The sequence below is a fragment of the Schistocerca americana genome, chromosome X (genome assembly GCF_021461395.2).
Source record: "Schistocerca americana isolate TAMUIC-IGC-003095 chromosome X, iqSchAmer2.1, whole genome shotgun sequence".
NCBI lineage: Eukaryota > Metazoa > Arthropoda > Insecta > Orthoptera > Acrididae > Schistocerca > Schistocerca americana.
In genome coordinates this window covers 622,375,638-622,519,816 of record NC_060130.1, presented here as the reverse complement: position 1 = coordinate 622,519,816, position 144,179 = coordinate 622,375,638, and the positions used below count along the sequence as shown (strand labels likewise).

The window sequence follows — 144,179 nt, the reverse complement described above, 5'->3', positions numbered from 1 at the left end:
GAAGCAGTGTGTGCTGCGTCTGTGTTGACAGAATTGGAGGGAGGGGATACCAAGACCATAGCAAACGTACCTGTCTTATCTATCGATCCTATGACAGCTAGTCTCATTACACCTTTGTCTGGGGAAGCAACTGAAGATGTGTCAGCCTTTCTGGATGATTTAGGGGAAACATCTTGGTTAGGTAATTGGTCCAATGTGACATGTCTCCCTATGGCTATATTATGATTAACCCGTGGCGCTAAAACATATGCCACATACCATGAAAACCTTTGTAAAACACAGATACTTGACTGGCTGGCCAAATGGCTTACTGAATCCTATCACACCCAAAATAGTGCAATATTTTTCAGTGAAAAGCTCATGGGATTGACACAGCAACACAATGAGTCAGTAAATGTATTTTGACAGAATTCGTAAACTAAACTCGCAGATTTACGAATTAATGCACAACGCAGAGGGAGATAGAATCCTTTTGTGAGAAGCAGAAAACAGAGGCTTGGACATATTCGTCCAGTGGATATGTGACGACAGGTAACGATGAAAAATCCTAGTGATTTGCCCTCAGCTGTTAGAATTTACACACAGCAAGAGGAGACTCAGAAACAAAGTGACTGTGTTGTCTTCTCCCTTACGGTTGAATACTACAGATGTGGATGAGTGGGGCATGTGAAGAAGCATTTTCGCCGACCACAGTGCTGTGAATGTGCTGAGGATGGGCGTAAGGTGCATGACTGTAAAGGTTGGAAGCAGGATAGGCGCAATAGAGAGAAGCGGGCGTTTAATGCAAACAGAGGTGCCTTAACCATCGGACATCATTCCCAATAAAACAATACATTGAAAGGGTGTGTGCAGGGACGAATTATTGCTTGGTTGATGCAGTGAATGACAAGGAACATAAATTCTTGGTAGACATACCTGCATATGTGTCAGTTGTTAGTTTGGACGTCTTGGGTAGGAAGAGACTTCAATCCCCATGATATAGCTCATGTTGAGTGGGTAAAAATGGCGTGGAACCATTGGGGACAACACATCTCACTTTTAGTATTGGGGCTGAAATGTTTAAGGAGCATATTAAGGTGTTGTCACACGTTGGTGAGGGATACTCACCAATTCTTGAAAGCAATTTTCTGAATAAACGACGCACTATAACTGATATTTCATGGCCTACGATCGAACTTGATGGAAATAAGTTTCTGCTATGGGAGAGAGCTGCTAGTGAAACAATGTCGCAAGGTGTGCCTGTCATGAAGGTGTCACCAGTTAAACAGTGTATGGGTTTAGCGTGGTAGGGTTGCCGAATCTAATGATGCACGCTACACCACGTGTAATAAACACCATTTTTATTTCTCGTAAGCACACATATACAGTTGTTTACATTCTGAATTCTCGGTACACGTCCGTACACTTTCACGCGCGACCACAGACTGGGGCAAAGAGCTTGCCAAAAACAAAGATATTACCCGCGACTTGGTCGATAGTCGCCACATTAGCCCCCCCCCCCCCCCTAGAGTGTGGAGCACAAACATAAATATTGGGGCATACATGTAAAGGGAACACCCAGGGGGGAGGGGGAGGGTGTTTAATCAGAAACCATACCTTACATTACATTACATTAGTAATTGAAGTCTTCGAGCCAGCGAGGGGGGCGGATGGTCCTGCCTGACCGGGTGAATCCTCGTACAGCAGTTGAGGGATCTGGGGAGGGGATGGTGGGTTGTGAGGGGCCAGGATAGCGGATCTGAATGCCTGTGGCGGTACGTAGGACTTTGACCGTTGATGGGTCAGTACCAACAGGTAAGGGGACAGACTGGAGGAGATGAATGTGAGTTAAGTTGTCACTGGGGAAGCTGGCTTGTTCGTAGAAGATGTACACATTACCCGGCTGCATAACAAAAAGCACATTAGAGCTGCAAATAAGATCTGTGTTGACATTCACTACCACTTCCTTATACGGGTTGACAGAATCTCCACACGAGTCGTCATCGGTGACATCACACGCTCTGAGGCTGGTCCCTGATAGATCACTGAATCCTAACAGGGGAGAGGCGAGGGGCTGCCTGTAGGAGGGTAAGTCATCACACGCATCACTCTGCATAGGAATGTCACACGCACCTGTAGCACTGTCACATGACTGGGAGTGGGGAACGTCACACGTGTGGGAATGGGCGTCGCTCATCCATGGACTGTCGGTAGATGCCTCATGCGAGGTGGGTGCAGCAGGGGATGGGGTCTGACTGGGTGGGGTATCGGGCAGCTCTCCCAGAGTCCATGCAGGTTTGAGGCGGCAGACGGATACCGTTTGAGGCGTGCTGTTAATGAGCACTTCGAACGTGTTGGTACGCCGTGATATGACTCTGTGCGGGCCCGTATATGGAGGTCTGAGTGCCGGTCGGATGGTGTCATCACGCACCATGACATGAGTGCACGACGCCAAGTCCTTATGCAGAAATACGGGAGGGGGCGTGTGTGGTCGAGGAGGCGGCACGCGGATGTTAGCAATTAGCTCCTTGACCTGCCCGACGAATGTCGAGTCGCAGATTTGATCTGGAGGAAGTGAAGGCTCGACTAACTCTGCTGGGAGTGTGAGGGGTTCTCCATACAGTACCTCTGCCAGGGATGCGCCAAGGTCCTCTTTGTACGCGGCCCGAACGCCTAACATTACCCATGGTAAGGCATCGGCCCACTCACCTCCGTGGCACATCAGGGAAGCTTTAAGCGTTCGGTGCCAGCGTTCCACAAGCCCATTGCTCTGGGGGTGGTATGCTGTAGTCCTAAATCGTTTCACCCCACACAGTTCACAAAGCTGTCGGAAGAGGGCAGACTCGAACTGGCGGCCCTGGTCGGTGGTGACAGAGACTGGGCAGCCGAAGCGCGAGATCCACATTAACTGCAGGGCTCGGGCCACTGCATCGGCTGTGATAGTAGTGAGAGGAATTACCTCTACCCAGCGGGTAAACCTGTCAATTGCGGGCAGTATGTAACGGAAGGGGCCTGAGGGGGGTAAGGGCCCGACGATATCGATGTGTATGTGCTGGAATCTTCTTTTTGCCACATCGAACGTACCCATGGGGGGCTGTGCATGACGTCCTACTTTTGCGCGCTGACAAGCCACACATGCTCGTGCCCAACTGCGACACTGTTTTATCACCCCGGGCCAAGCAAAACGTTCAGAAACCAGACGTGCGGAGGCGCGAATGCCAGGGTGTGCCAAGTCGTGGATACTATTAAATATGTCCCGGCGGAGAGGTGCAGGAATCACCGGGCGTATGCGTCCTGTTGAAATGTCGCACCAGATGGGTGATGAAAACCCAGGAAGTGTCCGTAACTCTAGTTTGAGTCCTGTTTTGATATCGGAACGCAATGCTGCGAGTTCAGTATCCTCTGTCTGCAATTTAGGGAGCTCACTGAGGTCCAGTTGTGAAGATAAAACCGACACCCGAGACAGAAAATCAGCGACGACATTGTCTGCGCCTCTGACGTAACGTATGTCATTCATAAACTGACATATAAGGTCCATATGCCTAAACCGTCTCGGGGATGAGTCCTTACCTGGGTTACGGAAAGCGTAAACCAATGGCTCGTGGTCGGTAAATACCACGAGATGGCGACCTTCGATATCGTCTTGGAAATATTTTATAGCAGCGTAAATAGCAAACAGTTCCCGGTCGAAGGTCGACCATTTACGTTGGGAAGCGGTCAGTTTGTGGGAGAAAAATCTGAGCGGCTGTACAACAGAACCCACGGATTGCTGAAGTACTGCCCCCACTGCTGTATCACTTGCGTCTGTAGTAAGCGAGATGGGAGCATCAGGAATGGGGTGAGCAAGCGTAACAGCTGTCTGTAAGGCTGACTTTAGATTATCAAATGCGCGACGCATATCTGGAGTCCACGTGACCGCCCGAGACCCTGATGTGTTGTTTCCTGCGAGGGCAGTGGGGCTTGTATGTCGGCGGCGCGGGGAATATGTTTACGGTAGTAATTTACCGTTCCAAGGAAGCGGCGGAGGCCCTGAAAATCTTTGGGCAAAGGCACCGTACTAATGGCCTCCACCCGTTCAGTTAGGGGGCGGATGCCGTCGCCAGAAACTCTGTGGCCCAGAAAAGTGACACTGGTGCGGCGGAGTTGTGACTTAGTATTGTTCACTGCGATACCGTTTGCTTTTAATAGTTGGAACACTGTATTTAAATGTTGTTCATGTTCCTCGAGGGAGGAAGAAAAAATTAACAAGTCGTCCAGGTACGCATATGCAAAGTCCAGTTTTCCAACCAGCGAGTCGATGAACAGTTGCCACGTCTGTGCAGCATTTTTAAGGCCGAATGGCATAAACAAATACTCGAACAACCCAAACGGGGTGATGATAGCGGTCTTTTCAACGTCCTCAGGTGCCATTGGCGGTTGGTGGTACGCCTTATGACAATCGACTACACTGAAAATTTGTGCCCCATGCAGCTGGGAAGCAAAGTCTTGAATATTTGGGACGGGATAATTATCTAAAATTGTTCTGGCGTTAAGCGCCCGATAGTCACCGCAGAGGCGGAAAGTGTCATCTTTCTTGGGCACCAAATGAATGGGTGACGACCAACAACTAGAAGAAGGGCGGATAGTCTTATTATCTAAAAGTTCCTGAACAATAGCTTTAGCGTGTTTAAGTTTTTCCGGATTTAAACGCCTAGCCTTTGCACGTACCGGTGGGCCTTCTGTGGTATTTATTCTGTGGACAGTACCGTTATTGATCGCGAACACCGATGGGGATGCTGGACCAGCACCCGTTGCACTGTGACTAACCTGTAATGCACACGTGTGTGTGTCCAAGGCCGGCAGTTCAGCAGCAGTGGCGGTGATCCACTAGTAGTCCTTGTCGAAGAGCTCGGTGGGGTACCTGGTAGCGTCGCGGGTTCAGCTTCCGTCCGGCAGTAGAAATGTCACTCGGCGTCGGCTGCAGGTGCGAAGAAGTGGTGCGGGGGTTGGGGGCGTGGCCGTGTGCGACAGCTGGGCGGTCTGCTTACGCGCGTCCGTGAGCTTGGCTTGCACGGCGGCGATGCGTAAGCGGAGGGCCCCATTGCTGTCCCGAAGTTCGTCGTTGTGTGATCTAAGAGAAAGCACTGCAACAGCAGTTTCCGCCAGCTCACACAGCAGAATGGCGCTTTCGGATGAGAGGGGTAAGATATCTGAACCGGTGGTACGGTCTCCCGAGTTAAAGGTTAGTGTACCTCGTTGTAGGTTGGTTGACAGTGCGTGGGCTAAGAGAAAATCTACCCCAAGCACGGGTTCATCCACATCCGCGATAACGAAAGTCCACTGTAAGGGCGTATTAATGTCCTGCAGTTTAAGGCTTAAATTCGTTATTCCATGAGAGCGGATCAGGGAATTATTGGCGGCTCGAAGCGGGGGGGCAAGGCTGAAGCTCGAATTTAATACCTGCGGACAAAGGTATCACACTAACCTCGGCCCCCGTGTCGACTAGAAATGAAAGGCAAGACACTGCATCTTTCACGTACAAGCGTCCTGCCGCGTGAGGAGAAGAAGTATTTAGTGATAGGCGTCTGTGCGGTGCAACGCGGCCCATAGCGCCTGAATTGGGTCGCGTTATTAGTTTGGGAACGCGCATGGAGAACGACATTTCTTAGCCGCGTCGCCAAAGCGGGAGTGGAAATAACACCAAGCGGGGCGGCGTGTGGCGTCGCCCGTCGCGCTGGTTGAGGTCGAAGCGGCAGTGGAGGGGGACTTGCTTGTAGTTCCCTCCGATGGCGACGCTGCAGTAGTGCTGGTAGGAGAGGAGTTACTGCGGCGGTTGCCAGGCGGCGTTGGCTCCGCGCGCATGCATGGATCGAGTCGTGCGCACTCTGTACTGCAGGATGGGAACTGCCGCACAGGTGTGCCAACCCCTGACGCCTGAGGGCACCCTGGGGGGGTATGCGGGGGGGGGGGGGGGGGCAGAATGTTGTAAACCTGGTCTGCGATCTTCAGTTTGGCATCTAGTGGGGCCGAAGTTACATGTAGAAGGTGAAGTTGAACTTGCGGTGGAAGTTTCAGCAACCAGATGGTCCAAAGTGTAATGTCCGGCATGTGATGCGTGTCAATCATAGCGTGGAGATGACGCCAGAGTTGCGACGGGGACCTGGATCCCAGCGATTCCTGACTGATGAGGCGGATAGCTTCCTCTGTCGATGTGGATAGTCGCTCGAGGATGGTGCGTCGGGCGAACGCATATTTGTCCGTAGTGGGGGGCGAAGCCACAATGTCGCAGATCAGATCCAGTTCGTCATGGAGGTGACACAGTAAGCATAGGAACTTCGAATTGTCGTCAGCGACGCCGTGTAGCTGCAGGACGTGGTCGACCAAGGCAAACCATGTGCGTGGGTGATCCTTGCGAAGGGGTGGTAGCTTCGGCCAACGGGTGGGAAAGTCTTGACATAAATGTTTATCAGAAACTGTCTCTCCCTGTCCATAGTTCTGCAACGTAATTGTCTCGGGTGCAGTAGCGGTGCACCAGCTTCCGCCACTGTCAGTGGCACGCGGCACGGTAGGCGCGGCTGGCTCGACCTCGGTCAAGAAATCAACGAATCGAGCGGTCGACGGAGTAACGCCGACGGGCGTAGAATGGACCGGCGCGGTAGAATCGACCGTAGTCGACCGATGTGCGGCGAACGACGGAATACAGTTTCCGGGCCCCTCCCCTACAGGTGCATTAAAATAGTTAAAATCCTCTAATGTTTGTGGAACACACGCGGCAGGAACGGCGTGTGCCATCGGAAACACTCGTAAAGCGGACGCTGGTGGTGTAGGGGGGGTTGGTGCAAAATCCGGAGTTCCGGCAGAAATATGAACTCTCCTGTCTTGAGCGTCCGGCTCGATTTGTACAGTCACTGATTCGGGTGGAAAATTCACACTTGCACTTGGGAAACGTGTAAACATAGTCACTGGGGTTTGAGCACATTGCGTCGGCTGTTGGGCACTCGGAACACGTGGCTGTGGAATTGTATAAACACTGTCCTGTTGAGTACAGCTAGTCGATGTGTTCGGAAACTGCGTAGAACTATTGCGGACGCCCGGTGGATAATTGTAAAACCATGCCGAAGCGTCCGTTGGAACACTTAGTTGGCACGTGTTCGGTGTAGCAGGCGACCAGCGATCCATTGTGTACTGCTCGATGGTATAAGATTTCGTTGTAGCACTCGCGAACAAAATTCGGGGTCGCCAGTATGGGTTTAGCGTGGTAGGGTTGCCGAATCTAATGATGCACGCTACACCACGTGTAATAAACACCATTTTTATTTCTCGTAAGCACACATATACAGTTGTTTACATTCTGAATTCTCGGTACACGTCCGTACACTTTCACGCGCGACCACAGACTGGGGCAAAGAGCTTGCCAAAAACAAAGATATTACCCACGACTTGGTCGATAGTCGCCACAAGTGTAACATATACTAAAGGTTAATTTGTGGGATAACGTATCAGCAGCTGTAGGAAAACTGATCTGGGTTAGTGCAGGAATGGACTTACCGAGCGAATTTGTGCATGATAGAACCATTGGCCTGTAACAAAGAGAAAGATAAGTTGCACTGTATGGTGTGCAGGAGCATAGTACGCATTACAGACACGGATGGAGAATTTATAGTTTCTGTGAATTTGGACAGTTTTGGCATGGACAAGGTTAGTCTGCCAAACGGCCTAATCGTTGCCAGTTTCAGTGTCTTTCAAGACGACATTGACAGGATGAGTGATGACCACAGCCGCAAGCATACCAATAGCAATTCTGCACTATGTGGTAGTCAAACACTGCAAGGAAAAGATAGGGAGGACATGGAAGGTTTATTGCTTAGATTCATGGATTTCTTCAAACCAGTGGGTACTTTACCAGCTACGCTCATAACACAACATAGGACACCCACAGGAAGCAATACCTGAATATATAGGAAACCACACAGGATCCCAAAGCGTCTATTATCTTTGATGCAGGTATTCATTGACCAGCAGTTGGCTCATGGAATCATCGAGGAGAGTGATACCCCTGGTGCGTGAACTTTGACATTGTGCCCAAGAAGTCATCAAATGTTATCAAGAAATACTGACTCTTTTGCAATTACCGCTTCTTAAACGCAAAGACTGCCACAGATGAGTATCCCATCCCAACCATTATGGAGACACTTGGCAATCTGGGTCAGCTTAAATACTTCTCGACCATAGATTTGAAAAGTGGCTATCATCAGTTTAAAGTAGTTCCAGAGGACCAGCTAGAGACACTTTTTTCGACATCATGGGGACATTACTGGTACCATAGAATGCCATTTGGATTGAAAAACTTACCGGCAACATTTCAGAGACTGTTGGATGGCGTGCTTTGTAAAACCTAAAAAGTGCATGGTGTATCTTCATGGCATACTCGTATTTTCAAAGGATTTGGAAGAACATGTGAAACAGTTGGAAGAAGTCTTTGAACGACTGCAGGCAGTATACCTAAGACTTAGTGTTGATACACACTATTTCATTCAAAGAGAAGTAAACTATCTGTGGCATGTAATTAGCCAGTACGGAATAAGAACTAATCAATGATTGATATCTGCGGTTCGTGGTTTTCTACCACCAGAGATTACAAAGCAATTACAATAATTTGCAGATCTCTCGACCCACACACTATGGAAATATCTGAGACTTGCAGCTACAAATAGGCAGGACCTTATAGACAACATCAGTAGAGAAACGGGGTTTAGCGACCGTGATGTCATTACGGCAACTATGATTACGAAAGTTAATTAATCAGTCAGGAAGGCTAGGAGGGTGTTTCTGCTGCAAAGGACAGATACGCAGTTATTAGCATCTCACTTAGACAGTGAACAGACATCACTTAGTTCCAGTAACACAAATGTAGAGGAATTATGGGCAAAGTTTAAGGGGATTATAAATCGTGGTCTGGAGAATTATGTGCCTACTGAGTGGATTAAGAATGGAAAAAGCCGCCATGGTTTAGTAACAAGATTTGGAAAATGCTGAGGAAGCAGAGGCTGTTGCTTTCTTGGTTCAAAAGAGAACGCACAAATGACGATAAGCGAAGGTTAGTAGAGATTCATGCATCTATGAAAAGATCTATGCATGAAGCATAAACTATTACCACTGTCATACCTTAGCAAAAGATCTGGCACAGAACCTGAGAAAATTCTGGTCATCTGTAAAATCTCTAAGTGAGTTTAAAGCTTTCATCCAGTAACTTGTTGACCAGTCTGGTGTGGCAGCTAAAGATGGCAAAACTAAAGCCGAAGTTTTAAATTTCACGTTCAAGAAATGGTTCATGCAGGTGAAAGTACATATATACCATCGTTTGACCATCAAACACTCCCTTGTGGACAATATGGTAATAGGCATCCCTGGCATAGAGAAACAACTGAAAGAGCTGGAAACAAATAAGTCACCACGTCTCAATGGAATCACAATTTAGTTTTGCAAAGAGTGCTCTACGTCATTGGCCCCTTACTTAGCTTCCATTCATCGTGAATCTCTAGCCCAGCGCAAAGTCCCAAGTAACTGGAAAGAAGAGCAGGTGACTCCTCTGTATAAGAGTCGCAAAAGAATGGACCCGAAAAATTTGCTGCAGAATCCTTGGCACATCCTCCCTTCGAATATAACAAATTTTCTTGAGATCAAGAAGCTTTTGTCCACGAATCACCATGGTTTTAGAAAGCATCGCACGTGTGAAACTCAGCGTGCCCTTTTCTCACATGATATACCGCGAATTATGGATTAAATGCAACAAGCATATTCCATATTTCTAGATTTCCGGAAAGTGTTTGACACGGTACTCCATTGCAGGCTGTTAAAGAAGGTAGAAGCAAATGGAATAGGTTTCCATATATTACAGTCGCTCGAAGAGTTGTTAGGTAATAGAACCGAATATGTTGTCCTCGATGGCGAGTGTTCATCAAAAACAAGGGTATCGTCAGGAATGCCCCAAGGAAGTGTGACAGGACTGCTCTATATACGTAAATGGTTTCGAGGCAGGGTGGGCAGCAATACTGGTTGTTTGCAGATGATGCTGTAGTGTATGGCAAGCTGCTGAAGTTCCGTGACTGTAGGAGAATACAAGATGACTTAAACAAAATTTCGAGTTGGTATGGTGAATGGCAGCTAGCTCTAAATGTAGAAAAATGTAAGGTAATGTGGGTGAGTAAGAAAGATAAACTCAAAATGTTAAGATACAGCATTAGTAATGTGCTACTCGACACAATTGATTCGTTTAAAGATCTGGGCTTAACGTTCTGAAGAGATAGGAAATGGAACGAGTATCTGAGGACTGTGGTAGGAGACGCGAATGGTCAACTTTGGTTTATTGGGAGAATTCTGGGAAATTGTGGTTCATTTGTAAAGGAAACCGCTTATAGGACGCTAGTGTGACCTATTCTTGAGTACTGCTCGAGTGTTTGGGATCTGTACTAGTCTGTATTAACGGAAGATATTGAATCAATCCAGAGGCAGGCTGCTAGATTTGTTACTGGTAGGTAACCATTGCGCAGCCCCTCCTGCCAGAGGTTCGAGTCCTCCCTCGGGCATGGGCGTGTGTGTTGTTCTTAGCATAAGTTAGTTTAAGTAGTGCGTAAGTCTAGAGACCGATGACCTACGCAGTTTGGTCCTCTAGGAATTCACACACATTTGAACATTTAATGTAACATTTCACAGGAGTTATGGGACTGCAACGTATGTAAAAAATAACATCGCTGAAGCTGAAACAATAAGCACTAATGGGAACGATAATATGTTTGCCTCCAATATGAAGATTGCTGGTACTGAAATTACAAACATTTATAAGTCTCCATCACAGCCTTGGATCTTGAATGTGGCCACCCAGAAAATCTAACAACCAGCTGTAATCCTCGGAGATTTTAACAGCAAGAGCACCAATTAGGGATACGATTATACTGACAAAGAGGACCAAGACGTGTCAGAGCGGGCCGATGCTGAAGGCCTCTTTCTTTTGTATGATGCCAAAGAAAAGGTATCCTTCCACTCCGCTAGATGGAACAAGGACTTTATCCTGAATCTATGCTTTGTCTCAAAAGACTCATCCGGAAGACCTCTGAAATGTAGCAGGAAGATTCTAGACAACTTCCCACGAAGTCAGCACAGAGCAGCACACGTCAAAGTCGGCCTAGAAATGCCTGCCATCAGATCAGTCGCATTGCCACACTGGAACTTTACCAAAGCTAACTGGTCAAAATTCACTAGCGAACTGGAACATAATATAAAGTGGATCCCATCTGAAGTAGAAAATTATAAGCGCTTTACGCGATTAGTATGTGCCATCACAAAGAAACGTATCCCAAGAGAACACAGGACGGCGTATGTCCCTGGCTGGAATCTAAAATGTAACGAGCTATATGAAGAATATAAACCCAGAGGTGACCCTCAAATCGCAGACGAATTATTAAATTCCCTAGACTCAGCTAGAAGAGAAAAATGGATCTACCTCATAGAAAATACAAATTTTCAGCACTCCAGCCGAAAAGCGTGGTCTCTTTCACGGAAACTTGGTGGCAGTACTCCTAAATTCAGTGCTGAGGGCTCCAAGATACAACCAGATGCAATAATAAACAGATTAGTTAGTCTGACCAAAAAACCTGCCGACAATGACAAGAAAGAGGCAAAAAGAATTCGGTGAGAACTAAAATCTAAGATGTCCAGGCTGAAGCAGTTTCTCAGTTTTCACTTGATATCACAGCTGTTGAGGTTCCATTTGCGCTAAAGGAAGTAAATCAGGAAAAGCAGCTGGACTAGGTGGTATTTATGCAGAATTTCTATTACACTGTGGCCCTCGGACAACTGAATGGCTTGCTAAATTTTACAGCAACATCTTACGCAATGGACAGCTACCACCAATATTCAAAAGAGCTAAAATTGTCGCAGTACTGAAACCTGGGAAAAGTGGAGATAATGCAGAAGATTATAGGCCTATTGCCCTCCTGACTGTCTGCTATAAGCTGCTGGAAAGAATAATATATAACAGAATCTTGGCTACAACCCTATATAACATACCAATAGAGCAAATTAGCTTTAAACCAAAGTGCAGTTGTACCGACCAGGTGATGGCCCTAACTAGTCACATAGAGTGAGGATTTCAGGATCGCAAGAAGACTGCAGCTGTGTTTGTGGACCTGACATCAGCATACAACACAGTTTGCCGAAAAACGATGATCCTCAAATTCCTTAAAATAATCCCCTGCAAAAAACTTGCCACCCTTCTGAATAACATGTTGGCCAGCAGAGCGATTGAAGTGCACCTAAATGGCAACATAAGCAGACCTTACAAACTGAATAATGGATTACCACATGGATCGGTCGTTGCCCCATTGCTATTCAACATATATACTGCGGATTTACCAGCTACTACTGCTAGAAAGTTTATATACGCTGACAACCTTGCACTGACAGCCCAGTCCAATGACTTCGCAGTAGCAGAAACTGCGCTCACAGAAAACCTTTAGAGACTCGACAAGTTCTTCAGAACGTGGAGACTGAAACCAAACATAACGAAAACAGAGGTCAGCAGCTTCCATCTGAGCAACAGAGAAGCCAACTATATCCCTCAATTTCAATATCGTGGCCACCTGTTGAAGTTCAATCCTCACCCTAAATATCTAGGAGTCATCTTGGATCGCTCCTTGACCTACAGTGCACATCTAAGCAAAGCATCTGCTAAAATCAAAAGCTGTAACAACATTCTACACAAACTCACAGGAACAGGCAGGGTCCCAACTGCATCTACTCTCAGCACTACAGCACTTGCCCTAGTATACCCAGTAGCTGAATGCTGCAGTCCAGTATGGCTTAACAGTACCCACACTAAGAAGTTAGATATCCAACTGAGTGACACAACGAGGATTATCTCAGGCACCATGCGGTCTACTCTTCAGAAGTGGCTACCAGTACTTTCTAACATTCCTCCTCCTCATCTCCGAAGAGCATTAGCACTGAAGAAAGAATGGCGTAAGTGCTGTGACAACCCTCTCTTACCAATGCATGAAGACTGTCTACATGAAAATCTCAGGCTGAAATCTCGGAACTCTTCTTGGATTCTAGGAAAGAAGCTGGCCGTAGATCTGCTTACAGTAAGTGAAGCTTGGCGTAGCGACTGGCTGTCTTCAAACCCAGACAGATTGGGACTGATCGCAGACCTAACCAAGCTACCCCCTGGTTTCAATCAACCCACATCAATCAGGATATAGCTTAACCGGGTAAGAACCGAACACGTCAGATATCAGTTTTGGATGCACAAGTGGAAGATTGCTGATAGCCCTTTCTGCAACTGTGCAGACATGCCTCAGACCATCAGCCACATCGTTACGGACTGTCCACTTCGAAGGTTCAATGGTTCAATGGAAGAGATACATCAGGCCAGTGAGGAAGTTGTGGAGTGGTTAAGGACACTGGACGTTCGCCTGTAATAATACTGATGTTACTCATAGATCGAGGTCTAAATCTGTATATGTTTGTAAATATGTAAATAATTGTACATTGTATTTTGTAACAACACACTGTATCTTCAAGCCATACTATATATATATGTATATATATGTATATATATATATATATATATATATATATATATATATATATATATATATATATAATTGAAATTAGTTTCAGTTTAAAAACAGAAATATTCCATGAAGGATGATTTAGTAGAACCTGTATACTAAGTAAAGTGCAAAAATTCGGCGTGAATTTTATAAATGATGGAGGAACGTTGCACAGCAGAATATTAATTAACTGTAGGACTAAAATTTTGTTAGAACTGTCTGGGGTAATGCTAAATGGAACATGTCTGCAGGGACACAGTGGTGGCATAAGCAATGTCAACACCCAGAGTAACTGAAGTAAAAAAAAAAGACAGGGACCTTATTGCTTCATAGTGTGCAAGAGAGGATCCCAGGAACCCCTGATTCCAGCACCTCCGCTCATCTAATCTACACTCACTTAGGAGGCCGCATTTGGTGAGCCCCTACACTTCTGCGCATCTGGCTGTTGCTTCATGCCGGCCGGTGTGGCCGAGCGGTTCTAGGCGCGTCAGTCTGGAACCGCGCGACCGCTACGGTCGCAGGTTCGAATCCTGCCTCGGGAATGGATGTGTGTGATATCCTTAGGTTAGTTAGGTTTAAGTAGTTCCAAGTTCTAGGGGACTGATGACCTCAGATGTGAAGTCCCATAGTGCTCAGAGCCGTTTTGTTGCTTCATTTTCTACTTGTTGATGTGCTTTCTCACTGTGGGGGACCCCAGTACAGTTATTCACTTTGTGATATTCACAGTGCCCTAAACATACGTCACTGCTTGATAATCTTCCTCTCAACACTTCCTTCTCACCAATAGATACACTAACATTACCATGTCTGAATCTAATACACATTCCCTCCTTGTCCATCTGTTTAACAGAGAAAAAGTTCCCATTCAGTTTTTTCACCAGAAGTACTTCTGTTAATTGGATTGGCTTACTACCAAATGATTTTACTGCTTTCATGAGAAAACTTCCCCAATAGCCACTTAAGTAACTTTCTCATCAGCCAGTTTCTCTTCTCCAAAGACACCCATCTCCAAGTCCTGTAGTATCTCTTGGTGACTAGACATATGGTGTGATGCTCCTGAATCCAGAACTCTCACATTTCCATCAACACCTACTCCACCTTTGGTCATTGTTACAGCCACTGTTTCATCATCTTCTTCCACACTTCCACTTAGTGACTCCTTGCAGTTTGGATCATTCTTAGCACTGCCAAACTTGCTCCCATTTACCCTGTATGCTGTTTGCCTGGGAATATTGCGACTGTTCAGCGCAACTCCTGCTTTTTTTCATGGAAATGTGAGCATTCCCTGACAATGTAGTCTGCTTCACCATAGGAGAAACAGTCTGTTTCTGGTAAAACTGTTCATAACATCTTCTTGGTTTTGTTTATGATTTTTTTAGTGGCTCTGAACAAACGTGTGTTTTTTCCAACCTCCATCTTTTGTTGCATATGCTTTCGCTTTTTCCCAGCTCTTGGTGAACTTGGAATCTAGTTCAAGGTACTTCTAATTCTAATGTGTTGTTAATTATGTCTGTGGTCAATCTGTTTTCGTCTCTTTCTACACTTCTAATGAGGCCTTCATACATCTCCAGAGGCAGCGCCAAGCCTATAACTGTTTTTCCATCAAAGGTGAAACCCTCTTGCTTCACTAATCTATTGGCAGTCAATATGTTCGTTACTTATTCGTCCATAGTCATATCCTCTGATTTCTTCATACTTATTGAGTCTCTCATCTGGGATATAGTGTTGAGTAGGCCGTTATCGCAGTAAACCCTCTCAGGCTTTTCCTATGCCTCCTTTGCTAGTTTAAGAGTACCAGTTGTCTCTAGGTACCGGTCTTTGACCAACATTAGAATTATGGACAAGCCTATCTAACTTTCCTTCCTTTTTTCCACATCCAGTTGATCGTAAAATGTTCCAAAGCCAGGTTCTATGGCACCTTACGCCTCACCATGCTGTGTCAAAGGACCATCATGGATTGACAATGCAAAATAGTCATTGCTGTTCAGGCGATCAATCTTAATAGATATTCCTTAATTGTTTTCCTCATCATTTGCTACTGTAGAACATCAGATATTTCGTCTTTGTCTTCATTGGTTTTGGCACTTATTGTTCTTTTTCCCTACGAACTCAAACATGCTCACCACACTCACGCACTGAGCCCATAACCTGTTGTAATATCAAAGAGTGCAATGCATTTTGCGATGTGGATGAGGATAGGTGGTTGAATAACACGCATTGTCACTGTTAATAAATGTACTGCAAATAAACAAACACTTACAGTGTATAGGATGGCACTACCATCATATTATCGTCTTTACATCAAGATGTTTTGAACTGCTAAGCTACCCCAAAGAGCTCACATGGAAAAGAGAAACGTAAAATGGAAATCCCTTGGATTCCGAGTTCTCTGGAAGTGGTGCTCAATTCAAATAATGGTCACCACTTTCACTAAATATAACTGCAAGATCAATTACAATGAGCACAAACGAGTTTTAGCAATCATTCTTCCTGCACTTCATATGCAGCTGGAATGGGAATAAATTACAGCACATGGTACAAAGGGAATTATCTGTACCATGCACTTCATAGATGTACACAACCAGCTCAAATTATCCAGACTCTTCTACATAGTGTGAAACTGACTACTAGATGTCACAAGAGATGGACTAGCCAGTATAAAAAGACGTTGGGAGTACTCTGTTGTCAATGAAGAACAGACACTGCTTGGAATACACAGTTGTGATGCATAATATGTAAACTGAGGGTGGAGGGGCCCGTCGACACCAGCATTGGGCTATTGATCACTGGAAACATGTTGCCTGGTCAGACGAGTCTCATTTCAAATTGTATCGAGCGGAGGGACATGTACGGGTGCCATAAATCTTTGGACCCTGCATATCAGCAGGGGACTGTTCAAGCTGGTGGAGGCTCTGTAATGGGGTGGAACGTGTGCATTTGGAGTGATATGGGACCCCTAATAAGTTTAGACATGACTCTGTCATATGACACGTACATATGCATGCTGTCTGATCACCTGCATCTGTTCATGTCCACTGTGCATTCCGACGGACTTGGGCAATTCCAACAGGACAATTCGATACACCACACGTCCAGAATTGCTACAGAGTGGCTCCAGGAATACTCTTCTCAGTTTAAACACTTCCGCTGGCCAGACATGAACATTATTGAGCATATTTGGGACATCTTGCAACGTGCTGTTCAAAAGAGATCTCCACCCCCTCGTACTCCTACGGATTTAAGGACAACCCTTGCAAGATTCGTGGTGTCAGTTCCCTCCAGCACCATTTCAGACATTAGTCAAGTTCATGCCACATTGTGTTGCGGCACTTCCGCGTCGTGCTCGCGAGGGCCCTACACAATATTAGGCTAGTGTACCAGTTTCTTTGGCTCTTCAGTGTGTGTAAGCTATTTAGGAAACAATCTGAGCAGCCATCTTAAGTTTTTAGCAGATGATTTTGTCGTTTATCGTCTCATAAACCCATCACAAGATCAAAACAACTTGCAAAACGATTTAGGAAAGGCATCTGAATGGTACGAAAATTGTCAAGCGACTCGAAATCATGAAAAGTGTGTGGTCATCTACATGAGTGCTAAAATGAATCCGTTAAACTTCGGTTACACGATAAATCAGTCTAATCTAAAGGCCATAAATTCAAATAAATACCTAGGAATTACGATTAAGAACAATTTAAATTGGAAGGAACAAACAGAAAATGTTGTGGGGAAGGCAAACCAAAGACTGCGTTTTATTGGTAGAATACTTAGAAGATGAAACAGATCTACTAAAGAGACTGCCTACACTACGCTCATGCATCCTCTTTTGGAGTACTACTGCGCGGTCTGGAATCCTTACCAAGTAGGATTAACGGAGTTAATCGAGAAAGTTCAACAAAGAGCAGCACGTTTTGTATTATCACGAAACAGGGGAGAGAGTGTCACAGAATGTGTGTTCGTAGATTTTCCCGGCGAATGAGATGCATGAAGGTCTCTCGGGCATGCAGCCGGGTTGACTGGTCGCTGTAGAACGAATTTTCGACGGCGTAATGTGCCATCATCATCAGGTTACTCCTGTTGACTGATGTCCTAGGCCGCGCTGCAGAATATATTGGGGCATCAACGATTGCCCAGTCTGAGAATAGAAGTTCAAGCCATGCACCTATGCCTTCAATAATAAAAATTGTCATTAAAACAATAGCTTTTTGGTTGTCATGTTTTTTTCTGCTTTTAGACGTCCTAGGTCGGCGGGTGGTGTGGTATATATACCTATCGCCTCTCCCCTCCACTGACTCCGCGTATGGGCCGAGGGATGTGCAGGCCGCGTTGGTGGGGGTAGCTTGCGCTGACGAGATGACTGATGGGCGTCAGTACGCTTGCCGCCTTCGGCGGGTGTGGTGCCCTGTTTCCGCTGCTCCTGCAGAACTTTTATAGCTGGATTCCACGCTTGGCTGAGTTGAAATCCGTTGTCCTTGTTAATAAGGTTCTCGTGCAGCCGGATTTCAATTGCTTCCTTGTATACACAGTCCCAAAAGCGGGATGTGTTGTGCAGGACTTCTGTGTTCTCGTATTTCATACGATGATTTGTCTTGAGGAGATATTCTGCGATTGCAGATTTTGTAGGCTGTTGGAGATCGATGTGCCGTTTGTGTTCAGTACGCCTTTCCTCGATAGTGCGAACACCAAAAACTCGGCTCAGTTTGTGGTACGTATGGGGAAACTTAAGTTGGCCAGCTCAGAGTTTATGGTCCGTTTCGATGTTGTATCACTTTTCACAAGAGTTCCACACAAGGATTCGCTGGATCTTATTGAGAAGAAATTTGGGCCCACATTCACGAAAGTATTTAGCTTTGTGCTCATGTCAACATTTTTTTTTTTTGACAGACATTACTAGAACAAATAGATGGCGTACCTATGGGCAGTCCTCTGTCACTTGTGGTGGCCAACATGTACATGGAAGAATTTGAGGAAAAAGCGGTAGAATCAGCACCACTTAAACCAACAGTCTTCTACAGATATGTTGACGACACATTCGTCATTTGGCCTCACGGGGAAGAGAAGCTCCAACTGTTCTTACAACATCTGAACTCTATCCACCCCTAAATTCAGTTCACCATGGAGGTGGAGAAAAACAGGCAGCTACCACTCTTGGATGTTCTGATATGGAAAAAGCCTGATGGAACACAGGGACACAGCATCTACCGGAAGACAACCCACACGGATCTGTACCTTCACGCCTCCAGCTGTCATCACCCGTCACAATGGGAAGGAGTACTAAATACATTGGTTCACAGAGCTCGTGTGATCTCTGACGAAGAAAGCTTAAAACTGGAACTAGACTACCTCAAGGATGTGTTCCAGAAGAACAGCTATAGTGACCGCCAAATTCGACGAGCCTTCAAGCGGAAGACCACACCACAGCCGACACCTGATGATGATCCACCGAAAGCGACTGCCTACATACCATAGGCTGGCAACGTATCGGGAAAAATAGGCAGGATTCTAGAACGTCATAACATGAAATGCGTCTACCGCCCGCCGCAAAAGATCAAGTCCCTTGTAGAGACAGTGAAGAACGATTTAGGACTCCCGAAATCTGGAGTTTATTTCATACCGTGCGAGTGTGGGAAAGCATATGTGGGGCAAACCATTCGCACGATCGAGGAAAGGTGTACTGAACACAAACGGCACACCGATCTCCAACAGCCTACAAAATCTGCAATCGCAGAGCATTGCCTCGAGACAAATCATCGTATGAAATACGAGAACGCAGAAGTCCTGCACAACACATCCCGCTTTTGGGACTGTGTATACAAGGAAGCAATTGAAATCTGGCTGCACGAGAACCTTATTAACAAGGACAACGGATTTCAACTCAGCCAAGCGTGGAATCCAGCTATAAAAGTTCTGCAGGAGCAGCGGAAACAGGGCACCACACCCGCCGAAGGCGGCATGCGTACTGACGCCCATCAGTCATCTCGTCAGCACGAGCTACCCCCACCACCGCGGCCTGCACATCCCTCGGCCCATACGCGGAGTCAGTGGAGGGGAGGGGCGACAGGTATATATACTACACCACCCGCCGGCCTAGGACATTAAAACGACTCACCAGGCACTGCATCTCAAACGACACCCTGAGACCGGAGCAATTCGGTTTCAGGAATCACCACTCAACAACACAACAACTCCTCCGCGTCGTTGAATACATAACACACAGATACAACACAAACAAGGCAACCGGGGCGGTGTTCCTGGACATCGAAAAGGCTTTCGATCGTCTATGGCACAACGGCCTAATACGCAAACTTAGCGACGCAGGGTTCCCCGATGGGCTCGTACGTCTCATACACTCATATCTCACGGACAGGAATTTCAACGCCGACGTCAAGGGCAAACAATCGACATGACATGGTATACAGGCAGGAGTACCCCAAGGAAGTATCCTAGGGCCCTTACTGTTTAACCTCTACATTAACGACCTCCCAGCTACACATAACACGACGGTAGCAATCTACGCGGATGACACTGCCATCCTTGCGCAAGATTGGAAGCCGTCTAACATTAACTCACAACTACAGACTGCACTCAGAACGGCGGAGCCTTGGCTGGTGAAATGGCGTGTTAGAGTAAACGTCGACAAGTGCAAGCCGTTCTGTTCACTAGAAGACCGAAGCAACTGTGCAAACATCAGCACTGCAACCCAATAACACTACACACACGCCCAATATGTTTCCACGAGAAGGTCAAATACCTCGGTGTCTGGCTGGACATGAAACTACTCTGGGGGGACCACATTCAACACGTGACCAACAAAGCTAACGGGAGGCTCAAACAACTCTACCCTATGCTTAACAGGCGTAGCACACTGAACAGGAGGGTGTCTAGATCCATGTACATGACACTTATTAGACCCCTGATGACGTACGCAGCCCCTGTCTGGGGATACACTGCGCCAACTCGCCTGCGCCGTCTGCAGCTCATACAGAACAAAGTACTCAAAATCATAAGCAACGCTCCGCGCTACACACGCATCGCGGACCTTCACCGGGAATACCGGCTAGATACTATCTTGCAGGTATTCCAAAAACTCTCCACACGACTGTACAATAACACGAGACACTCGCGCAATCCGTTTATCCTTTCTCTGGGTAACTACGACCACAACCGTAGATGGAAGCATAACAGACCAAAGACATTACTGGCTAGGAACTAAACACCTATGGTCCATAGAACGCTAACACGACAGTACTGGCGAGCCCCTGCAACACAGTTATTACTGGAAACCCAGATGTGCGACTAGCCGAAAAACAGGCAACCGCAGGGAAACCGTACTGTACACGGCACGCAAACCAGCCACACGCACCCCCTACACCGCCCGTGAGCCGATCTATGACCGATCGCCCACTAATCTACAACGACCTTGAACTGTTGCAAGGACGCAGCAACGGCAGCAAGCGCCGCAACAAGCTCCAACAACGACAAAGGTAACGATGCACGATACCTCGAACTAACACAACCACACCTTGCATTCACTGTCGCAGATAGCAAGCCGCTACTGCCCTTACTACCCGTCCTACTGTCGCAGAGGTTTTTTTCCCTTGGCTATTGCCTTGGCACTTTTTTTTCCTCTGCCCTTACAACCGCTACCCTTCAATCGTTTTCGACCACTTCTATTTCCTGATGGACCATGTTAATGAGTAATCTTACCCAGACGCATGGACAACATCACAGCCCGCATCCTGTGGCGCCTGATTCAAACACTAACATGTTTACAGAGGTGACAGTAGAACTTTTGGTTTGGTCACCACGTTGGTGTAGGCGTGGAGAGGCCCCATCCTATACGGCCTAGGACGTCAGTCAACAGGAGTAACTTGATGATGATGGCACGTTACGCCGTCGAAAATTCGTTCTACAACGACCAGTCAACCCGGCTGCATGCCCGAGAGACCTTCAAGCAGTGTCACAGAATGATACAGGATTTGGCATGGGCACCATTAAAACAAAACTCGTTCATCGTTGCAGTGGAATCTTCTCACGAAAATTCCATCACAAACTTTCTCCTCCGAATGCGAAAATATTTTGTTGACGCCGACCTACACAGGGAGAAACGATCATCATAATAAAATAAAGTAAGTCAGAGGTTGCACGGAAAGATACAGGTATTCATTTTTATTTTTTTTGCGCATTTTTCGAGGGTGGAATAATAGAGAATTATTGTGAAAATGGTTCGATGAACCCTCTGTCAGGCACTTAAGTGTGATTTGCAGAGTATCATGCACATGTAGATGTAGATGAACCATTTCTTAAATACAGTACAAAGTGTAGGGACAAACAGTTCAAGAGAAAATCACAGCAGTAAGTCAAGGCACATGGACTAGAACAGGTGTATCTAGAAAAAGAAACTCTCATAAAATTCAATCATAAGAATGTATCACCGACACCTCCTTCTGAAATTAAGAAAATTGCACATTGTCTTAATAATAAAAGCTCATCAGGTTTCTATGGTGTTTCGAATAGAGTACTAAAGATTTGTTCCCGTATAACAAGCCCAGTCTTATCTGAAATATGTAATGCATTACTGACTCATGGAATTTTTACAGAGAGAGTGAAATACGCCATTCTTAAAACACTCTTCAAAAAGACGATAGTAGAGATGTCAATAAGTACTGACCTGTGTCACTGCTGACATCATTTTCCTAAATCTTTGAGAATGTGATGTATTCCAGAATAGTATTTCACCTTACTAACAATAATACCCTCAGCAGATCACAGTTTGGGCTTCAGAAGAGTTGCTCTACAGAGGATGCTATTTAAATGTTCATTCACAAAATTTTACAAGCATTAAATAATAAAATGGTGCTGGTTGGTACTTTCTGTGACCTACATCTACATGCACAGAGATACTCCGCAAGCTACCATACGGTCCGTGGCAAATGGTGCCTTGTACTGCTACTAGTTCCTGTTCCACTCGCAAACAGGACAAGGGAAAACGACTGTATGTATGCCTCAAAATGAGCCTTATTTACTAGTATCTTATCTTCCTTGTCGTTACGTGCAGTGTGTGTTGGCGGCAGTAGAATCATTCGGCAGTCAACTTCAGACTCTGATTTTCAAAATTTTCACAGTAGTGTTTCTTGAAAAAAATCATCGCCTTCACTCCAGGGGTTCCCATTTGAGTTCCCGAAGCATCTCCATAACACTTACGTGTTGTTCGGACCTACTGGTAATTAATCTAGCAGCTGAATTGCTTCGATGTCTTCCTTCAATCCGACCTGGTACAGAGCCCAAACACTCGAGCAATACCCAAGAACAGGCCGCACCAGCGTCCTATAAGCGGCCTCCTTTACAGGCGAACCACTCTTTCCTACAACTCTCCCAATAAACCGAAGTCGACCATTCGCCTTCCCTTCCAAAGTTCTCACGTGCTCATTCCACTTCATATTGCTTTGCAACATTTCTCCCAGATAATTAAACGACTTGGCTGTGTCAAGCAGAACACTAGTAAAACTGTATCCGAGTATTACAGGTTTTATCTTCCTATTCATCCGCATTAACTTACATTTTTCCCACATTTAGGACTCGCTACCATTCATCACGCCAAGTGGTAACTTTTTCTAAGTCGTCTTATATCTTCCTACAGTCACTCAACTTCGACACCTTACTGTACACTACAGCATCATCAGCAAACAACTGCAGATTGCTGCATATGCTGTCCGCCAAATCATTTATGTATATACAGAACAACAGCAGTCCTGTCGCACTTCCGTGGGGCACTCCTGATGATACTGTTGTCTCTGATAAAATATGTACTGCATGGCTAACTCAATGAATTTTTCCAAACAGGCTGAAATGCAGCAGTCTTAAACCACTCTTCAACAAAATGGATAAAAAGAGATATCAGTAGCTATCGGTCATTTCTTAAATCCAATAGAAAGCGTAGGGACAAACAGTTCAAGAGGAAAACCGCAGCAGAATCAGAGCATAATTAATTCTTTTTGCTGATGAAAAAGGTATCTAATCAATCCAAGCATACATACTGCTGATCCGCCAATGTCACGTGCAGCCAGTTAGGAGGAAGTGCACCTTTAAGGCATTTGACTGTGTAAATCACAGTATTCTCCTAAATAAATTGAAGTTTTATGGGATTGATAGTACAGCCTACTAATGTCATATCTAACCGAAGAACGCAGAAATTTCTACTTAGTAATACAACCACTGTAGTCTGGGGACATTATTCTGACTGGGGAGAAATCCCATATGAGTTTCAACAAGGCTCAATCTTAGGTCCACTATTATTCCACATATGTGAAAATGATCTGTCTCATATACAACGAGCAGAATTAGTTCTTTTTGCAGATGAAAATAGTACCATAATCGATTCAAGCATACATAATGCTGTATCTGCCAATGTCACATGCAGCCAATCACGAGAAAGTGTACCTCCAGGCTGATCACAGCAGTTATGATGCAGTCCACTGAGAGAAGAAGTTTATTCCAGATCCAGCGCCACTGTGACCACACGCTGCCTTCACCATCAAGGGACCTCGGCAACATGCCTCTTGGTATTCTGTCAGACTCATTTGGCAAGACTGTAGAAACTGTGAATTCATATACATCGTAGCTTATGTTTTGAGTTTGTTCCAATGTGCGCTGCTCAAGGATAGTGAGGACTTGAACATTTGATGGTCACGTTAGCAGAGAACAAAGCCTGACTGCAGAAGCTTTCATTGTGTTGTTTCCTCAACCAAGACTTGTATTCCAAGTGCTTACTTTTAGTTGTGAACTTATTTTCCTGTTAGGAACTTGTTACAAAGTTTATTACTTGTTTGTGACGGTCAACGAAGACCATTTCTGTTGAATTCATTGTGTTATTGAATATAGAGTATGAACTACATGCTCATGTGTTTGATGTGGATGTGTTGAAAATGCAGGGTACATCACATATAGAATCAGAAGAAATGGTAAATAGCGTTCTTTAAAGTATCATCGACAGGTTTTCCCTGAATGGTCTCACTCCCAGTTTCAAAAAGACACACCATTTTCAGTTCTGCACATTGAAGTGTACAATACCAATGATAAGTGTAACACATGGTGAGGAAATAAGAAATAGGGCGTTAACTTCAAAAATCCTAGGTGTCCATATTGATGAGAATTTAAACATATTGGAATGCCTGAAACTATTTAGTTTTACACAATTTGCACTTAGAATCATTGCAGATCTTGGGGAGAGACAAATCAGTAAGTTAATATATTTTGCATATTTTCATTCGATAAAGTCATAGGGAACAATGTTCTGAGTCAACCCATCTTTAAAAAAGAAAGGCTTCAGTGCTCAAAAATTTCCTGTAAGAATAATATATGGTGTTCACTCACGATCATCTTGTAAACATCTGTTTAAGCAGTTGGACATTCTGACTACTGCTTCACCATCATCATCATCATAATCATCATTTAAGACTGATTATGCCTTTCAGTGTTCAGTCTGGAGCATAGTTCCCCCTTATAAAATCCCTCCTATGATCCCCTATTCAGTGCTAACATTGGTGCCTCTTCTGATGTTAAGCCTATTACTTCAAAATCATTCTTAACCGAATCCAGGTACCTTCTCCTTCGTCTACCCAGACTCCTCCTACCCTCTGCTGCTGAACCCATGAATCTCTTGGGTAACCTTGCTTCTCCCATGCGTGCAACATGACCCCACCATCTAAGCCTGTTCGCCCTGACTGCTACATCTATAGAGTTCATTCCCAGCTTTTCTTTGATTTCCTCATCCTGCCACTGTTCCTATCTACTAGTACCTACCATCATCCTAGCTACTTTCATATCCGTAACCTCAACCTTATTGGTAAGGTAACCTGAATCCACCCAGCTTTCGCTCCCATACAACAAAGTTGGTCGAAAGATTGAACAATGTGCAGATAACTTAGTCTTGGTACTGACTTCCTTCTTGCAGAAGAGAGTAGATCGTAGCTGCGCTCACTGCATTAGCTTTGCTACACCTCGCTTCCAGTTCTTTCACTATGTTGCCATCCTGTGAGAAATGCATCCTAAGTACTTGAAACTGTCCACCTGTTCTATCTTTGTTCCTGCTATTTGGCACTCAATCCATTTATATCTCTTTCCCACTGACATTACTTTCGTTTTGGAGATGCTAATCTTCATACCATAGCCCTTACATTTCTGATCTAGCTCTGAAATATTACTTTGCAAACTTTCAAACGAATCTGCCATCACAACTAAGTCATCCGCATATGCAAGACTGCTTATTTTGTGTTCACATATCTTAATCTCACCCAGCCAGTCTATTTTTTTCAACATATTATCCATAAATAACATGAACAACAGTGGAGACAGGTTGTAGCCTTGTCTTACCCCTGAAACTACTCTGAACCATGAACTCAATTTACTGTCAACTCTAACTGCTGCCTGACTATCTACGTAAAGACAACTTCATCCTAGGAGCCCGGTCATATGCCTTTTCTAGATCTGTAAAGCATAGATACAATTCCCTGTTCCACTCGTAACACTTCTCCATTATTTGCCATAAGCTAAAGATCTGGTCCTGTCAACCTCTAAGAGGCCTAAACCCACACTGATTTTCATCCAATTTGTCCTCAACTAATACTCGCACTTTCCTTTCAACAGTACCTGAGAAGATTTTACCCACAACACTGATTAAAGAGATACCTCTGTAGTTGTTACAATCTTTTCTGTTTCCATGTTTAAAGATTGGTGTGATTATTGCTTTCGTCCAGTCTGAAGGAACCTGTCCGGACTCCCACACCATTTGAATTATCCTGTGTAGCCATTTAAGACCTGACATTCCACTGTATTTGATGAGTGTCGACTTAATTTCATCCACCCCAGCCACTTTATTGCTCTGCAATCAATTGACCATTTTCTCCACTTCCTCAAATGTGATCCTATATCCATCATCATTCCTATCCCATTGTACATCGAAATCTTAAATATTACTGATCATATTTTCACGTACATTGAGCAACTCTTCAAAATATTCCCGCCATCTGCCAAAGGCATAAGCAGGATTCACTAGCAATTTACCTGACTTGTCCAAAATACTTGTCATTTCCTTCTTACCCCCCTTTCGAAGTCTCCTCGTGAAGTTTGTTGTAAACAATCCACTGCAGCTCAAAAGGAACAATGATGTTCATAATTACAATATCAGAAAGAAAGTAGACATTCGTTACTCCACATTAAGGTTGTCTTTAGCAAAAAAAGCACTGCTGCAACTAAAATTTTTGATAACTTACTCACTAACATAAAATGTCTGAGAGACATCAAAGTAAAATTTGAAAACAAACTTAAAAGTTTCTTCTTGACAATTCATTCTATTCCATAGAAGAATTTCTATTATTGTAATGTGTTATAGGTAGTGGGTAGTAGTTATTAACTCACATCTGTCTATATTTTTAAAAAACCTTATAAACATTCATCATGCAGCCATATTTACAAAGTAATTTGTGATGTCAATGTGAAATTGCCTGTTGCCAATCATCACAGCATATCATGCAAATGATGCATGGGACATGAAACCAACAGTCATTCAGATACCTCACTGAAAGTGTCCCAAGCATAAACCTAAATAATAATGAAGGTGAAGGGTGTTCTCATCCTACGTTAATATACATTAATAGATATCTACATCTACTACAACTACATCTGTATTCTGTGAAACAATGTGAAGTCCATGGCAGAAGGTATGTCCCCAAATGTACCAGTTATTATGGTTTATTCCCACTCCATTCACATATGGAGCTTGGGAAGAATGATTGTTTAAATGCCTATGTTTATGCTGTAATTAATCTAATATTATCCTCACAATCACTATGGGAGTGACATGAAGTGGTTGTAGTACATACCTGGACTCATCATTTAATTCCAGTTCTTAAAACTTTGTTAGTAAACTTTCTTGGGATAGTTTTCAGCTATCTTCGAAAGTCTGTCAGTTTAGTTCTTTCAAAATCTCAGTGAAACTCTCCCATGGCTTAAACAACCTGTGACCTTCCATGCTGCACCTCTATTTGTATGTTAAATATACCCTACAGTCCTATCTGGTAAAGGCCCCACACACTTGAGCAATATTCTAGGATGGATCGCACAAGTGATTTTTAAGCACTCTCTCTTGTAGACTGATTCCACGTTGCTAGTATTGTACCAATAAAATGAAGTGTGCTATCTGCTTTACCCAAGGCTGAGTCTATGTGATTGTTCCACTTCATGTCCCTACTAAGTGTTTCACTCAAGCATTTCTATTAGTTTACAGGTTCCAGCTGAGACTCACTAATATTATATTCATGGATACAATTGCACAGCTTCGTTTGGACTGTATTTTGTTGTAGATGACTGCAGCAGCTGCAAAAGTCTGAATTTACTATTAATATTGTCAGCAAGATCATTAATATACAACATGAACTGCAAGCTTCCCCAAAGTTGTATCTACATCTGTCGTTGCCTCTTTGGCCAAGATAACATGCTGCATCCTACCTATCAAGGAATCCTCAGCCACACATTTTGTTTGACATCCGAAGTGGTCATATTTTATATAATAGGTGCAGGTGTTTTACTGAGTCAAATGCTTTCCTGGAAATGAAGCAATACTGCATCCATTTGACTGCCTTGATCCATGGCTTTCAGGATGTCATGTGAGAAAAGTGTGAGTTGGGTTTCACATGGTCTATGTTTTTTAAATCCATGCTGGTTGACATAGAGGAGCTCATTCTGTGAGAGAATATATTCTACGATTCTACAGCAAATGGATGTCAAGGATACTGGGCAGTTTCTGTTACTCTTCTTGTAGACAGGACCTTTACTTTCTTCCAACTACTGGGCACATTTTTTTGTCTGAGGGACCTGCAATAGATGATAGTTAACAGAGAGGCTAACGTATCTGTGAATTGGGTATAGAATCTGATAGGGATACCGTCAGGCACAAGAGCTTTCTTCAATTTTAACGATTTCAGCTGTTTCTCAACACCACTACCACTAATACTTATTTCACTTATTGGCACAACCAATAGATTTGCCTTGCTACCACAGTTAAGTAAGGAAGAGGCCCCAGTAGAAGTAGATGTAGTTAAGATACAACAGAATCTCACTAGGAAACCAACTGTTTCAAAAAAAGTAGAAAGTAAGAGGAAAGTTATGTTGCTAGGTAGCAGCCATGGAAGAGGTGTGGGCCAGATTTTGCAGGAAACATTAGGTGACAGGTACCAGATCACACACTTTTTCAAGCCAAGTGCATGTCTTAGCCAGGCGGTAGAGGATATAGGTTCCTTGTGCAACGGTTTCTCAAAGCTGGATCATGTGATGATAGTGGGTGGAGTGGGAAACAGTATTGGTAGGGATCAGGGCTACAGTATTGAGTGTGACCTGGTGAAAATAGCCTCTGCAATGACACATACCAATGTTGGACTGGTGCCTGCTTTCGTGTGGCATGATCAGCCCCAGTTGAACCGCTCTGTCAGGAGGGTAAATATGGAGTTGGATCAGTTGCGTAGGGTGGCCACTCTGTCAGACATTGAATTGGTTCCTGTCGAGGCTATTGATAGGGGGGATTTCACAAGGCATGGCCTACACCTCAATAGGAAAGGGAAGGGTAAACTGGCAGTGTTGTTAGCGAAATCTATAAGGGGGGACACTAGTACTCATGGATGTACCTCTTTTTTAGATTAATATCAGTGTCCAATTAGAAGTTCAGGCAGGCAGGTGCTAAAGAGGTCCAAAACTCACAAGATTCTCACAACAGTAAAGTAAATAATAATGTTACCATATTTAACCAAAATATTGGTGGATTAAAGAAAAAAATAGATTTTCAAGAAAGTAAAGTAAAAAAATAATGTTACCATTTTTCACCAAAATATTCTGGGATTGAAGAATATAGTAGAAGAGCTCCCAGTTTGTTTAGATGACATTGAATCTGATAGTGTAATAGATATACTATGCCTGTCTGAGCATCACATTGTTTCTGATATGGAAAAGGTAAATATCAGTGGTTATAAACTAGCTGCACATTTGAGTAGAGAGAATAAGGAGAGAGGAGGAGTTGCCATATATGTCAAAAGTTATCACTGTGTAGAAAGCTTAGACACAAAATAGTTTTATCTAGAGCAACATATAGAAGCATGTGGTGCTCAGATAGTTACAGTATATGACATAGTTCCATTCAGTAATTAAAAACTACCCTCCAAAGTTGTGCATTCAATTAATGACTCAACAATTAGAAATTTCAGGGAAAATCTTCAGTTGTTGGACTGGGATGAGGTGTACAAGGAACCCGATGCTAATTGAAAATATAACTTATTTCATGATACACTTGTAAGAGAATTTGAAAACTGTTTCCCTAAGAAAGTAGTTAAATCTAATTAGAAGAAACCATGCGAAAAACCTTGGCTTACTAAAGGGACGAAAATGTCTTGTAACCACAAAAGGGAACTGTATCTAACAACAAGAGAGAGTAATGAGCCAGAAATAGCCAAATATTATAAAAACTACTGTGCTACATTAAGAAAGGTTATTAAAAAGTCCAGAAGCATGTGCATCATGTCTGAGATTAATACCTCTGATAACAATATCAAAACAATTTGGATTATTATTACAAGGGAGACAGGGCAACCAAGAGTACAGGCTGATGTCATTACCATCAAAGCGAATGGAAACTTGACAAACAACAAGCCAGAAGTCCAAACCATTTTGAATAATCATTTTTAAATGTTGTAGAGAAAATAGAATATAAATGTTCATTAAAAGAAGTAAGGCAGTTAATGGAAGAGGCCTTACCCACACAATTTGATGCAATTGAAATTCCACCCACCTCTCCTTCTGAAATTAGGAAGATAATAAACTCTCTCAAGAATAAAAGCTCTCATGAATTGATGGCATTTCCAGCAGTATGATAAAAGCTTGTTCCCAAAAGATAAGTGGGATTCTTAGCCACATTTGTAATAGCTCTCTGAAGCAGGGTTTTTTCCCAGATAGACTGAAGTATGCCATTGTTAAACCACTTCATAAAAAAGGGGATATGTATGATGTCAACAACTACCGCCCAATCTCTCTTCTGACTGCCTTATCCAAAATTCTTGAAAATGTAATGTATTGTACAGTAGCTTCACACCTTTGCAAAAATAAAGCTTTAACAAAATGTCAGTTTGGTTTCCACAAAAGGTTTTTCAACAGAAAATGCTATATATACTTTCTCTAATGAAATATTAAATGCTCTGAGTAACTGGAAGACACCCGTTGGGATTTTTTATGATCTGTCAAAGGATTTTGATTGTGTAAATCATGGAATACTTCTAGATAAGCTCACGTACTGTGGTATGAATGGGACAGCACTCAAATGGTTTAAATCATACCTAACTGGAAGAGTGCAGAAAGTTGAAATAAGCAGTTCACATAATATGCAAAAAACTGGTGATTTCTCAAACTGGGGAACAATCAAGGATGGGGTGCCGCAAGGTTCGGTCTTGGGTCCTCTGCTGTTTTATTTATTTATATATTTATTGTTCCATGGGACCAAATTAAGGAGAAGTCTCCATGGTCATGGAACGAGTCAATACATGAAATTATAACAGGATATTAGAAACAGATAAAATGAAATATAAAAAAACGTATTCAGGTGACAAGTCGTAAGTTTAAATGAAGAAAATCAACAATGTAGCAACTGGAATTTGCTTAATTTTTTAGCTCTTCCAGGAGCTCCTCGACAGAATAGAAGGAGTGAGCCATGAGGAAACTCTTCAGTTTAGACTTAAAAGAGTTTGGGCTACTGCTAAGATTTTTGAGTTCTTGTGGTAGCTTATTGAAAATGGATGCAGCCGAATACTGCACTCCTTTGTGCACAAGAGTCAAGGAAGTGCATTCTACATGCAGATTTGATTTCTGCCTAGTATTAACTGAGTGAAAGGTGAAAGCTGCTAACTCTTGGGAATAGGCTAATATTGTTAACAACAAACGACATTAAAGAAAATATATACTGTGAGGGCAATGTCAGAATTCCCAGAGTTTTGAAAAGGGGTCGACAAGACGTTCTCGAACTTACCTCACCTATAGCTCGAACAGCCCGTTTTTTAGCCAAAAATATCCTTTTTGAATCAGAAGAATTACCCCAAAAAATAATACCATACGACATAAGCGTATGAAAATATGTGAAGTAGACTACTTTTCGTGTTGAAGTGTCACTTATTTCAGATACCGTTCTAATGGTAAATAAAGCAGCATTTAGCTTCTGAACAAAATCCTGGACATGGGCTTTCCACAACAGCTTACTATCTATCCGAACGCCTAGGAACTTGAACTGTTCCATCTCGCTTATAATATGCCTATTCTGTCTGATCAAAATATCGGTTCTTGTTGAATTCTGAGTTAGAAACTGTAAAAACTGAGTCTTACTGTGATTTAGCATCAAATTATTTTCCACAAGCCATGAACTTATTTCATGAACTACATTATTTGTTACTGTTTCAATATTACACACAAGATCCTTCACTATCAAGCTGGTGTCATCAGCAAACAGAAATATTTTTGAATCACCTGTAATACTAGAAGGCATATCATTTATATAAATATGGAACAGCAGTGGCCCCAGCACCGACCCTTGGGGAACGCCCCACTTAACAGTGCCCCATTGGGACTGAACATCACTACCACTCTCAATATTGCGGAGAATTACCCTCTGCTTTCTTAATATATATTAATGACTTGCCATTCTATATTCACGAAGATGCAAAGCTGGTACTTTTTGCCGATGATACAAGTATAGGTATCACACCCAACAGACAAGAATTAACTGATGAAGTTGTAAATGACGTTTTTCAGAAAATCATTAAGTGGTTCTCTGCAAATGGGCTCTCATTAAACTTTGACAAAACACAGTAAATGGAATGACACCATTAATAAATATAGACTTCGATCAGAAATCAGTAGCTAAGGTAGAATATTCAAAATTTCTAGGTGTATGCATTGATGAGAGGTTGAACTGGAAAAAACACACTGAAGATCTGCTGAAACGTTTGAGTTCAGCTACTTATGCTGTAAGGGTCATTGCAAATTTTGGCGATACACATCTCAGTAAATTGGCTTACCACTCCTATTTTCATTCTCGTTTTAGTTCAGCTACTTATGCTATAAGGGTCATTGCAAATTTTGGCAGTATACGTCTCAGTAAATTACCTTACCATGCCTATTTTCATTCTCTGCTTTCGTATGGCATCATATTCTGAGGTAACTCATCATTGAGTAAAAGAGTGTTCATTGCACAAAAGCGTCTAATCACAATAATTGCTGGAGCTCATCCAAGATCATCCTCCAGACACTTATTTAAAGAGCTAGGGATCTTCACTGTAGCCTCACAATATGTATATTCACTTATGAAATTTGTTATTAACAATCCAAACGAATTCAAAAGTAATAGCAGTGTACATCGCTACAACAGTAGGAGAAAGGATGATCTTCACTACTCAAGGTTAAATCTACCTTTGGCTCAGAAGGGGGTAAATTATGCTGCCACAAAAGTCCTTGGTCACTTACCTAATAGCATCAAAGTCTGACAGATAGCCATATAGCATTTAAAAGGAAATTAAAAGAATTTCTGAATGGCAACTCCTTCTATTTATTAGATGAATTTTTGTATATAGTAAGTGGGTACTATCCCCAGCCCCACCCAAAAAAGATATTGTCATGTAATATTTTGTGTAATCAAATATCTTGTTTAGACACCTTTTATTAACCTGACACGTTCCACGTCATTACGAAGTGTTGTATTTATGATCTATGGAAAAACTACTTATCAAATCTAATCTAATCTCACTCATCTTTTCAGTTATACAAGGCTTAAACTGGAGTAATTCTCCTAGGTTTTCCTATATAAAGGAACATCTGAAAATGGAGTTAAGTATTTCAGCTTTCGCTTTGCTGCCCTCAGTTTCATGTAAGGTGTCATTTGGTAGGGACTGGGCACTAACAGCCTTGATGTACAACCAGAGCTTCTTTGAGTTTTGTGAAAGATAAGTTGAGAATATTCTGCCATGGTATTCACTGAAGGGTTCATGCATTGACCTCTTGACTGCTAAATGCATTTCGTTCAGCACCTCTCTATTTATAACCCAATGATTTGTTTTATACCTCTTATGCAGTTAATCTCTGTTTATTTGGAAGTTTCTTTACATTGAAAATATACCATGGAGGACCCTACCATTATGAACTGTCCTACTGAGTACATATCTGTCCAGTGCATGGTAACCTATTCTTTTGAACTTTAACCATATTTCCTGTGCATGCTTCTGTCATGAACTAAAAGTTTCACATTCCTCATTGAGGTACGGTATGATACTATTGATTCTCTGTCTATTTTCCTGAACAACGAAGTCTTTCTACTTGTTTTAGCTGCCCATTTTCTTTTGGTATTCATATACAGATACCTTTGATAATGTTGTTGTGGTCTTCAGTCCGAAGACTAGTCTGATACAGCTCTCCATGCTGCTCTATCCTGTGAAAGCCTCTTTGTCTCCAGGTAACTACTGCAACCTACATCCTTCTGAATCTGCTTACTGTATTCATATCTTGGTCTCCCTCTATGATCTTTACCCTCACACTCCCCTTGTTGTCTCAGAATGTATCATATTAATCAGACTCTTCTTCTAGTCAGGCTGTACCACAAATTTCTTTTCTCATCAGTTCTATCCAGTACCTCCTCATTAGTTACATAATCTACGCATCTAATCTTCAGCATTCCTTTGTAGCACCACATATCAAAAGCTTCTATTCTGTTCTTGCTTAAACTGTTTATTGTCCACATATCACTTCCATACAGTGCTATACACTAGGCAAATACCTTCAGAGAAGATTTCCTAACACTTTGATGTTAATAAATTTCTGTTCTTCAAAAATGCTTTTTTTGTCATCATCAGTCTACATTTTATAGATTAGATTAGATTAGATTAATACTTGCTCCATAGATCATGAATACGACACTTCGTAATGATGTGGAACATGTCAGTTAATAAAAGATGTCTGTACAAGATATTACATTACACAAAATATTGCATGACACTAATGTTTAATTTTTTTTTTTTTTGCCCCCCTTAATTTATATCTAAAAATTCAGCCAATGAGTAGAAGGAGTTGTCACTAAAAATTCTTTTAACTTATTTTTAAATGTTAGTTGGCTATCTGTCAGGCTTTTGATGCTGTTTGGTAGGTGACCAAAGACTTTTGTGGCAGCATAATTTACCCCTTTCTGTGCCAAAGTCAGATTTAACCCTGCATAGTGAAGATCATCCTTTCTCCTGGTGTTATAGCTATGCACACTGCTATTACTTTTGAACTGGGCTGGGTTATTAACAACAAATTTCATAAGTGAATATATATACTGTGAGGTTACTGTGAGGATCCCTAGATCCTTAAATAGATGTCTGCAGGATGACCGTGATTACACCTTTTTGAGCAATGAATACTTTTATACTCAACGATGAATTACCCCAGAATATGATGTCATACGAAAGCAGTGAATGAAAGTAGGCATAGAAAGCTAATTTACTGAGATTCTTATCACCAAAATTTGAAATAACCCTAATAGCATACATAGCTGAACTCAGACGTTTCAGCAGACCATCAATGTGTTGCTTCCAGTTTAATCTCTCGTCAATGGACACACCTAAAAATTTTGAAAATTCTACCTTAGCTGCAGACTTCTGTTCAAAGTCTATATTTATTACTGGAGTTGTGCCATTTACTGTACGGAACTGTATATATTGTGTTTTATCAAAATTTAAAGAGAGTCCGTTTGCTGAGAACCACTGAATAATTTTGTGAAAAACATCATTTACAATTACATCACTTAGTTCTTGGTTTTTGGGTGTCATTACTATGCTTGTATCATCAGCAAAAAGAACTAACTTTGCTACTTCATCAATGTGGAATGGTAAGTCATTAATGTATATCAAGAGCAGTAAAGGACCTAAGACCGAACCTTGTGGGACCCCGAACTTGATAGCCCCCCCCCCCCCCCCCCCCCCAGTTTGAGGAATCATGTGTTGTTTCTCTATTTCAGCCATCAACAGTTATTTTGTGCCCAAATAACAAAACTCATCTGCTGCTTTAAGTGTATCGTTTCCTAATCTAATTCCCCAGCATCACCTGATTTAAATAGATTATATTCTATTATCCTTGTCTTGCTGTTGTTAATTTTCATTATACATCCTCCTTTCAAGACATCATCCATTCCATTTAACTGTTCTTCCAAGTTCTTTGCTGTCTCTGACAGAATTACGGTATCATCAGCAAACCTCAAAGTTTTTATTTCTGCTCCCTTTGCTCATTGTCTGTTATCCATGTTACCTTCGGAATTTCAAAGAGTGTATGCCAGATAACTTTGTTAAAAGCTTTGCCTAATCTATAGATGCTATAAACATATATTGTCTTTCCTTAACCTATTCTGTAAAGTAAGTCGTATGTTCAGTATCACTTCACGTGTACCTACATTTCTCTGAAATCCAATCTGATCTTCCCCAAGTTAGTTTCTACTAGCTTTTCATTCTTCTCTAAAGAATTTTCTCCAGTATTTTGCAACCATGACTTATTAAAATGATAGTTCGTCAACTTTCACACCAGTTAGCGCCTGCTTTCTTTGGAATACAATTATACCTCTTTCTTGAAGTGTGAGGCTATTTTGCTTGACTCTACTCCCAGGGGCTTGTTTAGGCTTTGGTCTTTAAGTGCTCTGTCAAATTCTTGACGCATTCTCATATCTACCATCTCATCCTCATCTGCATCCTCTCTTTTTTCCATAATATTGCTCTCCAGTTCATCTCACCTTTTCATCATATAATTTTTGTATTCATATCGGGATTCTTTTGAGCATGTAGTGTAGGTATATACTGGAAACTGTGTCAATGACCTGAGGAGCCAGCAGTGCTGATAACTATTGTACTGAAAGGTGTGGCAAATGATACTGCTGTTAAAAAAATTAATAAAAGGAGGTGGAGATGTGGGAAAGACGATTTTTGTGGCTATGGGAAAACTGAAAGGTAGCTAAGAACTGGATATAGGTAGTGTGTTATTGCCGATGAGCTGACAGTGAACTGGAGTAAAGATGTAGACGATTTACCACTACTGTAATACATGTGAGTATCACCAGTGCGATAATAATAATAATAATTATTATTATTACTACCAGTGCAATGGGAACCAGTGATGACAGCAAAGTAGCTGAGCTACCGTTGGGTGGTACAGATCATGAAGACTATATCAGTTGCAAAAGAAGTCTGTATTGTATAACTTAAATTCTATCAACAAAAGCATTTAAATTGTATTCCCAAGTCAAAGAAACGCTAACATTTATAAAATAAAAAGATATTGACCTTGGCTCTTCCCGCTTTTGAACAGATTTCAGATATTAAATTCTTAATCTACCTTAAATTCAATTTGTTTCGAAATACGCAGTTCGTCCAAAATAGTTGAAACTTGAAAATTAAAATTTAAAACTTTTCGCTTGATCAATATATTTATACTCAAATATTGTCAACCTCTTTATTAGTTGCCTACTTATTTGTAAGTAGCTTATAGTAGTCGCTTATATATAAGAAGGTTCTGCGTTGCCTTGGATAGTGACGTCTGTCATTCTGTATATGGCTATTGATTTTTTTTTTTTTTTTTTTTAAAAAATCACGAATCTGCACAATATCTTTGCGCGTTTGATGTCTGTAGGTAACGTCATATCTTTCGCCTTGCGTAAGAGTTCTTACAACCTTGCGGCAGAAGTGGTGCTAGTCTGGAGAGAGGGTTTAGGGCAGGCTGATTTAGGCTTTAAGTGGTATTAAATTCCAAATTATGTTTAAATCTTTGCTAGAGGCTGCGAAGGGAAATCCTTTTGGGTTTCCCTTAGGAACTGCGTCGTGCGATGGTAGTATTGGCGTAAAACATGGAAGGGAGATTGCTGCGGCTTCTACAGAGGCCCCTGTTGGAGGTAACATGTTCAATATTGAAGTTAAAATATTCGAAGTAACTTTACATACATAAATATAGTACCCTGCTCCAGTCTTATACTTACTATTTTATGCAAATATTTTGTTAATTGTGGATTACATCCCAGATTTGGGTAGACGATTTTCCCCATGGTGTAAATATGCAGTTTTTTACTCGCAAGAAATGGAAATATTTCCTACAATACTGTTAAAAGTATTCAGTATATTTTTGGTAAGTGGTAACTTTAATTCAGTATCTTCAGCAAGCACGGCTGCAGAATTATTGATTCGGATCGTGCATGGATGTTAGGAGCCGTCGTTTCATTGATACCCTATGTTTCGTGATAAAATAATTGCTGCGCACAAAAATGATTTTTTGCGTACTTGTCATGGTGTGAAGGCGCCCACCTCTCTCTCTCTCTCTCTCTCTCTCTCTCTCTCTCACACACACACACACACACACACACACACACACACTACGTTCATCTCGTCGTACCATTTACCATGCTAAGTTTCCTATACAGCCAAGAAATATTGGGTTCACTTATTAGCAGAATTAACTACAAACTAATACACGTAGTCTGTGTGTTGCGCCTCCTACAAATTAACTAGTGTAAAGATGATTGACGCCCAGTGGAGTAACACATTTGTGACAATGCGTATGGGGAAGTAAACCACTTCGCATGCGGTGGAAGATGTTGAGCTAAGAGATACTCCTTACGAAAAATAACATTTAACCACTATCTTCTCGCACCAATTGCTTTATTTCAAATAGAATCGGCCACGCGACGCCGAATTCGTGTTTTTTCTTGCATGGCATCCCAATAGCTGTGAATATAGTGATCAGGTGGGTGCGGTCTTCGTTCATTTCCCAGAACGTTTTGACTGTCTCTCACACACTTTTATTGACGAAACGACAATCACGTTGAATATTAAACAAAGTTGGCGACTGTGTTGATGCTTTTTATTAAAAAAAAAATACCTTCAGGTGTGCCCAAGGGAAATGTCGGGATCCTTGTTCACATTGTAAATTAATGACCTGGCAGATACTTAATTTCGACATTTTTGCAGATTAATTACGTAATCTTCGAAGATATGCACAAATATAGTCAGATCTTGAGATTTCAAAGTGGTGCTGAGATTTGAAACTTTAATTGTTCAAAAAAAAAAATATTCCTGTTACAAAACAGCATTAACTATTAAAATTTCAGTGAATCTCCTGTGGAATATATTTAATTCGCCGAAGTATCAGTTTGTGGCAATAAGCAGTGGAATCGTCTGTGCAAAATTTCAAGAAATGCTGTTGAGGTATCTAGAAATATGCTACAGCCTCGTCGTCCAATATCACTACTAAGTAGTTTCTCAAAAGTATTAGAGAAACTAATGTATACAAGAATTGTAGAACATCTTAACAGCCACAACATACTCAACAGAAACCAGTTTGGTTTCCAAAAAGGTAGATCAACTGAGCAGGCTATTTTTTTCTCTCACAAATGAAATTTTAGTCAATAAATAATAAAATGTCACCTATTGGAATTTTTTGTGACTTGTCTAAGGCCTTTGACTGTGTGGACCACAACATTCTCTTACATAAGGCTAATTTTTATGGCTTGCGAGGTAGCATTGGTAGATGGATAGAATCATATCTGCAAAACAGAAAACAGAAGGTGATAATTAATGGTGCCAATGATAGTCCCATTTCTTCTGATTGGGGCACATTAAAGTGTGGTGTGCCTCAGGGGTCCATCCTAGGACCTTTGCTTTTCCTTATCTTCATCAATGATCTCCCACTTTGCACAGATACCGAGTGTAAATTTACTCTTCTTGCCGATGACACCACTATTCTGCTTGAAAGTCGAACGAACAGTGACCTAGAAAATAAATGTAATGCTGTACTCGTTGACATCCTACACTGGTTTAAGTGCAACGGACTAACTCTAAACATTCAGAAAACTCAGTATATGCAATTTCACACATCTCAACAAGAAAATGAAGTATGCCACTTAAACTGTGGTAACCAAAATATACTACACTGTGAATCATCTAAGTTCTTGGGCATTCTAATTGATGGCAAGCTGAACTGGTCTGAGCATATCTTAGACCTACATAGAAGGCTCAGTGTGGCAACTTATGCTCTGCGTGTAATCACCCCAATTGGTGATGTAGACGCTACTAAAGCTGCCTACTTTGGTTATTTTCATTCTATCATGTCGTATGGCATAATATTTTGGGGCAACAAGCCTTTAGCCAAAAAAATATTTACTGCACAGAAGAGAGCTGTTAGAATCATGAGTGGTGTTCATCCAAGATATTCTTGCAGAAGTCTGTTTCATAAGTTACAAATATTAACACTTACCTCTCAATTCATATTTTCTTTGATGATTTTTGTTTCTAACAACCTATCTCTTTTTAAAACTAATAGTGAATGTCATGATCATAATACTAGGTCTAAAAATGATCTACACAGGGATCTGAAACATTTAAGTCTTGTTCAGAAAGGTGTTCATTATTCAGCCACAAAAATTTTCAACTCCCTTCCATCAGGTATTAAAGATCACATTAATGTCTTACCTACTTTTAAATGTAAATTGAGAGAATACCTAATGGTAAATTCCTTCTATTCTCTTGATGAGTATCTACAGATAAAGCAATGATTTTTTATACTGATAAAAATTTGTTTGCTATAGATCACATTAACTGTTTAATTTGGAAAATGTACTATATTTCCTTTTTAGGTATTGTTTTATATTACTTGAGCTATACCTTTGATTTGATTTTAACCTACAAACTTATTCATAATCTTATGGTACATTTTTGTCATTTTATATATGTGTATTATATCGGTTGTATGTAATCATGACTCATTCCACATCCTTGTGATTTATCACAATACGGATTAATGGAATACGAAATAAATAAATAAATAAAAATAATAATGTCGCTGCTGGTAGGTGCCATGAAGATTAGTATAATTTAGAGGTGCTGTTCCAGATAAGTCAGTTGACTTGAAAACTTCTGTAGCAGCTGATTGGGTACAGGCACTAAGAATAAGACAGTGTTAGGATTTTTTTCCTGGCACTCATTGGTAGGTTCACTTTTGGTTCTGCTTGGCTATGTGTGAACATGCCAACTAACTTGTTTGATGTATTTTCTCCCCATTCCCCTCATGTAACTGTAACTATTGATATGACCCAAACTTAGGATTTTTAATATTTTTCAAAAGCAAAGAGTACCCATCTGCCACTCCTGTACTGATCATTTGAATGCTGGGATGTAAATTCGACACAACTATAGAACACTAAAGGGGTAAAATGTTATCATTGTTAACAGATGATTGTAAATTTTATTAGGCCTACTGCATATTTTATTCAAGGGTGGACATAATTTATAGCTTATCCACAGATTAATTTTAATCATAAGGTCTCCAAAGGTATGTCACATATAAAGTAAAAAATGGCCTGTTTTCTGCTCTATACTGAAAATACCAGATTAGTGGGAACTTGGAATTGGTACCAACTGCAGTCATAAATTTTGCAAGGGTTTAGTAATCTAAATCATCTCGTTGAGATAGTGTTCTGCTGGTGGTCTGCATCTTCTTAGCATGGTACTTCAATGTTGTAACTCATCAGGTGTTTTCATTGTTTGTATGAAATAGTTCTTAACTTTTCTGGTACAGTTGAGCATCCTACGAATCCAGTAAAATTGCGGAGTCAGCACTAAGTAGTAGACAAAAGCAGCAGCTTAGAAATGTGGAAGAATAGTAGCTTGTTCCAATGTAGCTGATTTCCTTGTAAACTATCTTGACAGAAGCAGCCTTCTTATGGAAGATGTCTTTGCTTTGGTTAAAGTCCTGTAATATGTAGTTTGTATTGGCTGCAGTGTGATTTGGTGGATTTATACCCTCGGATATAGATTAGATTATTCCCACATACATGTGCCTACCCGTATTTGGTATTATTGATTTTACAGACAGTGTCTGCTTTGGCCCCTGACATCAGAATGGCAGTTATAAACCACGTGTCTGCTATAGAAGAATGATGAATGTTAGCTTGGTAGCTCAAATAAGTAATGAAAAGGAACTGAACCAGATTGCAGAGGAAATAGATCCATCTCAAGACATTGAGGAATCATCAGTTTGGGGAGGGAGGAAAGTATTGTAGGTAAAAACAGAAGCACAGGTTTGACTGCAATAAGTGGATGAGTGTGTGTAGGTTGCAGTAACTATAGATAAGTGTGTAGGATAACGAGCATGCAGATCTGCATTATTAAAGCTGAAAAAGGCAACAAACCACTTTTCAAATTTCAATGTTTAAAAAGAGCCATAACAAGATACAGGAGATAGGCAAAATAATATGAACACCTGTACTTCCTTGGGAATGGTTTATTAATAAAGGGTTGGTCCCCTATTATGCCTGTAGTCGAGTGTTCTGCCACTCTTCAATCAGAATCTCTTCTAATTCCTGTAGTGATGGAGGCAGAAATCTGCTCAGTCTGCAATCCAGTACTGCCCACACGGTTTAGATAATGTTTAAAGTCCAGGGATTGTGCTGGCCAGGTAAGACATTGCAGTTAAGTTGCATGCTTATCATACCACAATTGTACTGTTCTGGATGTTTGAATGGATGCATTATTGTCTTGGAATATATTATCATTGTTGGAAACATCATTTGAATCATGGGGTGCACCTGATCACGTAAAATGTTCATTGTTGGCTGTAACATGGTCTTTGAGAGTAATGATGGGACCAGCAGAATACTATATGGCTGCCCACACAATCACACTTCCACATCCATACTTAACCCTTGGAATTAAGCAGGATTGTAGGCTTCTTTTGGCACTCTCCAGATGTAAACTTTGTCCGGTGTTGGAAATAACAAAAATATCGACTCATTGGATCGATCATATGGCGTATTTCCACTGATCAGCTGTCCAGATTTTAAGCTTCTCACACCATGTTTTACACTTCTTTGCATTTGTCGTCACTAATAGTTAAGGTACATAAACCCGTCCAGGCATATTTGCTTTTTGGAGTTCTCAGCAGACAGTGTCAGTAGGTATGAGGTCTCAAAGATGGTTATCGAGCTATGCTGTCAATTCAGCTGCTGTAGTTTTGTGTTTTGACACAGTTCGTGTTAGTGTACAGTGATCTGTCTGTCTAGTTTTGATTTGTGCCCACTGTTATGTTTACGCAATGTCTTTCCATGTTTTGTGTAGGCTGTCATGACTGCTGAAACAGTTGCTCTTGAGACATTCAATAAGTTGGCTGTCGTGGTTACCTATCTCATGATAGTCATTACTGGGCATGACCACCAGTGCAGCAGCAATGTTATACACGAGATCTGCTGATATTTTTACATGGGATTTTATGTGGGTATGACCATCAGTCAGCTGTCGACTTGAATGGGTGTCCACCAGAAACTTGGCCAAAAGCACAAGTTGACCTCCCAGTGGTGGAACACGCTGCTGTGTACAGCATGCTGGATTTCAGTGGCTCCCTCACTATCCATGCCATCTAGAGTCAGGTGGGAGTTGTCCTTGAAACAAATCTTACTTTCCTGTAATCCTTCTGCCCTCAGTCTCCACTAATCCCATGTGTCCTGCACATTTACACCTGTGCACATGTTAATGTGCTTGACCCACATGCAGATAGAAGCATGTATGTAGGTTGCATGCCTCTTAAACATTGTGTGTGTGATTTCATTCACACTTTTGTTTGCTGGCCGCATCTATTTCCCTGTGGGACAAGCTGCAGCAGCACAGCGACTAGCTGGAAGGTGCACAGGTGTAAACGCATCTCAATTACACTCACACTGTACTCCCTTCATTGCTGTCTCCCCTTCTGTTGTCTCACCCTTTGTATACTCCCTGTTGTAATCCTGTGCTGCACAACTCCCTGACACCTGTCACATTACTTCCCTCTGCACCATCTGCCTCTCCCCATATTCCTATCCTGTGCACCTGCTGCCTTTCTGTCGGACACCAGCCAACCTTCCCCAACCCTTCCTCACATTCCCTGCCTCTTGTCTCCTTTCTCTCACTTCATCTGACTCAACCCCCTCATGCACGTGAGGTGCAGCATTGCAGCTACCGTTACCATATTTGTGTATGGTGGTGGTAGATTCAGCCAACCAATGTATGTCTCATCTGCCATTTAAACTTTAAAGTAGTGGCCACTTAAAGTAAGTGTTTTGTAGTGCAATGAAAATACATTAAAATTCAGAATTCATACTACCATCCATGATGTGGTAAAAATAACTTCAATTATTGATTTAATATTCACACTTTAGAAACTGTAGTTCATGTATGAAGAATATTTTGTTTCAAATGAACAACCAACATAGGAAGTTGTGTGGGAATCTGACAGTTTCAATGTGAATGTGAAGAAATTGAAAGTGTCAGCTTCACATGATTTTAACTTACATGAAAAGCTAGAAGAAATTGCTAGGATATACAGGGTGGTCAGAAACAGGTTGTGCAGGGAAATGTTAAGAAAAATGTGATAGGTTGTGCTGTTTTATAGTTCATTAGCATTGAAGTTAGCAAAGCAGACCATTGTGCACACATCAAAAAGGCCTACAAGGCAGTGTCACCAAATGTGTTCATTTGAATTCCAATATCCGAACAAGTGAGACAAAGATCGGACACATAGTGGTAGTAAGGATCAAACTGGAGCCAAAGGCTGAAAAGTCTCGTGCATGATCATCTACACTATGAGAACTGACACTGTCTGGTGGGCCACTGGCATTTGCTTGCACAAGGGCCTGATTGACTAACTTCTGTGCTAGTTGACTCATAAACGACACAGCAGGTTGTTGTTGATTTTTTAACCTACCCTGTAACACACTAACAAGCTAATCAGTTTCTGGTCACTGTGTAGAGAAGATAAATTGTCTCCTTCACAGCCAACAAAGCCAATTTAGTTGTTGATCGTGTGGAGAAGAGATATGGGGAAGCTGTTAGGTACATCTCTGCAGATGATATACCAAATGTTGAGATCCCTAGAAAACAGTAACAGGATATCTAATTATGAAAGAAGAAATGGACGTGGAAAATTAAAAACCAATAAAGAAACAGGATGTGATGAAATTCCAATGGAACTCATTATATTCCTTGGTGAAGAAGGCATCAGTCTCAACTTTCAACAAAATTTGATATGGTTCATAACTCTACCAATGCCTATTAACAACTTCTAGTGTATTATCAAAAAAGAATGGGTGAAAATGTGAAGATCATTCTCATTACTCTTGAGTCATTTCCTTGAATATTTGTGTCCATCCCATGCTTGAAAAATGGGAGAAATTCATTGGTGTGAGAGTTTGTGTTCAGGAAAAGTTTAGGTATGCAAAAGAGTAGTTGCAGTGTAGATTTCACTGTAAAAATGCTATGATCAGGATTAAAATACAGATATTTGTTTTGAATTGTAAACTTAAGGAAATTCTGAAAAATAAATGTAGATCAGAAAGACATCTGCTGTATCAAGAATTTGTTGGAATGAGACTGTTAAAGTTGTTTGATGTTGCCAATTTGGTTAATTGTAGATTGCTAAAATAGTGTAAAATTTAAGATTCCAGTTGGTATCCCTTCAGGGTTTTCGCCAACCTGGACATGTTTTATGTGCTCTTAAATACCTTAATGGTGGTTGAAATATTCATGTGACTAGTGGTTTGCTGATGCTGGTGCTCTTGTAAGTACAAAGAATGTTTAATAGTGGTGCCCATCTTTTTTAATAGTTGGTGTATTTGTTTTATTGCTTAGAATTCATCTTGGTGTGGCATCTTGAGTGAAATAAGCAGTCAGTTTTAAGTTTGTTGGCAACTATCACATTGGCCCTCTTCAGTGCTAATCAGCCTTTTGCTACTGAATGGGGGTGCTGAATTTGATTTTGATACTAACATACTGGGTGATTTGCTTGGAGAGGCTGATACAGACAATGGAGAATTTAGCGAAGAGGAAGATTTGCTTGAAGAGAATATTGTGTACTGATAAGGGACATAGACCAGACTTTGAAAGCAACAAATGAGAAAAATGAGGAATCAGAAAAATCCCAGGTGGCCACTAAAGAAAGCTGAACTCTAATCTTTTGTGTATAAAATACTCTTGTAGTTATAATTTATAACTAGTGCATAATGTAAATTGACTTCTTTCCTAATAAAATTTTAGGCAGTAAAGTTGTCATACAGTAGTACATTCTGTACTTAGTGTGTAACATGACATTGGAGAAATAATTGTAATTAATGAGTTGTAACCTGTAAATAGTCATATTTTCAAATTTGAAGTAGGAAAATTTGTTTTAGTAGAAGTGTAAAATTACCCTTTTCAGTGCTCCAATGTAATATATGTAGAAGAGTCTGGCAAGAATGTGTTCTGCCACCTCTGTTATTTAATTTGTACTCTTAGCACTTTTAAGGAAGCACTTGGTAATACAGAACAAATGTGTGTAGGTTAATGTTGTCTTCCTATGTTGATACAGAATTCATTGTGGATAATATAGCTGAATCTTGTCAACATTATAGATTGCAAACCAGAATGTCAACACCAAAAAGATGCATTTTATGCTTCACACAACAGCCTGACTCATTCACAAATGGAAGTTTAAGTTCCAATGGCTCCTTAATACAGTGTGTAGGAAAGATAACTTGGAGAATGCCTTTGTGAAGATAGAGCTCAGGCATGGAGCCACAGTGTCACATAAACACCTGTAATACTTTCATAAAATTCAAGAATACTATTAATGTAAACCTAGGTCTAAACCTTAACTAGATCTGTAAGAGAGTAAATTTGGTCTGTAATTCTTTGTTCTGAAGGATGGACACTAAATATGCAAACAGCAAAGAAGTTAGATCTTCGAAATGTGAATTTATCACAGAGCGATTAAATTCTGTGAACAGCAAAAATAACAATGATGTATTGTGATAACACACACAATGAGAAATATTAGCAGCATATATCAGAAGAAAAACTCGTATCCAAAACATATCTTTTGGAACTAAATATATAATTCTGCAGTTGATAATACGAGGGAAGATAGGGGGTAAAAGAAGGAAATGGCAAAAGATATCATATTGGTTAGAAAACATAAAACAGTGGATAAGATTTCATAGTCCAAGCAACTACAATGCACTGCACTCCCTAGAATAAAGATGCGTTATGTAGTTGCCATTATCCGATGGATGATGACAGGTGTCTATAGACTTAAACAGCTGTTGTAGTCAAAAAGCAGATGTTTGTGAAATTGCATAAAAATTGATTTCCCCATAAGCAGTTACCAGGCAGACACAGATATATTGTATTGTCAGGCTGTCACTATGATTGAGTTCTTTCAGTGGCCTATGAATGTGTGTTGTTCAGAGATTGATTTCAATTAATTGCCAGACTGTAAAGTGACTGGAATGTTTCAACAGGTCCTGTTAAGATCCTTATAAATTTGGCAGCTGAGGAAATTACTAATGAAACTTCAGGACTCACAACTAGTTTCTCAGCATAAGTAATCGCTGTTACTGTGAATAATACCAATGGTGCTATTTAAGAGAATTCAAGAAAATAGTGCTAGACCCAATTATGTTTCAATAAAGTTAAGAAATTTAATTGTTTGGAATAGTTCAGGAAGTTTTCCTCACTGAATCTATGAATAGAAGACAAACAAATGGTAGTTTTCCTGCCGTAGTGGTGTAGCTTGTACTAGAAGTGTGGGCAGTGTAACTTCACTCTGTGTTGGGTTGCTGGAAGCTAACAATGAGCTATATGAACATTGATTGGGTGTGTGAGGCATGACTAGGACTACAACATATGTAAACGAGAAGATGCAACTCTCAACTGTTTTCAAGAAAATAGCTTGAATATTTTAGGCGTACTTTGCTTATATAGTTTATAATGTCACTAGTATTCAAAGATTGCACAGCCAAGCAAGTGTATGCTTAGTTCTATTAGTGTGATGTCTGTGGGTTGAATGTCACTACCAGTACATTTTTTAATTCCCTCATAATTCTGATAACAAATGTGTGGTAGCCACAAAATTGTGTGATGACAGAGCTGTTTGAATGTAAATGACGTTGGTTTTTACAGGCATGCATTGAAAAAAACAATGCATAAATTTGGTTTTCATTAGGTCTGTATGTTGCTATAATTATTGTTCTCCATACTTCTGTGGACAGATTGGTGCAGTGCTCCATAGGTTACCCATTTGGCTGAAAGTTCTTGTCTACCCTTTACTTCCAATCTCCTTAAGAATTTTTTCCTGTGATGATTATCAAAATAATAAACAAATCATTAAATATTGATAAACTGCAAAGTAATAATTAACCTGTTAGAATCCCATGAGAATGAAAAGAAACTGCTGGCAGAGAGATTTGATCCAATGATGTTGCCTAAGCATTTACTCATTTGGCTGCAGACACCTTTAATAGTAGCAACCATAGAAAATATATAAGCACATAGTTAAGTCCGAGCTGTGTCCTACACATCACATCAATATAAATGAAATTGGTGAGATGAAGTTCCTACGCTCCCCTTGTAAAGGAAAATGACTTCCTGCATTTCATCTTTTTTGACTGAAATAGTGTAGTAAGATCATGGCCACATTTTTATTAATGAAGTGTCATCCACTCTGCATCCTCTCTCTGCTAGTCTCCATCAATATTAACTGTTTCTGTCAATACTTTAATTGGTAAAAGTGTATAAATGGTTTGTTAGTAAGAGATTACTATGGAATATGATGAACACGTGCCAAAAGTCTGAAAGCCAGGAGTTTGTTGGTTAAAATACATCTGTGTTTAGATAAACTACTGCAAAATGAATACTGACTGGTGATAGTATCATTTTAAAAATCCTTTTCTGGATTTGTAAAGTCTTCATTGTAGAAATCATTTGTTAAAAGCATGAACTGAACTTTTATTTACATTGACATTTTAAAACAGAAAAATCTTTTAGGAACTTTGTGTAATCTAAGCTGTTCACTTATGTCATAGATTTCAATGCTGTTCATGCCAGTGTATCATCTACATCCTTTCTCTCTAAATTGTTCTAAATACTTAAATCATGTTGAAGTTTTCTTTTATATGTATATCCTTGTTTGAGTGGTATTAAATTCTTTTTGTTGGATGATTTCAGGGCTTGATAAATAATTTGCTTGCTGTGAGATCATATCTCGATGTACTGCCTGTTCTTAATACTTAGACCATACTTGTTTGTAAGACTGACTATGAAATGGTTTTAAAAGAGAATGGTTACTTCTGTATTTGCACTAACAATGAGCAATAAGAATGAAGTGACAATGCAAAATAACTCACAAAACCATGATCTTGGGCTGGGTTTGGAATAATTGGTTGAACTGTTCAATAAATGTGCTGAGCGTCATGTCATAGTGTCAAATTCAGTTGAAAAACTCGCCTCTCAACCTAATCCAGCTATCAAGCTTCACTAAGAACTAATCTGCAACCTTCATTCCAAAGAAATAATAAATTTTGGCACTGAGTGAAAATTTAAGGGCAAGTGTGTAGTAGTAATGTTGGTTTCAATTTTGAGCCCCCAGGTGCAAGAGTCTGTTTAGTTGCCTAAAACTCATATTGGATATGTAAGTCTGTGTTGTCAGCATCTGTGCTGTAGAGGAAGTGTCCTGTCTTAACATGCCTCCATTCTGAGGCCCTACACCGCTACAGCAATAGTTCTGCATTCATTATTAAGATTTGAATATATCAGTGCATCAAGATGATTAACTAAACTGCTCCTAGCAAAGTACTTCAGAAGAATATGGCAGTCTGCTATGTTAATAACTGAAATAGTGAGGAATTATGAGAAAATTACCATTAAATTTTATTGCTTCGATAAAACAATGGACATAGAAATGTGGACATAGCCATGTGTAACATATCCTCTTTTGGTGGACAGGAGCTTGCCACAGTGTAGGTAGTTAGGAGAGATTAGATGAATTCCTAAAAAAAGTTACGGAGATATTTAGTGCAAATTTTTCTGAACTCCTTAATCCGTATATTTAAATTTACTATATGGTTACTGTTAGAATTGGATGAGTGAATGTTAATCTTCTTATTAGTCATATACTTCCTATTGAGACTATATTGGAATTTTTATTTTAAAAAATGTTTTCTTCTTCTGTTACAGACTCCTGTGAATTTGGTTCTCCAAAATATTTTGCATTGTGTGGGCTTGGTGGTATTTTGTCATGTGGAATCACACACACAATGGTTGTTCCACTTGATCTGGTTAAATGTCGTATTCAGGTTGACCCCGCAAAATATAAATCAATAGTAAACGGTTTCAAGGTATGTACTACATGCAACAACTCACCTAAGTGCGTTGGAATTAAAAGGCAGAAAAGTTTGTGCACTTCAATTTTTGTTCATTTTCAGTTCATATAGCATTTAAGGAACATTTGTTTAGTGGTTGTGGGTGGTTTTCTATTTACATGATTGGCTTTAAAGTATCTTGATGTTTAAATGTAGTAATGGAAGTCCTCACAAATATCACCCATTCAGAAGTATATGAAGTAAATAAAAATAGTAAACAATATGCACCAAAATAACAATTTCATTTATACTGATACTCTGTGGCTGGTTCAAATTTTTCACTTTGCCCTGAACCTTTGATCTGTGTTCTGATTTGGTGATACTTTATGGTTCAGTTAATGTAGTTATACATTAATCCATAATCCAATGCTCAATCACGCCCTCTTCAGGATACATGGCCTGTGAAATAACACTAGTGTCCACATTTATCAATACAAATAGATGTCACACACTTCATTTTAGTAATACATGGTAACATCTCAATGTGTGTTGCTTCCATTACTGAAAACATTTCTCCTTGACTACTACTTCTATTACAGACAATTTCAATAATTGTAATCTGTAAAAGGTGGTGGGTAGAAATTGGGTTTATAGTTTTTTAATAATCGCCACTTGTGAATGACAAGCAGCATATGTACAAATTAATTTGGGATGTGAATGTGAAAAACATGTACCACATCATTGAGACTTATCGTATGAGTTACCCATAGGACATGAAACCAACTCTACATATCATAACAAAATCGAATAGGATTGGATTGTGGCTTCAGAGAATGAAATTTATGCCCTATTGTTAGCTGTACTGTCTAGCAGAGAAGTGGGTTATCAATCCAGACATCTTAAATAGATAATGTCGATAGAAGGAACAGCACTGGAACAGGAACAGTCTTTCCATCCGTTTCTGGATGGAAAAAAAGGTTGTACATGATTCAAAAGAACAATCAAGGCATTTTCCCTAATTGATTTACGGAAACAGAAAACCTAAATCTGGATTATTAGGCATGTATTTGGACCCTGTTGCTGTTACATGTTAAGCTCTGTACCACCTAGTATCGCATGTTAGGGAGAAGGCCAGGGGAAAAGCAGTATCTGTGATGCAGAGCAGAAGTCTTTCACATTCCTTAGAACATGCGGATTGAAACGTACGTTCACAAATCTGTCAAAGGGTTTGACTTTCAGCTCCAAAACTTCCTTGGCACAGCAAACCCTGCTTAGTTCAGTTACCCACACCCTCAAAAGATCTGATTCTCTGCAATACCTGACATGCTAGATTATCACATCTTTCTTCTCGTACTATGGGCCGGCCGAAGTGGCCGTGCGGTTAAAGGCGCTGCAGCCTGGAACCGCAAAACCGCTACGATCGCAGGTTCGAATCCTGCCTCGGGCATGGATGTTTGTGATGTCCTTAGGTTAGTTAGGTTTAACTAGTTCTAAGTTCTAGGGGACTAATGACCTCAGCAGTTGAGTCCCATAGTGCTCAGAGCCATTTGAACCATTTTCTCGTACTATGCAGGGTAATGCATTCTGGCAGATGTTTACCTCTATACAGCTCATGCATACTAGGTCATCACAAAGTTTCCGTATTGTACTGAGACTCATAAATATCTTTTTCCTTTCAGTCCATGTGATAGTGTGTGTACCAGTGAGCCCCTCAGTGTTCAAAATCACCTTGGGTGCCCAAAGAATGTAGTGCAAAGGACACATGCTAGTGGGCATAGAATGTTATACCAGTAAAAGCACTCCTAACATGGTTTGTCTGACCTCATATATTAACAAATTTCTTGATCTTCCAGCTTTACAACTCACCTTGTTCTCTTTGGATTATGGCCACTGCATACACAATGGAGCAACAATAAACCCTTACAGGTAGCAACTTCACAATACAACAAACTGGCCATCTGCAAAACTTTGTAAAGTGGGTATATGGTGCACATTGGTATTGATAATTGCTAGTGGTCTCAAATCCATTCAGCTCTACAATAGAACAAAATCTGAAGCTATGTACCATTTACTGACGTAATTTATAAAACATATGGTTGACATTGTTCCAAATGTTGTCCAGTGATACCTGCCTTACCCATATCGTATTTATATGAAGATGGTGTGTAGAACAGTATTCCCAAGATCTTGAATGAAGCCTGGCAGCTAACGCATCGAAAGGTCATTAGCATAGATCTTTTAACTTATACTTACAGAACATGAAATAGTCCCATACTTTTAGCATATTCAATGATTGTGTAAGTGCAATAATATGCTGCTCTTTTTCCTATAACCTGTGCTTTACCAAATAAATATTATGGTAAATTGAACATTGTGTGAGGCTTGTCCAAAATCAGTTTAAAATTTCCTTAGTTTACCAATGATATGAATGTTTTCTAACTTCCATGTAATAAAATGTATAGAGCAATACAGCTCAGCCCCCCCCCCCCCCCCCCCCCGAAAGTGAGGTTTTGTAGGACATCTGCTTCACTAATTGTATTAATTTATTTTCAAGTATACTGGAAACATTTTTACTCTATAGTAGATCCCTCATCCTTAGGTGAGCTGAGACTTCAAATACTCTTTGCCACCACATGTATTTAATTTTATTGAACAGAAGCATTGTCAAAACATAAGGAAGGAAGCAGGCAATACACTGACTACACAGCACGAAAGAATAAAAGTCCAGTAAGTAATAGGGTGGGCAGGTCCTCTTGGTGGTGCTTGCAGCAGTACCATGTAGTGGCTGTCATCATGGACAATGGCCTCTTATGGGCCTTCAAATTCGATGGTCTGGGATCCAGACCAACAGTTCAAATATGGTCTCAAACTTAATGGTTATATGTGTGAATATTTAAGCTTCTGAGGGCAGCACCCTCCAGATTTCATATGCCATTCATAATCAGTTCACTGGGAATTCAGTGTCTAGTTTCTGCCTTGTTGATTCATGTTGTGAGAGGCCACTCTATTGCCTGTCTTTTTGATTCTGATTCAGATATGTGAAACTGTCTTCTCACACCACCACTTTCAATTATGAAGTGCATAAAGTTTGTGCCTGTTTTTCTAGCCTTGTTACTCTGGTCATTCAGTGCACAATCCTTTGCATAATGTTGTTAGTGGTACCTAATAATTTGGATATTTATTTTACATATTTGCTTTCCATTATGCTCCATTTTATATTCTGCATTGTACACGCGTCAGTGTGTAAAGACTGGAAGTGAAAGTTCATACAGTAATAAACTGTTGATTTTAATTTTGTTTAAAGAATTTAAAATAACCAGTGCTCAACTAGTCGGTGGGAATACTTTGGAATTAGATATTGAATCGTATGACAAACTTGTGGGCAATTTATGACAGAACAGAGAATTTCAACAGTGGTATGAAGAAATACTTAAATTTCATGTTTCACACATCGTAATTGACTTTCAAAGGTTGTGGTTATTTAATAATTAGTAGGTTGTAATTACTAATAAATTTGTTTACAGGCCTGTTTGTGTTAATCAAATATGTAATCCATTCTTTCATTAGCTCTTTGAATGCCTATGAATAATCTAATGAAAGGCAGTTAATACTTGCTTCTTGAGATGTTAATTGATGTGCCAGATTTAGCCAGAGTTTTTAGTGTCAATATACAAATAGACTGAAAAGTCTGCAAGCTACCATTTCAAATTTTAATATTTTTAAGTGTTTTCTTTTAGAAATATTAAATATTAGCAAAGTAGAGGTGTGATATTGTTCTGTATTGGGACTGTTTGACAAAACTAAAAATACTTCTCAAAATATTAGTTTACTCTCCTGTTTGCAACGTATAGTATAATATTAATATTTATAGTTATGCATTTGTACTTTCCTTTGGCAGAAATGTGAGAATCAATGTTGCTCTGACATTTTATAGATTCAATCTGTTCTGTTTCAGCAACTACATAGATTATGTCAACCAAAGTAATGGTAGGCATAAAATAGTGCAGGATCAGTTTGGGATCAATGCATAATAGAAATGTTATTACACTTTGTGCCATTGAAGTTGCAGCCATCTAGCCATTGTTCTGCTGCAGGTGACAAGCTGCATGTTGTGCACAAGCACCTCAACCTTACTTAAATTGTGCAAAATTGAGTTTTAATAATCAGGCATGTGACTGGTTCCTCTGTCCTTTTCCAGTGCTGATGGTCAGTGTGTGTCCTTATTAATGAACATAGGAATGGTATAAAATTCTAAATTTCCCTGTGTGTTCTTGGAGTTAAGTACCTTCTAATGACCTTGCCTAAGAGTTCAGTTACAGTAGTGTTCTGTGTGGTGTGTTTAACAAGAAGTGAAACAAGTTCATGTGTTTTTAATGGTTTTGGTTGGCATTGGTTTGTTTTTGCTGAGGTTTCTCTATTATAACATACCATGTTTGAAATCATTCAGCAAACAATATGATAATCATCTTGTTTTATTATGAATAAAAATTTAATTCTTGCTTTACAAGTAAATGTAATAGCACCCTCATTTTGGAAAGGATTTCTAAGGAATGGTAGGTTCCCAGTCACGATGGGTCATGTTCCTGGAACGGTGATTTATCATTCACTTTGGTTGGCCTGAATGTAATTCGTGTGGTCTTGCACCTTGTTCTTGTTTCTCAGTTCACTGTTCCCACCTCTCTCTCATTTGGCCAAACTTGCCTGCCACCCCCCCCCCCCCCCCCCCAAGTAGTCACTCATTCCTCATTCCAGTTCCACTTTTTATAATTATGTAACAAAACTTGTGTGTAATATGTACATCACCTTTAGGCAATAAAGAGATATCTGCTGTTTGGCTGTGCAATAATATGATAAACCTTACACACCAGTAGCACAACATAGACAGTAATACACACACAAGGCTACCAGTATCATGTCCCAATTGTGACTCTGTATCATTAATTTGTTAGGTAAAATTTTGTTTTGATATGCAGGGAGTTTGAGTGAATATTAGTCACAAATGAAAGGGGTTAGTAGAATACAATGAAATAAGCAAATGTCGTAATAATCATAGGTCAGGAAATCAATGGTACCCCCAAGATGGATTGAGTACAAAAACCTTATAACTAGAATGAGATTATCACTCTGCAGCGGAGTGTGCGCTGATATGAAACTTCCTGGCAGATTAAAACTGTGGGCCCGACCGAAACTTGGTTGAGCACTTGCCCGCGAAAGGCAAAGGTCGCGAGTTTGAGTCTCGGTCGGGCACACAGTTTCAATCTGCCAGGAAGTTTCACCTTATAACTAAGTCCTCAAGGATCCAAACTGTTGGTAAGCACTTGAGTATGAATGTGTGTTCCGCCTGGCCACTGTCCATATCAAGGAAGGGTTCAGTGTATCTCCTCATTGATGTCTGTGTTCAAAAATCCCATGCATCTTCCAAATGCATTGGCAACCATTCACAATGTGTTCCCAGAGTTTGACTGTAAATAGGGTTGAAGTAAACAAATCTTTAAATGTCCCCACAGAAAACATTAAACAAGATGAAGTGTGGGGCATGGGAGGCTCTGGTATAGGTGAGCCACAACCAATACCCATGTTGCCAAAATGCAATTTACCAGTTCCTATGTATCCATGATGATGATCAGATGAAGAGCAGTTTCACTTTTAAATTTATGCATAACTTGCAGTGCTTTGAAATAAATATAGCCTTACATATTAACATAGTAACACTGACATGATTGCATTTGTGCAGATCTATTAGGAAAACCTTAGATTTCCAGATAGTGTTTTTTTAGGATTATTGGCGTCTTTCTTTTTCCTCTTCCCACCACCTTTCATTTGTACTTATGATAGCCAAACACTCTGTATATTTTAGTGTATGGCTAAGTTATGAATAATATTACAATTATCTCAAACTACAGGCTAATATTCAGGCCATGAATAGTTGAGACCTCAATCACCAGGAACTCTGTTGAATTGTCATGGTAAGCTGTAAGGACATTTCTTGTTTTATAAGGCAGGGTGATGAGAGCAAAACTAATATTTGCTAATGCTTGGAATGTCTGTGTGAACTGCGTTAGGATTTTTTGTACTTCCATACAACTGCAAGTTTCCTGCTGTGGAGATTGGGATGGTATGTGTGTAGTATGGGGAGCCAGAAAGTAGATGTTGGTCTGATGGTACCAGTTGTAAGACACATGGTATGGTTGATCTGTTTGTCAACAAGTTTGGTGTCGGCACTTTTCATGCAGCCCGGTGAGCAATATTATGGAACATGGTAAACCAGTCTGAGCTGGAGAAACTTGAATTGGTTACTAAAACATGTTGATTTAAATTTTACTGAAATATTAATATTTTTGTATTGATTTATGTTCTAAATGGATACATTGTATCAGTATGCATAAAATGATCTGTATATGTTAACTGTGTGTTTAATAAAATTTGAATGATAGGCATTATTAAAAACTTTTGTACAAGCCAGGAGTGAGAGTAAAAATGGGCTGATGTCCAGTGGGCTTGAGTCAATTGTTTAAGTGCAGTGTTGGCAATGGTATTGTCAGTTTAATGATCTGGCTTCTAATTCTGAGTGGTAGTATGCTGAGCTACTGGGATAATAAAATATTATCTGTGTAGTGGAACTTGGACTGAGTTATGGTCAGCTGACACACACACACACACACACACACACACACACACACAGTATCTCACTGTTGCTTTTAATAAGATTTGACTTTTCTAAATTTATGGTATATGTGGAGCTTCGCAGAAAGAATTGTACTTCCTGTCGGATTCAACAGATTACTTTCCAATGAGGGATAGTAAAGTGTACAGGACTTAAAGTACGCTTAGTTTCATTTTGACCTTAGAGAAGCCTTCTGCAGCTGCTTGCAAACAATACCTCCCGTTTTTGATGCATATTACCCCAGCATGTGTGAAATACATGTAAAATAAGGAAAGAATTTAATTTTCTAGTCTATCTTCTTGTATGCTTCAATCCCTTCCTGGAGTTTAATTTTTCAATCTCGGATTTTTCCTTTACCTTCGATTTTTCATGCCGTCAATGAAAAGATGTCTGCCCCAATAGCTGAATGGTCAGCGTGACGGGCTGCTGTCGTAAGGGGCCAGAGTTTAATTCCTGGCTGGGTCGGGAATTTTCTCCACTCAGGGACTGGGTGTTGTGTTTTGTCTACATTTCATCCCCATCCAGTGTGCAGGTCGCCCAGTGTGGTGTCGAATGTATTGAGACCTGCACAAAGGCGGCTGGGCCTGCCCTGTAAGGGGCCTCTCAGGCAAATGCTCATATCCAATGAAAATTATGATAAACACAGTATAGTGAGCATTTCAATTTGAGCAGTATATTATGCAAAAATTGAAAATCGTATCTGCACAGACACTCACTCACAACTTTGGATTATCTTTTGGAAGTCTTTCCACTGTGCCAATCGCTGCCTGGTAACTATGCTAACATAAATGGCTCGTGCTTCACCTGAGCAACGTCGGAAATGCTATGTTTTGCAAATGCTAGGCAGTGTAGAACTCCCACTTCTGTCACTTCCTTTTCTGGCCAAGCCCTGCATGTACTGCAAGTAGAACAGAATTGGTGGTGGTGAGTAGGTGTGGTCCTCATGTTACTTACATGCTTTTCAGATCCTGGAACTTTCATAATTTTGCACATAGCTCAGCTGGAAAATGTCGGGTATAGTTGTACTTGGATATATCAATGCAGAGAAGTTTGTAATGTATCACTGCTTATATATGGTGAAATAAGTCATACATTCTGAATATCATCTGCTAGATCGGTGCTTTGTTTAAATGTTACTGAACTTCTATATTAACTCTCATCTAGACTCTGTGGCATGCTGCTATATGAGCACAACAGCTTGGCAGTGAGTTGCCGAGCCTAAGCACCTCGCCTCACATTGTCCCAAGACACAAATTTAGACCAAATGACACTTTATCATGGGTACAAACTTGTACTTCTGAGTCCATTCCTGTACATAATTGTGCCACATGCACAACTCCATCTGCCTGTGCCAGACTGAGCTTACCAGTGTGCGAATACCTCCCTGCTATCAACACTTCTGTCCAGTCATCAGTTTCGAACTCCCTGCTTTTTTTTTTTTATCCTCCCCCATTGCAGCCAGTCAATCCTTGACCATTGCAAACTGGCAACAGATATCATCTCTATGCACATCTAATTACCAGTAGGGATGGTGTATAGTCAGTCATTAATCTTTTTGCTGCTCATTACTGTTCCTCCTAAACTGCATCTGGTGGTCTGGCCGTGTGGTTCTGGGTGCTTCAGTCTGGAACCGCGTGACCGCTACGGCCGCAGGTTCGAATCCTGCCTTGGGCATGGATGTGTGTGATGTCCTTAGGTTAGTTAGCTTTAAGTAGTTCTAAGTTCTAGGGGACTGATGACGACAGATGTTAAGTCCCATAGTGCTCAGAACCATTTGAAACTGCATCTGGAAAACTGGTGCCATATTTTGAATAGACAAGAAAAGGATACACTTATGTATCAATCTTAATTTTGTATATTTTCAGGTGACATTGAAAGAGGATGGAACACGTGGTTTGGCCAAAGGATGGGCACCCACATTTATTGGATACTCGATGCAAGTAAGTAGTGAATATGAACATCTTTTATGTGATTTGAATAGTAAATTTCAAAATACTCTTGTTTTGTATTTTCTTTTTAGAATAAGTTAACCTGAGATTTCTGTTAGTTGTTAATGCTGAACCATTTGGTCATAAAAATTCTGCAAAACATAATGGCGATTTTAACTTGATGCTTGACTTATTCTGTACTGATATGCCATGCTGGTGGGAATAACACTTTGAATGGCTATTTAATAAGTTTTAAGTTCAACTAAACTTCTAATCATACACATGAAGGTCTAACAAAACTAATACATCTGGGTGTTGCAAAAACAGCGCCCTCCTTATGAGCAATAAATTGTGAAAAAATCATTCAGTCTGGCAACTCGGATTAACTTCAGTGATTTTTAATGTTGTTAACCCTTAACATCCCAGGTATGGTCTCACAGACTGCTAGTATCCATTGTTACTCTGCTGCTAATGCATAATGTTGGAGTACCAGATTACAGCATTGTGTAGTTGCTCTTTCCCAAAGCTGCTATGGTTTCCTTTGCCAGTAGCAATTTGAATGACAGTTTACCTATACTGTTACTGCTTATTTTGTGTTACTGGTCTCTGAGATCACACCTAGAACTTGGCATTATGGATTCAGTAACCAGGTTTACGCCTGTTCAGGTTACCAACCCTGACTTCGAGGATCCTTGGGAAGTGGTGTTGGATGAGATAGTAACAACGAAATTGAAAGCGAACTTCATGTAGTATAGGCACAGGGTGAAAGTGAAGACAAATTTGTTTTGCCACCTGTGAATTCAGTGAATGAATGAACCAAGTGATCAGAGAAATGAAGACAGAAGTGTGCAGACAGAATCTTTAGCTAAAGGTTCTGCCAGAAATTAGGTTGGGTTGAAACAAATGTCGTTGGTCATCAAAGCCTCTTCCAACGATGCCCCATGGAATTATTTTTGTGCATGTTAGACGTAAGTGAGTTGAATGAATTTTTCCTTCATGATTGCTACAGACAATACTAAAGTGAACTGCTTAAGTTGTTGACACTTGTAAGCTCATTGGTGACGCCACAGATAAAAAGTGAGATGATTAGGGTCTCATGCACTGTGAACTTCGTGCTTCCTCCTGTGTTTTGGGTGTAGAGAACAAATAGTACAAATTGTCATAGAATGATGGGGAAAAAAGCAAAACATGCTCCACCTGTGACCTAAAGAGATATATTTGCCATTGTTGCAAGAGGTCAGTCTGATTTGAAATCTATACAAAAATGTTCAGTATATGCAAAGAAACCTCTGAGAAGGAACCTAAACACACAAAAATGAGTAATTTTTATTTTTTGAAAGTTTTGTGGGAATATCTATTAGTACATAAATAGTAAACAATAAAAATGTAACAAAAAGTAAGATTAGGAGTGCAAGGTATAAGTTTTCATAGCATTAACATTATCATGTAATACTACGTTCATTTCATACAGTTTTCTGTTTAAAGGTGTTTTTTCTTTTGTAAAAATTAACTTTAAAAATTTATTTGAATGTACTTCTTGTCTGGTATTAATGCAAGGTTTTACATCAAATCTGAACTGTGCCACTGAAATTGCTGAATGCAATTCTCATGGATATTTAGAGCAGTCACCCAGACTGCACCTGGGACAGTGTGTGACAAAAAAGACCTGGGAAGCTAAGGGCTAAAGCACTTGCTGCAGTTTGTGCTGCAATGTTGTAATTGTCTCTGAAAGCTGCAAAATGTCTGCCAGTGCAGAGCACCAGATAAATTTGATCCAGCTATTTCTTTTGTAAATAGTTAAAACATTAGTTGAAGTTTATGTATCTCTGCATAAAATTGTCCAAGTATGCTGTTGGATTGGATTGGATTTGGGTGGGTGGGTGGGTAGGTAGGGGGGAGGGTGTGGCAGGCGGTGGCAGCAGAGTAGTAGTGCAAAAATGTGTAGCATTCTGTTATGTGGAGTGTAAATTTTGCTGATGTGTAAAGTACTGGAGTTAAGGAAGGGAATTCAGGTATTTGTTAAATTACCTCCTCCCTCCCCCACCCCCAAAATTTAAATTACAGCATAAGTGACTGTTCAGCCAGTACTACTGTCTGCATAGGCCAAGTGTTGCAAAATTATTTGGCTTGCTAGTTCAACTTTCAGAATATTCTGGTGCGTCTAGAAGTAATTATAATTTTAGAACTTTGAATACTAACAATTAAAATGTTTGGAACATTGAACTTTAATAATATGTCCTGGGTTATGTATTTTCATTTGTGTATTTATGACTTGATTCGGTTTATTGAGGAACATAATTGTATCACAAAATATCATGATTGTCAGTGGTACCACTGGATGTTAACCCTTTAACTGCTCTGGATGTGTTAACGTGCGTGCTTTTGTACCTGTCCGTGTGCACTCTGAACGTGTTCACGTGTGCCACCAGTCCTTCAACCTGGTACTGTGAATGTGTGTATGGCACGTTCGGAGCACACAGGGAAAGGTACAAAGGTGTGCGCGTTAGCAAGTCCAGAGCAGTTAAAGGGTTAAATGCAGGGTGATAAATTGTGATATGGCTTGCATACCTTCTAGTGCGATCAAATTAGGTGGCTTATTCTAAATGAAAACAGTATATTAAAAATATTCATACGTCTGTGTGATGCTTTTAAGTTCTAAAGAAGTAGCTATCAAAAATTGACAATAAGATGGATTATTTTGTAAAATTTTTCTTCCCCTGCTGGGATGCTGGAGGCACTATTGCTACAAACAATAGTTGGTAAAATCTACCAAATGGAACTTGTTTATTAGTCTACGCCCTTTGGGCTTAACTTTATCATTCAATAAGACTCAGTTTATGCACGTAAAGATCAGTTGAACTGGCAAATAGGCATGCAAACCCTTTATACACCAGATGTCTCAATATTCTCCCCTTGACTGGTGCTTCCTTCTGTTTCAATTTCAAAAGAAACATTAGTGAACGTAACAGCTGTCGTCATGGATGGCTGAACCAATATCTCATTAATGTAATTATGCGCACATACTCATTAGTTTTTGCAGTTAACTGTAATCCTGCTATAAAAACTTTGTGTGGGCAAGAAATTTTGAAAGCTCAAGTGGAAGAAAATTGTTAAATAGTGCACCTTACTTTTTAGTCATTCTGTCATTTTAAAATTTGCAACTTATCAAAGAATTTAAGTAAATATGAAAAATCTTGAAGTAGGGTCTTGTATTAATCTTGAAGATACATGAATTACGCATGTGCCAGTTACACTTGAAATTGCAGGTTTCCTAGCCCAGATATCCTTCTAAGTGTCCAACCTCCAAAGTGTTAATATCAGATGTAGGGTGTTCTCCTAGGTGCAACAATCTACCCTATAGCACAAGTGATTAGTTCAGCACTGACTATACAAGTGGAACCTTTTGAGACTAAAACTAAACATCTTTCAGTTACCAATGAAATCCCTCATAGAGAAAGGTAAATTTCGTTCCTTAATTATATTTACCAAGAACAGTATCAACAGTATAATACTAAACTTTCATGCCAGATAAACTACAGAAGCACCTCTGGCAAAGAAAGCTATAATTATACATTGTCATTGTGGATGTTTTGAGGTGTGGAGCTCTTAACATGCTAGTCATATAATCATGGTGTGTTAAATGGTTGTACAGAATTTTTGAATTGGGTTAATAGGTGACAAGCTTATGAAAATTGGAAACTCCTTAATGAAAATAATAGCTTAGTTCCAGAATACTTAAATGTTAATATATTGTAAATGGCAAATTGTTTTTAATATATGCATTTGTTTTAAAGCATATTTGAGGTGATAGAATTTTGTCTTGGAGCTCTAGATTGTATTGTAATGCTTCTTTTTTTTCCAGGGTCTTTGTAAATTTGGCTTCTATGAGGTTTTCAAAGTTTTGTATTCAGACATGTTGGGAGAAGAAAATACATATTTGTGGCGCACATCACTTTACCTTGCTGCGTCAGCTTCTGCAGAGTTTTTTGCTGACATTGCTCTGAGTCCAATGGAGGCTGTGAAGGTGAAGAAACTTGATTGTAACTGAAGTTAAGGGGATATTGTGATTAATGATTAATGATTTTCTTAATATATATATTTTGATCTTAACAGGTTAGGATTCAAACGCAACCAGGATTCGTATCAACTTTAAGACAAGCTGTACCGATTATGTACCGAGAAGAAGGATTAAATAGCTTCTACAAAAGTCTTGTTCCCCTTTGGATGAGGCAGATTCCTTACACTATGATGAAGTTTGCCTGTTTTGAAAGAACAATTGAAGCTTTGTACAAGTATGTATAAAAAGTTTTAATCTCATTACACTGTACTCATAATTATTCAAGATAATGTGAGGGACAAGATGCATGAATAATAGAAATACTGGGAAACATGTATCTGGGATGATGTCTATTGGATGGGTAGTAGTGGCAATGTTGGTAGCAGAGTTCTGCATGTGCCCGGGTGCACCTAGGTGCTGTTATCTTCCACTGACAGTCGGACTTACGTCCATAACCCATGCGTGTAACATGCATTTTTAGAAAATGTATGAATAATCTGCAAATTGTATAATCCACACACTAATAATCAGGAATAAATAGTAGTGGAAAATTGAAATGCCATAACACTGAGAATTGAGCACAATGTAAAAGTGAATCTTCTGAAGAGTGCAAGTTATGTCATTTATTTTATAAATTGAGGTGATCAGCATTCAAAAGAAGTGAGATTGTCTGCATTTGGTAATTCAGTAGTTTTGGTGTGTAAAGAGGCGGAACAAGTTATAGGAAAAGATTGTGGAAGAGACTAGTTAGGTGGAATAAAACAAAAATATGAAGTGGGTGTAGGTAGTGGGGTGTAGTTATTACATTGTGAACCACAAAATTTGTGGTATATAAAAGTGAAACAATGGGAAAGGTTGAAACATGAGGGGGCACTGAACAGATAAAGGACAAGATTTCGTAGTCTTGAATTGGCAGAATACTGACCCCCTCTGGCTGATAAAATAAACAGTACTGTAAAACAGTACCATTGTTGAACTTAGTTTCATTTATTCTACTATGTTTAGTGTTTGGTGTGACAACCTGTTGGGATTAATTTCTCCTGTATAAATGTATTGCTAAGTACTTGCCAATTTGTAAGATCAGTTCAGTTCTGACACTACATCTAGATACAGGCAAATTGCAGTTCGAACGTGGTTTATGTTAATCAAAAGGATATTATCTCCACATTGACAAGCTGTTCCCACTTGTACCCTATTCCAACCTCTTAAAAGTGTCGAATTAAATCTCATGACCTCAACTACCAAAACTTTAGCTATGAATGTAACATGACCAGTATATTAAGGGGAGTTGGAATGCCCTAGCCAGACACCATTAAATTTAGTGACTAGGCTTCCCTGCATTTCAGGAACCACTGTAGCCATTGACATGATATGTTTAGTCTACTGAACTACAAAAATTGCATTTCAGCCACTGCGTTCAGAAATAAAAATTTTTTACTTACACGGTTAAAATTTTGTGTACTTTTTGTACATTATTGTAAATAATTTTAATTATGTATAACATTGTTCTTCTTTTAATCCAGTAGACTCAGGATATGGATGTTGTTACTCCCTGAAAATTTGAATACTCTACTCGAAAGGTTTTCTTAGATTTAGGGAAAAATGAAACGGAAGACGTAAATTTTCATGAATGGCTTCAAAACTTTCAAGACTAACTCGCTTAATATAAGCTTGATTTTTCTTAGGCACTCAGAAGCACCCTGCACCATAGTGTACATTATCCCCTTGATCTTTTTCCAAGTTTTTTCTTCTTTCTGGACTCCTTAGTAGCCAACTGTGCTGCATATTCTGCTTTATCAATGTGAACCTTTGCCCAACCGTTCAAGTTCTGTGAGGCAGTTTGCTCCCTGATTAATTCCCATATGCTGTAGCACTTTCACCCTACCAATGTTGTTGCCGTTAAAAGCAATAACAGCATCACTGACCCGCGCACTTTAGTGTCTTCATTTCAACAAAAACATTTTATGGGAAGTGAGTCCATATAAGATTATTGAATGGCTCATTCAGATTTTGAGTCTGATCATGCAGACACTTCAGTAATTCAGGATTTGCCAGGTATCTGTAAATAGGTTTTATGATATCCATGACTGCTGCTGGGATGGAATTTTTATGGCTGTATGAACTGTTGGAGTACTGGGCATTGTGGCAATTGCACCATGAATCAGGTCCAGGAGGGCAAAGATGTTGTACTGGTTTTTCATCAGTTGACACAGTCTGTGGAAGAAGGTAGCCCATACTGCCTGCTTTATTTTCAACAAATACTCTGTGTTATGTCTAATGGCCATCCCATAATACTGCTGTAGTTCATCAATCATTTTGTCTGTCAGCCTGCGTCTTATGGTTTCACCATCAGAAATTTTCTTGTCTCTCAAACTTTGTTTCAACTTCCTCAACTTGGTGCCCACCCTCATCTGGACATGACCAGCACATTTCAGCCGTGCGATCATCTTCTCACCATAAGGCTGAGTGGCAACTACACTGTTATATGCTTTTGAGTCTCCACCACCTAAGAACTTAGTTTAACACACTCCCCTTTCATTCACAGATCGACTAAAAATTTCAATAGCTGCAGAGGCCTCCATACCACCACTAGTTCCTTTACAATTTGTCGCAGATATGCCCTTCTTCATCCCTGATTTACACTTATAATAGTGTTTGGCTAAAATCCTGGAAATCTATTACCTTTCCAGTATCCATACTGGCCACTGTAGCAACAGAATTCTTAGAACTGTAGCTGTGCTTCTGCCAAGTGCCATCAAAAACTACTGGTATGTCAGTCATACCATAATTTATTCCAACAGCTTCATTTGCAGTACCCTTCGACTCAAATGCAACAGATTCCACGGCAGCTCCAATAAATCCTGCACACTTGTAGATTTTAAAAGGTGGGCGTCGCATATTCATCACAGCACACATTGTTTCTGCTGCAGTGTGTCCTTTGCCAATAGCTCTCAATCCATAAAACCACCTAACATTTACTTCACAATAATTATCTTCACACTTATCAGAATCTCAAAATGAATGAGTATATTTACAACTGGCACAATTAATAAGTTTCCTGGCTGGTCCATTTGATACTTCACTGTCTTCATGTAAACTGGCCCTCCACACATTTTACAACACACACATTCACCTAACATCCTCATTAGGATGTGTAAATCATCGGGATATAACCTAACCTACTATTTACATTACTTTCATTTTGAGAAATCTGTGTATCACAACATTTTGTTTAAATCTTCGAAGCACTAATGGGTGTTTCTCTACAAACTGAAAAATTTGCCTGTATTTCATAGTCTTTAACTTCACATGAATCATGTTGAACAGTTTTTTCCTTTGTTCAAAAATCTTTGACATGAAACCCACATTTCTTAGACATTTCATTTTGGCATCATACTTTACTTTTTGAGGGATTTACCAATCCATTTGCCACTTTTCCTGGGAAAAACATTAGCATTGAGACATACAGCGTGTGTTTATATGATGAAAGGATATAAAACTGTTTGACAGTGCTACCAATACAAATGTGTAATTAAACCTTTACAACATAGCAATCCACTGCCTTCTGTATAAAAAAATTCATGATTTTTATTAGATCTTGAAACAATGCATGTAAAAATTTTAACATTTTCGACCAGTGTAGATTATATTAAAAAAAAGTACTTCCCATGTGAGTTTAAGTTATTTGTACATTATTTTATTCAGAAAATTGCAAATTTTATGAGATAAAAACCTGAAAATGTGAAAACTATTTCTGTTCTAACTCCCCCTAAGCTATTAAACAATGTAAAAATGTTGAGCTCAGCAACCAAAGCTTTCTCTGTGAATTTAATATGACAGTCTATTCTTTGAACAATGAATTCTGGAGAAACCTGTTGTTATAGTTCAGAAAATATACGCGCGCGCCCACACACAGACACACACACACACACACACACACACACACACACACACACACACACACACACACACACACCTAATGTCCTGTTTGCAATGATTCTATTACATAAACTCTAAGCTTTTAAATTTTTCTCACAGAAAAACTTCACTGTTTAATAACATTGTCTTAACTGAAGTACAGTGGGAAGCACTTGAAATTTTCAGCAGCAGAAGGCAGCAGAAATACTGCTTCATGTGTTCAATACAGACTTTAAATTTTTTAAACTGTCTGGTCTATCTACAAGTTTTGTGGTTAATTTGCTCAGTTACAGAGCACAAATTGCAACATAAACCCTTGGCTGCCTTACATGCAGCTGCACATAATCAATGCCTTACACTGATAAGAGGCATATGGACACCTACCACCTGGTAATGATGGTTACACATCGAAATTAGTAGTTGATAAAATAACTTCGTAACTGATGCATTTTTTCCCCCATTCTAATTAAGGAACAGCCCTGAAAACATAATCAATAGCTGTAACTGAATGTTAAGGCATGAAATGTTGTACCTTCATGGTGCATAGAATTTACTCACTGACAAAGTGAAGCACCCAAAAGACTAACTTTGTAAATATACTCCCCTTTGATAGGTGTGTAAATATTAGCAATTATTTGCAACAGAATGGCCACCTGAGTGCATTAATGTTTAGTGTTGATACCAGGCCTGTTAAGCATCTGACAGAAAGGGGACCTCATTGTGGGTCTCCATTTGGCTGGCTAGTTGAGTTGTGCCCCTTCAGAAAGGTGCCTGCTATCCAAGAAAAAGTAAAGAATGCCCTTCAACATTTTGTCAGCCCACATGATCAGACTCCACTCCAGAAGCACCTGGGCTAGGAAATCACCATCCCATGCATAGGCTGCCATCAGCAACACAAATGGCAGTGGAGTGGTACCAAGACTAGGAAGCATAGACTGCTATTTGTGTTGCATTGTGCTTAGTGATAAATTGTGGTTCTGCAGTTCCCAGATGACTGTCATCAGTGAGTATGGTTGCCACCAGGGGAAAGGTCCCATTCTTCCAATGTACTGTAGGAATGGGGGAAAGAAATACAGTAGAAGAAGAATGGGTAGCTCTGAGAGATGAAGTAGTGAAGGCAGCAGACGATCAAGTAGGTAAAAAGGTGAGCGCTAATAGAAATCCTTGGGTAACAGAAGAAATATTGAATTTAATTGATGAAAGGAGAAAATATAAAAATGCAGTAAATGAAGCAGGCAAAAAGGAATACAAACGTCTCAAAAATGAGATTGACAGGAAGTGCAAAATGGCTAAGCAGGGATGGCTAGAGGACAAATGTAAGGATGTAGAGGCTTGTCTCACTAGGGGTAAGATAGATACTGCCTACAGGAAAATTAAAGAGACCTTTGGAGAGAAGAGAACTACTTGTATGAATATAAAGAGCTCAGATGGCAACCCAGTTCTAAGCAAAGAAGGGAAAGCAGAAAGGTGGAAGGAGTATATAGAGGGTCTATACAGGGGCGATGTTCTTGAGGACAATATTATGGAAATGGAAGAGGATGTAGATTAAGATGAAATGGGAGATACGATACTGCGTGAAGAGTTCAATAGAGCACTGAAAGACCCGAGTCGAAACAAGGCCCCGGGAGTAGACAACATTCCATCAGAACTACTGACTGCCTTGGGAGAGCCAGTCCTGACAAAACTCTACCATCTGGTGAGCAAGATGTACGAGACAGGCGAAATACCCTCAGACTTCAAGAAGAATATAATTCCAATCCCAAAGAAAGCAGGTGTTGACAGATGTGAAAATTACCGAACTATCAGTTTAATAAGTCACAGCTGCAAAATATTAACGCGAATTCTTTAGACGAATCGAGAAACTGGTAGAAGCGGACCTCGGGGAAGATCAGTTTGGATTCCGTAGAAATGTTGGAACACGTGAGGCAATACTAACCTTACGACTTATCTTGGAAGAAAGATTAAGAAAAGGCAAACCTACGTTTCTATCATTTGTAGACTTAGAGAAAGCTTTTGACAATGTTAACTGGAATACTCTTTCAAATTCTAAAGGTGGCAGGTATAAAATACAGGGAGCGAAAGGCTATTTACAATTTGTACAGAAATCAGATGGCAGTTACAAGAGTCGAGGGGGCATGAAAGGGAAGCAGTGGTTGGGAAGGGAGTGAGACAGGGTTGCAGCCTGTCCCCGATGTTGCTCAATCTGTATATTGAGCAAGCAGTAAAGGAAACAAAAGAAAAATTCGGAGTAGGTATTAAAATCCATGGAGAAGAAATAAAAACTTTGAGGTTCGCTGATGACATTGTAATTCTGTCAGAGACAGCAAAGGACTTGGAAGAGCAGTTGAACGGAATGGACAGTGTCTTGAAAGGAGGATATAAGATGAACATCAACAAAAGCAAAACGAGGATAATGGAATGTAGTCAAATTAAATCGGGTGATGCTGAGGGAATTAGATTAGGAAATGAGACACTTAAAGTAGTAAAGGAGTTTTGCTATTTAGGGAGTAAAATAACTGATGATGGTTGAAGTAGAGAGGATATAAAATGTAGACTGGCAATGGCAAGGAAATCGTTTCTGAAGAAGAGAAATTTGTTAACATCGAGTATAGATTTAAGTGTCAGAAAGTCGTTTCTGAAAGTATTTGTATGGAGTGTAGCCATGTATGGAAGTGAAACATGGACGATAACTAGTTTGGACAAGAAGAGAATAGAAGCTTTCGAAATGTGATGCTACAGAAGAATGCTGAAGATAAGGTGGGTAGATCACGTAACTAATGAGGTATTGAGTAGGATTGGGGAGAAGAGAAGTTTGTGGCACAACTTGACTAGAAGAAGGGATCGGTTGGTAGGACATGTTCTGAGGCATCAAGGGATCACCAATTTAGTATTGGAGGGCAGTGTGGAGGGTAAAAATTGTAGAGGGAGACTGAGAGATGAATACACTAAACAGATTCAGAAAGATGTAGGTTGCAGTAGGTACTGGGAGATGAAGCTTGCACAGGATAGGGTAGCATGGAGAGCTGCATCAAACCAGTCTCAGGACTGAAGACCACAACAATAACAACTGTAGGTGTAACCTGTGGTGTCACTGTAGGAAGCCTGCAGCAGTATAACTTCATATCACTGCTGGTAGTGATTGACAACATTGTGTTGGAACAAAGTCGAGGAAATTGTGTGTTGTGTAGTCTTTTGTGACAGTATCATGTTACCCGTTTTCAACACAGCAATACTCATCCACAATTGGCATATGCCTCCATGAAGTGTCTGCATGATGTACTCTTGTGGCCAGCAAGATCACTGTATTTATCCCCAAAAGACTGTATGAGGCCAGCTCAGATACCACTGTCTGCCAGGTACAGCCTGCCTAAGGAGAGATAACAGCTTGGATACCCTTCCCATCTGAATCAGTGCATGCAGGCAGTGAAAGGTGACATGTGGGCTCATACTCTAAAGTTCTTTGTAAATTTTGCTTATTTGTATCACTGAAATATCATGATTTCCAAACCTGTGAAGCTTCATTTTGATTCCTCCTCCTCCTCTTGCGTGTGCTTCACTTTTTTCAGGCAGTGTATTTGCAGTAATGAGGGGTTCCTGTATGTTTTTGTTATAACAAACAACTTTGCACAGTGCAGTTGCATGTTGGGTCTAAATAAGTGCCTTCTGTACTTCTCATGAAGCTGATCACTTAATTTGAATTGTCCCTAACTTCCTTTTTATCTTAGAGTTGTTACCCTTTCATTAACACCACTGCTATGTGTTTTAACCTGAGTAATGAAGTAGTACTGGCACATGCACATTCGTTGACGTTACTTAAAATATCCTCTTCGCTTACAGCAGTTGTCAGTCAAAAACTTGGTACTAGACAATACTAAGCATCACTATTAATTTATTTTAGCTTTGTACCCATACATTGTAAGTATAACTATTAATTGTGTGAGGCAGCTTACTTACTATTCATTCAGATGCAGAAGTATGTCTAAAAGTATGGCTATGGACTAAAAATTAATGCTATCATGTAAATTTAAGGATGTGGAAAATGACAATGCTAAATTCATGGCATTTTTAAAAGTTCTAACATTGTGTAATATGTTTGTTTTTCAACAGATTTGTAGTACCAAAGCCAAGATCAGAGTGTACGAAAGGAGAGCAGTTAGTTGTAACATTTGCTGCAGGATACATAGCTGGAGTTTTCTGCGCAATAGTATCCCATCCAGCTGACACTGTAGTTTCGAAGCTTAATCAAGAAAAGGGATCCACTGCCATTGAAGCAGCCAAGAAACTAGGCTTTGCTGGTATGTAATGTGCTATTGTTAGTTGAAATGTTTGAATTTCCAGTGTTAAAAGAACATTGATGAATGTATTGATATAAGAAATAGCTGATAGTATTAACAAATTTATCAAATAACAGCATGTTGGTTTAGTATGTGTTCTTGTAATGGAATGTTGTTATTACTGTTGTAGACATTGATTCTCCACACAGCAGTTGTGAGGTTCACTTGCTCTTCGGGAACTTTCATAAAATTAAATACGTAGTGTTTCAGGTTTTTCTGTACAAAACATTCAGCGGCACAGATAGTCCATATATGATTAACAACTTAGCATGTAAAGAAAATGGAGAAAAATATTGAGTCAAGTGAAACAGTACACACATCATTTTTATATGCTTCAATGATATTAGATATGTTTCATATCCCGCCTTCAGTGGCCTGAGCATGTGCCTATATAGTTATAGGCAGCTTTGTCCAAACTTCGGGCAGGCAATCTTGTGGCAAAAATTATGAACGGTTAGCTCGTGAGACTTGTGGACCTGCATTGCACCCAGTGTTGACATGCAGTGATTTGATAGCAACATATGCCATAGGCTTGATAAGCTTAGGGACTCCACCAGTTGAAGGAAACAGTGTGCAGAATTAACACACACCTTAGTATCTCAGCACAGTAAGTTTATAAATCATTTTCAACCTCTGGTTGCAGTTGCAGATGTTTCTCAGACAGGATTGTTTGTAGTAAAATGCTGTGCAGGGCAGTTGGAACACATTGCATTATTGGACAACTTTATCTGAAAAAAAAAAAACTGTGTAGCTCAGGATTCAGTCCTAAGTGTCATCTTCTTTGCTATCACCATCAACCCTGTAAGGGCCTGTCTCCCACCGAGCATCTCCGCCTCCCTTTCCATTGATGATTTTGCCGTCTATTGCAGTTCTCCGTGGACTTGGCATTGAGTAACGTCTTCAGCAAAGTCTAGATTGTCCTCACTCATGGAGCATTGACAATGGCTTTAGTTTTTCCACTGACAAAACCATTTATATGAATTTCTGGTGGCACAATTGGTTTCTTCCACTGTCTTTACATCTTGGGCCTGTTGCTTTTCCGTTCGTTGAAACCACGAAATTCCTGGGGCTCATGCTTGATCGAAAACTTTCTTGATCTTCCCACCTGTCTTTACTGACAGCCCACTGTATGTGGTCATGTGTGTCCTCAGTGGTACTTCCTGGGGAGCAGATCGAACCACCCTCCTCAGTTCGTACTGGTTTCTTGTCTGTTAAAAACTAAACTGTTTTGTTTATGCATCTGCATGTCCATCCCTCTTACTGTCTCCATACTATCTACCATCATGGCATCTGTTTGGCCACTGGCACCTTTTATACTTGCCCAGTTGAGTCTGTATGCAGATGTTGAAATACCGCTGTCATGCTGCCGTGACTTTCTCCATTTGTCTGCCATGCGTGGGCACCCATCCTGTGCTGCCTCCTTAGATGCGATCTTTGGTTGCTAGTATGGAGTACGTCCTCTACTGTTACCACTGGTTGTCCCTTCATGGAACAAGCTCCAGGTTATTAGGCCTCTCCCAGCAGTTGTACGACCTCCTCTTGGTCCTCTCGCTGTGAGATCATTTTAGCTGTGTTGTGTATTTAGCATTTGTCTTTTTAGCTATCGCCACTTAAGTGGTGCTCATTGCCCTCAACATTTCATGGTCTGCCATTTCCTGGCGGAATGCCTTCTTTTAACCACTTATGTCCTCATTTGTGTTTGCTAAAATGGCTGATAATTCATATGGCAAACGACACGCAGGCTGTCAACCGTATTTTACTTTTTATCCATCGTGGCAAAGGACATTTTTCTAGTTCATGACCTGTGGTGTATTTTATAGACCTCCCTCCACATCCTTGTTGCATCTGCCTTCTCTTCGGTCGATTGGGATTAACATGTAGTTGTTTTCAACTCCTCTTTGTCTTCATGTTCCACAATTCTGACATGGTCGTGTATGACCCTAGTTCTTTTTGTACCCTAAAACAAATGGAATATCTATGATTGGACTACCATATCCAGCTTTCTTAGGGGCTGCACACTACTCCAGTCAATGGTATATCCCCATACTCTGGTCCTAGGACCTCCTTCTGTTTTTGTCCCATTAGTAAGCCCGATTGTCACCTGAAAAGTATTGTGATTATTTATACTGTTGCTCCCCACTTCTATGGTTACGTAGAATGGTTTATTGAAGGCAGCTGAAAGTTAGTGTACAGCAGGCTGACATTTCCGCTACCATTTCTGTGTTTGCCACATTCATTATATTGTGGGATTATCTAAATTGTAGATTTCCAGTTCTCCAGTTCTTTACGTGTATGCCCGTGTTGCTGCTTCTGTTGTAACCCAAAAGTGTAATGGGGGCATGTCGAGCATGGTCCTCATTCAGCACTGGGAGTGCATCTAATTCCACACATTATGGCAAGGCAGACAAGTCTCTGCACTTGCTTCAGCTTCTTAGCAGTCACCTTTATTTCTTCTTAATTACACCATACTGCAGTCCTGTAAATTATCATGGGGCTTAATATAGAGGTGTAAATCCAGTGCGTGCTCTTAGGACTAAGGCCCCAGTTTTGGCACAGGCTGTTGTAGTGCACATGAGTATCTTTCCCCTTGGAACACACATTCCTTATGTGAGGGTCTTGTCAGCTTAGAATAAAGACTTGCTGGTAGACTTCACTACCCACTCTACCTGTAGAATTTTGCTGAAGAGCATATTCTGCATGTGCTTCCTCATAACTGTTACTAAAAGTGTTTTGTTTGGACTTAACCTTAAACTCTTGTGCTATTGTTGTAGCAGTACTTGAAAATTTGCCAAGCATTCCTATGACTAAATAGTCAGTATATCCTGGGCAAAATTAATATTTATCACTTACTGCCTTTGAGCTCATTCACCACTAGGTTCCACAGAATCAGGGACAAGAACTTGCCTCACACACACACCCTCTGTTGGTGTTTATCACCATTTTCACATCCATTGTGAGAGCTTCTACCTTTCAACAACTCAGCATTATCTTAATTCAACTACTTAAATATTGGTCTTGATGCCATGCATTTACACAGCTTTAACTGTGAATTTGAGTCGTGTTGTTGAAAGCCCCATCAGTATCCAGGAGGATGGAAAATGTTGTTTACTGGAAGTGTAGTAGTAATTTTTCTGCCTTCAATTACCAGCAGATAATTAGAACAGCATGACATTACTTTTACATTATCAATTCAATTGCGGGCGTATGCATAATTTGTCCATTTTTGGCACATTGTTGTTCACTTACTCCCAGCATTCCATATTTGTCACTATTGCCTTATTAACATGTACACACCTACACATGTTTTCAGTTAATAACTTCACTTGCAATTTTTATATTTCTGCGAATTATACATAACAAAACAGTTAACATGATTAGGTTCTCATGTACCTTTTCTGTAATGCAGTTGGGTCCACATAGCACCTCCCAGCTGTTGATGCTGCATACAAAAATTTCATCTTTCCAGGGGATATAGCAGCAAAGCATTTCAGTTTTTCGTGGTACAGTAGTGTCTTGGATAAGTGGGAAGGTTGGATAACATGGAAAATAATACAAAAAACACAAATTAAAGTAGGCCAAATGAGTTAAACATTTAATACAATACAAATCAAATTAGACTGAATAGGTATTTACTGTGTGAAGAAGTTAGCAGTTGTCTTCAGTTTACTGGCTGTTTGCCGTTTTTTTTGCCGCAAAATCACGTAGTCTCTTAAGAAGTAAAACCTTGGTAAATGAGGTTTCCTCCAGTTGCTCTACATGTTTTAAAGCAGTTTTGAAGGCTTTGTGTCCTTTGTTGTGAGAAATCTTGGGTGCACTTTCCTCCACTACATCTGCCTCTTAGTCTTCTTTTTCGTTTGCCATGTTGACTATTTCTTCATCTGTCACTTCAAAGTCATCATCTTGGACAATCCATTCGTCATCTTCTGTGGCATCGGCACATTCCGGAACTTTTTGTAACAATGAAAGTAGGGTAGTATTTTCTGGTTTTGTCTGCTGCTGTCGATTTTCATTATCTGGAGAATTTTCTTAATTTTCCTGTAGCAAAATTTTCCAGGATTTTGCAATTGTATTTGCTCCAACACACTCCCAAGATTGGGCCATGTCATAAGCTACGTCTTTCAAATTAATACGTTGCAACTGCTCTAGCATGTCTTCTCCCTTGTCCATAGCATTAATTAAAGAGGAAAGAAAGTTCCTGCAGTAGTTTCTCTTCAGTGTCTCTAAGGTCCCTTGGTCCATAGACTGAAATAAGGATGTGACATTTGGAGGGAAAAACATGGCTTTTATGTCTTGATCATAAAGTTCATCTTCATTAGGATAAGTAGCATTGTCTAGAAGCAACAGTGCTTTGCGGGGCAAGTTGTTGGCTTTCAAAAACTTTCCAGTTTGTGGCACGAACTCATTAAAAAAACATTCTTTATAAATGTCTGAGCTCATCCAAGCATTTTTTGGTTGTAATATTTCACTGGTAAAGAATTTTTGATACATTTTAAATGCTCTGTTTTTTGGCTTACCTATCACAGACTTTCATTTTCAAATTTGTTGTGGTGTTACTGGGTGCAAGAATTGTCACTCTCCTTGCTACATTTGTAGACTGGCACTGCCTTTTCAGCCTTACACTACCGTTTTTTCCGGTAACATTTAGTAATTGACCAGTCTAGACACAGTTAAAAATTTGATCACCTGTTAAGTTTTCCTTTTCTGATACCTTGTGAACTTTATTCCTAAACAAGGGAACAGCTTCAAAATTTACTGAAAGATTTTCACCACAGACATTAAGTTGCCGAATTTCGTATCTTTTCTTCCATCTATCAAGTCAGCCTACACTAGCTGAGAAATCACGTTACGAAACTTTAAGGCTTTTTCCTGCAAAATAGGTCCCGACATGGGTGATTCATCTGTTGAATAAACCATAGGAACAAAGCTTCACTTTTTCATAATCACATTTTTTCATGGTTTTCCGATCTTCCAAAACAGCCGAGGTTGCTCGCTGAGAACACTACTTCTTAATTTCATTGCGGTTCCTTTTCCAGTCTCAGACTGTTGTTTTCCTGACGTTATAATCTTGCACCACCTTTAATAAAGTTTCACCATTGTCTATTCTTTTTAAAGCTTTAAGTTTTTCTTCCATTGAAACAACCACCTTTTTCTATTTTGAAGCCATCACCACAAATTTTTACAATAAACAAAGTGCAACACGTCCACTCAACTACAGATCTAAGTTAGCAGTGAGGAGTAGCAGACGGCGACAATGAACTGAGTATCAACAAACAACACATTAGTCACTGACCTGTCGTCAGCTGGTGCAGTGAAAGGGTCGGATAATCGACACACTACTGTACGATGATGATGATGATGATGATGATGATGATGATGATGATGGACACTTCTTGGCTTCTCAGTTTGAACTTTGCTGAAAACCTTCAGTTTTTCGTTTATAGACTGTGTATACACCAGCTGATTAGTCCTCTTGGCATTTACAGTATAAAAGTTCACTGCAGACACTTCCAGCAATTAGAAAAATAAGTTTTTTATTTTCCAGTGAGATTCAGACAAAAATTACAGCTGGCAGTGTAATGATTCTGTCAACAGCACCCATTATTTTAATGTATGTTGCAGCTACTGTTACTCAAGACTTAAATAACAATTGTGCATTTTCTGCTGCACCTTCATGCATTGGGGCATGTGCCCAGCATCAGCACTTATCATGCCAGGTTAATATTCTATCTTCAAAGAAAGCACAAGCACTAATGAGCCAAAACATAAAAATCTACTTAATAGTATGTTGGTCCACCTGTTGGAGTGCAATTGGTGAAATTCTGTGTCAAGTATTCAATAAGACCTTGGTGGAATTTAGGAGGTATGTAGCACTAGACACTTACACACAGGACATTTTAATTCCTGTTACTGGCTGGTGGATTGTGTATGCAGAGCTGGTGCCTGATAGTGCCCCATATGTGTGGCATTGGATCAGACTAATTTGAATTTGGCCAACCCATCATTTTATGATCATGCTTCTCAAATGACTGCAGCACGATCCTGGCCTTGTCACACAGTGATTCTGCTGGATGGTGTCATCGCTGCCAGGGAAGACAGTGTGAAGGGGTGCAGGTGTTCCTGCGATGATGTTCATAGTCCACAGCTGTCTTGGTGCTTTAGATTAGTGCCACACATCCTATGGCAGCACATTTGAATGAATCCCAAACCATAATCATGTCCTATTGACATGTGTCCATGGCACATTTTGTTTCAAGCAGATGTTTGCAGAGTGCTGTTTTGCATTATTTGCCTGGTTGGTATGCATGGTGGTTTTCATGTAGAGGCACCTTAGTTAACCTTCATTACGTAACATGCACACTGACCAGTTTTTCTAATGTGTTTAGAAGTGAGAACAACAGACCGCATGGTCTCACGTCCTTAGCCTTTGTGAGATTATTTCTTGCTGGCTTCAGAATGAAAACAACCTCCACTGTCCTCCAAGCATTAGGAATCACTCCTGTGGGTAAACTGACACTAAGCAGTCTGTGAGAGAGCCTCATAAATCCCTTACCCGCTTTTTGCAGCAGGGCAAGATAAGTATCATCATGACAAGATGATTTGAATTGAAAGGTTGAAATTTCCCACCACCCCTTGGAGTAAATATGTCAATTACTTCTTCCCTTCTACTATTCCTGAAGGTTGGTTCCGTGCCCATATTAAAGATGTCTAGGTCACTCCCTAGTCATTATTAAAGCAGGTACTCACCAGTTGTGTGCCACGTCATTGGAATTGGTGCCACAACTAACCATCTGTTATTTAAGCTCCTGGGGTCAAGCAGCAGTCTTAGTAAAATTAATTTAAATTTTTGACGTAAGTGCATTCCTCCTGGAAAAAAACTTACTAAAAGTTTCTTCAAGGTCCAATACACCCCCTTTATTCAGGTTTCTTGGATGAAGCCAAATTCGGTCTCCTGTCCAGCCAGATGTTGACTCTCAGGTGGTGGTTGCCACTTATTGTGCTACAGGTTTATGTGCAACACTTCCAGCTACCAACTTTATCATTGTCACCTTTTGTCTTTGATCACACTGACAGTCTCCTTTGAACCCTAAATATAGTTTTAGGTCTTGATCTTGCATTGCCTGTAGGACTTCTCTCACACTTCCACCACAAGGATTTGGTCATCTGTTCTGACCTCAGTCAATGATCCTAAAGTCCTCTATGGAGACTTCCTCTAACAGGGTCTGGGGAAGGAGGGGGGAGGGGAAACATCTGTAAGCAATTTTGGTACCTAGATTGATATTTTTTTGGTCTTGGATAATTTTAATACTTTTGTGACAAGCCACTTCACTTTGTCCCACAGGTGATATGTTGCTCACTATCAGCCATCTCCTTTAGCCAATCCACTGTCCCCATCCCTTCAAAGATAAGAGTGCCCTTATCCAGGCAGACCCTCCTGAATGTTGGCCTTTGCTTACATCCTCTTTTTTTTTTTTTTTTTTTTTTTTTTTTTTCCAGAGGGCATTTGGACTAGAACATCCTGATATGAGATTATCATAAGAAGATAGGCCTGTTGGAAAACTGCCATCTTAAAAACACACTTGTACTATAGATCTGATACCATGTTTCCCACCTCAGCTTTTTCTGGGCCTTCTCCTATGATTGAAGACGAACAGAATCCTCCCTTGCTCTCTTGCTACCTGTGCTAGTAGTAGTTGTTTCTCTTGCTTTGAAGGTGGTCTTTTCTTTGGGTCTTACACTGAAGGCCTTGTGCACCTAAAAGTTTAACCACCATTTTGCACATGACATAATTTTCACCACTTTCCTGTTGGTGGCTTCAGTTGGCATACTCTTTGTATATCACCTTAAAAGTAGGAAAAACATTCGTAGATTTTCCATCTGCATGGCGGTATTGATCATACATATTTTCTGGAGTTTAAAGTATGTTTAAAATTCTGAAATTCCAGACTTTCACAAAAAAGTAAAATTACATTTATCAGGAATTACTGCAGACTAAACAAATTCTAGTTCTTGTATCTAACAAAGCATTGAATTGAGATTCTTCTTCAAAGCCCATTTCACCAACTAGCAGGAATAACAATAAGTGCCATAACCACAGCTAGTGACCTCAAGAATCCATCGCTTACTCACAGGTACCAAGCCAGAAAACACTTTCTTGGGTAACTTCTGTGTATTTAAAGTGGCGAAAACATTACAGCAGGTTTTGATGTGACAAATTTGACCATTGTGTTGTGTATGTGAAACAGAATAAAATCGTCAGGACTTCTCAGAATGCTTTAGTTCATACCCATACAAACATAAACCACATCAAAAGTGTGATCTGTGTTGTTCGGCTAATTACATGGTTTGACAAGGGGAGAACTCCAGTGTGTGCCAGTGAGACCACTAGAAGCCTTACATGCATGGTAACAAATGACTGCTGTTGCGTACAGAATAAAACAAAACTGAGAAAAGGTGATAGATGTTTGAGCCTCCACATTATGACCACTGCCAACTGATGGTTTTGAATACTGCCTAGTGGTGTTGTTGGCACATAATATGGTAAAGAAAGTATATAAGTGGAGCAGAGACAAATGGGAAATCATTCTAGTAATGATGTAGGCCACAAATGGGAAAATCCAGTGAAATTACATGTTGTCAAAGGGAAGATTATTGCCTAACACTTGGGAATGGGCAAATTGTAAATGGTTGTCTGCTACCACGCTGCAGTTGTTAGCATTTGTGGAAAGTGGTTGAAAGATGGTGAAACTGTGAGGAGGTGAACAGTGTTGGAGCACCCATACTTCATCTCAGAATGTGGAGGTCAGAGGCTTATCTGCTCTTTAAAGTAAGATAGACTGCAGTCTGCAGCAGGTCTGATAACAAAATAGTGCTTGTACAGGCCCAAGTACTTTGAAGCACAGAGTTCAGCACAAGTTGTTGAACATGCTGTTAAGCAGCAGATGAAATCTGCATTGACAAGATGGCCATCTTTGATTGCATGGGCCACAGAATTGGAGATAAGGCAGTGGATCAATGAAAATGTTCATTACATTATGGTAATGTCCAGGTATGCAGTCATCCAAGTGAACATCTGCTCAACTAGAAGTTCTCAATGTGCGCACGTCACTACGCTAGGATTATTCTGTGGGATACATTTACATGTGCTGCAATAGGATTTGTGGCAGTAATCTAAGGCACGATGATAGCTGTGGACTATGTGAACACAATAGGACCACCTGCATCCCTTCATACTTCTCACTTTGACCCATACTTTTCTCTTCCATACTTCCCACTTCTCCTGGAAGATATTCCAGCAGGATCACTGTGTGACAAGGCCAGAATCATTCCACAGTTGTTTGAGGAGCACGATAGTGATATCACTTCGATGTTTTGGCCACCAAATCTGGGATGCTATTAGGCACCACCAGCTCTCCACCAGTCAGCAATGGGAATTCAATGTCCTGTGTGCAAACATGTAGTGCCACATACCACTGGAAATCTATCAAGGCCTTATCGATTCCCTGCATTGTAGAATTTCCACCTGTTGCAGTCCAAATGTGGACCAAGATGCTATTAAGTAGATAATGTTTAGGCTTGTTAGTGCTTGTGCTTTCTTTGAAGAAGATAGAATATTAACCTGGCATAAGTGCTAATGGTGGGCACATGCCACAGTGCATAGAGGTGCAGCAGAAAATGCACATTTGTTATGTAAGGCTTGAGTAACAGTAGCTGCAACATACAGTAAAATAATGGTTGCTGTTGACAATCATTACACTGACAGCTATAATTTTTGTTGACTATCACTGGAAAATCAAAATGGTATTTTTGATTGCTGGAAGTGTGTGCAGTGAACTTTTATATTGTAAATGCCAAGATGACAAATCAGCTGGTGTTGACACAGTTTATAAAGGAAAAAACTGAAGGTTCTCAGCAAAGTTCAAACTAAGAAGCAAAGGAATGCCTGTGTATCATCTATAGATAGTAAAGTACCACAAAAAACTGGGAAATGCTTTGCTGTATCCCCTGGAAAGATGAGTTTTTTGTATACAGCATCAAAAGTTGGGAGGTGCTATGTGGACACAACTGTGTTACAGAAAAGGTAAATATTTTGAACCTAATCATGTTAACTGTTTTGGGTGTATAATTTGCAGAAATATAAAAAAATTGAAAGTGAAGTTATTAATAGAAAACACAAGGACCACATTCTTGATGTATAGGAATACATTGACATTAAATCTTCAGATTTTAGGAGGGTTTGGTTACCAGTCAGTGGGCAATACTTGTTGCCAATGTCTTGGCCTGCCTATGGTTGGACACTCATTGTGCAACCATGTTCCATATTCTAGATGGAATTTAATTTTCCATGATGTTGGAAGAGTTAGTGTTATTAGATACATTGGTTTCTAAGAAAAGAACTTCGGTGTATGTGCACTAGCATGCATTATTCATTCGTAACAATGTACAGGGTGATTCAAAAAGAATACCACAACTTTAGGAATTTAAAACTCTGCAACGACAAAAGGCAGAGCTAAGCACTATCTGTCGGCGAATTAAGGAAGCTATAAAGTTTCATTTAGTTGTACATTTGTTCGCTTGAGGCGCTGTTGACTAGGCGTCAGTGTCAGTTGATGCTAAGATGGCGACCGCTCAACAGAAAGCTTTTTGTGTTATTGAGTACGGCAGAAGTGAATCGACGACAGTTGTTCAGCGTGCATTTCAAACGAAGTATGGTGTTAAGCCTCCTGATAGGTGGTGTATTAAACGTTCGTATAAACAGTTTACAGAGAATGGGTGTTTGTGCAAAGGGAAAAGTTCTGGATGGCCGAGAACGAGTGATGAAAATGTAGCACGCATCCAGCAAGCATTTGTTCGCAGCCCAGGAAAATCGACTCGCAGGGCTAGCAGAGAGCTGCAAATTCCACAATCAACTGTATGGAGAGTCCTACGAAAAAGGTTACGAAACCTTATCGTCTGAAATTGGTTCAAGCACTGTCTGCAGCTGATAAGATTAAAAGAATAGATTTCTGTGATTTTTATCCTTGCTCAAATGGAAACAGATGAATCTTTCGTTTCAAAGATTGTGTTTAGTGATGAAGCAACTTTCCACACTAACGGGAAAGTCAACCGTCACAATGTCTGTATATGGGGCACTGAGAATCCGCGGGAAACAACTCAGTGTGAACGTGACTCGCCTAAGGTGAACGTTTTCTGTGCCATTTCAGCCAATAAAGTTTTTGGTCCCTTTTTCTTCGAAGGTGCTACTGTAACTGGACTACAGTATCTGGAGATGTTAGAGAATTGGCTGTTCCCTCAGCTCGAACAAGAAGCACAATAATTCATATTTCAGCAGGATGGAGTGCCACCACATTGGCACTTTTCTGTCCGTAACTACCTGAACGTCAACTACCTGAGGCGATGGATCGGCCGCCAGGCAGCCCGTGACAGAGCACTTCATCACTGGCCTCCAAATCTTACCCTCTGCGATTTTTTTTTTTTTCTTTTTTTTTTCTTATGGGGGTATGTTAAGGATATGGTGTTTCGGCCACCTCTCCCAGCCACCATTGATGATTTGAAACAAGAAATAACAGCAGCTATCCGCTGTTACGCCTGATATGCTACAGAGAGTGTGGAACGAGTTGGAGTATCGGGTTGATATTGCTCGTGTGTCTGGAGGGGGGCCGTATTTAACATCTCTGAACTTGTTTTTGAGTGAAAAAAAAAACCTTTTTAAATACTCTTTGTAATGATGTACAACAGGTTATATTATGTTTCTTTCATTAAATACACATTTTTTAAGTTGTGGTATTCTTTTTGAATCACCCTGTACTATTCCATATTGACAGGGTAGAAAATTGAATAGTTAGGGGTGCTATGAGACAGTAACAATAGTTACCATTAACAACAGTTCTGCATTTTTTAAGCTTCCTCTAGTGATAAGGATTTAGTTTAGGGCACATATTGATGACACACACTGATAACCATGCCAGAGAACTAAGTATGCAAAATCAAACATAATTTTCTTGGAGTACTATTATTTTTATGTTCTAAAAAAACATAAAGCATCAGTTACTGTAGTGAGGGCTGGTAGCAGTAATGAACTGGAGTTCCTATTGGTAACAAATTTCCTGTTTGCAAAGAAGTCTAACATTTTAACAGTTTTAAAAATATGTAATGTTTTTTACAGGTTTGTGGAAAGGCTTGACACCAAGGATAATAATGATTGGTACCCTAACTGCTGCTCAGTGGTTTATTTATGACGCTGTGAAAGTATACCTCCGTCTTCCAAGGCCACCTCCTCCAGAGATGCCAGAGTCGCTGAAGAAGAAGTTGGCAGCCCAGGAAGTGAAATCTGAATAGTCTTTGACGACCACTTCAGAGAGAATAGAATTTGCAGAATGTATTTAGTTTTATGTGTATACAGTGTAAACCAGACATCAGTAGGTTATTAATTGAACAAAATTCTTGTGTAGGAAATAAATTCAGTATTAGTTACTTTGTAAAACAATTTAATGCAATTATTTATAGTGAAATGAGCGCTGCAGATTTTTAAGGCTTGTACATTCCATTTTGGTCCGTTCAGAGATTTTATGCATTTTGGTATTGTTGTGCACTGTAGAAAGTGTTAAATTTTTAAAAAGTAGGAGATTTCTTTAAGAATACTGTGATCCTGTATTGATACTGATCTGTTAAACATTGTTTTACATTATGGCAATAAATTTGTGGAACTGTCACATTTAGTTAATTTGTTGGATGGAATTCCCTTAAAATTGTCATATGTGAAAAATATTACTTGTACTTGTTGAGTTTCACTCTGTGGAAAGAAATGTGTGCTAAGTTTTTTATACTTTTTGGCCATATCTGAAGTTCTTGATGCTTGTTGCAATGTCGTATAATGCTGGAGCGCAGTTTGCATCGAGCCAAGAGATCAGTTACACGTAAACATTAATGTAAAATTTGGGCGCAAAGGGTACAAGGATAGTAAGAATCTTCCATTAGAGGTGCCAATTAGTCATCGGGAAGTAGTTTGTAATGTTAATAGAAAACACTGACTGGTGGAGCTATTGCTTGCTTTGTGCATCTTCAGACATTTTAGTAGTAAAGTATTCATATAACAGAGAAAAAAAATTGTTAAAAGGTCATCCACCAGCAGTTATGAATAGGACACGATACATTTAGAGGCTCGAATTTCTTGAGGCTTTCTCATAAAGCATAGCCATAAAACATTCTTTTCGTAATGTGGGACACAGGAGAAACAATTTTACTTGTCAGTGAGTAGACTGAAATGGAATTTTTACCCCACTATTAATGATAAATATCATACATGCAAATTAGTAACAATATTCCATTCTCGATTTCCCATTGTTTGACACAAGTTAATAAGATATCCTGGGAAGGCTATAGAAATGCAAACCTGCTAACTTTTAAAATTTATTTGAAAAATTTATGGATTGTCAGCATTTTACGGTTTACAGATGAACAGTGTGATTTTACAACTTCGCAGACAAAAATTTAAAATGTTAACATTCAACAATCACCCACTTCCATAAAATTGATTGTTTGCATGGGTTGAAGGCAAGTCTGATAGTTGGTAACTCTTTGATATGATATGATACGATTAGTACTTTTAAACATGTGGTGGTTGTGTTGTCATTGGAATCGAATTTAAAGCCAGGATAACAGTTCTTCATGTGAATCTCAAGTCTTTAAAGGCTCTGCTCCACAAATTCTTTGTTCTGCTCTGTTCGCTTGTAGTGACGTAACCCATATTCTTTGACCACATATGGACTAACACATTTGTTCCATGTGGTGTGTCTGCATGTGTTTTACTGTGAGCATATTCTTCATAAGATTGGTGTCATGTTCATTTAATGGCTTAAGACTTTGACATGTTTCAGTGAAGTGTTTGACTGCCTTGAGTGTTAATGTTATAATTTTATGACGGTGATCCAGGTTCCTTTTGCTATTTCAGTGTGTACAAACATTTGTCGTCGGACATTTTCATATGTTGTATTCCTGTTGATGGATTCATGAACAAATCCAAGAAACAGTAGTTCCAGACATTTAAAGAATTATATTGTGTTGATTTTCCATGCATATGAAACTCAAGAGAGGGAGAAAAATGTGCCTTTTGCATAGTATGTGGGCGTGGTACTAATATTGTATATGGTGGAAGAAATGATTTATGTTATCATGTGAAGTGCAGTAAACACACAAGTTATGTTAAATCAAAAGAAGAAAGCAGGAAAATACTTTCTCCCCCATCCCAAAAGTCTGGAAATGTTGATAGTGACACAATGAGGACCGTGTGTGTCGTCTACTTTGTTTTTGATGGAACACAGTGTGCCCTTAAGTGCAGCTGATCGTACTGGGGTTTTATTTAAGATGTTTCCCACATCGGAAGTTGCAAAGAAATACAGCTGAAGTTGCACAAAGGTGACATGCATTGTCAAAAAATGCACCATCTGAAGTGCCTTTGGAACAAACCATTTTCTTTGGCAATTGATGAAAGCAATAAAGGGAGTACAATGTTGTATCCTGGTGTAACATTTTCCATGGGAAAAAGTAATGAGCATTGTACTACCCATACCGGTGTTCGACAGACTCGTTAGGGGGAAATATAGGTAACCTGATGAATTCTCATAACACCAATTGGAAACTTTGTGGCTTTTTGCTCCAACAATTCTTCTGTTATGATAGGACACAAATGTTTCAGAAGTTCTAAAGGAAATTCAACCAGATACTGCCATCATAGGTTGCATTTGCCACCTGATTAATGTAGCAGCTGAAAAAGGTGCTGGAAGATTACCACTTAGTGGACAAGGTCCTTGTTGATACATTTTATTTTTTAGAGAACTGTCAAAAGGAAAGAATGCCTTCAAAAATTTCAGAACATGCACAATAGAGGCAAAGAAAATTCTGAAGCATGTATATACTAGGTGGTTGTTCAGGCAATGTTTGGATAGACAACTGGACCAATTGGATCTGCTCCTTTCTCTCTTAAGGGGTGAAGTAATATGTACCCAAAATATTTCCACAAGCTTGACATCTTTCAGAATACCCAGAGTCGAACAAAGTGGATCCAAAGAGGATCAGAAGAGAATTCTTCAGTCTGCTACTACACATGCCCCTAAAACAATAGCATATACTTCCAAATGTGATAAATTCATCCCAAAAGTCAGATTTCTGCTACAACATGTGAGGAATTGTTTGTTCCTGTCTTCAAACTTGAACAAGGCCTTCTGCACTTTCCTTCATGTGGCTGTTCCTATATTTGACAAATTGAATGTTGCTCTTCAGACTTCTTCCCAACAAGTTCACTTTTTATTAGAACTTCTAATGGATTTGTTAAAGCAGCTGTTCACAAAATTTGTCTAGCCCAAAATCGTCAAAAGCTCCTAATTGCCTGAAGTGAAGTACAGCATGATTCAAAAGCGCAGAAATAATTATTGGCAGTCACACTTTCAACATAGTGAATGATCTCCAGGATATGGATAAACTGCTTTTCTTCTCATCTGTGAGAAAATACTTTTGTACTGCCTGTGACTACATGAAGTTTCCACTAAGGATGATGTGTTAAAGCATGCTCATGTTGCTAGGTTAGAGAGAATTAAGTTTTCTTCCATTTATTTTTTCATGGAAAAGTTTCCTATCATGTTATGAATGGGAGGGAAATGAAACTAGAGATGATGTGGTTATATGCTTCAGAGGCAGTTAAGAGCTCTTCAGGTAAGGACACTTTGGCTGCAAACAAAGATGCAGCAAGGGATTCCAGTTGGGCACAAATATCAAGAATTTGTGGAGCCAATGGACTTCTTAAGTACGACAGAATTTCTAGAGCTATGGTCTCTATTCTCACCATACACCATAGAAATGCAGAATTTGAATGTGTTTTGAGCCTTGTGAGGAAAAGTAGAACGGAGTTCAGATCATCCATGTCCAGTGAATCTCTGGAGTCTTTTATTTTGGAGACCATGAGTTCTGTACCCACTTATGACAAAACATTTTCTCATGACTTTGTAGGGAGATAAAAGCCCCAAGTATGATTTTCAAATCTAACTAGCATATTATCTGCAGTGTAAAAACTACCAAAATATTGAACTTCCTGGCACATTAAAACTGTGTGCCGGACCGAGACTCTAACTCTGGACCTTAGCAGGAGAACTTCTGTAAAATTTGGAGGGTGGGAGACGACGTACTGGTAGGAGTAGAGCTGTGAGGACGGGACGTTAGTCGTGCTTGGGTAGCTCAGTTGGTAGAGCACTAGCCCGCGAAAGGCAAAGGTCCTGAGTTTGAGTCTCGGTCCGGCACACAGTTTTAATCTGCCAGGAAGTTTCATATCAGCGCACACTCTGCTGCAGAGTGAAAATCTCATTCAGGTACCAAAATATTATGACATCATTATGTCTTGATTGGCAGACACCTTCTTGGATTTGTGCTACTTTTCTACAAGTGCAAGTATTCATTTCTGGTGGTTTTGTTAACACTACACCCTGTGAGAGTGTGGGGATGTAAATGGAACCTTCTTTACATCTTAAGTTTGTCATTTTCAGAAAGACTGTAGCAGCTCTCATCAGATTTCTGCATTGTTCCACTACTTGACTTTACATGGATAACATTAAATATAAAAGCACAAAGTAGATTTGTGTGGTATCAAAGCCATGAAGTAGAACCTGCATAGGCTGGCACTAGCAGTGGGAATTTCTCACTAGTCTCTAGTGGAAAAATACATTCTTGAATATCATAATACCTCTCGAGAAATGTTGCAAAATACTACTATCTTGACTAGGTATGCAAATTAGTGCACTGTTTAAGAAATATTCCCTACGTCTGCAACCTCCAGATTAAGTGTGTGTCAACTGAAGGTACTATTTCGCTGCAACTGCCGGCCATAGCGGCCGGCAGTGACTGCGGGCAGTTGACTCCTGCTCTTAGGCAAAGCAACGGTACATATGCCGTAACTGCTCAGCAGTCAGCGGTCGTGACGTCATCACGGCTGCTGTGTCTCACCTGCTGCAGAAGCAGTCAAGCAGTTGGGCCGCGACTGCCAGGTGTCTGACAACTGCAGAAATAAATGACTCGCTTTGTTGAAGAAAGGTTTTCACGATGACGACGACAGTTAGTGGAGTATGCGAGCAGATAATCTATACTGTATGATCATAAGCATACAGATTTTAGAAATGTGATGGCAAAGAATAAGGTGTGGAAGGAGATAGGAGAAGCAATGAAAAAAGATGGCAAGTGTTTTGCATATACACATTTATTTATTTGTTTTTTTTTTTTTTTTTCCTACTGTGACAAATTGTACGATATGGAGGCTACAACAATGCTTCCATTCTGTCACCAAACGATTACAATAATAGTAGTTACGAGTAGTAACAATAATTTATTTCCTCTATTTGGGCCTTAGTTCTTTTCCAGGTTGTAATTATTGATTTGTAGGTTCACAGAGATAATTCTTAAATGTATCTCATACCTGAAACCCTTCAGCTTGGTAGAATCCCCCTGTTCGGGGCAGGAGAATGATGTTCTGTGGTAAACTCACATCATGGTCAAGTTCATAAAAAGGTCATCTTTTTTCTAAATAGGCGTCCCTGAGGAGATTGTGTAGACAGCAACAAGCTGTAACGAGTTTATCACATGTGTTAGGTTACAGATTCAGATTTGTGTAGAACACTCAAAATACCTGACACAAAAGTCCAAAAGCATTTTCAGAAACTCGACACGCTCGTGACAATTTATAGTTGGTCGCTTTTGATTTATCTTGCTGGGCAGACAAGCGAGTGTAAGGCTTGAGAATATGCTTTCGCAAGTGGAATGCCTTGTCGCCTGCTATAGCAAATCGAAGCTCTTCTCCTTTCATGATCATTTTCCCCATTGCCGACTTATTAATATGCCACTGTCTCCTTCCTTCCCATATGAACCTACGTCTATCGCAACGAATTTACAGTTCGCATCAACCAATGCCAAAAGTACTATGGAGAAGCACCCTTTGTAATTCCAGAAGAGGGAACCACTTTTTCCAGGACACCGTATCCTTATATGTTTCGCATCAATCGCAGCGCAGCAGTTAGGGAAACCCCAAAGAGTGTAGAGTTCTTTCGCACCTTCCCTGAAAGATTCTTGAGATGGAGGAGGCAGGAAGATAGGTGCCAAGAGTTGGCACATAGCTTCTACTGTTTCACGAGCTATGATGCTCACGTAGCTTGGTGATATCCGGAAACCATATCCAAGGGACAAGAAACTCTCCCCTGTAGCTATAAACCTGTAACACAAACCATAATTATTATTAATACATGGAACATAAATAGTATGTCTTGTCCTCATTACACAGCTAAACAAATATCGTTCAGTTTTAGGTAACGAGTGTAAGAAGAGATGGAAAGACATCAGAGATAACTACTGGAAAACAGTGCGAAAAGAACAACTGCAAACAGTTTCTGCAGCACCCAATTCAAAAACAAAATAGGTGTTGTTCAACAGACTAGGCTTTTTGAGAGATGTAGAAAGGTAGTGGTCGTCTTTTTGTAGTGTTCCGCTAAAGGAACCAACAAGTGTTGAAGGACTGCTATCTGATGAAGACGGACAAAATGCCAATGAAACAGGGCCTGACACCCCACAAGCCATTGCTTCCTTGTCCTCTAGTGACGCACCTGCTCCCAACTCTTCCATCTCAGCTCGCAGATAGAGGAAAACACACTGGGATTCAATCAACCAAAGGGGCCAACAACGATTGGAATTGCTGCAGCTCTTGGCTAATAATCGGGAGTCGGAAGATGATGTGGAGCTGTTCATGAGAAGCATCGCAGAGTCCATTAGGAAACTACCACGTCACCTCAATAATAAAACGAAAATTGACATTTTAAGCATGTTATGGGACTTGACAGTTCTTCAAAATCATCTCTTGTGCACTACCTGTCAGCATCAGTCCTTCCGGCTCATCTTCCCTTTCATCCCCGTTTGAACAAACTTCATCGGTTGGAGACGATACACACACTTTCACCCCATTAATAAATGTCGAACCACAAGCAGGTGATACTACTTTTGATAATAATTACTAATCATAATGTAAACACAGTGTAAAGATAATGTAAAAATAAACAACAAACTGTAGAGCCCCTGAGTCGTTTCCAAATAAACCTATTATTTTAATAGAAATTTGTATTATTTCATAGAGATACAAAATTATCCATTTTAAACTACTGTTGACGAATGTTTTTTTATGCAGCTACTTACCGTAAAGTCACTGCCATTTTTTTGTTGGCTTCTATTGGAGTTTGCACTGCACTGGTAGCTCTTCCTGCTATATTTTCTTTCACCAGACTTAAAACAAAATCGAACTGAGATGGGTTAAGTCTAAAGAAATTTCTGAACCTCTCTTCATCATTTCGCAAGTGACCGGTTACTAAGTTAGCATAAATTCCTTCACTTTTCCGTGTTTGGAAAATGCTGTGGCGACAAGATCTTGTAAGCATTGCAATAATTTCCCCTTCTTCCTCATCCAACAAAAAACCTAGAATGGTATTAGCATCCACATTGCAAACTCGCGTGCGTGTTCCTTTCACAGAGGTAACTCACTGAGTGACGTGGCCTATGCGGTCAGCAGTCTCAACGAAATACACAGGCAGTGACGGTCAGCAATTACAGCTGACAGTTACTGCCCGCCGCTACGGCAGGCAGTCACAGCGAAATAGTACCTTGACTGGTCTCAAACATCATAGTTGTGCATGCAAAACAGCATTTGTCTTTATGGATATGTGGCATTTTTGGTTGATATAACATGTTGTAGGTTAATATGGAAGTTAGTTTATATCCAAGAAGAAAGAAGGACTAAACTAATTTGTAAGGCATTTAGAAACACACATCTTGTTTTCTGTTGCACGAGTCTGATTTGTCTTTGTTCTAGACTTTGTAATGAAAACTCCAAATGCTTAGTTTGGGAGTGGAGAAAACCGGAAGATCAGCAGAACATGTCAGTTGATCTGATGCTTTGTCAGTGAACATAACGTAACCAAAATCAGAGGTTCATTAAGCTGAGTGTGGGCCAGAATTTGTGTTGTGCCCCATAATTCTTTTCATTCTTAATTTTGTTGTTGGTGGTTTCCTGGTAACAACACCTCTAGGCAATTGGAATATTTTTATGAGAATTAATTGTTAAGACACATTGTCACATTAACACCTTGGCTGCCAGCAGGTGCACCAGAGCATGGAGGTAACTGTGAAATTAGCTTTGGACTTTGGATGTACTTCAGATTTTCACAAAACTTTTTCTGCTTGTTACTTTCTGCATAGCAATAGTCAATGCAAAAACTCTCCATACTTCGTGTAGTTTGAGGAGGGGAACTGGAAATTTTTTACAAATGTAAACACTGCAACTGAAGTTTGTCATTTGGATTGAATTACTTCAGGTGATAATAAATAATAATAATAATAATAATAATAATAATAATAATAATAATCTTATTTTCAAGACATTAGTCATATTTCCCCAGATGTCACAGAAGGGATGTATAACTATTGGGAAAAAATTAATGACTATTCTTCACTTACGAGAATATAGAAAATCAGTTTAAGCTGTTGGGGTCCAAACAATGATTTTTTTTTAAATATGTAAATCTTTTTGCAAACCTGATACAAGATTTATTATTGAAACTCCGATATTTTTTTAAAAAAAAGGAGCAGCACCCTGAGTTTTGATAGATATTGGATGCTCATTTAACAAAACCTCATTGTTCAGAAGATCATCCAAATCAATTGTGTACACTGACGACCGATATCAAGGTTGCCTCATGAAAATATAGAGCCAAAAGTTATGAGTTTAATTGAAACATTTTCATTACATGGGTTAACTCTATTTAGGGTGTCAAATTAGGATCTTCAAACAATTATTCAGCCACACTATTAATTTAAAGTGTACATGTTCAGCAGTGAAGATCCCTGAAATTATCAATGAAATGTCTGAAGAGTATCTCTGTGACAAATATTATTCTGTTAACTTCATATCTTTTTCCTTAAAGTAATACATTCTGTCTAATGATGTTGATTTAGTTACATGAACAGCACATAAAATGTTTTCCAAAAGCACAAGTCTTCCTTCTCAGGCCAAAAGAATGACACTGCTGGTCCGAGTGGTTGGAGAAAAAGTAGTTTGTCACCTTAATGACAGAGATTTCTAATGAAGGCAAAGTACCGCCTGTCATAGACAGATGCTACAAAAGAATTTTGTTGAGAACTTTACATGTCCATTGTGCGACACTTTCATTGAATGAAAAAAATCAAGGAAGGCTTTTCAGAAGAAGTTACTTTGTAATGGTGAAAATTCCTGGAACCAGGTACTGTGCAGGTTGTCAAATCTCTTCTCCAGGTTCTTGCATAGGAAATCTACATTGACTTTCTCTAAGAAGTGAAAAAAAAAAAATTTGTCAGTATTAACTTTTCAGAAATTGTAAACACCAGATACAGTTATTTGTGAATCATCCACTAGTTTAAGATTACCTCTTCTCTATATATGTTATAGTTTCTCCCAAATCATTGCACACAGATTTACTGTGTCTAGTAGCAAAAAAAGAATGCTCAGTACCAATAGAAAAATCATTTTTGTGCTCACGCTAATTTTTAAAGCTTTTGTATTCTTATATTGAGCAGCACATCCATCAGTGAAATAATGCACTGTCTTACCTTGTAGGTAATGCTCTACCAGTCACTTAACCATTTCTTTGTGGACAGCATTTACAAATATTATATAATGTTCCATATCATCACTTATAAAGCAGTGGTTCACTATTAAGGCCCGGGTTCGATTCCCGGCTGGGTGGGAAATTTTCTCCGCTCAGGGACTGGGTGTTGTGTTGTCTTAATCATCATCATTTCATCCCCATCGACGCGCAGGTCGCCAAAGTGGCGTCAAATCGAAAGACCTGCACCAGGCGAACGGTCTACCTGACGGGAGGCCCTAGCCACACGACATTTCCATTTTCATACCAATTTACTTTCTTCATTTACCACATACACATGTGGGATGGATTGTACAGCTGCTTCTTGTCCAGTGGTAACTCTGAATTTCATTCTGAATTACAAAACTGAAGTTTTCCGAAAAGTCCATTAACAGAATTGCTTTTTCTGGTATTAAATTTTCTTTAAATTTTTTTCAGTGATTTTGATTGACACTTACATATAAATGAGTGTGGTTCAAGTGTATGTAACTTTGTTACCAACAAGTCTACGTATTCACCGACAGTTGCAGACTGCTTCACCAGTTCTGTCCAATGATCTGTTTTTATCCACTGGCTGAACTCAATTTCATCATCAGCATCTTTGTAAGCTAATTTATGTTTTAATAATTCTGACAGTTTGTCATCACTGGGACAATGATCACAGTGATTAAGCATGCAGTCGTAGTTTTCAAAGTCACATACAAGAATTTTTTTTTTTTTTTTCAGTTCTTTGTATTTCTTCAATGTGTTCCAAATCCAAAAGCAGTTTCACATTTTGGTGGATAGAAACCACATACTCGCTAACATTGAATTCTGACATTGTTTTCTTTTGTCCAAGAGGGTGGAGCTAAAGTTAAAATTTGAATATTTTCAGCTACTCTAACACCAGCCACTTTTTCTGTCAATAACAATACTGTGGCATTCTTAACAGTGTCATCATCATCATTTTTCTTCTCTAGTTAGAATCTTCAATACTCCAATCTAATGCCTGGCACACTTTTCTTTCCGAAACATGCTTCACTTTTTCTAACTCCTTTTAGCCATAGGGAGGCTTGCTGTGATTTGGAATGGAGTGAAGTTTTAATGGAGAGCACCCCCAAATCATGTAAAGTTTCATTTGCATCCTCAATACTTTGACTTTTTAGTACTGATTTGTGAAATTTCACCTCCAGGGCATATGCATCGCTTTCCTTTCTATCACTGATGTCACTTTTCTGTTCACAAATCTTACAACATGTTGTGCACAGTTTTTGGTGTGGTTCTACATAGATTTTTTTTAGCAATTATTGTTTTAGACAAAGACAAGCAAACTGACCTCAAAGATTTTTTAACTGTTTGTCTGTTTTTGAAAGGATCACAAGAAGTTCTTTAATGACTTTCAAAAACTTTTAAGTAGTAGCATCTGTCATGTCCACATGTAGTGGATTGCAGCAATATCAAATCTTGTTGTTCTTCACTCAGCTCTTCTATTCCCCCGCCCCCTCTCTAAGGTATAGGTTGTCAAATGACATGGTGTTTTTAGTAATTTTCCAACAGTGCATTAATTCACATTTTCCGATGCAATTAACTGAGCTCTAATGCACTTAAAACATACATTATAGAAGTGGAATGATAGGGCCGCACCACAAACAGATATGACCTGTCTCGAAGAAAGACAAAGAGCAATGGGGCCAAATAGACTGATTGTTGTGTGCCAGTTATACTCAACAATGTATTTCAGCAATTGTTGCATTTTTTGTGGTATAAAGGTTTCAAACAAGCTACTGCTGCCTAAGAACACTTTTTACCACTGTGAGCACGTGATTGGCTGAACACACAAATCGTATATATTTTAGTCTGTAAAAAATTACATAGTCAAATGAAAGGAAATAAACTTTTACACTTAAGTTAACTTGCCTGCTTAGAATGAGTTATACTTAAATATGCTAATATGATACCCTTGCATCTGAGACAGTGAGTGGAGGAACTTACTTAGTGACCCTTTTCCATAACAGCAAAATGTATTTTGATTTCAGATGTGTGTACCAATTTGCAGAAGACCCATTAAAATTTTTATTTTATTAGAAAGCTTACCATCTAGGGGATTATTTAAGACCAAAATAGGGTTCCCAGCAGGTAGGAGAAATGTAATTAAGCATTTTTCCACATTGTTGCAATTTTTCTGAAATCGAAAATTGAAATAATTAATGTCTTTAAACATTTCCTTTATAACTTTGCTGCTTCGATAATTGGATATCTGTTAACTACTTGCCTTACTGAGCTTCTGAAAAAAATTCCATATCAAAAGCTTCATAAACACCTGAGTATGTAGATAAGTACTATTTTGCATTGACATTCTTGCAGAGCACAGTTATCAGAATATCACTACATTTAAAGTTCGACACAAAAGAAAGTTGTTGACTGAGACCAAAACTTTTGCAGAAGTTCCTACGTTATAAGTGTAAGCAAATGTGCAAAGTTTTGTGAAAAGCTGAGGTAGAGGGTTACAAATCCTTGAATTATTGCGTGGACAGGGCATGCTGTGAATGATGTCATCCATCTTGTGTTGAGACAGTAACGCCAATTCTTCCTGCAGAGCTGCTCTCAGTCTTGGAGAGTGGTTAGTGGATGTTGACATGTTGCAACTCGTCTTCCTAGTGCATCCGAGATATGCTCTATGGGATTCAAATCAGGAGAGGAAGCAGGCCACATCATTCATGCAATATCTTCTGTTTCCAAGAAAACATCAACCACCCCTGGAGTGAGGTTGAGAATTACCACCCCTCAATACAATGTCTGGACCCACAGTACCTCGCAAGAACCGCAAACAAGGTCCCAAGATATCGCCTCAGTACCTGACAGCAGTTCAGTCTTGCTCATTCAGCCATACAATTTCATGAAGAGGGGTTTGAGTGGTAAACATAATCCCTGCTCACACCATTAGGGATCCTCCTCAATCTCGGTCTTTTTCCACAATGTTTGCTTCCTGAAATCATGTTCCACGTCCCTTCCAAATGTGAATCCATTGAGAATCACTCTTCAGACTAAATCAGGACTCGTCTGTGAAAACAATATTGGCCCACTGTTTGACCGTCCAGGGGGCATGTTGATGACTCTACTCTAGACATTCCTTTCTGTCAAAACTCTTCAGAGGTACACATACAACAGGTCTCAGACATTTAGGCCACTCTGCCGAAGCCCTCTGTAGACAGTTTGCCTCAATACAGCACGCCCATTGGATGCTGCGCCTTCACATGCTAGTTGCTGTGCAGTACTGAGGCAGTAATATAGTGCCCTTATAGCCAAATAAGTCCTCTTTTCTGAAGTCACACACGGTTGGCCACCTGGCTGGATTTTGGTGGTACAGAATCAGTCTCTATAAACTGTTGCTACATCCGAGAAACAACACAATGATTCACATTAAGCCATTGAGCCAAATCGGTTCGCGACTGTCATGATTCCTTTCTTTCTATGACCCTCCACCGCAGAGAGTCTGGTATGCACCGTCTCTGTGCCGTACTGCACTGTCTGTGACTGTGCACACAGCAATTGTTGATGTGGGGCTACCTGGCAAACACTACCTCTTACATAGGTGCCCTGATGTCATCATTGGCATGGTTGTCCGTTGACCAGAATGCCATCTTCCATGCAGAACGCAATCCTATGGTCATCTGGTTGACAGTTTGTATTAGACACAGGGCTGGGAAACAGCAATTTGTTGCTTTAATTTTGGACACCAGTGTATATGACCAAGTAGATAACATTGGAAGTTCCCTGAGGCTTTTTGCAAATGATCCTGTTGTATACAGGAAAGCTAAAATACTCGCAGAATGTAAGTAAATGAGAAGCGCAAGTCCTGCGTTAAAATATGGAAATACGGTGTGACAGCAGTGCAAAAAGTGACATGGAGATGAATGAAGTGTATATAGTACATCTCCATGCTTTCAGTTTTACTAATACAAATCTTGTGAACTTCAAAAGTTACATTATTGGCTAGCATCAGAATAATAAAATTTAAACGCTGCTATAATGTACTACAACACAGGAGTGACTTTCTCACCTTTATCACAGTACAAACAGTATTTTTTTATTCATATACAATGTCGATTATGCAAACCTATGGAAATAACTTGAGAAAGTGAATGGAACTATACACTATGTGATCAAAAGTATCTGGACATCCCCAAAAACGTAAGTTTTTCATATTAGTTGCATTGTGCTGCGAGGCACTCCATATCAGCGACCTCAGTAATCATTGGACATCGTCAGAGAGCAGAATGGGGCGCTCGGCAGAACTCACGGACTGTGAACGTGGTCAGGTGATTGGGTGTCACTTGTCTCATAAGTCTGTAAGCGAGATTTCCACACTCCTAAACATCCATAGGTCCAATGTTTCCAATGTGATAGTGAATTGGGAATGTGAAGGGACACGTACAGCACCAAAGTGTAGAGGCCAGCCTCGTCTGTTGACTAACAGAGACTGCCAACAGTGGAAGAAGGCCTTAATATGTAATAGGCAGACATCTATCCAGACCATCACACAAGAATTCCAAACTGCATCAGGATCCACTGCAAGTACTATGACAGTTGGCGGGAGGTGAGAAAACTTGGATTTCATGGTCAAGCAGCTGCTCATAAGTGACACATCACACCGGTAAATGCAAAATGACGCCTCACTTGGTGTAAGGAGCGTAAACATTGGACAATTGATCAGTGGAAAAACATTGTGTGGAGTGATGAATAACGGTACACAATGTGGCAATCCGAAGGCAGGGTGTAGGTATGGCGAATGCCCAGTGAACATAATCTGCCAGCATGTGTAGCGCCAACAGTAAAATTCAGAGGTGGTGGTGTTATGGTGTGGTTGTGTTTTCATGGTCTGGTTGGTTTTTTCATGGAGGGGACTTGCACCCCTTGTTGTTTTGCATGGCACTATCACAGCACAGGCCTACAGTGATGTTTTAATCACCTTCTTGCTTCCCACTGTTGAAGGGCAATTCAGGGATGGCGATTGCATCTTTCAACACGATAGAGCACCTGTTCATAATGCATGGCCTATGGCGGAGTGGTTACATGACAGTAACATCTCTGTAATGGACTGGCCTGCACAGAGTCCTGACCTCAATCCTATAGAACACCTTTGGGATGTTTTGGAATGCTGACTTTGTGCCAGGCCTCACTGACGAACATCAATACCTCTCCTCAGTGCAGCACCATGAATAATGGACTGCCGTTTCCCGAGAAACCTTCCAGCACATGACTGAACATATGCCTGCGAGAGTAGAAGCTGTCATCAAGGCTAAGAGTGGGCCAACACCATATTGAATTCCAGCATTACAGATGGAGGGTGCCACGAACTTGTAACTCATTTTCAGCCAGGTGTCCAGATACTTTTGATCACATAGTGTATTTTATCATCAGTAATGGCAGGTTAATTTACTTAAAAAATAGTTCTTTACATTGTCTTTATATTTTTATCATGTTCATGTTCAGTTGACAGGAAGTAAAAGAACAATCTTCGTTCTTGCATGTTGAAGCTACAGATAATGTTATTGCATTTCTTGAGGCACACATGTAAGTGAAATAGCACATTTTATTTGTGAGCAATTGTCCTACCTGCAGATGAACAATTAAGTTCCTATACTTGATTCTTTCTCTCACTTACTTGTTAAGATTATGTGAAATGATCTTATCAAACACTTGTCACCAAGTGTAAAAATGTCCTCTACCATAGCTTTGACAGTAACAGTGGTATAAATACCTGATATGACATGTGACAACCTGCTGATTTTTCCCAATAATAGTAATTAAGCTAAAACTCAGGGCTATTTTCATGTCAGTGTTTAGAATTACTACACTGCCATAAAAAATGGTATCATCTATTCTATGCTTAGCTATGCCATCATCAGAAGTGGATGAAGTGTACAGGCCTTCTTGTTATCCAGAGTTTGTCACACCTATATTTCAGTAACCTTGCACTATTAACCACTGATTTCTTTAGAAATGTTCCTACATCTTAAGAGAAGTGTAAATGCTGAACACAAAAGCAAATACATCAAGATTAAAAGTATCAAAAATAGGAAATGGAGTTAACACACCCATGTGCAACTACCATTTACCCCTCTTTTACATCTTTGGTCAGACATTAGTTATGTTTATCCTGGCCGGTGATACTCAGTTTTTCATTGTCGTTACTTCCATTATAGTACTGTAGTAAGGATCAGTGAAGCACGAATTAGTAAACCATTTCCTTGTTTTTTATTGTGTGTGACTGGACACTTGTACTGTTCCCTGTCCACTTAGTAATAGTGTTAATAGCAATAAGTACTGCGACTGTTGCATCGTAGTGTGTCAATCACATCATGATTATGAGCAATGTGGGGTTCACAGTTGCATCTCACATTGTCAGTAGTAGCACGTTTCCTTTATTTCAAGCATCACCTTCACTTTGCAATTTCTCAGGATATAATTGAAAAAAAAAGTTTGCATTGAAAAAATATTTGCTTACATTTTAGAACGTCTCATAGTATTTGCTTCCATGAGCCCCAGCCTCACATTCACACCTGTGAAAGTCGATTTTCAGTATCTGTAGTTGTCTGAGACAAATTTCTGCTGAAACATTTAAGTGGGCCACCCTGTATACACTTGTATTGATTACAATACTATTGTCATTGGCAAAAAAACTAATTCTACTTCTTGTATATCAGGTGGAAGACAGTTTATATATATGAAGAACAGTAGTGGATCTAAGACTGAGCCTTGCGGAACCCCATACGTGATTTCTTCACAGTTAGAATTATGTCTGCGGACTATGTAGGTTGAAACACTAAATAGAACTTTCTGCATTCTTTCAGTCAGGTGTAACATTATCCACTGGTTGGCTGTTCCATCACACGCCCATGAAACTTAAATTTATCTTGGAGAATACTGTGATTTACATGGTCAAATGCCTTACATAGGTCACAGAAAATAACAACCAGCACTATTTTACTATGAGGGCTATTCAGAAAGTAGGGAACATTTTGACATTTAAAAAAAACTAAGTATAAGAAATACGTTTTATTATATACATCTGAAATAGTAACTGACATACCAGTTTTCCACATAGTCACCAAACACATTGAGGCACTTATCATAGTGGTGGACAAGATTTGAAATACCTTTGTCGTAAAATTCTGCTGCCTGAGACTTCAGCCAGGGAGTTACGCTCACCTGGAGTTCCGTGTCATCATCAAAGTGCTGCATTGCAAGCCAGTTCTTCATCTTGGGAAACAAGTGGAAGTCACTTGGTGCAAGATTGGGGCTGTAGGGCAGATGACAAACAACCCCTTCTACAGTGGTTTTTTAAACTTTCCTTCTGTTTTTAGTTTCCCCACTTTTTTGAGTTTCGCTCCCATTGCTGCTGGTTTCCAGTTTCGTTTTTTTTACCTTGTCCTAAGTCACAGACCGGGCACTAATGACCATAGCAGTTTTGCGCCCTGAAACCATAACAAAAAAAAAAAAAAAATTCTAATATCGAAAAAACCAGATGCACAGGGATGTCCCACTGTCACAGATGGATGCTGACAGCTGCCGAGCATGTACATACCAAAATATATGCACTCGGCGCACGCCTAGTGGTGTCAGATGGAAACAGCCCTACTTTCTGAATAGCCCTCATATTTAATGCTTGTAAAATTTGGTGAATGAACATGTAAATGACATTCTCAGTAGAGCAACCCTTCTGAAACCCAAACTCTGATTTGCTGAGTATCTTATTACAAAGGTGAGATACTATTCTAGAGTACATCATTTTCTTACAGATGTTGGAAAATGATGTCAGCAGTGACACAAGTGGTTAGTTATTGACATCTCTCTTATCACCATCCTTAAAGATGGGTTTGACAATGGTGTGTTTCAGTCTCTATGGGAAAATACCTTGAGTTAGTAATGCATCACATGTTTCAGATAAGACCATGCTTGTTATGTGGGAACAAATCTTTAACAGTCCATTGGAAATGATTAAAACCACTTGAGCTCTTATTTTTGAGAGAATGTGTAATTTTCTTAAATTCAGAAAGAGAAGTTGGTGATGCATTGATATGATTGAATTTTATGAGAGTTGCTTTTGCTACATACTACTGTGATTTGTCTCTTGAACTGTTTGTCCCTATACTTTCTACTGTATCTAAGAAATGGTTACTAAATATATTTGCTGTATATGACTCATCATTCATAGCCCTTCCATTCAGTTCAGTAGTGATGTCATCCTGTTCTGTGGCTGGTTGTCTTGTCTCTCGTTTCACTACATTCATATAGCCTTAAATCTGTTGTGGGGATTACTGATTTCTGAGATTATGCGAATGTTCCTTGATATTTTAATAACCTTTCTGCAGGATCTCTACATGTTCTTTCCAATGGATATGTTTCCCTTTTCCTTTCACAAGATACTTTAATCCCTCTAATAATCCATGATGTTTTACATGCCCTTTCTGATTAGCTTATGCGGAAAACAATTTTTAAATAATGATATGAATTTATCATGGAATAGATTAAATTTTGTTAGAATTTGTTCATTATAAATTTCATGCCAGGTCATCACTTGTAAACTATTCTCAGAAACATTTATTATGGAGTCATCAGTTATTCTGGTTTCCACTGAGGAGTATCCATTCTGAAGGCACTGTTATTTATCCTAACTGTGTGTCATTATCAAAGAGAGCATTTGTTACTGAGTAAACAATTACACTACAGGCCATTAAAATATCTACACCATGAAGATGACGTGCTACAGACGTGAAATTTAACTGACAGGATGAAGATGCTGTGGTATGCAAATGATTAGCTTTTTAAAGCATTCACACAAGGTTGGCACCTGTGGCGACACCTACAATGTGCTGACATGAGGAAAGTTTCCAACCGATTTCTCATACACAAACAGCAGTTGTCCAGCGTTGCCTGGTGAAACGTTGTTGTGATACCTTGTGTAAGGAGGACAAACACGTACCATCACATTTCCGACATTGATAAAGGTCGGATTGTAGCCTATCGTGATAGCGGTGTATCGTATTGGGACATCGCTGCTCGCGTTGGTCGAGATCCAATGACAGTTAGCAGAATATGGAATCGGTGGGTTCAGGAGGGTAATACGGAATGCCGTGTTGGATCCCAACGGCCTCGTATCACTAGCAGTCAAGATGACAGGCATCTTATCCACATGGCTGTAACGGATCATGCAGCCACGTCTCGATCCCTGAGTCAACAGATGGGGACGTTTGTAAGACAACAACCATCTGCACGAGCAGTTCCATGACGTTTGCAGCAGCATGGCCTATCAGCTCGGAGACCATGGCTGTGGTTACCCTTGACGCTGCATCACAGACAGGAGTGCCTGCGATGATGTACTCAACGATGAACCTGGTAGCACGAATGGCAAAACGTCATTTTTTCGGATGAATCCAGGTTCTGTTTACAGCATCATGATCGTCGCATCCGTGTTTGGCGACATCATGGTGAACACATTGGAAGCGTGCATTCGTTATCACCATACTGGCGTATCACACAGCGTGATGGTATGGGGTGCCATTGGTTACATGTCTCGGTCACCTCTTGTTTGCATTGACGGCACTTTGAACAGTGGACGTTACATTTCAGATGTGTTACGACCCATGGCTCTACCCTTCATTCGATCCCTGCGAAACCCTACATTTCAGCAGGCTAATGCATGACCGCATGTTGCAGGTCCTGTACGGGCCTTTCTGGATACAGAAAATGTTCAACTGCTGCCCTGGCCAGCACATTCTCCAGATCTCTCACCAATACAAAACGTCTGGTCAATGGTGGCTGAGCAACTGGCTCGTCACATTACGCCAGTCACTACTCTTGATGAACTGTGGTATCATGTTGAAGCTGCATGGGCAGCTGTACCTGTACACACCATCCAAGCTCTGTTTGACTCAATGCCAAGGCGTATCAAGGCCGTTATTACGGCCAGAGGTGGTTGTTCTGGGTACTGATTTCTCAGGTTCTATGCGCCCAAATTGCATGGAAATGTAATCACATGTCAGTTCTTCTTGGTGTAGCAATTTTAATGGCCAGTAGTGTACTTTGTTGCTTTGAGCTACGCCAAGGAAAACATTATCAGTTAAGAGTCGTACTGTTTTTATCCACTTGTGTTGGGCAGTTAATTACTGAGGTCAAATTGTAGGATCAAAATAATGTTTCCAGATCATTTTTCCTATAAGAATTCTTTAGAAAATCTACAATAAAGTCACCACAGACTGTTAAGTATTTCCTCCTGTCTGACAGGTAGCATAATAGGAAATCCAGATTCCTCATAAACTATTCAGAATTTTCCAATGGGGATCTACAGGTATATATAGTTACAGTTAAAAGTGAATTATTTTTCAATGTTAATTCACAAGCTAACACTTATACACACTGGCCACTATGAAATCTACTTATCTCAATGCATTTCAACTTGTGTTCTGTCCTAGTATATGTAACAACTCCTTTTTCCATATTAGGTCTGCACGAGTAAGCTGCTAGAGTGTAATCTGTATGTAACTTATCTAGCCCTCTAAATTTTCCAAATAGACAAGAATCTCTCTTTGCACTGATCAGCCAGAACACTACGTCCACCGACCTGCTATCGATATAATTCCATTCAGGTGATAGCAACATCACTTGGCAAAGAATGACTGCTAGTCACATACATGCATTGTGCATGTTAGTATCAGTGAGTGTGCTGTCAGTATGTAAAATGGAGAAGACACACGATATATCTGAGTCTGACCAAGGACAGATTGTGATGACCAGGAGGCTAGGTAGGAGCATTTCAGAAACTGCACAGTTTGTTGTGTGTTCAAGGAGTGCTGTGGTAAGTGTCTTGCACACCTGATGAAACCAAGGTGGAACCACATACAGATGCTGGAACTTGTGGCTCACATGATCACATGCTGGGAAGACTGGTAAAGCAGGGCAGACAGCAACTGGCAGGACTAACATCAGACTTGAATGTTAGGCAGAGTAAAAATGTATCTGAACACACAATGCACCAAACAGTCCTAATGATGGGCCTCCACAGCTGATGACCCATGCATGTGCCAATGTTAACATCACGACATCAGCAACTATGACTGAAATGGGCACATGACCATCAGTACTGGACATTGGCACAGTGGCAGGGTGTTGCACAGTCTGATGAATCCCGATATCCTTATCATCATGCCAATGAGAGGGCACGAATCTGTCACCTTCAAGGTGAACAGCTTCTTGACAACTGCACTGCGGGACAGAGACAAACTCTTGGCGGCTCCATTATGCTCTGGGAAGCATATCCATGGGCCCAGTGGAGCTCGTGCAAGGCACCATGATGGCCAACGTGTATCATACACTGATTGCAGAACATGTAAACCCCTTCACGACAACAATGTTTCCCATCAGCTGTGGCATTTTTCAACAAGGTACATGTGCCATGTCACAAGGCCAGGAGTGTGATGGAGTCATTGCCCTCCCCCTTTTCCCGAAACTGATGGGAATTAGGTGACTTGTGTGTGCAGATGTGGTGCCAACTCCCTCTAGCGAAGTATCAATGCCTCATTGCTTCCATGCCATGATACATCGCTGCTGTTATCTGTGCCCAAGGTGGTCATACCAGCTGTTGGGTAGGTGGACATAATGTTCTGGCTGATCATATATCTTATTATTCAGTCCTCTAATATTTTGATGATATAGATAATGCTACTTTTCTGTGCATACATGAGCATCTTGTGGAGCCCTTCTTTTATTCTGACTTCTTTTAAAATGGGATGCCTGAATCCTTATCCTGACTTAAATAAGGTCCCCCCCTGACACCAGTAACTACAGGGATCTTACTTTGTGTGATGGTGACTCCTCATATATTATCTGCAGTAAGCTCAGCCAACCTATCTTTCCCTCTCCTGTTCAGGTGTAGGCCATGTTTAGTATAGCCCCATCTCCTAACTGTAGCAACACACTCTACAGTCATATGAGAGTTCGTTTGTTAGCAGCAGCCTGCTTGATCCATTGTTCATACAGCTCACAGCAGTTTTAACCCAGGGCCAATCATGGCACTGAAAGAAATCCACAGAACTCACATTTGAGAGTATAGTTTTCCTGTTTCATCCAGGACATTCTTAATGCTGTAATTACTGTCCTCAGCCAGGCTGTTCCCTGCTCCACCTACTACAGTAACCTGATCCTCTTTGCAAAACCTTTGCATAAATTCCCTATGTCCTCCATCATCTGGCTAAGGCTAGCACTTGGCTTCATAATACTTGTGACATGGTACACAGTTCCTAATTCGTCCTGTACCATCTGGCCTACACCCCTCCCCTGGCTACTCTCTTTTGTTACTGACCAACACTGAGTTTCTTTGCTAGAAGTCTGCTGTACCCTACTGTGACCTACAGCTGGATCAGGCTCTTCCCTTTGTACTTCAGGTAACAAGTCAAACTTATTGAATACTGTAAGTTCACATGTAGATGAAGCTGAAGAGCTGTACCCCTTTCGCCCAGTGCTCATTACCTTTACTCATTTCTCATTGTCGTTTTTCCCCTTCAATCTATCTAGCTCAAATTTCATGTGTTTGAATTTACCCTGAAGGTCACAAATATTTGCCTCATGTTCAGTGATTCTCTTGTCTTCTCTGTAGAGCTTACAGTTCCACAGGTGAGTCGTGTTGAGAAAGTAAAAGGGAAACATATCTGTTGGCAAGAAGAAATAGGGACCCTACAGCAGTTGCAGAACTACTCAGAATTACTAACAAAATTTATTGAGAATCAAGGAACATGCACATAATGTCAGAAATCAGTAGTTCCCACAACAGACTTAAGGCTATATGGAAGTAGTGAAATGAGAGACAGGACAACCAGCCACAGAACAGGATAACATCACTATTGTACTGGATGGATGGGCTATAAATGATGAGTCACAGGTAGCAAGTATATCTAATAATCATTTCTTACGTATGATACAAAGCATAGGGACAAACAGTTCAAGAGAAAAACCACAGGAGCACATAGAAAAAGAAATACTCATCAAATTCAATCATATGAATGTAACACCAACTTCTCTTTCTGAAATTAAGAAAATTATACAGTCTCTCAGAAATAAAAGCTCAAGTGGCTTTAATCACGTTCCCAATAGAGTTCTAAAGATTTGTTCCCATATAACAAGCCTGGTGTTATCTGAAATATCTCCTAGGTAAATTTAAGTTTCATGGGACTGATGGTATAGCCAACCAATGGATAATGTTACATTCAACAGAAAGAATGCAGAAAGTTCTACTTAATAACTCCACCAATATAGCCCAGGGACATAATTATGACTACATGGAAATCACTTATGGGATTCCCTAAGGCTCAGTCTTAGATCCACTATTGTTCCTCATATACATAAACTACTTTTCATCTAATATACAACAAGCAGACTTAGTTCTTTTTGCAGATGACACTGGTGTTTTACAGAAGAAATGGTGAACAATGTTCTGAAAAACATCATTGGTTGGTTTTCTACCAAATGGTCTCACTCTCAACTTTAAAAAGACCCGACATATTCAGTTTTGCACGTTTAGGGCTACTACACCAGTGACTGCATTTTATTGGCAGGTCACTTAGAAAATGTAACAGATCTACTAAGGAGACTGCCTACACTATGCTTGTCTGTCCTCTTTCAGAATACTGCTGCACAGTGTGGGATCCTTACCACATGACTGACGGTGTACATTGAAAAAGTTTATAGAAGGGCAACACGTTTTGTATTATCGCGTAATATGGGAGAGAGTATCACTGAAATGATACAGGATTTGGGCTGGACTTCATTAAAAGAAAGGCATTTTTTTGTTGTGACGGAATCTTCTCACAAAATTCCAATCACCAGCTTTGTCCTCCAAATGCAAAAATATTATGTTGACAATGTTGACGTTGACCTACGTAGGGAAATGATCACCATGATAAAATAAGGAAAACCAGAGCTCATACGAAAAGATATAGGTGTTCATTCTTTCTGTTTGCTATACGAGATTGGAATAATAGAAAATTGTGAAGATAGTTCAGTGAATCCTCTACCAGGCACTTAAATGTGATTTGCAAAGTATCCATGTAGATGTAGATAAGTGTAGCATATGGTGAAGAAGTAATAAATAGGATGGAAACATCAAAAATTCTTAGGCGTCCATATTGATGAGAATTTAAACTGAAAAAAAAAATATATTAGAACTCTTAAAACAACTTATTTCTTAAAACAACTTATTTCAGCTACATTTGCACTTAGAATTATTACAAATCTTGGGTAGAGACCAATCATTAAGCTGACATATTTTACATATTTTCATTCAATAATGTTCTAATGTTCGGGGGTAACTCATCTTTAAGAAAGAAAGTCTTCATTTGGTAAAAATGTGCTGTAAGGATAATAAGTGGTGCTCACACATGATTATCTTGTAGACATCTGTTTAAGGAGTTGGACATTCTAACTAGTGATTCACAGTATTTATTCCCTCTTGAAATTTGTTGTAAATAATCCACTACAGTTCATAAGGAACAATGATGTACATAATTACAATACCAGAAGGAAAAATGATATTCACTACTTCATGTTCAGGTTGTCATTTGCACAAAAATAGGTTCACAATGTTGCGACAAAAATTTTTAATCACTTACCAGTGATGTAAAATGTCAGACAAACAGAAAAGTAAAATTTGGAAACAAACTGAGAAAGTTTCTCCATGGACAACTCCTTCTATTCCATAGAAGAATTTCTAGTATTGTAATGTGTAAATTACAGTGGGTAGGAATTACTATATCACATCTGTATATTTAAAATAAAATAAAAAAACTTTAAAATTTTCGGCATGTTGCTATATTTACAAAGTAATTTGTGATGTGTATTACTTGTACACACAATTAAGATTTACTGAGCAAAATGATCCATGAGATTCTGTGGGGTAGAGACATTAAGCTCGGCAGTCCCCTAGGTGTTATTGGGGAGGAGTAGACTATGTGGCTGTACAGGATTTCATCCTCTCATTTCTCTCTTCAACACACAATACAAATATGACACTACAATACTCATGCATCACTTACACATTTGTCCACTCTACAAATACATATACACTCGATGAAAGAAATTTCCAGCTTTTGTTGCATTAAGTCATTGAAATAACTCAATGGTGACAGATGAAAATTTTTGCAACCTTAAGATCCCACTTTATGCTCATTGTGACCTTAACCACTTAGGCTGTCTGAACATGGCTCCTGTTCAACCTAAATATCCATATGCCGCACACTACAGAGTGGTAACCCCTTCCCCTTTACTCGCAGGCCTACAGTGTTCCTGTGAGCAGTCAGATATTATTTTTCACCTGCACTTAAAAAATGATATGTTGTCTCCCATCCAACCCAAATCTCCATATGCCACACACTACAGACTACTGTCCACTGTCGATTATCCTTCTTTGTTTGCAGCCTTACTGTATTCCCACATTAGGTCGGACATTATTGTACATCTGCACTGAAAGATCGATATGCTGTCAGGTGAATTTATAGTGTCTGCTCTTGCAAACATGCATGTCCAAAAGAACAGGCACCGTACCTATATAAAATACATATACAGCTCTCTCATATCTGCAAGGAAAGGGGGCCAGTGTATGCAAAGGAAGAAACATCCTTTCCAAGAGGTTACTGGATCCAACCAGTGGGATATACCAACCAACAATGCCACCAATGTTTACATTTTTACCAACACAATCATTGTCATTGTCACTGTGAGTTTTGTCCACGTAAACAATATCTTCATCAGAAATCTCAGATAATTCTAATGATTAATATCACAATCTGATTCTTCCAAAATCCTTAATGAAAAGTCACCAGTGAAACTGGTCATTTTTCCACATTTACAATGTCATCATATCCCAGTGTTTGATGGTACACAAACTATTTGAGTTAAAACCATTTACACCCATATTATATGATTAAATGCATCTCACTGTTCGTAATAAAATGTAAATGAGCAGTTATGTTTACACTCAAGAGCCAAAGAAACTGGTACACCTGCCTAATATTGTGGAGGGGCCCCTACAAGCACACAGAAGTGCTGCAACACGACGTGGCATGAACTTGACTAATGTCTGAAATAGTGCTGATGGGAATCAACACCATGAATCCTGCAGTCCCTAAATCCATAAGAGTACAAGGGAGTGGAGATCTCTTCTGAGCAGCACGTTGCAAGGCATCACAAATATGTTCAATAATGTTCATGTCTAGGGAGTTTGGTGGCCAGCGGAAGTATTTAAACTCAGAAGAGTGTTCCTGGAGCAACTCTGTCACAATTTTGGACGTGTGGAGTGTCAAATTGTCCTGCTGGAATTTCCCAAGTTCTTCAGAATGCATAATGGACACGAATGGTTGCAGGTGATCAGACAGGAGGCTTACATATGTGTCACCTGTCAGAGTCATATCTAAACATATCAAGGGCCCCATATCACTCAAAGTGCACGCACGCCACACCATTGGAGAGCCTCTACCAGCTTGAATAGTCCCCTGCTGACATGCAGGGTCTATGGATTCATGAAGTTGTCTCCATACCGGTACATGTCCATCCACTTGATACAGTTTGAAATGAGACTCATCCGACCAGGCAACATGTTTCCAATCATCAACAGTCCAATCTTGGTGTGGACAGGCCCAGGTGAGACAGAAAGCTTTGTATCATGCAGTAATCAAGGGTACACGCATGGGCCTTAGGCTCCGAAAGCCCATTTTGATGATGTTTCGTTGAATGGTTTGCACGCTGACACTTGTTAATGGTGCAACATTGAAATCTGCAGCAATTTGCAGAATGGTTGCATTCCTGTCACACTAAATGATTCTCTGCAGTCCTCATTGGTCCCATTCTTGCAGGATTTTTTTTTTTTTTTTTTTTTTTTTTTTTTTTTTTTTTTTTTTTTTTTTTTCCGGCTGCAGCGATATCAGAGATTTGATGTTCCACTGGATTCCTGATATTCACAGTACACTCATGAAATGGGCACACGGGAAAATCCCCACTTCATTGCTACCTTGGAGATGCTGTGTCCCATCGCTTGTGCACTGACTATAACAACACGTTCCAGATCACTTAAATCTTGATAACCTGTCATTGAAGCAGCAGTTAACTGATCTAACAACTGTGCCAGACACTTGTTGTCTTAGATAGGTGTTGCTGACTGCAGTGCCATATTCTGCCTGTTTACATAATTCTGTATTTGAATATGTGTACCTATACCAGTTTCTTTGGCACTTCAATGTATAATGGTTGTAGAGTGACCTACAAATTTGTCAAGAACTAGTAAAGTTGCAAAAATAAAAAAATTTAAAAAGTTCAAAATTTTGAAAGGTATTGTACCCAATTTCCTCTACACTGGAGTCAATTCAATCGAGAAATATAAATTACTACACAGTACTGCTATATGTACTGTACTAAACAGAATGGAGCACCTGGCTGCCATCGGCTACACAGTACCAGATGGAGGTGCACTACATTTATACTCCACAAGCCACCTTATGGTGTGTAGTGAAGGGTAGTTTGTTTATCTGTCACTTCCTCCTTTTCCTGTTCCAGTTTTGTGTGGTTTTCAGGAAGAATTGTTGCAATAAGTCTCCATGTGAGCCCAAATTTCTCTAATGTTATCTTGATGGTCTTTTTGAGAGATATTCGTGGGACAGAGCAATACATTGGTTGATTAAACTAGGAACACACATTCTCAGAACTTTAGCAATAGACCAAACCATGGTGCAGAATGCCCCTCTTGCAGCATCTGCCATTGGAATTGGCCGAGCATCTCTCTGACTTTTCCGCGCTTACTGAGTGAACATGTAACAAAATGCGTTTCTCTTCTTCTTTGAATCTTCTCTATTTGCTCTATCAATCCCATGAGGTAGAGATCCCATACTGATGAGCAACGTTAGGTATTGGTTGAAGAAGTATTTTGTAAGCTATGTCCTTTGTTGATGAACTACATTTCCTGAGGATTCTTCCAATGAATCTATCTGACCTCTGGCTTACTTGCGATTAACTTTATGTGGTAGTTACACTTTAAATTGCTCCTACATATTTTGTGCAAGTAAGTGCTTCCAGTGATTGTTTTGCAGTTGTGCAGTAAAGGGTCTTTCTATCTTCATATTTGCAAAATGCTGCAGTGACAGTATGTTACATTGCCACTCACTCCACCAGATGTTGATCCTCTGAAAGCCTTCCTGCATTTCACTCATATTTTCTAGCATTGCCATGGGATGAAAGCTGTGTAGAAAAACTGGAAACAAGCCAAGAAGTTCACACTCAGATCATTAAAGGCTCTAGAAGGGTCATTGAAGCCACCTAATTGGTTGATTGGACACAATTGTCCAATGAGAGCCAGCCAACGGTTTCCGATTCAACTGTGTTGTCCTGTACAGCAGTGCACAGTTTTATTCACTTTTTTATGATCTTTCACAATTCATATCCACATACTGTAAATTATTTTTGGTTATAAGTTCATCATAACAGGACTGCACAGTTAAAATTTCAAAACCCTAACTGTGGAACTGGAGAGAATTCCTGCTGAAAAAATTCCACAATCGATAATAATCTAAGATATTTGAATTACATTATTTTAAATATGTGCAAGCTAAACATATTATCAAAACTTTAAGCAAAGCTACAGCATGGAAAATTGAACTAAAAACACTTAGAGATTCACAGGACAGCAATACTTTCTCTTCTGTAGAAAACAGTTTGAATTCTGTTGCCAGAGATTTCATAAACAGTGACAAGTATTGTGCTTTGTTATTCAACAATTTGTCTTTGGAGACAGGTGTGTATTATGATGCAAGAAAACAAACAATCTCAGGGTTTTAGGATTCAAGGATAAATGTACACTCCTGGAAATTGAAATAAGAACACCGTGAATTCATTGTCCCAGGAAGGGGAAACTTTATTTACACATTCCTGGGGTCAGGTACATCACATGATCACACTGACAGAACCACAGGTACATAGACACAGGCAACAGAGCATGCACAATGTCGGCGCTAGTACAGTGTGTATCCACCTTTCGCAGCAATGCAGGCTGCTATTCTCCCATGGAGACGATCGTAGAGATGCTGGATGTAGTCCTGTGGAACGGCTTGCCATGCCATTTCCACCTGGCGCCTCAGTTGGACCAGCGTTTGTGCTGGACGTGCAGACCGCGTGAGACGACGCTTCATCCAGTCCCAAACATGCTCAATGGGGGACAGATCCGGAGATCTTGCTGGCCAGGGTAGTTGACTTACACCTTCTAGAGCACGTTGCGTGGCACGGGATACATGCGGACGTGCATTGTCCTGTTGGAACAGCAAGTTCCCTTGCCGGTCTAGGAATGGTAGAACGATGGGTTCGATGACGGTTTGGATGTACCGTGCACTATTCAGTGTCCCCTCGATGATCACCAGTGGTGTACGGCCAGTGTAGGAGATCGCTCCCCACACCATGATGCCGGGTGTTGGCCTGTGTGCCTCGGTCGTATGCAGTCCTGATTGTGGCGCTCACCTGCACGGCGCCAAACACGCATACGACCATCATTGGCACCAAGGCAGAAGCGACACGTCTCCATTCGTCCCTCCATTCACGCCTGTCGCGACACCACTGGAGGCGGGCTGCACGATGTTGGGGCGTGAGCGGAAGACGGCCTAACGGTGTGCGGGACCGTAGCTCAGCTTCATGGAGACGGTTACGAATGGTCCTCGCCGATACCCCAGGAGCAACAGTGTCCCTAATTTGCTGGGAAGTGGCGGTGTGGTCCCCTACGGCACTGCGTAGGATCCTACGGTCTTGGCGTGCATCCGTGCGTCGCTGCGGTCCGGTCCCAGGTCGACGGGCACGTGCACCTTCCGCCAACCACTGGCGACAACATCGATGTACTGTGGAGACCTCACGCCCCACGTGTTGACCAATTCGGCGGTACGTCCACCTGGCCTCCCGCATGCCCACTATACGCCCTCGCTCAAAGTCCGTCAACTGCACATACGGTTCACGTCCACGCTGTCGCGGCATGCTACCAGTGTTAAAGACTGCGATGGAGCTCCGTATGCCACGGCAAACTGGCTGACACTGACGGCGGCGGTGCACAAATGCTGCGCAGCTAGCGCCATTCGACGGCCAACACCGCGGTTCCTGGTGTGTCCGCTGTGCCGTGCGTGTGATCATTGCTTGTACAGCCCTCGCGCAGTGTCCGGAGAAAGTATGGTGGGTCTGACACACCGGTGTCAATGTGTTCTTTTTTCCATTTCCAGGAGTGTATTTGCCTACCAGACATGGCCAGAGGCATACACAAAAGTTGGAAGCAGGTTGTTGCATGTTATTCCACCCAGAACTCTGTTCCAATTAGTATTTTCAAAGCTCTCATTACCTGTTGTAAGGCAGCTGCAAGAGATAGGGCTAAATGTAACCAACCAGAGAGCATTGAAGGAACTCTGCAGTGAGAAATCGACTGAATCCAGCTCATTTCATTTCTTAGTTAGCGATGAACCTATTGCACTGATTTGTGATGTCCCACACCTATTGATGAATACTAGAAATGCTCTACCAGTAAGTAAAATTTGGGTTCAAAAAATGAGGCCAGTTCTGAATTTATTCAGAGGACTTTTTTTCTATGTCAGCAGATGATGTTTAAAACTTTGTCATTTTGACTAACATGTTGACTACCAAACACTTAGCGATAGATGTTTCACCACCAGGCCAGACACACAGCATTAGGGTCTGCTGTGGCTGCCAAAGGCCACATGGCAATCGACACGTTAAGGATTCTTCTACTGAAATGGAAATTAAGGTAGCTGTAGCCCAGCTTAGTCATACAGTATCTGCAGTTATTGAGACCTACATCGTATTTAATATTTCATCTGCAGAGGCAATATAGAATACACAATTTGTTGAAAAGATAGACTGCTTGTTTGATTCATTAAACAGCCCCCATTATTATCCACAACATAGTAAATCTTGTAAGTATACCCTTTGTGCAGCCACTACATACCGAAATGTGGCACAGTGTATTAAAAGGAATGGGAAATTCGAAAGTATTGTAGTTAGAAACAGAGAGATAAGAAAAAATCTTCAGTTCCGTAAGTGGATGGCAAAGTAAGCTATTTCAATAATTTATGGTTTTGGTGCATTCAAAAAGAAATCTGGAACAAGCAAGTTAAGTTTTTTCTCAAAATTTATAGTTTATAGTTTATTTTCAAATGCTTTATTAGCTATATATTAATTTTTTTCTTTTTCTTTGTTTCTCCAGAACATCAATACAAAACGGAAATATTTCTTTCAGTTGTTTAGTAGATTTTTAAAAATTTCGTCATTTTCCATTTCTAAATTCTTAATATTACAATGTTTAATTATGGAAATGAACGTTTGGCGTCACTGGCCGGGAAGCCCCTTACGGGGCAGATCCGGCTACCTTGGTGCAGGTCTTATTACATTCGATGCCATATTGGGCAACCTTTGCGCCAGATGGGGATGAAATGATGATGAAGACAACACAACACCCAGTCCCTGAGTGGAATCCCTGACCCAACTCAGAATCAAACCCAGGCTCCTTAGGACGGCAGTCCGTCATGCTGACCATTCAGCTATCTGAGCAGACAACGTTTAATTATGAAAGTAGTTAAATCATCATTTTTCAGTCTACTACATTCATTTAAATTATTTCTTTTACAATAATCATGAAGTTGAGACTGTGACCCATATCAATTTTCTTGCCACTTATGAGGGAAAAATTTTGTTAGTAAAATGAACAAATTACAGAAATAAAAATATATTAAATGTAAGAAAAATGAAAAGAATAAAAATTAAATGAACTTAAGATGAAAGTAAATTTAATCGTGTTCAAGATAAAGCTAAATTTAGAGCTCAGATTTTTAAATTATTTTTTAATTGGATTCAGACTGATTTTTATCGCCTAATTTATTATGTATGAGAGAAAAAATTATTCAAAAAATAAAAAAGTTAAGAATTTATATAGATTTATTAAAAGTTTATTTGAATTAAAGCTTATTTTTGGCATATTCCAGAATACAACTTTACATTTGCTTGAATATTTGTCTTTTAGTGATGGAATTAAGTAAAAACAATCAAAATTTTTAATTTGTTGATAATACATTTCTTTGTTAACTCTGATACGTTTGAATTTAATTCTCATAATACTACATATCTTTTTTGTTATATTCCGGAATACAATTTTTGCATTTATTTATATTTTTGCCTTTAGATGACAGATTTGAGTAAAAATAATCAAAATCTTTAACTTCTTGACAATTAATACATTCCTACATCTGGTTTGTCGTTCATCATAATTTCCCATCGATATTAATCTCTTTGAATGTCCAACATAGGAAACATTTTTGTAAATGTCCCTTGTAATGACATTTAGAAACATATTTCCTACATACACACAGATTTCCTTTACTATTATACACTTTTTTGTGTTACTCATTAAAACATCATCTATATATTATCCTATAGCCATTTCTTGTACATTTTTGTAAACTGAAATTATCAATTGATTTCTCAATTTCACACATTTTACACTTTTCAGTTTTGGTGCAGTCTGAAGATTGCTTGATAACTTCCATTTCATAGAAAAAAATTTATGAGATAAAAGAATTTAGATAGTAGTTGAATGTTCAAGTTTTTGTAATTTATTCCTTAAAACAGAAATTAATTCAGATTATTTAATTCAATTCATACAAAATATAATATGACATAGTTAACTGAAAATTAATAATAGTAAAGTAAAATTTAATAAAAACTTTTTGTTAATAAATGTATTGATCAAAGCTAGAGACAAATCTGACTCAACAGCAATGATAAGCATATTTGATTTTATCAGTGAAAACAATTATCAATTAAACTTAAGAATGTGGTTTACAGATTTTTTTGTTTCCATTGTTTGAACAGAAACGTGTTGATTAGAAATGATATTTTATTCATTAGAGATTTGCTGAGAATCTGAATGTATTTCTTTCCGATTTCAAAATTTAAAAAGAAATTCATTATATTTCACAACAATTGTGATCTAGATTGTATTGAAATTAAATATAATGATCCATTAGAATTAGAATATCATCATAAACAAAGAGAAGCCAAACAAATGTCACATGGTAATTTACATAAAATAACTTGGCTTTCACTATCAGTTAGAAATATTATAAATATAGTAATGACTTTAAGAACTAGAGTTGCTGATGAAATTAAAGACTAATAACAACTGAGGCTATAAAGGGTGTTTGTTTTAAATGAAGACACTGAAATATCTCAAACTTCACACTGGATCAAGAAACATTATTGTTCCAAAATATAGTGTTAAGTAAGATTAGTAAAAAATGTTGAAAATAGAGCAGAATATCATCATTTATGTCGTTAGTACAAAATTATTACAAAAGGATCATTTTTATAAAGTTTGTGGAACAGTTAACAATAAAATTAAATTTAGTTTAGCTACGTATAATACTAGTGAATATCCTGATAAATTTGAGTATTATTACATGAGAAAGTGTGGTAACTATTGTGTTATTTAAATCAGCTTTTAAATCTAAAAAAAAAAGACAAAGATAAAAACTGATATAACATGAACTGATGATATAAAATACTTAGATATTTTATTCACAGAGTGAGTGATTTATTATTAAATGAATTATATTAAATGATGATGAAGTTGGAGATTAAATACTTAACAACTTATTTATACCTTCTCAAAAAATAGAGGCAAAAAGTTACAACTAATGTTAACAACAAGATAACTGATAATCTCAGCAGGTAAAAAAAGCATGTTCATCACTACATCCAAACAAAGACAAAATAATTATAAAAGATTTTTAATGACTTTTATTTGATAATGGTTATACATCAAACAAAAAGAAAGCTGTATTTTATTAAACTAAAGGAATATTTAGAGATGAAATCAAGGGAGCCAATTAGTCTGTCACTATGCAGTCAAGACTGGTTTAGCTGTCCTTTTAAATAACCATAAACAGTACATATCTCGATGTGATTACGTAGGATTTCCCGGCATAATAAGGCTTGAAAGTCTCTTCGGGTTTGCTGCCGGATCCTAAAATCAACTTGACGATATTTCGGCGATCCAACTGGTCGCCATCTTCAGGAAAATGCTGCTTCTGCTGATGAGTCCTGCTGAGAACTGACGCCAGGTTGCAAATTGACGTCCTATATAGGCCACCATTCAGTACACGGCTCATGCACTGCCCATCACGGTTTCTGCCTTCCAAAACAGGGAGGTGGCACTGCCCTTAGTGAAACACTGCTGGCAACGATATATTGAAATCAAGGCTGCACTGAACGTTCTTCAGTGCGACCTTGATTGCCACCGGTAAACACAGCGACACGTACGGAACCTTATTACAGCAATGAAATGCCGAGACTGGCGCCAGACCTGCACACGACTCAATGCCACCCTCCCTATCAACTCCTCCAAGTACTTTGCTTCCCACCTTTCCGAGGTCTTCTCCATCCCAGATGATCCCCACTTTGATTATTCTCTCTTTCCCACTGTCGTGGAACATGCCGATACCTTGGTCACTCCACTTGCTCCTAGTCTCCGGTACCTGGGGCAGTTAACCCCCTCCGACATAAACACTCCCATCACAGCACAAGACATTAAACTTATCCTCCGGTCCAAACGCAACACGGCCCCTGGTCACGACTGTGTCACCTAGAGACACCTTTGAGAAAGCCCCTGTTCCTTCCTGACTGTCCTCGCCCATCTCTATAACGTCATCCTCTCTACTGGCTTCTACCCTGACCTGTGGAAGACCTCCCGTGTCCTCTTATTCCTCAAACCCAACAAGCCACCTTCTGCCACCTCTTCCTATCCTCCCATCTGCCTCACCTCCGTCTTCAGTAAGGTCTTCAAATCCAACCTCTCCCACCGTATCTATCAGCACCTTACTCAACACCACCTCCTCCTCCTTACCCATTGTGGCTTCTGACTTTCCTTCTCCTTTGATGACCAACTCCTTAACCTCGTTCACCTTCTGTCCCTCCAGCTCAACTCCTGTCGCTCCGCCATTTTTGTTTCCCTTGACCTACAAAATGCCTATGACCGTGTATGGCATCCCGGTCTCCTCTTTAAACTCCAAACCTATGCCCTGCCCATCAATTTTGCCCATCTGGTCACCTCCATCCTCTTGCACCACCCTTCCTATGTCACCCTCCACAACACCAACTCCCGTATCTTTTATCCCACTGCTGGCGTCCCCCTGAGTTCTGTCCTCTCTCCTCTCCTTTGTCTCTTGTATACGGCTGGTATGCCCAAACCACCCCCAACAGTCCACCTTCTCCAGTATGCTGATGACACCGCCTTCCTGGCTCTCTATTCTACCCTTTAACGGTCCCAACATACCCTCCAAACACACCTTAACCAGTTCACCACTTGGTGTAACCAGTGGTTCCTCCGTCTCAACCCCTCCAAAACCCAGGCAATCATCACAGGCTGCACCACCCGCTCCTTTCATCTCCATGATTTCTACCTCACCCTTTATGGTCGTCCCATCCAGCTCACCTCCACCCTTGGCCTCACCCTCGACTGACACCTCACCTGGACACCTCATCTCCAGACCATCCAGCAGAAAGCCCATTCCCGCCTCCACCTTCTGAAACTCCTGTCTGGCCGGACATGGGGATTGCATCCCTCTACCATCCTCCACACCTACAAATCCCTCATCTGTCCTATCCTCTGTTATGCCAGTATTGCCTGGATCTCCGCACCCACCCGCTCTTACAAGGCCCTCGAAATCCTTCAACGTCATGCGCTCCGCCTTGCCTTCTGTATCCGCCTTCCTTCCCCCACACGGCTCCTGTATGAACTGATCCCCTTCCCCCACCTCCTCCTGTTCCTCCAACATCTCCGCATCCTTTACATTGTCCGCAGGCTTGATCCCCCCCACCCTCTGGTTTCCTCCTTCCTCTCCACACCCCACCCGTTCACGCGCCTCTATCTCTGTATCCCTCCCTCTCTCCACCTCCACACCCTCCATCTCCTTCATCAAGGCAATTTCCAGTGCCTCCCCCTCCTGGATGATGAACTTCGCCGTGACATCTACCCTTCCTTCCAACTATAACCTGGCCTTGTTCCCCACCCTCCCCAGGGCCCCCCTTTTTCATCTCCCCACCTTCTCCCAGAGCGTATTCCCCCCCCCCTGCCTGCACCCCGTCTTTGACTCTTTCCTTCCGCATCCCTCCCTACCTGGTCCTCTTCAGCGCGCCCCCCACCCATCTCCCCCCTCTCTTCTCCCCCCCCCCCCCCCTCCCTCACTCGCTTCTTCTGGTCTCCCTCATCTCCATGCGCCTGGCTGATCCTCCGTTTTGATCATCGTCAGTGGGCCACGTCAGTGTTGTGTTTAGTACTGTTTCTCCTGTGTATCAAGAGGTGTGATTTTAATTGTGTGTTGCCTTGAGGCTCACTGTCAGTGTGTTGTTATGTGCTATGCCATCCATCGATACTTTTATGCTCCAGTCATACTGCGCCTTGTGTTCTTTTAATTGTCCCAGTGTGTGTTTTTTTTGTTTGTGCTACTTTTTTACGGTTTTTATCTCCATTTTACAGTCGCCCTTTTTTTATCTATTGCGTTCCATGATGTTCCCCCTTTTTTATATCTATGTTTACTGTATTCTCTCCTTTGTATATTTTTCACTGTCTTCTATTGTTTGTTCTATGTCTTTTAGCTGAAGAGCAGCGCATATGCTACTGCCAGCCCACCCCGATGGGGAATTGAAATACAATAAAGAAAAAAAAATATAAAACCTGGCATCAGTTCTAGTGGGACTCATCAGCAGTAGCAGCATTTTCCTGAAGATGGCGACCAGTTTTCGCCAAAATATTGAGTCAAGTTGATTTTAGGATTCGGCAGCAAACCTGAAGAGACTTTCAATACATATCTCATCACCTTTCAGGCTAAATAAATAATTCACACAGTCATCAATCAGTTCATTTATAAATTTAAATCATCAATCAGTTCATTTATGAATTTAAATACTTCATCATGATCATCAATGTAAAATATGGATAGAAAAAATTAAAGTTCAAATTTCTTCAGTTATATGTACAAATTTTTTATAAAACAATTTTATCTTTATTTACTCAACTATTACATGCATTATCAAATCCTACCCATTTAAGATAAACTATATCACCTTATTTCTCAAAACTTTCTCAACTAGATATATCTCTGGAAATATTGTTTTTTGGAGTTCTTGCTTGTAAAAATTTCCTTCTATATCTTATAATTTGTATGTAATAGGACCTGAAAATATAACATTTTCGGTTTACAAAAATTCTATTAACCAATTAAATGTATATATTTTTCAAACATTCCATACAATTTACTTATTCTTCCTTTATTTCCTATTTTAAATTTTAGTTTATAATCATTAGATAAAATGTTAGTTGGATTTAAATTAAATTTATCCACATCTTTCATCAACTAGTTTTTTTTAACTAAATCAGTGCACTTGTAATTATCTTGAAGATCAATTTTTTTCATTTAATGTTCTGTTAAATCTTTCGCAACAGGTGTTTTTAATTCAGGAAAAGATGAGTACCAGTTAATGTCATATTTTTCATAAGTTCTTGAAAATCTTTGTTGTTAAATGGTTTTCCATTATCTGTTTCAAGACTTCTTGAAGTTCTTCTCACAATTTTTTTCAGAAGCTTCTGAAACATCTTTACCTGTTTATCTATAACTGGAATAGCCCATACAAATTTTGAAACAACTTCAAATTCATTTAATAAATATTTATATCCTTTATTTATTTTTGAAATTGCTTTTAATTTTCCAGAATCAATTTCTATTAAATCTGCTTGCTATAAATCATCTATATCAAGAGAAACAACATTTCTTCTTTAAAAAGTTTTTCTTGTTTATTTGTGTAATTCATTAATAATTTCTTCACAAATAATTTCAGATTTACTTTTTTAGATTACAAACTACACAAATTCCTTCAATTCTCTCTCATCCTTTTTCAGTTTCTTGAGGCTGATTAGTTGAATTATATTGTTTTGGACTTAACGCACATAATATGTTAGTTCATTAATATAGATTAAATTTCAACAAATAACATAATTTTTACACCTAATGGCACAGTTTTAATTCTATTTTTTAATCTTGTCATTAAAAAATTTCATTTATGTCCCATTAATGACATATTTTTATTATTTATTTGATGTAGCTTGTCAATAGCATTTGATGTAATATCAGAATCATGAAATGTCAAATCTTTGTCTATATTTTCCCAATGACAATAATGTTTTGGCTTAAACTCATACTCAAAATTATACATTTTTGCTTATTTCCTGTCAAATGAAATACAGATATTTGTTTATTATATACGTGATTTTTTAGCACAACAACAAAATCTCTGTTTAGATTACTAATCTCTTCATCAATACTCATTATAATGTCATAATCAACTCTTCATACCTGATCAATTTTATATTGAGATTTCTTATAGTCACATAGTTGTTATATTGAGGTAAGGGACTTGCACATTCAGCTTTCATTATTGGATTATTTAATTCTTTTCCTAAGCATCTTTAGCTCAGTACATGTTTTTTATCTGTTGGATCATTTACATGTACTAATCTTCTGTCATTAAAATCAATATAACTTTTAGTTACTTGAAAAATTTTACCCAATTCACTTCAAAAATTTTTAACTAATTTTTGTTAATTTCTTATCAAGTATTTTTTAATCTCATTTTCGATGTTTTCTAGTTCTCCAGATTTAATTCCTCTAGTTATTTGCACTTTTATTTTCTTTAAAAAACGTCCATTTATTAGATCCAAAGTATTGTTAGACTTAAAAATAATTTCAACAGGTTTAACACAAATATACACAGATGACCACATGTTAATTCATCATAATCTTGTGTTCTCCCAACATTATAGCATACAACATTTCTCGAAACAGCTAATTAATTGCTTTGGTTTATTGCAGTAAAATGAATTGAAGATATTTTATGTATTATTTGATTTATAACAAAAATCCAGTGTGTACCAACATGGACCAAAGTATGTAAATTAGCTATTCCACATACAAATTTTTTTTGGTGATCAGATAATTTATCAATCGTAAAAAACATCAGAAAAGTGTTTAATTTTCAGTTGGTTAACAAGTTTTTTATGTCAAAATTATTTATGGCATTATACATATAAATTATTTTTTCAAATGTTTTCAAACCTCTACCTTTCTCTCATAACGATATATTTATATCATTTTGTTCTGGTAGTTGCTTTCCATTTTTTGTTTAATATGAAGGAATTTAGAAGTAGCTGCTTCTTGGACAGCTAATGAACCAATCGCTAGTAATGCTGCTAATAAGATTGACAAAAACCTCCCTCATGTTTTCTTAATCATGATCCTTCTTTCTTTTTTCCATAACAGTTATAGCTGATGTTAAGAGCAAATTTCCACCAGTTTTTTAAGTCTTTTCCTTTTTTGAGGATCTTATAATAAATTATCAATAATATGTAACAGCTCATTATTGAGTTGAATTTTAATTGATCTAGCTTTAGTTTTGCCACGTTGTAGCAAAGAATAATTGGTGTTGAAGTTATGCATTTACATAGATAAAAATTTTATGATTCCCAATGATTATCATCATTTCTGATCCCAGTTCTAATATTCTTTCTTCATGCATTATTCCTCTAATTGTTATTGCAGCTAATTTTTCTCCAAGTGAAATATCATCAGCAAACATTCCTCTTTTCTTTTTCTTTTTTTTTTTTTTTTCGTTGTTTGTTTTCCACTTTGGGTCTTTATTATCTCTGTAAGAAATATCATTTTCGTTACAAGCTTCATCTAATTTGTTCATTCAGTGATGACCTTGAGCTAAACTAATTTTGTTCCTTGATCACAATTAGCCAAGTAGATGTATTCCAAATGGCAACTTATTAATTAATGTATTAACTAAACCTTTGCCATATTTCTCATGTTTCCAAAATGTATGTGCTAAGTCATGCAAATATTTAATTAAATAATGTATAGCATTTTGGTTTTGGTAATAAAATGACTAAGCTTGCTAGTTAACATTTTTGATATAGCAACTTTTTCATTGTAATAATTCTTATTTCCAACTAATTCTTAATCATGATTTATGGTTAATCTGTCGATTAAATCTCTAACACAACACATCCAAACATATACAACTGGTTTTTCTGTACATGTAATAATTCTTCACCTCTTTTCTCATTATTTGGAGAATGGTTTGCTAATTTTCGATAATAATCTTCGGCTATTTCTTTTATCAAAATATTATATTTAATATCTTTACTTGATTTCATTTTATCAGTATTTTTTCAGAATATATTGCTCCTGAATTAAATAATACATTCGTGTAATTTGATAAATCAAGACAATAACATGTTTTATTTAAATCATCTTTAGTAATATGTTTTTTGTCAAAAATTCATACGCCATCTGTACCTTGATATTCTCTCTCACCAATAATTAACATTCCTCCATCTAATTTTACTGGTAAATTCCCAATGAATTTAAATATATTTTAATTCAGAAACTGTATCTTCAGTATTGTCAATGTATTTCAACAATGTTTCGTTTATATTTATTTTTTGAACATTAGATGTGGTTTTCAACTTGTGTTCTTTTTGATTTTTATTCTCTTCTTCATATTTGTTTAAGAAATATTCTATTTCTGATTCATTTGGTGTATAATCAATTGATGGTATATCTTTTTCTAAATGAGTATAAGCTTTGGTATGATATAGAATAATTTGTTTTTCAACTTCTCTACTTTCCTCAATATTTCTTCTTCATCTTCTCTATTTTCCTCAATATTTTTTCAAAGATTTTCACCAACACCTTCAATTCCCTCTTTAACTTTTTCAGTTGCATCAATAAAATGTTGATCTACATTTAAAATGTTTCATATTCTGTTCTTGGTTATTCCTTCTCTTTTTTAAGTTTTTCTTTTAGTTCTTCAACTTTTTTCTGATTTGTTTACCTTGTCAAACAATTATGGAACAAACTAAGTAAATGTTAGATCATATTTTGCCAACATTTAATTAAAGTAAAAAATATTAAAAATTTAATTTTATTGTATGTATTTAATATTTATGTTCAACATTGATGTGCAACATTCATGTTTACATTTAACATTTATGTTCAACATTTATGTTAACGTTTATGTTATGTTTATGTTTAATGCTTATGTTTGTATAGTGAAGCCTGTGTTCGTTAGAAAATTTTTAATCATACCTCTTTGTTTTCCATTATTAATTTTGTTTACCACATCTATTATCAAAAATCCAAACTGATTATCATTCCAACATCTACTACGCATGTCTTTGAAATTATCAAAATTTAAATCTCCTTCAACAAAGTCATGGTAAAAATGATTTTAACTTGTATCATCTTGTCTAAATATATTTAAGAAATTTCGATGATCTCTGACTAATTGTTTATGAATTTTTGAATATATCTGAGCAAAATAAAAACAATTTATTTCTTTATTTCTTCCTCTATGAAATATTCTCTAACTACATCTTGATTTTCAAGAATGAAATCATCAAATAAAACAATCAAATTATCTTCATATTCAATCAATGGTAAGTTTCATCATTATTTTCATTAAGAGTAAAACTTTTTTTACAAATATTCTTTAAATTCTTTACAAACTATCAAATTATCATAAATTTTTGTATTCCAATTGATCTAAACTTCCAGAATAAACATGTAAATGATTGATTTTATGTACATTCAACCATCCCGGGGCTAAAATATTGTTATCGATCATTAAGGTTGTTTTTCCACATCCACTTGGACCAAACATTGTACTTCAAATTAAAATAGGTTTACTTTTTGGTTTCTTTTTTAATTCTTTTTTCTAGATCCCAATCTACCATTTAAATAGTACTAAATCATCAGCAATAAATAAAACTATTAGATCAATTAAGTAGTTTTTCCTTAGTTCTCAAAAAAATTTAACTGTACCTGTAAGAGAGAGTGATAAAAACATTGCACTAGTTAGTTTTGATACATATTTAACTCCAAATATTGCATCAAAAATAATAAACTATATTGTGATGGAGAAACAATAGAATTTCCTATTGGTCATTATAGTTTATAAAACTGGGAAAAATTGATTCATATAAAAACCAAATATATACATAAAGCAGGTGAAACTGTAAGTAGAGTTATTACTGAAAGTGCTGTTAAGTTATATATGGACATAAAAAATATTATTGGATGTGATTTGGAATTCAATACTCAAATTATTCCGGCTAATGAAAAACCTAAAGTTAATTAGACTCAACAATTTATACCATTTGACTTAATTAACGTTAATTTTAATTTAACTTATAAAATGTTTGTAAAAAATTATTATTTTCACTGTGAAACTAATATTGATGCTTCATATATGCCTAATATTGAATTTGGTGCACCAGTAATTTATTAATGGAATTATTCTTTATTTATTCCAGCTCATGATAAAATTCTGGATTTAGAAATAAATATTCCTGATTGAAATAATAATTTTATTGACTTTGGTGATGCAACTATAACAGCTCTTTTAGGAATAAATTAATAAAATTTATTCTTTTTAAATGGGAAAAATTGAGAACTTCAGTTGTATTCTGTTCCAGTGGATGAGAAAAGAAAAAAAATAATCTAAATATTCCTAATACAGATGTGGAAATTATCATAAATATTGACGTTGGCTGTCTGCATCCAAATCATGTGCAAGTAGACACATATTTTAAAATTATCACAGCTGATGAAACATTATCCAACATATCAAGGAAAATACAATAGAAAGTAATTTGATAACTTTGAAGCAAAAGTGTTTTTATGTAACTACAAAGAAAGCAAATAATATTATATCTAGAACAGAACATCCATTTATTTCATCATCAGTTTTATTACATTACGTTTCACTTCATATCTTGGTGATCAAATATGTATGGAAAGACATATAATTAATAATGGTAAAATAATGTGTAAGAAAAATGTAGTATTATATCGACTCGATAATTTTTTTTTTTAAGATTATAAAGAAATAATGTGAAAAGGATATTTAACCATAAATTTTGCTTGGAGCTCGATTTTAAATTATGTTATTTCTTGTTCAGCCAATTTTGATGATGATCATGTCGGAATAGATGATACATGTGAAAAAGGAGAAAAAAATTATAGTTGAAAATATGGAAATTCGATTTCCAGTAGTAAAATGTTAACATAATTATGAGCTTCAACAACGAGAAAATGTACTGAAAAATTCAAAGATACTGATTTCATTTTATGAACACAGACTATAGAAGTAGCAGGATTAAGCAGTAATAAAAATTTGGACATAGACGTACACATTTTATTTTTGTTGTTTCAAAGTAATTGTAAAAATAAATAATTGACTAGTTCAGCATTACGTGATCATATTAAATTACATAGATTATTTTTGAAAATGTAACAAATGAAATATTTCAACAAGAAACGTGGAATTTGGATCCACCAGATAATTTCTTGAAAGCTTATTATTCAATCTTTGGTTCAAATGAGTTACACAATTAAAAGCAGACATTGATATATATCCATATAATTTTACTATCCTATTTATGTCATAAGCAAGGCATGTAGAAAAAATATTGTAGCAACACGAAAACAATAATGAAAATATATGCTAGTTTTAGTGCTAATATATCAGGTGATATAATAATGTACATAAATACGTATGGAAAAAAGAATTTAATATCTAGTGCTCTAATTATAATTTTATCTGATGATTTTTTTTTAATTTTGTACATTTGTTGAAAATAACATCTTCTCGTAATCTTTTCCTATTGCTTTGTGTAACTTTATCATCAAAAAATGATTTTTTTAGTTAGTTTTTTGATCAGTATCCCCCAATTATTAAACAAATCTATGAGCTCCTCAACTGTGTAAATTTTTTCTTTTGATTTTTCGTTGTTGCGACAGCTAAAGCATTTTCAGACTTTTCGGTCCATTTATAACAAAAAATCATCCATAAGAAAAATATTTTAAAAATTTTTCCATAAAAATTTCCACATAAATCCATTAGATCTTTACATTAAACATTTTTCTATATTTCTACAATGAATAAATTTAAATTTTTGTATTAAATATTTATATATGTATACATGGGACCTCTACTTAAAAACATCAACAATAATGTAAACAATAATAAACTGTTTAAGAAAATTGTTTTGTACATCATTACTGGATGTAATTTTCTAAATACAAAACTGGAAAAAAATTGTATGGATCTCAATCACGGATTAAAAATTATTCTGCCAAACAGAGATCTGAAACTAATAAGTGGATGGAATTTTCAGTTTTTTGAAGATGAAAATATTTACCTGAAATACAAAGGAAGAGGAACACAATGAATATCATGATACAGAATTTTAAACTAAAAATGTTGATATGAACTGAAACTTTTATGTTTAGTTTTTGTATGAAATTTAACGATATTTTTAAAAATATTTGGAACAAATTTGAAAGAACTTTGGACAAATGACACGAACGTTTGGGGGTAATTACAAATTATTGGTGAAAATGCTTGAAAAACGATGAAAATGTTTTGAAAAATATAAAATGCTTTAAAAACAATGAAAACTCGTTGATTTACAGTATTTTACATTTAGATACATTTTGACTTGCCGGCCAGGGTGGCCAAGTGGCACTAGGCGTTACAGTCTGGAACCGCACGACCGCTATGGTCGCAGGTTCGAATCCTGCCTCGGGCATGGATGTGTGTGTGATGTCCTTAGGTTAGTTAGGTTTAAGTAGTTGTAAGTTCTAGGGGACTGATGACCTCAGCAGTTAAGTCTCATAGTGCTCAGAAGCATTTGAAGCATTTTGACTATTTGTTTTTCTTAAATTCTCACTTTTTTGTAAAATCGTGTTGTTTGCTTGAAATTTTGCGATTCTTCATGTTTTTCCTTGATTTTTAAAATATTAACATTTTGCTCTTAACGGAATCAGAGATCCCAATATAAGTCTTCTTACATTTACCTTGTGGTTCTTTTCTATCTAGCTTGGGAATAATACGAGCCAATTCTGGAACTAGAGGGCCGACAGAGAACTCGCTGTTAGTAAATCGCTCTTGTGTAGTGGCTGTGCATGTTACAATGCCAGCAGCAGTGGCATGCGTTGTCATGCATATTCGGGTTCAGGCGCTATTCCAGAGCCTGTGTCTGATCTCTGTTGGATTTCTTCATAAAAAGTCAAATGACTGAGAGCACTGACTATGGCATTTGCATTGCATGCCAAGTCTTACAATAGTACATGTGTGTAAGCAGTTAGTATTGTTGGAATGTTTTCTCTGGTAACAGTTCACAACCAGCCAAAGACGTAATGTTTACAGCATTTGTGACAAAGACATGTTCCCAGAGTATTCTCCAGCTCATACTTTTTCTAAGCATATTTCTAGTGGCAAAACATAATACTGTATTATGACTTCTTTGAGAAAGATGTAACAGTTTGGTTGCAGAACGTCTTCAGTTTGTTCAGTTACTTGTAAGTGTAAGTGTGACACAATCACCATAAACTTACCAGACTCACTATGGGCACTGTGTTGTCAAAAACTAGCTGATACATCTGTAAACCAAAGCTCAGGTTTGGAGGGCCTGAATGCAGAAAGCTGGATGTTCTTTGTCATTCAGAGGGTTACTGGCAGTGACTGTGTTCAGTGGAGACCCTGTGTTTGCAGAAAACCACCCTGATTGCAGAGTTGGGTTTTCTTGCTTCACCGTAATGGAAGCCATTCTATCTATTACAACAAAATCCACACATAGAATGGACACCATATGGGATTATGATACATTGAGATGAATCCATATAAACAGCATATCTGTTATAAACATCATTTATTAATGCTTCATAAATACACTTTTCATCATCTACAGTTTACATGAGGTACCGTACAAGCAAAGACAAACCTTTTGCCAGCAATGCTTTGTGTAGTGTCACGATTCACTATTGATATGACACCACATTATCACCTATCATACTCCTCAGACCCTTAGATCACAATTCTGGCTTTGTGATGCGGATAGCTATACTACTGGAAAATATCATCACCACTGTGGAATTCATCAACCATGAAGGGAAGCTAATGGTTCACAAAATAGTCACATACCCCACATCTTTCATGAGGCCTTTGAACGCTACCACAGGTCTCATGGAAGCCTAGACAGTGGTTCCCCACAGCATAATACTGTCACCATTGGCTTGCGTCCATAATGCAGTGCATGTTTCAAGCAACCATTTGCCTGGATAATGGCATATCTGGACACAACCATCAGCCTGGTGTAACAAAAAAAAACATGATTCATCCAATGAGGCTACATAAATCCTTTGATCTATGATCCAGCTTCATTGATCTTGTGTCCACTGGAACTGGAACTAATGACACTGTTTATTAATTAATATGGGAACATATAGGGATTGTCTGCTACAGAGGCCCCTGTTTCAAAACATTTGTGCCTGCACTAGCGCTGTACTCCTTCATCAGATCTGCCACAACTGCCGACTATCCTGTTGCAGTGAGTGCGAAGCTCCGATCTCCTCAATGAGTGATGAGGTGGGGGCCTGGCTCTGCAATGCATTCTTTAGTCCTCTTCTGTGGGATCACCACAATTACAACATTTCTCCTGGACAACCATTCTGGTGCACGACATGAGAGGAAGGAACCTTCATCATTTCTCCTCCTTCCTTCGAAAAGCAAGTCTACACAGTTAAAGAGCACAGTCCCAACATACAATAAACCAACTTCAATTCTTTCCATTTACATAGTTTACCAACAAAAAATGAAAAGGAAAACAAACCCCCAAAATACACAATATATAGCACAAAAAATTAACTTGCAGTAGCACTTAATAAAGTCAACAAAGACAATCAGTGCATACAATAATCTTCAAATTCAGTTATATCCCTCCTTATCAAATGGTTCAAATGGCTCTGAGCACCATGGGACTTAACATCTGAGGTCATCAGTCCCCTAGAACTTAGAACTACTTAAATCTAACTAACCTAAAAACATCACACACATCCATGCCTGAGGCAGGATTCAAACCTCTGACTGTAGCAGTGGCGCGGTTCCAGACTGAAGTGCCTAGAACCGCTCGGCCACACATCCCAATTATCATGATTAGTTTTCACATAATAACGTAATATCTTAGAAATGTACCCTCTCTGTTTGCAATATTTCGTCATGATCTACCCTCTGAAAGAGGAGAGTCTATTCCTCCTGGTTGACTAAAAACAGAATAAGAACTAACATTGGCATCCCAACTTGAGTAGATATGAATGACAATCCCTACGTAACAACACACCTGGACCAGCATGGCTGACTCGTACAGCAAGCACTAGCATTACAGGGGTGTGGGGTAGGTCCTATCTATGACTTACTGGCACATTAGCTGCGTAGTCAGCCTTCGCACTTCCTCAGCCTGTACCATACCTGTCTTTACCTGCAGTGCAGCCACCCAAGTCTTGTTTGCTATCCTGTGAAATTGGTACCTCTACAAAATTATGAGGCTAATGTGGGGAAATGAATGTTTGCCACTACTAAAGAAAGTAACAAACTTCTGGTAAAAATTATGTATATTCTTGAGGTACATTGGTCTCTATAAAACCTCCTTGCAAACTTTTACAAACAACACCACTTCTGTACTATGTGACTCAGAAGCCACTATGATGGCAGCCATGCAATTGTGCCCCTGGCCAGTGGTGCCATATCCCATCTTCTTCAAAGTTGTAATAAACCTTGTCACAATTAGGCTAAACCCAATTGTGCCCTCATCAGTATATTGCTCTTCCTGTAACCTCCCTCTTACTAATCGGCCTATACTGCTTGCGATATAAAATATGACCGTGGATTGCATGTATGCCTAAAAGACTTTTTCTAATTGGATAAGGCTATCTTTCCCAAAGAAGTGATTCCAATAATGAGGAGGAAAGTGCTCAACTGACCCTTCTGATGGAAAGTCTACTAAAAATAAAAAGTAATTAAACCAAACAGGGCTATAATTTGGAAAATGAAAGTTATTTTGTGCATTCACTCATGAACAACACTGGACAGAAAAGGGATACCACTGATCATGAATCCAAAAATTGCACTAATGAACAAAAAGAAAATAATTAATGGCTGCCAGTCCACTAGGGCAATTTACATCCCAAATCCTGTACAAGATGATGGGTAAGAAAAACATGTATTATTAAACACTGACGTGGCATCTGAAGGTTTTAAGTGAGTATGTAATGATAAAGAAAACTGAGAAGTCACTCTTACATTATGTTTGGCATTAAATTTTGAAAAAGGCAGTCGAGTAATGATTTGAAAATATGTGATTAAAGTGTATGTCAGTACTGAACTTCATTACGTGAACAATGACTTTCAGTGACCTCAACATAACGTCATCAAAGAAATTTAGAAAAAAAGCAAGCACTTTTTACTTTGTCGTTACTTATTTTGCAAATTGGATTTCGTATTACTGTTTGAACAACTGAGCCTTTTTTACTGACTTGAACAGAATTAAACAATAGAATATGTACCAAACCAAACAGCCATGTGCTCCAAGCTATACATAAAATAAATAAAACTTCCACACACTTAGGAAACCTCTGTTGTACAACATTTAATTGAAAGCAGACTGAGGCTCAAATTCTTAAAAGTGAGATTATTCATTAATAAACTGGCTGTAACTATTCAATTTGTTTCTTATGACACTCATTAGCTTATAAGGAAAAAAAGGAACACGGGTCCTGCTTGGTAACAATGTCTGGGGGCAATGAGGGCACAATCAACCTGAGTTTGACTGATTATTATTTAAATAAATCTTATCAATCAAATCACATTCAGTTGTGCTGCCGGGTTTGCCCTTAATACTTTCTACCAATGAACACTCTTACTTCAGTGCTGTGCATGTGATGAAACTCGGAGCTGATGACGAAACTGTGTTGCTGGAAATGCTGCTGTTGTTGAAAATGGTAGCATCTTGTGGAGTCACGGCTAATTACAGGAATGGTCAATCGTAATTAATACAGCCTCTTCTGCCTGTCCGCTGTATGTACTCCTGCTACTAGACATCTGGCCGGTGCGCATACATGATGCCGCTGAAAATGGTACTCTCTATTGTGAGAGCATTAACACCAAACTTCTGCGCACTACAAGCACTGGAATCCTTCTCTCTCTCTCTCTCTCTCTCTCTCTCTCTCTCTCTCTCTCTTTCTCTCTCTCTCTCTCCGAGCGCTCCGTGTGAGAACTCCCTACCCAAAGATTTTACAATGCACAAGCACTGCTATTATCATTGGTAGTCGATGCAAATATCAATTCCTTTGGCTTTTTCTCAGAGCTTAAAAGTTTCACAGTAAGACACAGATAAATACAATGAAATGTCAACAGACTTCTACCTAAATTTACACATGCAGTGAAGCAATGTCCTTAGTTATTAAAAGAAAGCATTTAAATTACAAATATTTACATACAATTCAGCAAAACAAAATTATATATTGATAGCAGGTGCCATGCATCCTGCATTTTCGGTATTACACATGCCCCACATTTCATGACTTTTTTTCTCCAGGGGGAAACAAATTCAGGGAATGTCCTAAAATTTAAACAAACGGAAATGCAAGTGCATACAGTTAAATAATTTTGTTTGCATAAAATCCAATAATCGCTGAGTTATCAATTCAATTAATTATTGCAGTTATGTAGGGGGCACACTATGTACATGACAACTCTGTGTCATTATTACTCAAAACATTATAGTATGGAAATACGTCTAAAAACAAACACTGCCTTCAAGAAATCATTAAGTCTAAAACTACTACAAATATTATGAAAAAGCATACTTAATATTGATATAGAAAAATTCAAGCATCTTTTAAAGGTACATAAAGAATAGTAAAAAAATTTAGAAACAGGATAAGAAATAGTAATTACAAAATTCATTACATGAATGTGTATAACGGACATGATTTTTTTTTAGTGTCCTCTCACATTGCGTGAGTGAGTGTGTTTAAATAATGTCAATATCAAACATAAACATTTACATCGAAACCTATAACAGTTGGTGCTGAAAGAAAACCAATTCACGTTGCACATGCAATTTCACAAAGAGTTGGCAACCACTTGGTTCAAGCAGAGCTTTGTTGTATGCGCCATAGCGGCACACTAGGTCTCCGTGTTTGTGTATGCAGTGGCATTCCAGAATGTCTACCTGCCTCAAATTGTTGTTACTGACTCCCGAGTAATCTCAAGGAGTCTTCTTTTTAATTCCATCACAGTGGATAACTCAACACTGTCCATTATGATACACGTGTACATGGCCCTGAAACTTACAGTTCATCTAAGTGCATCAGTAATAACTCACATCATACAGATTACAATAAAATTTTAACATAATACATACATATACAAAGTTCACAAACTTCACTAGTACTAGAATAGCACATAATGGCTTGGTTTCTTTTTTCTCATTTCGGACTAATTAGTCTTTGACTGGTACAGTTTTAAATTGAAAATATAATGCTCACCTAAAAGCTTGCCTGATTTAAGAAAAGCTAAACATTAAGCATTAGTATGAGGTACACTGATAATCTCAAATGGTCCATTGTAAATGAATTTGAATTTTGAAATTTCATTGCCGATCACACTTGACTTTTCATGTGCTTTAACACGTACAAGATTGCCAATAGCAAATTTGACAAACAGTGCTTTAGCGTCATGATGCTGTATTCATGCTTCAGCTTTCTTTTTCACCATTTTTTTGTGGGTGTTCTTTCTTTACTTCAAGGATAATATCAACTCTCAGAGGGAAAACAATCATTCCTTCCACTAAACTTTTAGGCTTATGGCCTAATAGTATTTGTTCTGGAGTGTAGCCCTTGGATTCATGCATAAAGGTATTAATTATTTTCCTGAATTCATCGACGTAATTGCCCCATGATATGTGATTGTGGTGAAAATTCATTCAGCAAAGCCAACTGAATTCATGCATGTACCGTTCTGCGGGATTCCCACTCGGTCAATAGGCCGAAATATGTACTACTTCAATTCCATTACGCTTCATTCCTCCATTCCATACTTTGGAAGTAAATTGCGCTTCATTATCAGACAACCTGCTTTTGGTTTGCTGACGTGCACAAAGTAATCATTAACAAATCTGTTATAAACCGCTCAAGCTCTTGCCTTTCTTATCGGATATAACTTGATGACTGAGAAAATGTTTCTAGTACCACTAATATGTACGCGAAATTCCCTGAAGTCTTGGGCAGTGGTCCATAGAGGTCCGTACAAACCAAATCCAGCACATCATTAGGTCTTATGCTCAGCATAGGGCCACGGTTCATGCAATTTGTTACCTTCACCCTCTGGCACTATCACATGTCTTTATTCTTTCAGCAACTCTTTTTTGCATATTATTAAAATTTACAACTTCCGCTAGCTTCTCAGCGCACTTCTTTGGCTCCCAATGACCATAAGCTAAATGATAGTAGTCAATGATCTCTGTGACGTACTTGGCTGGCCAACACACTTGCCAGTTATTGCTATCTTCACCTTTATGTATGTACAAGATATGGTTATATATTTTGTAATACTTCCTCAGTTTTCCCCTTCTCTACTCTTTTCGTCATACTTGTTCTTAACAGTTATTAGACAGGTGTCCTCATTTTGATGACGACGCATGATTTTACAGATGGTCTCTACTCTTTTACGACCTTCTACATCTTGAAAGCAGTACAATTTCAGTACGCCTTCAGACTCATCCTCCACAAGCTGATGATCGGTTTCAGGCAAATGTGACAGCGCATCTGCTATACAGCTGTCTGAGCCTCTCACGTAACAAATGTCACAGTAAAACTGCTGCAAGAAAAGAGACCACTGTGTCAATCTTTCATGCAGTAAACGACAATCCTTTAGATAAGTGAGCGCCTTGTGATCCATGAGAATTATCACCTTTTGGTACCACAAATAACCTTTAAATTTTCTGAAACCCCATACGATAGCGAGACATTCTTTCTCAGAAATCGTATGGTTTCGCTCACATTTCATCAATGTTTGGCTTGCAAACGCGACTGTTCTGTGTTCCTTATTTTCTCCTTCTCCTACCTCTTGAAACAATTCTACTCCTAAGCCATAATTAGATGAGTCCATTCCCACATGAAATGGCAACGAAAGATCAGGATGGTACAATATGTTATTCTGTAGTAATTCATTTTTCAGTCTTTGAAATGCGGTATTGTCTAGGTTTTCTAATGTTCTTGCCATGACAAATTTGCCAGCAGCAAATTGTCTCTGTACACTGTCAGTTTTGAGCTCAGGGTTAACGCCTAACACCTTATCTAGGGCCCTGATGAAGACAAAAACAGATATATTCAGGCCAAATGGCACTACCTTGTAGGTACTGGTAACATTGGCCTGCATATAAAAACGCCGTATATTTCCTACACTCTTCTTCTAAGGCGATTTGCCAGTACCCAACTATTAGGTATATGCTAGTCATAAACTGTACATTGTGCAATCTTTGCAGTATCTCTTCCATACATTCTGGTCTATCCATCTGACATTGAATGACCTTGTTCAACATGCATACATCTATCACAATCCTGTCACTACCATCTCTCTTTCCTACTATTATTAAGGGATTGTTATAGGGGCTGGTACTCCTCTCTATAATATTCCATTCTAACATCCGATCTATCTCTTGTTGGACAGCCTCCTTCTTGGATAGCGGTATCCCAAATTTTTATTTATTTACTTACTCTTACAAAAAATGGTTCATGGGGTATTGCATTTATCTTGCACTGATACCCAGTAACAAGCCCCGGCTTATTTGAAAACACATTCTTGTTTCTCATTATTACGTCGTATATGTCTTGTTTTTGTTCAGGCGAGGTGTTTGGCAATCTGTCTACAATGCTTTCTAATTCATCTTCCAAAAAACGGTCGATGTTCATATTTCAGATACCGTAGTATTCCATTTTTCTGCCTAAATCAATCTCATTATGACAAGTAACAAGATGAATAGGTTTGTATTCACTACTCACATCGTCACTCGTTTCATCAAAACTCACATTTACTTTGGTCTTGTCTTTGAAAATGCACTTCATGGCCTTGTTACTGCAGTTAATAGTTGTGCGACATTTTAACAACCAATCTAAACCCACAATAATATCGGTGCACAGATCTGGCACAATGACAAATTCCTGTTTGAATGGTTCTCCTTGAACCTCAAAACATACAAATATTTGATTTGTTATTGTTTTACTATTCCTTCCGGTAGCACCAATTATTTTGACTCCCATTACTACCATTACTACTCCTTCTGGTTTATCTTTCAGTATTTCAAAAGTATTTCCTGACATAACACTTAACTCTGCCCCTGTATCAATTAAAATTTGCATTTGTAAGCCGTACATATTAACGGGCACTACAATCTGTCTACACTTGTCATTATCAATGGTTTGGTCTTCCCACAACAAATCCTCATCTATCTCCAGGTCATCCCAGAAAAATCTGTCCGGTACCAATGCCGACAGTGGTTTATCTGACGGTTTTCTAATTCTTTGTGTTTGAATGTTTTTTATCTCTATTTGTCTGTCCTGCGGTAGTTGAACTTGTTTTGATCTCAACACCATAATCTTACTATCAATTTCATCAATAAATAAACTTTGTTTAACCAATAGTTCGCTAATTGTCACATCAGGTAGGTATTCTTCCAAAAGATGGCTGTCATCTTCCAAGATTTTTGGAGAGAAGTACTCTGTTTTCTCTTCTATCTCCTCTCCTGAGCTCACGCAAACCTCATCACTCTTGCATGACTGTATAACGTCAGGTTTGACCTCCTACATATTGCAATCTACATGGCTTTCAATTAGTTGTACCTGGTCATAATTGCCAAATTCATCTCGCCCCTGCTCATAACATCCGCCTCTGTTTTCAATAGGACTAATGCCACTGGGGTTGGCTACTTCAAAAACTTCATTTGCACAAGCCTGCCATTCAGAGACAGAGCTTTCCATTTCAAAAACGCTAATTTCTTGTGGGCCAAGAAGTGTCAATTTCTGTCCACTCTCCCCATTAGCACACCTCCCATACAATCCTCTATAACTTTTCAATTCATCATACATCCGACTGAACTGACCTAACCACACCTCCTCATGTTCCACATTTCCGTGCTTGATAACGGAAACATTATCCGAGATCGGCTCTATTACTTCCGCTGGTGACTCATACTCTACTGAAACTTATGTAACCGTTGTTGCTTTAACAGTGGCCACTTCCTACTCCCCTACTGGTACACTAATATCATTGTTATTTTTATGAGCAGTGAGAGCTGCATCGACTGCCATTTCAAAGCTCAGTTATCATTACTCTAGGTGCATCGCTCTCTTTACACTCTCACACATTCTCCCATCACTGAATTATCCCTTCCGATTTATCATGGCGGTATTGTCTAGGTTTTCGTTCGGGTCACCATGGTCTCCTCATGCCCGGTGGGCCCCTAACTGGGTTGCTAGTTGTTTCCCTGACTAATTCCGACAGACCTGTTGCTACCAGACTGCCATGATGCATCATTCCGCTCCTGTCTATAGTCATTCCTCCAAGGACCACGTACTAGATTTACTTGATAGTGGCCACTATCATTTCTACAGTTGTGGTTATTGTTCCCATGACCATTATTGTTATAGTGCTGTGGACTGTTATTACCATGGTGGTTGCCACCATTATTGCCATGGTTATTGTTATTGTTCTGGTTGTGACTATGGTGGTAATTGTTACCATTCCCATGGCTTTTAACATTTTCGCCATTTGTCTTCACCTTCTAATTTCTCTAAAAACGCAGCAATTGTTCTTGAATTACTACCGATATATCTCTTGGAGTCATCTGGGAGCTTCTGCCACAGCCCCCCAGACAATCTCCAATTTAGTTTTCCGATTGCACAAATAGTCCAATTTGCAGATCCAATTTTCACAAAATTCTTTCATGGAGCCTCGCGTGATTACATCATAGGGCCTCAACACTACGAAATAGCGCCATACAAACTCTTGTTTCTGCTCTGACCAATACTCTTTCAAGATTTCATTTTTGAACTCTTGAAATGTAATGTTTGTTATATCGATGTTTAAGCCCCATAGCTTAGCCTCACCAGCTAAAATGCTGATTACTGCATTTTTTTTTCTCTTGTCTGTCCATGATTCCAGCAATACGCTTTCACAATTTTTAATGAAGTCAGTAGCGTGCAGTCCACCCTACTTTTTGAGGAGATCAAAACGCTCCTCCTTCGCTAATATTTCAGCACTATGTGTGTGGTATGACACATAGTGCTGATTTTCTCCTAATCATTTCTCTAACTCATTAATCCTTGTAACTACTTGGCAAGTGGTAATTGATAATGTTTCCACCTCCTGCTTCTTTTCATTACACACAACCGATTGCATACACTCGTTATTTTCCCTACATCCTCTTCTCGAGCAAATTTCACTTCTTTAGCTACCTTGCTCTCTATTGCGGGACCAACAGTCTCTACCAGTTTCTGTTTGATACTCCCTACTTCAGGTTCGAAATGACTATTTATGTCTCCTATCTTTGTTTGGGCTTCCTCCATGTCACGCTTCAGATTATTGCTTTTGGTACTCAATGCTACTACTTCTGCTCCAGTTTTATCTACCTTTGTGTTAACAATTCCAATATTACCATTCACAGTTTTAATTGCTTTATTCTGGTAATCTATTTTTGCTGATTGGTCATCCATTTTACTGATTAACAAACTGAACAAATCTTTTATATTTTCGGAAATCACAGGTTGCAACACCAGATCTGTCTTAATAAATTCCTCGTATCTGTCATCAATAGGTTCTGTTTTACTTTTTATTCCATATTCCGTAGAATTTGCAAGTGCCTGGAATTCCATTTCTGCCATTGTTCAATTTTCAGCAGCAGTGTCTGTGATGCTAGCTGCCGAACTCTGAACAATGGGTCCCACTTACTGTGTCGTGCATTGTTCGACCGATTGTTCCACATTTGGTACAATCAAATTACTCGTTTCACCTAATTTTTTCATGTTGCTCAGTTTACTGATTACTATGAAATATAAATGTGCGGCCTACTTCTGCCACTTACTGTTATTGAATGTGAGCGACTTTGTTTGTAGCAACAAGTTATTATTCATTACAAAACTGTACAATGCAAATTCATGCCCAGAACAATACCAAACTGATGTTGTCCTGTGGCATTCACCACGTGTAACCTCCCTCTAACTAATCGGCATATCCTGCTTGTGATATAAAATATGACTGTGGATTGCATGTATGCATAATGGATTGTTTTCTCACTGGATAAGGCTATCTTTCTCGAAGAAGTGATATCGATAAGTTGGGGGAAAGTGTACAACCAACCCTTCTGATTGAAAGTCTACTAAAGATAAAAAGTAATTAAACCAAACAGGGCTATAATTTGGAAAGTGAAAGTTATTTTGTGCATTCACTCACAAACAACACTGGACAGAAAAGGGGTACCACTGATCATGAATCCAAAAGTTACACTAATGAACGAAAAAGAAAGAATTAACGGTCACCAGCCCACTAGGGCAATTTACATCCAGAATCCCGTACAAGATGATGGGAAAGGAAAACATGTATTATTAAACACTGGCGTGGCAACTGAAGGTTGTCATGTTTTTTTGACACTAATTTTAAGTGAGTTTGTAATGATAAAGAAAACTGAGAAGTCACTCTTATATTATGTTTGGCATTAAATTTTGAAAAAGGCAGGCAAGTAATGATTTGAAAATATGTGATTAAAGTGTATGTTGGTATTGAACTTCATTACGTGAACAATGACTTTCAGTGACCTCAACATAATGTCATCAAAGAAATTTAGAAAAAAAGCAAGCACTTTTTACTTTGCTGTTACTTATTTTGCAAATTGGATTTCATATTACTGTCTGAACAACTGAGCCTTTTTTACTGACTTGAACAGAATTAAACACTAGAATACGTACCAAACCAAACAGCCATGTGCTCCAAGCTATACATAAAATAAATAAAACTTCCACACTCTTAGGATTTTTTCCAGTGATTGATTCTCAAACTTGAAAAATGAAGTTACTTTACTTTAGTCATATACTGAAATCTCTGTTGTACAACATTTAATTGAAAGTAGACTGAGGCTCAAATTCTTAAAAGTGAAATTATTCATTAATAAACTGGCTGTAACTATTCAATTTGTTTCTTATGACACTCAGTTAGCATATAAGGAAAAAAAGGAACAAGGATGCTGCTTGGTAACAATGTATGGGGGCAATGAGGACACAATCACCCTGATTTTAACTGATTATTATTTAAATAAATTTTATCAATCAAATCACATTCAGTTGTGCTGCCGGGTTTGCCCTTAATACTTTCTACCAATGAACACTCTTACTTCAGTGCTGTGCATATGATGAAACTCGGAGCTGATGATGAAACTGTGTTGCTGGAAATGCTGCTGTTGTTGAAGATGGTAGCATCTTGTGGAGTCACGGCTAATTACAGGAATGGTCAATTGTAATTAATACAGCCTCTTCTGCCCGTCCACTGTATGTACTCCTGCTACTAGACATCTGGCCGGTGCGCATACATGATGCCACTGAAAATGGTACTCTCTATTGTGAGAGCATTAACACCAAACTTCTGCACACTACAAGCACTGGAATCCTTCTCTCTCTCTCTCTCTCTCTCTCTCTCTCTCTCTCTCTCTCTTTCTCTCTCTCTCTCTCCGAGCGCTCCGTGTGAGAACTCCCTGCCCAAAGATTTTACAATGCACAAGCACTGCTATTATCATTGCTAGTCGATGCAAATATCAATTCCTTTGGCTTTTTCCCAGAGCTTAAAAGTTTCACAGTAAGACACAGATAAGTACAATGAAATGTCAACAGACTTCTACCTAAATTTACACATGCAGTGAAGCAATGCCCTTAGTTATTAAAAGAAAGCATTTAAATTACAAATATTTACATACAATTCAGCAAAATTCGACAATGTGGGTCTTTCATACACTATGCTACAATCTTTTCCAACGGAATGATATGGAATTATGCTGTCCTGCCCCACTTAAGTCCAACACTTCAAATTAGTAACAATTGTAGCCAACAGGTTATCATCTATCATTGGTTGACCCCAAAGGAGACGTACAGCAGCCGGAGTGAGTGCAGAAGCTCACTTACCATGTCTGAAGACACCTTTATTGTTGCAGAGAATAAGCTTTGCTAAGTCAATGACATTCGACTATGCCTCTATCATGATCACAGTCCAAATGAAACTTTAATTCACTGTTGCCAAATTGCACAATCTGCACACAAACTGTTGTCCACATTTGGCTCCATATTTGCAGAATGCAAAGTTTATTTATGAGATTAAGGCTAGCGACAGTGATGCCCATCTGCCTCATTCAGCACCAGAACTCCAAGTCACTAACTGTGGCGTTCCTGCTATCCTTCCCTCTCTCCACGGCACTCTGACTTCAGCCAACACCTTTTCCATAAAAAAACCTGTTCAAGTTTAACTCACTCTTATCAACTCTCTAACACTTGATTTATGAAATTACGCTTTTATCTAATTTTTGCCACTGCTCTCTGCTTTACCTTGATTGTTTATTGAATGAACTATTTTTTCTTCACTGGAAGGTGCTGGGATGACCAATCCACAGTTCCCATTGTGAAGGGCTGTCCATCTATTGGTGCTGCATTTTAGTTTTTGTTCATCTCTACCGTGGCTGTGTTCCTTCACCTCCTGGCTAATGCAAGTCACCAATTCATTGTGACCCCATGCCAACACCCAACTCAGGTCACTCCAGAAGCATTCAACACTGCCACCTATCCACGTAGGCTTGCCTTGTGTCTGAGATTATTCTGAATTCTAGTTCACCCCTCTTAATTAAACTCACTATAGCTTCTAATTTGTAACCTGTACAGCAACTGAATTTTCTTCTGCCATAATTGATTACTCTTATTTACAGACACTACAGATTAAAAGTTCATTAAGCTGGAATGTGCGCATTTGTGCTCATCACATGGCCATGTTTCACCCCCCCCCCCCCTAGTTATTTTTCATAAACAATACCAATTTAATCCCTTCATACTACTTCAATAACTCTGCTGCAAGGATTACTCTCCTCCAGCCATTTCTCCTTTCTTTCCCCTTGTCATACATCTTAACATCCATTTTGATTACTGAACTACCCACTATTGTTTAAATTATTTTTCGAAGATCACACATTATTTTTCTATGATCACAAATTTTTGTCAGACTAATTTCTTATATTAAGATTATCTTCTTCTTTTTCATTTAATTACTAGGCACATGCACTGTTGATATTACATATTTTATGGAAAGTGTCCTCCCACTACAATTTTCACCTTTTGTTACTGCTTTATTCTCGTAACCCAACTGTGAGCCTACATGCTTACCTATTTGAGATCAGGGCTTCACTTACACCACCTCCTATGCTTCTCCCAGTCCCATGTTGGCATACTTTATCCTTACACCTTTTGTCCGCTTATCACTGTTTTTGGTCCCTTTTAATCTTCTGTTTTCCTTAATTCTACTAAATTTAATTTACTTACTACATATATATGACTATTTTATTGTATCACTGGCGCTCCTGGCACCTCAGTCCATGCCACACCTGCAACATTTCCCAAACTCTACACATTTTCCAATTTTGAGCTTCAGTTCAGCACTTACACCATAAAAAAATTTTGTCTTATACACCAATGCAGAGAAACTTAACCTTAAGAATTAGTTTGTTTACCATGAGTTTTCTTTTATTCACCATCACAATTCTATTTCTTGTTATTGATCTCTGCCTCCATTTTGTGTCACAGTTCAGCAGCACTATGCTTGTGATATTTGACTGTGACCTCATTTGTCAGAAAGATCATACCTATTATTACCCCTTGAGTACTGTTGTTACAAATATTTTGTTCTTTTACCTTCCCTCTGAGTACTTAATGTTCTCCTCTCTGAGACTTAGCGTGCCCCCTTTAACTTTGTCTTTTTGATGACCTGTCTCTCTATACTTCTTCTCATGACCTTCTCACTAACCTCTGGAAGAACCTCTGATAGTACTTGTAAGAGACTGAAGCAAAGAAAGGAAGAATTGCTTCAGAATACTGAGGTGTGCACACTTGCAAAACTGTGAAGCTTCTCCATGCACGTATCTCTTAAAATCTAGTTCATTCCTTAGTCCAAATACTCTCTCTCATATTTCATCTTGAATCATCTTCAGTGCCTCCTTACCATGACTAATGCTACAGATCTTCATCAATAACACATCTGCTTCACCATCACTTTCTTCCACATATTGTGCCACCTCCAGACTATTACATATCTCGTTCTGCTTACAAAATGGGACCACTAGTTTTCTTTTGTCTATTTGGATTTTCAACCCATAGGCTTCAAAATTTCCTTCGTGCCTACATGCTTTCAGGAAATCCATGCCCACAAAAATTTTTGTGCTTGATTTAGGTATTAGAGAAAAAAATGAATGTTCTACTGTTACCTCTACTAGATACACTGACACCACTCCTTCTTAACGAATAGCCTTTGCACCTTCCTCACAGCTCCAAATATTTTTACAGTGGGGCATGACCATATCTACTTCTTGCAGTAAACTATCAAAACAATTTTCAAATTTTGCTGAAATTTCTGAACCATTGCCAATCAACATGTAACTTATTTCACTTTGCAACTGCACCTTGACAATGGACTTAACATCTACTGCAATGGGTAAGGATTCATCCTCTGCTAAAAAAAATCAACTGATGTTGTTTGGTGATCAAATTCTGGGACATCTCTGACAATCAGGGATTTAATTTTATTTACAGACAAACATCAAAAACCTTCAAGCAATCTGTCATAAAATGACAGTTAACAAATGCGCTCAGATTCTGACTTCTCAACAAAAGAATTGAGGAATTCAACTTCATCATTGTTTAACCTGAAGGGTCATTTGTGTTCAGTTTCTCCATCAGACATGAACTCAAAAACAATATCACTTTCTCTCTCTCCTTGGCAGGCACTTTTCCTTACTTCTGCTCGTTCAGTTCCCTTGTTGCTTTATTACAACTACTATCCATCATGCCAGGCTCCACATTTACTGTTGGATATGACACTTTGTACACTCTTTGACTAAATGAGATGTTATGATCATTACTGCCCTCATGTCTTGGTGTTGGCTCAACAAACAGGTGCGCTATGCCATAACATTGCTCGCATCCTACATTTTGTGTGATGCTTCCATCATCCCGGGTGTGCCCCAAATGCTCGTATGTGGCTCTGCCATACTCTATGTTCCCTGGGTGTTGGCATCCCCACTACTGGCCTCCTTCCATTTTCTCCTTCTTCTGCTGTGCACATAACCTCGGAGACTTGCACCACCTCACTGCTTCCTGTCACCGCTATCCCCACCAGTGAATCTTATTCTCGCTCAAGGCCAAGTCTTGCCATCTCTCTTCTTTCTACAATGTTACTTATAATCTGTCTTGATTGCATAAAATGTTTATTTACATGACCGGTTTCAGTTCCTCTAGAACCATCTTCAGATCTGCAATTTCAGTTACAAGAGTAACCCGTCCACACACACACAGCAACCTTCACATGCTGCATCACATATAATTGGTTGTAGTGTCCCACCACATAGTGATTGCTCTTCTTCCATCCAGTACATTGGCATTAAACCATCAAATTCCTGCCACCACCACCAATCACAGAATTGCTTCATCTTACCACATTCCACTT

The 144,179-nt window shown here is 39.1% G+C and overlaps 1 protein-coding gene across 1 annotated transcript; it reads left to right on the top strand.

Annotated features, from left to right (window-relative positions):
- Positions 1 to 37,307: 37,307 nt before the first annotated feature.
- On the top strand, positions 37,308 to 83,393 carry LOC124555157 (phosphate carrier protein, mitochondrial-like). The gene is made up of 7 exons (XM_047128978.1): positions 37,308 to 37,545; positions 49,658 to 49,818; positions 58,312 to 58,386; positions 62,237 to 62,398; positions 62,488 to 62,666; positions 70,457 to 70,644; positions 82,847 to 83,393. The coding sequence occupies exons 1-7, from the start codon at positions 37,410 to 37,412 to the stop codon at positions 83,017 to 83,019; spliced, it is 1,074 nt and encodes a 357-aa protein (XP_046984934.1). The 5' UTR covers positions 37,308 to 37,409; the 3' UTR covers positions 83,020 to 83,393.
- Positions 83,394 to 144,179: the final 60,786 nt, after the last annotated feature.

Bases quoted from the DNA above. Each gene is read 5' to 3' on its own strand.
- LOC124555157 (XM_047128978.1), top strand. From the start codon at position 37,410: ATGTTTAAATCTTTGCTAGAGGCTGCGAAGGGAAATCCTTTTGGGTTT. The intron at 37,546-49,657 runs GTAACATGTTCA...CTTCTGTTACAG, and splicing joins TACAGAGGCCCCTGTTGGAG to ACTCCTGTGAATTTGGTTCT. The intron at 62,667-70,456 runs GTATGTATAAAA...GTTTTTCAACAG, and splicing joins ACAATTGAAGCTTTGTACAA to ATTTGTAGTACCAAAGCCAA.